Source organism: Oryctolagus cuniculus, chromosome 16 (assembly GCF_051225735.1).
Source record: "Oryctolagus cuniculus isolate XC-2025 breed Fujian yellow rabbit chromosome 16, ASM5122573v1, whole genome shotgun sequence".
Lineage (NCBI taxonomy): Eukaryota > Metazoa > Chordata > Mammalia > Lagomorpha > Leporidae > Oryctolagus > Oryctolagus cuniculus.
The window spans coordinates 36258264-36402442 of record NC_142882.1 but is presented as its reverse complement, the minus strand read 5'-3'; positions in this window follow the sequence as shown (position 1 = coordinate 36402442).

Here is a 144179-nt window from a genome sequence, read left to right as displayed (position 1 = left end):
AGTGCTTAAGACTACTCCCATGCTACAGAACTCCCGTAAAGTGTTTCCTACACTCAGGATGCAGAACTCCTGTAAACTGCCTCTCACTACTTCCAATGTACAGAAATCCTGTAAGCTGCTTCTCTTTTACTCAGACTATTGAAAACCCGCATAGTGCGTAAGACTACTCCCATGCTACAGAACTCCCGTAAAGTGTTTCCTACACTCAGGATGCAGAACTCCTGTAAACTGCCTCTCACTACTTCCAATGTACAGAAATCCTGTAAGCTGCTTCTCTTTTACTCAGACTACTGAAAACCCGCATAGTGCGTAAGACTACTCCCATGCTACAGAACTCCCTTAAACTGTCTGCTACACTCAGGATGCAGAACTCCTGTAAACTGCCTCTCACTACTTCCAATGTACAGAAATCCTGTAAGCTGCTTCTCTTTTACTCAGACTACTGAAAACCCGCATAGTGCGTAAGAGTGCTCCCATGCTACAGAACTCCCGTAAAGTGTTTCCTACACTCAGGATTCAGAACTCCTGTAAACTGCCTCTCACTACTTCCAATGTACAGAAATCCTGTAAGCTGCTTCTCTTTTATTCAGACTACTGAAAACCCGCATAGTGCGTAAGACTACTCCCATGCTACAGAACTCCCGTAAAGTGTTGCCTACACTCAGGATGCAGAACTCCTGTAAACTGCCTCTCACTACTTCCAATGTACAGAAATCCTGTAAGCTGCTTCTCTTTTACTCAGACTACTGAAAACCCGCATAGTGCGTAACTACTCCCAAGATACAGAACTCCGGTAAAGCATTTCCTGCACTCAGGATGCAGAACTCCTGTAAACTGCCTCTCACTACTTCCAATGTACAGAAATCCTGAAAGCTGCTTCTCTTTTACTCAGACTACTGAAAACCCGCATAGTGCTTAAGACTACTCCCATGCTACAGAACTCCCGTAAAGTGTTTCCTACACTCAGGGTGCAGAACTCCTGTAAAATGCCTCTCAGTACTTCCAATGTACAGAAATCCTGTAAGCTGCTTCTCTTTTACTCAGACTATTGAAAACCCGCATAGTGCGTAAGACTGCTCCCATGCTACAGAACTCCCTTAAACTGTCTGCTACACTCAGGATGCAGAACTCCTGTAAACTGCCTCTCACTATTTCCAATGTACAGAAATCCTGTAAGCTGCTTCTCTTTTACTCAGACTACTGAAAACCCGCATAGTGCGTAAGACTACTCCCATGCTACAGAACTCCGGTAAAGCATTTCCTGCACTCAGGATGCAGAACTCCTGTAAACTGCCTCTCACTACTTCCAATGTACAGAAATCCTGAAAGCTGCTTCTCTTTTATTCAGACTACTGAAAACCCGCATAGTGCGTAAGACTACTCCCATGCTACAGAATTCCCGTAAAGTGTTTCCTACACTCAGGATGCAGAACTCCTGTAAACTTCCTCTCAGTACTTCCAATATACAGAAATCCTGTAAGCTGCTTCTCTTTTACTCAGACTACTGAAAACCCGCATAGTTCGTAAGACTACTCCCATGCTACAGAACTCCCGTAAAGTGTTTCCTACACTCAGGATGCAGAACTCCTGTAAACTTCCTCTCACTACTTCCAATGTACAGAAATCCTGTAAGCTGCTTCTCTTTTACTCAGACTACTGAAAACCCGAATAGTGCGTAAGACTACTCCCATGCTACAGAACTCCCGTAAAGTGTTTCCTACACTCAGGATGCAGAACTCCTGTAAACTTCCTCTCACTACTTCCAATGTACAGAAATCCTGTAAGCTGCTTCTCTTTTACTCAGACTACTGAAAACCCGCATAGTGCATAAGACTACTCCCATGCTACAGAACTCCCGTAAAGTGTTTCCTACACTCAGGATGCAGAACTCCTTTACACTGCCTCTCACTACTTCCAATGTACAGAAATCCTGTAAGCTGCTTCTCTTTTACTCAGACTACTGAAAACCCGAATAGTGCGTAAGACTACTCCAATGCTACAGAACTCCCGTAAAGTGTTTCCTACACTCAGGATTCAGAACTCCTGTAAACTGCCTCTCACTACTTCCAATGTACAGAAATCCTGTAAGCTGCTTCTCTTTTATTCAGACTACTGAAAACCCGCATAGTGCGTAAGACTACTCCCATGCTACAGAACTCCCGTAAAGTGTTTCCTACACTCAGGATGCAGAACTCCTGTAAACTGCCTCTCACTACTTCCAATGTACAGAAATCCTGTAAGCTGCTTCTCTTTTACTCAGACTACTGAAAACCCGCTTAGTGCGTAAGACTACTCCCATGCTACAGAACTCCCGTAAAGTGTTTCCTACACTCAGGATGCAGAACTCCTGCAAACTGCCTCTCACTACTTCCAATGTACAGAAATCCTGTAAGCTGCTTCTCTTTTACTCAGACTACTGAAAACCCGCATAGTGCGTAACTACTCCCATGCTACAGAACTCAGATAAAGCATTTCCTGCACTCAGGATGCAGAACTCCTGTAAACTGCCTCTCACTACTTCCAATGTACAGAAATCCTGAAAGCTGCTTCTCTTTTACTCAGACTACTGAAAACCCGCATAGTGCTTAAGACTACTCCCATGCTACAGAACTCCCGTAAAGTGTTTCCTACACTCAGGGTGCAGAACTCCTGTAAAATGCCTCTCAGTACTTCCAATGTACAGAAATCCTGTAAGCTGCTTCTCTTTTACTCAGACTACTGAAAACCCGCATAGTGCGTAAGAGTGCTCCCATGCTACAGAACTCCCGTAAAGTGTTTCCTACACTCAGGATGCAGAACTCCTGTAAACTGCCTCTCGCTACTTCCAATGTACAGAAATCCTGTAAGCTGCTTCTCTTTTACTCAGACTACTGAAAACCCGCATAGTGCGTAAGACTACTCCCATGCTACAGAACTCCCGTAAAGTGTTTCCTACACTCAGGATGCAGAACTCCTGTAAACTGCCTCTCACTACTTCCAATGTACAGAAATCCTGTAAGCTGCTTCTCTTTTACTCAGACTACTGAAAACCCGAATAGTGCGTAAGACTACTCCCATGCTACAGAACTCCCGTAAAGTGTTTCCTACACTCAGGATGCAGAACTCCTGTAAACTTCCTCTCACTACTTCCAATGTACAGAAATCCTGTAAGCTGCTTCTCTTTTACTCAGACTACTGAAAACCCGCATAGTGCGTAAGAGTGCTCCCATGCTACAGAACTCCTGTAAAGTGTTTCCTACACTCAGGATGCAGAACTCCTGTAAACTGCCTCTCACTACTTCCAATGTACAGAAATCCTGTAAGCTGCTTCTCTTTTATTCAGACTACTGAAAACCCGCATATTGCGTAAGACTACTCCCATGCTACAGAACTCCCGTAAAGTGTTGCCTACACTCAGGATGCAGAACTCCTGTAAACTGCCTCTCACTACTTCCAATGTACAGAAATCCTGTAAGCTGCTTCTCTTTTACTCAGACTACTGAAAACCCGCATAGTGCGTAACTACTCCCATGCTACAGAACTCCGGTAAAGCATTTCCTGCACTCAGGATGCAGAACTCCTGTAAACTGCCTCTCACTACTTCCAATGTACAGAAATCCTGAAAGCTGCTTCTCTTTTACTCAGACTACTGAAAACCCGCATAGTGCTTAAGACTACTCCCATGCTACAGAACTCCCGTAAAGTGTTTCCTACACTCAGGATGCAGAACTCCTGTAAACTACCTCTCACTACTTCCAATGTACAGAAATCCTGTAAGCTGCTTCTCTTTTACTCAGACTATTGAAAACCCGCATAGTGCGTAAGACTGCTCCCATGCTACAGAACTCCCTTAAACTGTCTGCTACACTCAGGATGCAGAACTCCTGTAAACTGCCTCTCACTACTTCCAATGTACAGAAATCCTGTAAGCTGCTTCTCTTTTACTCAGACTACTGAAAACCCGCATAGTGCGTAAGACTACTCCCATGCTACAGAACTCCCGTAAAGTGTTTCCTACACTCAGGATGCAGAACTCCTGTAAACTGCCTCTCACTACTTCCAATGTACAGAAATCCTGTAAGCTGCTTCTCTTTTATTCAGACTACTGAAAACCCGAATAGTGCGTAAGACTACTCCCATGCTACAGAACTCCCGTAAAGTGTTTCCTACACTCAGGATGCAGAACTCCTGTAAACTTCCTCTCACTACTTCCAATGTACAGAAATCCTGTAAGCTGCTTCTCTTTTACTCAGACTACTGAAAACCCGAATAGTGCGTAAGACTACTCCCATGCTACAGAACTCCCGTAAAGTGTTTCCTACACTCAGGATGCAGAACTCCTGTAAACTTCCTCTCACTACTTCCAATGTACAGAAATCCTGTAAGCTGCTTCTCTTTTACTCAGACTACTGAAAACCCGCATAGTGTGTAAGAGTGCTCCCATGCTACAGAACTCCCGTAAAGTGTTTCCTACACTCAGGATGCAGAACTCCTGTAAACTGCCTCTCACTACTTCCAATGTACAGAAATCCTGAAAGCTGCTTCTCTTTTATTCAGACTACTGAAAACCCGCATAGTGCGTAAGACTACTCCCATGCTACAGAACTCCCGTAAAGTGTTGCCTACACTCAGGATGCAGAACTCCTGTAAACTGCCTCTCACTACTTCCAATGTACAGAAATCCTGTAAGCTGTTTCTCTTTTACTCAGACTACTGAAAACCCGAATAGTGCGTAAGACTACTCCCATGCTACAGAACTCCCGTAAAGTGTTTCCTGCACTCAGGATGCAGAACTCCTGTAAACTTCCTCTCACTACTTCCAATGTACAGAAATCCTGTAAGCTGCTTCTCTTTTACTCAGACTACTGAAAACCCGCATAGTGCGTAAGAGTGCTCCCATGCTACAGAACTCCCGTAAAGTGTTTCCTATACTCAGGATGCAGAACTCCTTTACACTGCCTCTCACTACTTCCAATGTACAGAAATCCTGTAAGCTGCTTCTCTTTTACTCAGACTACTGAAAACCCGCATAGTGCGTAAGACTACTCCCATGCTACAGAACTCCCGTAAAGTGTTTCCTACACTCAGGATGCAGAACTCCTGCAAACTGCCTCTCACTACTTCCAATGTACAGAAATCCTGTAAGCTGCTTCTCTTTTACTCAGACTACTGAAAACCCGCATAGTGCGTAACTACTCCCATGATACAGAACTCCGGTAAAGCATTTCCTGCACTCAGGATGCAGAACTCCTGTAAACTGCCTCTCACTACTTCCAATGTACAGAAATCCTGAAAGCTGCTTCTCTTTTACTCAGACTACTGAAAACCCGCATAGTGCTTAAGACTACTCCCATGCTACAGAACTCCCGTAAAGTGTTTCCTACACTCAGGGTGCAGAACTCCTGTAAAATGCCTCTCAGTACTTCCAATGTACAGAAATCCTGTAAGCTGTTTCTCTTTTGCTCAGACTATTGAAAACCCGCATAGTGCGTAAGACTGCTCCCATGCTACAGAACTCCCTTAAACTGTCTGCTACACTCAGGATGCAGAACTCCTGTAAACTGCCTCTCACTATTTCCAATGTACAGAAATCCTGTAAGCTGCTTCTCTTTTACTCAGACTACTGAAAACCCGCATAGTGCGTAAGACTACTCCCATGCTACAGAACTCCCGTAAAGTGTTTCCTACACTCAGGATGCAGAACTCCTTTACACTGCCTCTCACTACTTCCAATGTACAGAAATCCTGTAAGCTGCTTCTCTTTTATTCAGACTACTGAAAACCCGAATAGTGCGTAAGACTACTCCCATGCTACAGAACTCCCGTAAAGTGTTTCCTACACTCAGGATGCAGAACTCCTGTAAACTGCCTCTCACTACTTCCAATGTACAGAAATCCTGTAAGCTGCTTCTCTTTTACTCAGACTACTGAAAACCCGCATAGTGCTTAAGACTACTCCCATGCTACAGAACTCCCGTAAAGTGTTTAATACACTCAGGATGCAGAACTCCTGCAAACTGCCTCTCACTACTTCCAATGTACAGAAATCCTGTAAGCTGCTTCTCTTTTACTCAGACTACTGAAAACCCGCATAGTGCGTAACTACTCCCATGCTACAGAACTCAGATAAAGCATTTCCTGCACTCAGGATGCAGAACTCCTGTAAACTGCCTCTCACTACTTCCAATGTACAGAAATCCTGTAAGCTGCTTCTCTTTTACTCAGACTACTGAAAACCCGCATAGTGCTTAAGACTACTCCCATGCTACAGAACTCCCGTAAAGTGTTTCCTACACTCAGGGAGCAGAACTCCTGTAAAATGCCTCTCAGTACTTCCAATGTACAGAAATCCTGTAAGCTGTTTCTCTTTTACTCAGACTATTGAAAACCCGCATAGTGCGTAAGACTGCTCCCATGCTACAGAACTCCCTCAAACTGTCTGCTACACTCAGGATGCAGAACTCCTGTAAACTGCCTCTCGCTACTTCCAATGTACAGAAATCCTGTAAGCTGCTTCTCTTTTACTCAGACTACTGAAAACCCGCATAGTGCGTAAGACTACTCCCATGCTACAGAACTCCCGTAAAGTGTTTCCTACACTCAGGATGCAGAACTCCTTTACACTGCCTCTCACTACTTCCAATGTACAGAAATCCTGTAAGCTGCTTCTCTTTTACTCAGACTACTGAAAACCCGAATAGTGCGTAAGACTACTCCAATGCTACAGAACTCCCGTAAAGTGTTTCCTACACTCAGGATTCAGAACTCCTGTAAACTGCCTCTCACTACTTCCAATGTACAGAAATCCTGTAAGCTGCTTCTCTTTTATTCAGACTACTGAAAACCCGCATAGTGCGTAAGACTACTCCCATGCTACAGAACTCCCGTAAAGTGTTTCCTACACTCAGGATGCAGAACTCCTGTAAACTGCCTCTCACTACTTCCAATGTACAGAAATCCTGTAAGCTGCTTCTCTTTTACTCAGACTACTGAAAACCCGAATAGTGCGTAAGACTACTCCCATGCTACAGAACTCCCGTAAAGTGTTTCCTACACTCAGGATGCAGAACTCCTGTAAACTGCCTCTCACTACTTCCAATGTACAGAAATCCTGAAAGCTGCTTCTCTTTTATTCAGACTACTGAAAACCCGCATAGTGCGTAAGACTACTCCCATGCTACAGAACTCCCGTAAAGTGTTGCCTACACTCAGGATGCAGAACTCCTGTAAACTGCCTCTCACTACTTCCAATGTACAGAAATCCTGTAAGCTGTTTCTCTTTTACTCAGACTACTGAAAACCCGAATAGTGCGTAAGACTACTCCCATGCTACAGAACTCCCGTAAAGTGTTTCCTGCACTCAGGATGCAGAACTCCTGTAAACTTCCTCTCACTACTTCCAATGTACAGAAATCCTGTAAGCTGCTTCTCTTTTACTCAGACTACTGAAAACCCGCATAGTGCGTAAGAGTGCTCCCATGCTACAGAACTCCCGTAAAGTGTTTCCTATACTCAGGATGCAGAACTCCTTTACACTGCCTCTCACTACTTCCAATGTACAGAAATCCTGTAAGCTGCTTCTCTTTTACTCAGACTACTGAAAACCCGCATAGTGCGTAAGACTACTCCCATGCTACAGAACTCCCGTAAAGTGTTTCCTACACTCAGGATGCAGAACTCCTGCAAACTGCCTCTCACTACTTCCAATGTACAGAAATCCTGTAAGCTGCTTCTCTTTTACTCAGACTACTGAAAACCCGCATAGTGCGTAACTACTCCCATGATACAGAACTCCGGTAAAGCATTTCCTGCACTCAGGATGCAGAACTCCTGTAAACTGCCTCTCACTACTTCCAATGTACAGAAATCCTGAAAGCTGCTTCTCTTTTACTCAGACTACTGAAAACCCGCATAGTGCTTAAGACTACTCCCATGCTACAGAACTCCCGTAAAGTGTTTCCTACACTCAGGGTGCAGAACTCCTGTAAAATGCCTCTCAGTACTTCCAATGTACAGAAATCCTGTAAGCTGTTTCTCTTTTGCTCAGACTATTGAAAACCCGCATAGTGCGTAAGACTGCTCCCATGCTACAGAACTCCCTTAAACTGTCTGCTACACTCAGGATGCAGAACTCCTGTAAACTGCCTCTCACTATTTCCAATGTACAGAAATCCTGTAAGCTGCTTCTCTTTTACTCAGACTACTGAAAACCCGCATAGTGCGTAAGACTACTCCCATGCTACAGAACTCCCGTAAAGTGTTTCCTACACTCAGGATGCAGAACTCCTTTACACTGCCTCTCACTACTTCCAATGTACAGAAATCCTGTAAGCTGCTTCTCTTTTATTCAGACTACTGAAAACCCGAATAGTGCGTAAGACTACTCCCATGCTACAGAACTCCCGTAAAGTGTTTCCTACACTCAGGATGCAGAACTCCTGTAAACTGCCTCTCACTACTTCCAATGTACAGAAATCCTGTAAGCTGCTTCTCTTTTACTCAGACTACTGAAAACCCGCATAGTGCTTAAGACTACTCCCATGCTACAGAACTCCCGTAAAGTGTTTAATACACTCAGGATGCAGAACTCCTGCAAACTGCCTCTCACTACTTCCAATGTACAGAAATCCTGTAAGCTGCTTCTCTTTTACTCAGACTACTGAAAACCCGCATAGTGCGTAACTACTCCCATGCTACAGAACTCAGATAAAGCATTTCCTGCACTCAGGATGCAGAACTCCTGTAAACTGCCTCTCACTACTTCCAATGTACAGAAATCCTGTAAGCTGCTTCTCTTTTACTCAGACTACTGAAAACCCGCATAGTGCTTAAGACTACTCCCATGCTACAGAACTCCCGTAAAGTGTTTCCTACACTCAGGGAGCAGAACTCCTGTAAAATGCCTCTCAGTACTTCCAATGTACAGAAATCCTGTAAGCTGTTTCTCTTTTACTCAGACTATTGAAAACCCGCATAGTGCGTAAGACTGCTCCCATGCTACAGAACTCCCTCAAACTGTCTGCTACACTCAGGATGCAGAACTCCTGTAAACTGCCTCTCGCTACTTCCAATGTACAGAAATCCTGTAAGCTGCTTCTCTTTTACTCAGACTACTGAAAACCCGCATAGTGCGTAAGACTACTCCCATGCTACAGAACTCCCGTAAAGTGTTTCCTACACTCAGGATGCAGAACTCCTTTACACTGCCTCTCACTACTTCCAATGTACAGAAATCCTGTAAGCTGCTTCTCTTTTACTCAGACTACTGAAAACCCGAATAGTGCGTAAGACTACTCCAATGCTACAGAACTCCCGTAAAGTGTTTCCTACACTCAGGATTCAGAACTCCTGTAAACTGCCTCTCACTACTTCCAATGTACAGAAATCCTGTAAGCTGCTTCTCTTTTATTCAGACTACTGAAAACCCGCATAGTGCGTAAGACTACTCCCATGCTACAGAACTCCCGTAAAGTGTTTCCTACACTCAGGATGCAGAACTCCTGTAAACTGCCTCTCACTACTTCCAATGTACAGAAATCCTGTAAGCTGCTTCTCTTTTACTCAGACTACTGAAAACCCGAATAGTGCGTAAGACTACTCCCATGCTACAGAACTCCCGTAAAGTGTTTCCTACACTCAGGATGCAGAACTCCTGTAAACTGCCTCTCACTACTTCCAATGTACAGAAATCCTGAAAGCTGCTTCTCTTTTATTCAGACTACTGAAAACCCGCATAGTGCGTAAGACTACTCCCATGCTACAGAACTCCCGTAAAGTGTTGCCTACACTCAGGATGCAGAACTCCTGTAAACTGCCTCTCACTACTTCCAATGTACAGAAATCCTGTAAGCTGTTTCTCTTTTACTCAGACTACTGAAAACCCGAATAGTGCGTAAGACTACTCCCATGCTACAGAACTCCCGTAAAGTGTTTCCTGCACTCAGGATGCAGAACTCCTGTAAACTTCCTCTCACTACTTCCAATGTACAGAAATCCTGTAAGCTGCTTCTCTTTTACTCAGACTACTGAAAACCCGCATAGTGCGTAAGAGTGCTCCCATGCTACAGAACTCCCGTAAAGTGTTTCCTATACTCAGGATGCAGAACTCCTTTACACTGCCTCTCACTACTTCCAATGTACAGAAATCCTGTAAGCTGCTTCTCTTTTACTCAGACTACTGAAAACCCGCATAGTGCGTAAGACTACTCCCATGCTACAGAACTCCCGTAAAGTGTTTCCTACACTCAGGATGCAGAACTCCTGCAAACTGCCTCTCACTACTTCCAATGTACAGAAATCCTGTAAGCTGCTTCTCTTTTACTCAGACTACTGAAAACCCGCATAGTGCGTAACTACTCCCATGATACAGAACTCCGGTAAAGCATTTCCTGCACTCAGGATGCAGAACTCCTGTAAACTGCCTCTCACTACTTCCAATGTACAGAAATCCTGAAAGCTGCTTCTCTTTTACTCAGACTACTGAAAACCCGCATAGTGCTTAAGACTACTCCCATGCTACAGAACTCCCGTAAAGTGTTTCCTACACTCAGGGTGCAGAACTCCTGTAAAATGCCTCTCAGTACTTCCAATGTACAGAAATCCTGTAAGCTGTTTCTCTTTTGCTCAGACTATTGAAAACCCGCATAGTGCGTAAGACTGCTCCCATGCTACAGAACTCCCTTAAACTGTCTGCTACACTCAGGATGCAGAACTCCTGTAAACTGCCTCTCACTATTTCCAATGTACAGAAATCCTGTAAGCTGCTTCTCTTTTACTCAGACTACTGAAAACCCGCATAGTGCGTAAGACTACTCCCATGCTACAGAACTCCCGTAAAGTGTTTCCTACACTCAGGATGCAGAACTCCTTTACACTGCCTCTCACTACTTCCAATGTACAGAAATCCTGTAAGCTGCTTCTCTTTTATTCAGACTACTGAAAACCCGAATAGTGCGTAAGACTACTCCCATGCTACAGAACTCCCGTAAAGTGTTTCCTACACTCAGGATGCAGAACTCCTGTAAACTGCCTCTCACTACTTCCAATGTACAGAAATCCTGTAAGCTGCTTCTCTTTTACTCAGACTACTGAAAACCCGCATAGTGCTTAAGACTACTCCCATGCTACAGAACTCCCGTAAAGTGTTTAATACACTCAGGATGCAGAACTCCTGCAAACTGCCTCTCACTACTTCCAATGTACAGAAATCCTGTAAGCTGCTTCTCTTTTACTCAGACTACTGAAAACCCGCATAGTGCGTAACTACTCCCATGCTACAGAACTCAGATAAAGCATTTCCTGCACTCAGGATGCAGAACTCCTGTAAACTGCCTCTCACTACTTCCAATGTACAGAAATCCTGTAAGCTGCTTCTCTTTTACTCAGACTACTGAAAACCCGCATAGTGCTTAAGACTACTCCCATGCTACAGAACTCCCGTAAAGTGTTTCCTACACTCAGGGAGCAGAACTCCTGTAAAATGCCTCTCAGTACTTCCAATGTACAGAAATCCTGTAAGCTGTTTCTCTTTTACTCAGACTATTGAAAACCCGCATAGTGCGTAAGACTGCTCCCATGCTACAGAACTCCCTCAAACTGTCTGCTACACTCAGGATGCAGAACTCCTGTAAACTGCCTCTCGCTACTTCCAATGTACAGAAATCCTGTAAGCTGCTTCTCTTTTACTCAGACTACTGAAAACCCGCATAGTGCGTAAGACTACTCCCATGCTACAGAACTCCCGTAAAGTGTTTCCTACACTCAGGATGCAGAACTCCTTTACACTGCCTCTCACTACTTCCAATGTACAGAAATCCTGTAAGCTGCTTCTCTTTTACTCAGACTACTGAAAACCCGAATAGTGCGTAAGACTACTCCAATGCTACAGAACTCCCGTAAAGTGTTTCCTACACTCAGGATTCAGAACTCCTGTAAACTGCCTCTCACTACTTCCAATGTACAGAAATCCTGTAAGCTGCTTCTCTTTTATTCAGACTACTGAAAACCCGCATAGTGCGTAAGACTACTCCCATGCTACAGAACTCCCGTAAAGTGTTTCCTACACTCAGGATGCAGAACTCCTGTAAACTGCCTCTCACTACTTCCAATGTACAGAAATCCTGTAAGCTGCTTCTCTTTTACTCAGACTACTGAAAACCCGCTTAGTGCGTAAGACTACTCCCATGCTACAGAACTCCCGTAAAGTGTTTCCTACACTCAGGATGCAGAACTCCTGCAAACTGCCTCTCACTACTTCCAATGTACAGAAATCCTGTAAGCTGCTTCTCTTTTACTCAGACTACTGAAAACCCGCATAGTGCGTAACTACTCCCATGCTACAGAACTCAGATAAAGCATTTCCTGCACTCAGGATGCAGAACTCCTGTAAACTGCCTCTCACTACTTCCAATGTACAGAAATCCTGAAAGCTGCTTCTCTTTTACTCAGACTACTGAAAACCCGCATAGTGCTTAAGACTACTCCCATGCTACAGAACTCCCGTAAAGTGTTTCCTACACTCAGGGTGCAGAACTCCTGTAAAATGCCTCTCAGTACTTCCAATGTACAGAAATCCTGTAAGCTGTTTCTCTTTTACTCAGACTATTGAAAACCCGCATAGTGCGTAAGACTGCTCCCATGCTACAGAACTCCCTTAAACTGTCTGCTACACTCAGGATGCAGAACTCCTGTAAACTGCCTCTCGCTACTTCCAATGTACAGAAATCCTGTAAGCTGCTTCTCTTTTACTCAGACTACTGAAAACCCGCATAGTGCGTAAGACTACTCCCATGCTACAGAACTCCCGTAAAGTGTTTCCTACACTCAGGATGCAGAACTCCTGTAAACTGCCTCTCACTACTTCCAATGTACAGAAATCCTGTAAGCTGCTTCTCTTTTACTCAGACTACTGAAAACCCGAATAGTGCGTAAGACTACTCCCATGCTACAGAACTCCCGTAAAGTGTTTCCTACACTCAGGATGCAGAACTCCTGTAAACTTCCTCTCACTACTTCCAATGTACAGAAATCCTGTAAGCTGCTTCTCTTTTACTCAGACTACTGAAAACCCGCATAGTGCGTAAGAGTGCTCCCATGCTACAGAACTCCTGTAAAGTGTTTCCTACACTCAGGATGCAGAACTCCTGTAAACTGCCTCTCACTACTTCCAATGTACAGAAATCCTGTAAGCTGCTTCTCTTTTATTCAGACTACTGAAAACCCGCATATTGCGTAAGACTACTCCCATGCTACAGAACTCCCGTAAAGTGTTGCCTACACTCAGGATGCAGAACTCCTGTAAACTGCCTCTCACTACTTCCAATGTACAGAAATCCTGTAAGCTGCTTCTCTTTTACTCAGACTACTGAAAACCCGCATAGTGCGTAACTACTCCCATGCTACAGAACTCCGGTAAAGCATTTCCTGCACTCAGGATGCAGAACTCCTGTAAACTGCCTCTCACTACTTCCAATGTACAGAAATCCTGAAAGCTGCTTCTCTTTTACTCAGACTACTGAAAACCCGCATAGTGCTTAAGACTACTCCCATGCTACAGAACTCCCGTAAAGTGTTTCCTACACTCAGGATGCAGAACTCCTGTAAACTTCCTCTCACTACTTCCAATGTACAGAAATCCTGTAAGCTGCTTCTCTTTTACTCAGACTATTGAAAACCCGCATAGTGCGTAAGACTGCTCCCATGCTACAGAACTCCCTTAAACTGTCTGCTACACTCAGGATGCAGAACTCCTGTAAACTGCCTCTCACTACTTCCAATGTACAGAAATCCTGTAAGCTGCTTCTCTTTTACTCAGACTACTGAAAACCCGCATAGTGCGTAAGACTACTCCCATGCTACAGAACTCCCGTAAAGTGTTTCCTACACTCAGGATGCAGAACTCCTGTAAACTGCCTCTCACTACTTCCAATGTACAGAAATCCTGTAAGCTGCTTCTCTTTTATTCAGACTACTGAAAACCCGAATAGTGCGTAAGACTACTCCCATGCTACAGAACTCCCGTAAAGTGTTTCCTACACTCAGGATGCAGAACTCCTGTAAACTTCCTCTCACTACTTCCAATGTACAGAAATCCTGTAAGCTGCTTCTCTTTTACTCAGACTACTGAAAACCCGAATAGTGCGTAAGACTACTCCCATGCTACAGAACTCCCGTAAAGTGTTTCCTACACTCAGGATGCAGAACTCCTGTAAACTTCCTCTCACTACTTCCAATGTACAGAAATCCTGTAAGCTGCTTCTCTTTTACTCAGACTACTGAAAACCCGCATAGTGCGTAAGAGTGCTCCCATGCTACAGAACTCCTGTAAAGTGTTTCCTACACTCAGGATGCAGAACTCCTGTAAACTGCCTCTCACTACTTCCAATGTACAGAAATCCTGTAAGCTGCTTCTCTTTTATTCAGACTACTGAAAACCCGCATATTGCGTAAGACTACTCCCATGCTACAGAACTCCCGTAAAGTGTTGCCTACACTCAGGATGCAGAACTCCTGTAAACTGCCTCTCACTACTTCCAATGTACAGAAATCCTGTAAGCTGCTTCTCTTTTACTCAGACTACTGAAAACCCGCATAGTGCGTAACTACTCCCATGCTACAGAACTCCGGTAAAGCATTTCCTGCACTCAGGATGCAGAACTCCTGTAAACTGCCTCTCACTACTTCCAATGTACAGAAATCCTGAAAGCTGCTTCTCTTTTACTCAGACTACTGAAAACCCGCATAGTGCTTAAGACTACTCCCATGCTACAGAACTCCCGTAAAGTGTTTCCTACACTCAGGATGCAGAACTCCTGTAAACTTCCTCTCACTACTTCCAATGTACAGAAATCCTGTAAGCTGCTTCTCTTTTACTCAGACTATTGAAAACCCGCATAGTGCGTAAGACTGCTCCCATGCTACAGAACTCCCTTAAACTGTCTGCTACACTCAGGATGCAGAACTCCTGTAAACTGCCTCTCACTACTTCCAATGTACAGAAATCCTGTAAGCTGCTTCTCTTTTACTCAGACTACTGAAAACCCGCATAGTGCGTAAGACTACTCCCATGCTACAGAACTCCCGTAAAGTGTTTCCTACACTCAGGATGCAGAACTCCTGTAAACTGCCTCTCACTACTTCCAATGTACAGAAATCCTGTAAGCTGCTTCTCTTTTATTCAGACTACTGAAAACCCGAATAGTGCGTAAGACTACTCCCATGCTACAGAACTCCCGTAAAGTGTTTCCTACACTCAGGATGCAGAACTCCTGTAAACTTCCTCTCACTACTTCCAATGTACAGAAATCCTGTAAGCTGCTTCTCTTTTACTCAGACTACTGAAAACCCGAATAGTGCGTAAGACTACTCCCATGCTACAGAACTCCCGTAAAGTGTTTCCTACACTCAGGATGCAGAACTCCTGTAAACTTCCTCTCACTACTTCCAATGTACAGAAATCCTGTAAGCTGCTTCTCTTTTACTCAGACTACTGAAAACCCGCATAGTGTGTAAGAGTGCTCCCATGCTACAGAACTCCCGTAAAGTGTTTCCTACACTCAGGATGCAGAACTCCTGTAAACTGCCTCTCACTACTTCCAATGTACAGAAATCCTGAAAGCTGCTTCTCTTTTATTCAGACTACTGAAAACCCGCATAGTGCGTAAGACTACTCCCATGCTACAGAACTCCCGTAAAGTGTTGCCTACACTCAGGATGCAGAACTCCTGTAAACTGCCTCTCACTACTTCCAATGTACAGAAATCCTGTAAGCTGTTTCTCTTTTACTCAGACTACTGAAAACCCGAATAGTGCGTAAGACTACTCCCATGCTACAGAACTCCCGTAAAGTGTTTCCTGCACTCAGGATGCAGAACTCCTGTAAACTTCCTCTCACTACTTCCAATGTACAGAAATCCTGTAAGCTGCTTCTCTTTTACTCAGACTACTGAAAACCCGCATAGTGCGTAAGAGTGCTCCCATGCTACAGAACTCCCGTAAAGTGTTTCCTATACTCAGGATGCAGAACTCCTTTACACTGCCTCTCACTACTTCCAATGTACAGAAATCCTGTAAGCTGCTTCTCTTTTACTCAGACTACTGAAAACCCGCATAGTGCGTAAGACTACTCCCATGCTACAGAACTCCCGTAAAGTGTTTCCTACACTCAGGATGCAGAACTCCTGCAAACTGCCTCTCACTACTTCCAATGTACAGAAATCCTGTAAGCTGCTTCTCTTTTACTCAGACTACTGAAAACCCGCATAGTGCGTAACTACTCCCATGATACAGAACTCCGGTAAAGCATTTCCTGCACTCAGGATGCAGAACTCCTGTAAACTGCCTCTCACTACTTCCAATGTACAGAAATCCTGAAAGCTGCTTCTCTTTTACTCAGACTACTGAAAACCCGCATAGTGCTTAAGACTACTCCCATGCTACAGAACTCCCGTAAAGTGTTTCCTACACTCAGGGTGCAGAACTCCTGTAAAATGCCTCTCAGTACTTCCAATGTACAGAAATCCTGTAAGCTGTTTCTCTTTTGCTCAGACTATTGAAAACCCGCATAGTGCGTAAGACTGCTCCCATGCTACAGAACTCCCTTAAACTGTCTGCTACACTCAGGATGCAGAACTCCTGTAAACTGCCTCTCACTATTTCCAATGTACAGAAATCCTGTAAGCTGCTTCTCTTTTACTCAGACTACTGAAAACCCGCATAGTGCGTAAGACTACTCCCATGCTACAGAACTCCCGTAAAGTGTTTCCTACACTCAGGATGCAGAACTCCTTTACACTGCCTCTCACTACTTCCAATGTACAGAAATCCTGTAAGCTGCTTCTCTTTTATTCACACTACTGAAAACCCGAATAGTGCGTAAGACTACTCCCATGCTACAGAACTCCCGTAAAGTGTTTCCTACACTCAGGATGCAGAACTCCTGTAAACTGCCTCTCACTACTTCCAATGTACAGAAATCCTGTAAGCTGCTTCTCTTTTACTCAGACTACTGAAAACCCGCATAGTGCTTAAGACTACTCCCATGCTACAGAACTCCCGTAAAGTGTTTAATACACTCAGGATGCAGAACTCCTGCAAACTGCCTCTCACTACTTCCAATGTACAGAAATCCTGTAAGCTGCTTCTCTTTTACTCAGACTACTGAAAACCCGCATAGTGCGTAACTACTCCCATGCTACAGAACTCAGATAAAGCATTTCCTGCACTCAGGATGCAGAACTCCTGTAAACTGCCTCTCACTACTTCCAATGTACAGAAATCCTGTAAGCTGCTTCTCTTTTACTCAGACTACTGAAAACCCGCATAGTGCTTAAGACTACTCCCATGCTACAGAACTCCCGTAAAGTGTTTCCTACACTCAGGGAGCAGAACTCCTGTAAAATGCCTCTCAGTACTTCCAATGTACAGAAATCCTGTAAGCTGTTTCTCTTTTACTCAGACTATTGAAAACCCGCATAGTGCGTAAGACTGCTCCCATGCTACAGAACTCCCTCAAACTGTCTGCTACACTCAGGATGCAGAACTCCTGTAAACTGCCTCTCGCTACTTCCAATGTACAGAAATCCTGTAAGCTGCTTCTCTTTTACTCAGACTACTGAAAACCCGCATAGTGCGTAAGACTACTCCCATGCTACAGAACTCCCGTAAAGTGTTTCCTACACTCAGGATGCAGAACTCCTTTACACTGCCTCTCACTACTTCCAATGTACAGAAATCCTGTAAGCTGCTTCTCTTTTACTCAGACTACTGAAAACCCGAATAGTGCGTAAGACTACTCCAATGCTACAGAACTCCCGTAAAGTGTTTCCTACACTCAGGATTCAGAACTCCTGTAAACTGCCTCTCACTACTTCCAATGTACAGAAATCCTGTAAGCTGCTTCTCTTTTATTCAGACTACTGAAAACCCGCATAGTGCGTAAGACTACTCCCATGCTACAGAACTCCCGTAAAGTGTTTCCTACACTCAGGATGCAGAACTCCTGTAAACTGCCTCTCACTACTTCCAATGTACAGAAATCCTGTAAGCTGCTTCTCTTTTACTCAGACTACTGAAAACCCGCTTAGTGCGTAAGACTACTCCCATGCTACAGAACTCCCGTAAAGTGTTTCCTACACTCAGGATGCAGAACTCCTGCAAACTGCCTCTCACTACTTCCAATGTACAGAAATCCTGTAAGCTGCTTCTCTTTTACTCAGACTACTGAAAACCCGCATAGTGCGTAACTACTCCCATGCTACAGAACTCAGATAAAGCATTTCCTGCACTCAGGATGCAGAACTCCTGTAAACTGCCTCTCACTACTTCCAATGTACAGAAATCCTGAAAGCTGCTTCTCTTTTACTCAGACTACTGAAAACCCGCATAGTGCTTAAGACTACTCCCATGCTACAGAACTCCCGTAAAGTGTTTCCTACACTCAGGGTGCAGAACTCCTGTAAAATGCCTCTCAGTACTTCCAATGTACAGAAATCCTGTAAGCTGTTTCTCTTTTACTCAGACTATTGAAAACCCGCATAGTGCGTAAGACTGCTCCCATGCTACAGAACTCCCTTAAACTGTCTGCTACACTCAGGATGCAGAACTCCTGTAAACTGCCTCTCGCTACTTCCAATGTACAGAAATCCTGTAAGCTGCTTCTCTTTTACTCAGACTACTGAAAACCCGCATAGTGCGTAAGACTACTCCCATGCTACAGAACTCCCGTAAAGTGTTTCCTACACTCAGGATGCAGAACTCCTGTAAACTGCCTCTCACTACTTCCAATGTACAGAAATCCTGTAAGCTGCTTCTCTTTTACTCAGACTACTGAAAACCCGAATAGTGCGTAAGACTACTCCCATGCTACAGAACTCCCGTAAAGTGTTTCCTACACTCAGGATGCAGAACTCCTGTAAACTTCCTCTCACTACTTCCAATGTACAGAAATCCTGTAAGCTGCTTCTCTTTTACTCAGACTACTGAAAACCCGCATAGTGCGTAAGAGTGCTCCCATGCTACAGAACTCCTGTAAAGTGTTTCCTACACTCAGGATGCAGAACTCCTGTAAACTGCCTCTCACTACTTCCAATGTACAGAAATCCTGTAAGCTGCTTCTCTTTTATTCAGACTACTGAAAACCCGCATATTGCGTAAGACTACTCCCATGCTACAGAACTCCCGTAAAGTGTTGCCTACACTCAGGATGCAGAACTCCTGTAAACTGCCTCTCACTACTTCCAATGTACAGAAATCCTGTAAGCTGCTTCTCTTTTACTCAGACTACTGAAAACCCGCATAGTGCGTAACTACTCCCATGCTACAGAACTCCCGTAAAGCATTTCCTGCACTCAGGATGCAGAACTCCTGTAAACTGCCTCTCACTACTTCCAATGTACAGAAATCCTGAAAGCTGCTTCTCTTTTACTCAGACTACTGAAAACCCGCATAGTGCTTAAGACTACTCCCATGCTACAGAACTCCCGTAAAGTGTTTCCTACACTCAGGATGCAGAACTCCTGTAAACTACCTCTCACTACTTCCAATGTACAGAAATCCTGTAAGCTGCTTCTCTTTTACTCAGACTATTGAAAACCCGCATAGTGCGTAAGACTGCTCCCATGCTACAGAACTCCCTTAAACTGTCTGCTACACTCAGGATGCAGAACTCCTGTAAACTGCCTCTCACTACTTCCAATGTACAGAAATCCTGTAAGCTGCTTCTCTTTTACTCAGACTACTGAAAACCCGCATAGTGCGTAAGACTACTCCCATGCTACAGAACTCCCGTAAAGTGTTTCCTACACTCAGGATGCAGAACTCCTGTAAACTGCCTCTCACTACTTCCAATGTACAGAAATCCTGTAAGCTGCTTCTCTTTTATTCAGACTACTGAAAACCCGAATAGTGCGTAAGACTACTCCCATGCTACAGAACTCCCGTAAAGTGTTTCCTACACTCAGGATGCAGAACTCCTGTAAACTTCCTCTCACTACTTCCAATGTACAGAAATCCTGTAAGCTGCTTCTCTTTTACTCAGACTACTGAAAACCCGAATAGTGCGTAAGACTACTCCCATGCTACAGAACTCCCGTAAAGTGTTTCCTACACTCAGGATGCAGAACTCCTGTAAACTTCCTCTCACTACTTCCAATGTACAGAAATCCTGTAAGCTGCTTCTCTTTTACTCAGACTACTGAAAACCCGCATAGTGTGTAAGAGTGCTCCCATGCTACAGAACTCCCGTAAAGTGTTTCCTACACTCAGGATGCAGAACTCCTGTAAACTGCCTCTCACTACTTCCAATGTACAGAAATCCTGAAAGCTGCTTCTCTTTTATTCAGACTACTGAAAACCCGCATAGTGCGTAAGACTACTCCCATGCTACAGAACTCCCGTAAAGTGTTGCCTACACTCAGGATGCAGAACTCCTGTAAACTGCCTCTCACTACTTCCAATGTACAGAAATCCTGTAAGCTGTTTCTCTTTTACTCAGACTACTGAAAACCCGAATAGTGCGTAAGACTACTCCCATGCTACAGAACTCCCGTAAAGTGTTTCCTGCACTCAGGATGCAGAACTCCTGTAAACTTCCTCTCACTACTTCCAATGTACAGAAATCCTGTAAGCTGCTTCTCTTTTACTCAGACTACTGAAAACCCGCATAGTGCGTAAGAGTGCTCCCATGCTACAGAACTCCCGTAAAGTGTTTCCTATACTCAGGATGCAGAACTCCTTTACACTGCCTCTCACTACTTCCAATGTACAGAAATCCTGTAAGCTGCTTCTCTTTTACTCAGACTACTGAAAACCCGCATAGTGCGTAAGACTACTCCCATGCTACAGAACTCCCGTAAAGTGTTTCCTACACTCAGGATGCAGAACTCCTGCAAACTGCCTCTCACTACTTCCAATGTACAGAAATCCTGTAAGCTGCTTCTCTTTTACTCAGACTACTGAAAACCCGCATAGTGCGTAACTACTCCCATGATACAGAACTCCGGTAAAGCATTTCCTGCACTCAGGATGCAGAACTCCTGTAAACTGCCTCTCACTACTTCCAATGTACAGAAATCCTGAAAGCTGCTTCTCTTTTACTCAGACTACTGAAAACCCGCATAGTGCTTAAGACTACTCCCATGCTACAGAACTCCCGTAAAGTGTTTCCTACACTCAGGGTGCAGAACTCCTGTAAAATGCCTCTCAGTACTTCCAATGTACAGAAATCCTGTAAGCTGTTTCTCTTTTGCTCAGACTATTGAAAACCCGCATAGTGCGTAAGACTGCTCCCATGCTACAGAACTCCCTTAAACTGTCTGCTACACTCAGGATGCAGAACTCCTGTAAACTGCCTCTCACTATTTCCAATGTACAGAAATCCTGTAAGCTGCTTCTCTTTTACTCAGACTACTGAAAACCCGCATAGTGCGTAAGACTACTCCCATGCTACAGAACTCCCGTAAAGTGTTTCCTACACTCAGGATGCAGAACTCCTTTACACTGCCTCTCACTACTTCCAATGTACAGAAATCCTGTAAGCTGCTTCTCTTTTATTCAGACTACTGAAAACCCGAATAGTGCGTAAGACTACTCCCATGCTACAGAACTCCCGTAAAGTGTTTCCTACACTCAGGATGCAGAACTCCTGTAAACTGCCTCTCACTACTTCCAATGTACAGAAATCCTGTAAGCTGCTTCTCTTTTACTCAGACTACTGAAAACCCGCATAGTGCTTAAGACTACTCCCATGCTACAGAACTCCCGTAAAGTGTTTAATACACTCAGGATGCAGAACTCCTGCAAACTGCCTCTCACTACTTCCAATGTACAGAAATCCTGTAAGCTGCTTCTCTTTTACTCAGACTACTGAAAACCCGCATAGTGCGTAACTACTCCCATGCTACAGAACTCAGATAAAGCATTTCCTGCACTCAGGATGCAGAACTCCTGTAAACTGCCTCTCACTACTTCCAATGTACAGAAATCCTGTAAGCTGCTTCTCTTTTACTCAGACTACTGAAAACCCGCATAGTGCTTAAGACTACTCCCATGCTACAGAACTCCCGTAAAGTGTTTCCTACACTCAGGGAGCAGAACTCCTGTAAAATGCCTCTCAGTACTTCCAATGTACAGAAATCCTGTAAGCTGTTTCTCTTTTACTCAGACTATTGAAAACCCGCATAGTGCGTAAGACTGCTCCCATGCTACAGAACTCCCTCAAACTGTCTGCTACACTCAGGATGCAGAACTCCTGTAAACTGCCTCTCGCTACTTCCAATGTACAGAAATCCTGTAAGCTGCTTCTCTTTTACTCAGACTACTGAAAACCCGCATAGTGCGTAAGACTACTCCCATGCTACAGAACTCCCGTAAAGTGTTTCCTACACTCAGGATGCAGAACTCCTTTACACTGCCTCTCACTACTTCCAATGTACAGAAATCCTGTAAGCTGCTTCTCTTTTACTCAGACTACTGAAAACCCGAATAGTGCGTAAGACTACTCCAATGCTACAGAACTCCCGTAAAGTGTTTCCTACACTCAGGATTCAGAACTCCTGTAAACTGCCTCTCACTACTTCCAATGTACAGAAATCCTGTAAGCTGCTTCTCTTTTATTCAGACTACTGAAAACCCGCATAGTGCGTAAGACTACTCCCATGCTACAGAACTCCCGTAAAGTGTTTCCTACACTCAGGATGCAGAACTCCTGTAAACTGCCTCTCACTACTTCCAATGTACAGAAATCCTGTAAGCTGCTTCTCTTTTACTCAGACTACTGAAAACCCGCTTAGTGCGTAAGACTACTCCCATGCTACAGAACTCCCGTAAAGTGTTTCCTACACTCAGGATGCAGAACTCCTGCAAACTGCCTCTCACTACTTCCAATGTACAGAAATCCTGTAAGCTGCTTCTCTTTTACTCAGACTACTGAAAACCCGCATAGTGCGTAACTACTCCCATGCTACAGAACTCAGATAAAGCATTTCCTGCACTCAGGATGCAGAACTCCTGTAAACTGCCTCTCACTACTTCCAATGTACAGAAATCCTGAAAGCTGCTTCTCTTTTACTCAGACTACTGAAAACCCGCATAGTGCTTAAGACTACTCCCATGCTACAGAACTCCCGTAAAGTGTTTCCTACACTCAGGGTGCAGAACTCCTGTAAAATGCCTCTCAGTACTTCCAATGTACAGAAATCCTGTAAGCTGTTTCTCTTTTACTCAGACTATTGAAAACCCGCATAGTGCGTAAGACTGCTCCCATGCTACAGAACTCCCTTAAACTGTCTGCTACACTCAGGATGCAGAACTCCTGTAAACTGCCTCTCGCTACTTCCAATGTACAGAAATCCTGTAAGCTGCTTCTCTTTTACTCAGACTACTGAAAACCCGCATAGTGCGTAAGACTACTCCCATGCTACAGAACTCCCGTAAAGTGTTTCCTACACTCAGGATGCAGAACTCCTGTAAACTGCCTCTCACTACTTCCAATGTACAGAAATCCTGTAAGCTGCTTCTCTTTTACTCAGACTACTGAAAACCCGAATAGTGCGTAAGACTACTCCCATGCTACAGAACTCCCGTAAAGTGTTTCCTACACTCAGGATGCAGAACTCCTGTAAACTTCCTCTCACTACTTCCAATGTACAGAAATCCTGTAAGCTGCTTCTCTTTTACTCAGACTACTGAAAACCCGCATAGTGCGTAAGAGTGCTCCCATGCTACAGAACTCCTGTAAAGTGTTTCCTACACTCAGGATGCAGAACTCCTGTAAACTGCCTCTCACTACTTCCAATGTACAGAAATCCTGTAAGCTGCTTCTCTTTTATTCAGACTACTGAAAACCCGCATATTGCGTAAGACTACTCCCATGCTACAGAACTCCCGTAAAGTGTTGCCTACACTCAGGATGCAGAACTCCTGTAAACTGCCTCTCACTACTTCCAATGTACAGAAATCCTGTAAGCTGCTTCTCTTTTACTCAGACTACTGAAAACCCGCATAGTGCGTAACTACTCCCATGCTACAGAACTCCGGTAAAGCATTTCCTGCACTCAGGATGCAGAACTCCTGTAAACTGCCTCTCACTACTTCCAATGTACAGAAATCCTGAAAGCTGCTTCTCTTTTACTCAGACTACTGAAAACCCGCATAGTGCTTAAGACTACTCCCATGCTACAGAACTCCCGTAAAGTGTTTCCTACACTCAGGATGCAGAACTCCTGTAAACTTCCTCTCACTACTTCCAATGTACAGAAATCCTGTAAGCTGCTTCTCTTTTACTCAGACTATTGAAAACCCGCATAGTGCGTAAGACTGCTCCCATGCTACAGAACTCCCTTAAACTGTCTGCTACACTCAGGATGCAGAACTCCTGTAAACTGCCTCTCACTACTTCCAATGTACAGAAATCCTGTAAGCTGCTTCTCTTTTACTCAGACTACTGAAAACCCGCATAGTGCGTAAGACTACTCCCATGCTACAGAACTCCCGTAAAGTGTTTCCTACACTCAGGATGCAGAACTCCTGTAAACTGCCTCTCACTACTTCCAATGTACAGAAATCCTGTAAGCTGCTTCTCTTTTATTCAGACTACTGAAAACCCGAATAGTGCGTAAGACTACTCCCATGCTACAGAACTCCCGTAAAGTGTTTCCTACACTCAGGATGCAGAACTCCTGTAAACTTCCTCTCACTACTTCCAATGTACAGAAATCCTGTAAGCTGCTTCTCTTTTACTCAGACTACTGAAAACCCGAATAGTGCGTAAGACTACTCCCATGCTACAGAACTCCCGTAAAGTGTTTCCTACACTCAGGATGCAGAACTCCTGTAAACTTCCTCTCACTACTTCCAATGTACAGAAATCCTGTAAGCTGCTTCTCTTTTACTCAGACTACTGAAAACCCGCATAGTGTGTAAGAGTGCTCCCATGCTACAGAACTCCCGTAAAGTGTTTCCTACACTCAGGATGCAGAACTCCTGTAAACTGCCTCTCACTACTTCCAATGTACAGAAATCCTGAAAGCTGCTTCTCTTTTATTCAGACTACTGAAAACCCGCATAGTGCGTAAGACTACTCCCATGCTACAGAACTCCCGTAAAGTGTTGCCTACACTCAGGATGCAGAACTCCTGTAAACTGCCTCTCACTACTTCCAATGTACAGAAATCCTGTAAGCTGTTTCTCTTTTACTCAGACTACTGAAAACCCGAATAGTGCGTAAGACTACTCCCATGCTACAGAACTCCCGTAAAGTGTTTCCTGCACTCAGGATGCAGAACTCCTGTAAACTTCCTCTCACTACTTCCAATGTACAGAAATCCTGTAAGCTGCTTCTCTTTTACTCAGACTACTGAAAACCCGCATAGTGCGTAAGAGTGCTCCCATGCTACAGAACTCCCGTAAAGTGTTTCCTATACTCAGGATGCAGAACTCCTTTACACTGCCTCTCACTACTTCCAATGTACAGAAATCCTGTAAGCTGCTTCTCTTTTACTCAGACTACTGAAAACCCGCATAGTGCGTAAGACTACTCCCATGCTACAGAACTCCCGTAAAGTGTTTCCTACACTCAGGATGCAGAACTCCTGCAAACTGCCTCTCACTACTTCCAATGTACAGAAATCCTGTAAGCTGCTTCTCTTTTACTCAGACTACTGAAAACCCGCATAGTGCGTAACTACTCCCATGATACAGAACTCCGGTAAAGCATTTCCTGCACTCAGGATGCAGAACTCCTGTAAACTGCCTCTCACTACTTCCAATGTACAGAAATCCTGAAAGCTGCTTCTCTTTTACTCAGACTACTGAAAACCCGCATAGTGCTTAAGACTACTCCCATGCTACAGAACTCCCGTAAAGTGTTTCCTACACTCAGGGTGCAGAACTCCTGTAAAATGCCTCTCAGTACTTCCAATGTACAGAAATCCTGTAAGCTGTTTCTCTTTTGCTCAGACTATTGAAAACCCGCATAGTGCGTAAGACTGCTCCCATGCTACAGAACTCCCTTAAACTGTCTGCTACACTCAGGATGCAGAACTCCTGTAAACTGCCTCTCACTATTTCCAATGTACAGAAATCCTGTAAGCTGCTTCTCTTTTACTCAGACTACTGAAAACCCGCATAGTGCGTAAGACTACTCCCATGCTACAGAACTCCCGTAAAGTGTTTCCTACACTCAGGATGCAGAACTCCTTTACACTGCCTCTCACTACTTCCAATGTACAGAAATCCTGTAAGCTGCTTCTCTTTTATTCACACTACTGAAAACCCGAATAGTGCGTAAGACTACTCCCATGCTACAGAACTCCCGTAAAGTGTTTCCTACACTCAGGATGCAGAACTCCTGTAAACTGCCTCTCACTACTTCCAATGTACAGAAATCCTGTAAGCTGCTTCTCTTTTACTCAGACTACTGAAAACCCGCATAGTGCTTAAGACTACTCCCATGCTACAGAACTCCCGTAAAGTGTTTAATACACTCAGGATGCAGAACTCCTGCAAACTGCCTCTCACTACTTCCAATGTACAGAAATCCTGTAAGCTGCTTCTCTTTTACTCAGACTACTGAAAACCCGCATAGTGCGTAACTACTCCCATGCTACAGAACTCAGATAAAGCATTTCCTGCACTCAGGATGCAGAACTCCTGTAAACTGCCTCTCACTACTTCCAATGTACAGAAATCCTGTAAGCTGCTTCTCTTTTACTCAGACTACTGAAAACCCGCATAGTGCTTAAGACTACTCCCATGCTACAGAACTCCCGTAAAGTGTTTCCTACACTCAGGGAGCAGAACTCCTGTAAAATGCCTCTCAGTACTTCCAATGTACAGAAATCCTGTAAGCTGTTTCTCTTTTACTCAGACTATTGAAAACCCGCATAGTGCGTAAGACTGCTCCCATGCTACAGAACTCCCTCAAACTGTCTGCTACACTCAGGATGCAGAACTCCTGTAAACTGCCTCTCGCTACTTCCAATGTACAGAAATCCTGTAAGCTGCTTCTCTTTTACTCAGACTACTGAAAACCCGCATAGTGCGTAAGACTACTCCCATGCTACAGAACTCCCGTAAAGTGTTTCCTACACTCAGGATGCAGAACTCCTTTACACTGCCTCTCACTACTTCCAATGTACAGAAATCCTGTAAGCTGCTTCTCTTTTACTCAGACTACTGAAAACCCGAATAGTGCGTAAGACTACTCCAATGCTACAGAACTCCCGTAAAGTGTTTCCTACACTCAGGATTCAGAACTCCTGTAAACTGCCTCTCACTACTTCCAATGTACAGAAATCCTGTAAGCTGCTTCTCTTTTATTCAGACTACTGAAAACCCGCATAGTGCGTAAGACTACTCCCATGCTACAGAACTCCCGTAAAGTGTTTCCTACACTCAGGATGCAGAACTCCTGTAAACTGCCTCTCACTACTTCCAATGTACAGAAATCCTGTAAGCTGCTTCTCTTTTACTCAGACTACTGAAAACCCGCTTAGTGCGTAAGACTACTCCCATGCTACAGAACTCCCGTAAAGTGTTTCCTACACTCAGGATGCAGAACTCCTGCAAACTGCCTCTCACTACTTCCAATGTACAGAAATCCTGTAAGCTGCTTCTCTTTTACTCAGACTACTGAAAACCCGCATAGTGCGTAACTACTCCCATGCTACAGAACTCAGATAAAGCATTTCCTGCACTCAGGATGCAGAACTCCTGTAAACTGCCTCTCACTACTTCCAATGTACAGAAATCCTGAAAGCTGCTTCTCTTTTACTCAGACTACTGAAAACCCGCATAGTGCTTAAGACTACTCCCATGCTACAGAACTCCCGTAAAGTGTTTCCTACACTCAGGGTGCAGAACTCCTGTAAAATGCCTCTCAGTACTTCCAATGTACAGAAATCCTGTAAGCTGTTTCTCTTTTACTCAGACTATTGAAAACCCGCATAGTGCGTAAGACTGCTCCCATGCTACAGAACTCCCTTAAACTGTCTGCTACACTCAGGATGCAGAACTCCTGTAAACTGCCTCTCGCTACTTCCAATGTACAGAAATCCTGTAAGCTGCTTCTCTTTTACTCAGACTACTGAAAACCCGCATAGTGCGTAAGACTACTCCCATGCTACAGAACTCCCGTAAAGTGTTTCCTACACTCAGGATGCAGAACTCCTGTAAACTGCCTCTCACTACTTCCAATGTACAGAAATCCTGTAAGCTGCTTCTCTTTTACTCAGACTACTGAAAACCCGAATAGTGCGTAAGACTACTCCCATGCTACAGAACTCCCGTAAAGTGTTTCCTACACTCAGGATGCAGAACTCCTGTAAACTTCCTCTCACTACTTCCAATGTACAGAAATCCTGTAAGCTGCTTCTCTTTTACTCAGACTACTGAAAACCCGCATAGTGCGTAAGAGTGCTCCCATGCTACAGAACTCCTGTAAAGTGTTTCCTACACTCAGGATGCAGAACTCCTGTAAACTGCCTCTCACTACTTCCAATGTACAGAAATCCTGTAAGCTGCTTCTCTTTTATTCAGACTACTGAAAACCCGCATATTGCGTAAGACTACTCCCATGCTACAGAACTCCCGTAAAGTGTTGCCTACACTCAGGATGCAGAACTCCTGTAAACTGCCTCTCACTACTTCCAATGTACAGAAATCCTGTAAGCTGCTTCTCTTTTACTCAGACTACTGAAAACCCGCATAGTGCGTAACTACTCCCATGCTACAGAACTCCGGTAAAGCATTTCCTGCACTCAGGATGCAGAACTCCTGTAAACTGCCTCTCACTACTTCCAATGTACAGAAATCCTGAAAGCTGCTTCTCTTTTACTCAGACTACTGAAAACCCGCATAGTGCTTAAGACTACTCCCATGCTACAGAACTCCCGTAAAGTGTTTCCTACACTCAGGATGCAGAACTCCTGTAAACTTCCTCTCACTACTTCCAATGTACAGAAATCCTGTAAGCTGCTTCTCTTTTACTCAGACTATTGAAAACCCGCATAGTGCGTAAGACTGCTCCCATGCTACAGAACTCCCTTAAACTGTCTGCTACACTCAGGATGCAGAACTCCTGTAAACTGCCTCTCACTACTTCCAATGTACAGAAATCCTGTAAGCTGCTTCTCTTTTACTCAGACTACTGAAAACCCGCATAGTGCGTAAGACTACTCCCATGCTACAGAACTCCCGTAAAGTGTTTCCTACACTCAGGATGCAGAACTCCTGTAAACTGCCTCTCACTACTTCCAATGTACAGAAATCCTGTAAGCTGCTTCTCTTTTATTCAGACTACTGAAAACCCGAATAGTGCGTAAGACTACTCCCATGCTACAGAACTCCCGTAAAGTGTTTCCTACACTCAGGATGCAGAACTCCTGTAAACTTCCTCTCACTACTTCCAATGTACAGAAATCCTGTAAGCTGCTTCTCTTTTACTCAGACTACTGAAAACCCGAATAGTGCGTAAGACTACTCCCATGCTACAGAACTCCCGTAAAGTGTTTCCTACACTCAGGATGCAGAACTCCTGTAAACTTCCTCTCACTACTTCCAATGTACAGAAATCCTGTAAGCTGCTTCTCTTTTACTCAGACTACTGAAAACCCGCATAGTGCTTAAGACTACTCCCATGCTACAGAACTCCCGTAAAGTGTTTCCTACACTCAGGATGCAGAACTCCTGTAAACTGCCTCTCACTACTTCCAATGTACAGAAATCCTGAAAGCTGCTTCTCTTTTATTCAGACTACTGAAAACCCGCATAGTGCGTAAGACTACTCCCATGCTACAGAACTCCCGTAAAGTGTTGCCTACACTCAGGATGCAGAACTCCTGTAAACTGCCTCTCACTACTTCCAATGTACAGAAATCCTGTAAGCTGTTTCTCTTTTACTCAGACTACTGAAAACCCGAATAGTGCGTAAGACTACTCCCATGCTACAGAACTCCCGTAAAGTGTTTCCTGCACTCAGGATGCAGAACTCCTGTAAACTTCCTCTCACTACTTCCAATGTACAGAAATCCTGTAAGCTGCTTCTCTTTTACTCAGACTACTGAAAACCCGCATAGTGCGTAAGAGTGCTCCCATGCTACAGAACTCCCGTAAAGTGTTTCCTATACTCAGGATGCAGAACTCCTTTACACTGCCTCTCACTACTTCCAATGTACAGAAATCCTGTAAGCTGCTTCTCTTTTACTCAGACTACTGAAAACCCGCATAGTGCGTAAGACTACTCCCATGCTACAGAACTCCCGTAAAGTGTTTCCTACACTCAGGATGCAGAACTCCTGCAAACTGCCTCTCACTACTTCCAATGTACAGAAATCCTGTAAGCTGCTTCTCTTTTACTCAGACTACTGAAAACCCGCATAGTGCGTAACTACTCCCATGATACAGAACTCCGGTAAAGCATTTCCTGCACTCAGGATGCAGAACTCCTGTAAACTGCCTCTCACTACTTCCAATGTACAGAAATCCTGAAAGCTGCTTCTCTTTTACTCAGACTACTGAAAACCCGCATAGTGCTTAAGACTACTCCCATGCTACAGAACTCCCGTAAAGTGTTTCCTACACTCAGGGTGCAGAACTTCTGTAAAATGCCTCTCAGTACTTCCAATGTACAGAAATCCTGTAAGCTGTTTCTCTTTTGCTCAGACTATTGAAAACCCGCATAGTGCGTAAGACTGCTCCCATGCTACAGAACTCCCTTAAACTGTCTGCTACACTCAGGATGCAGAACTCCTGTAAACTGCCTCTCACTATTTCCAATGTACAGAAATCCTGTAAGCTGCTTCTCTTTTACTCAGACTACTGAAAACCCGCATAGTGCGTAAGACTACTCCCATGCTACAGAACTCCCGTAAAGTGTTTCCTACACTCAGGATGCAGAACTCCTTTACACTGCCTCTCACTACTTCCAATGTACAGAAATCCTGTAAGCTGCTTCTCTTTTATTCACACTACTGAAAACCCGAATAGTGCGTAAGACTACTCCCATGCTACAGAACTCCCGTAAAGTGTTTCCTACACTCAGGATGCAGAACTCCTGTAAACTGCCTCTCACTACTTCCAATGTACAGAAATCCTGTAAGCTGCTTCTCTTTTACTCAGACTACTGAAAACCCGCATAGTGCTTAAGACTACTCCCATGCTACAGAACTCCCGTAAAGTGTTTAATACACTCAGGATGCAGAACTCCTGCAAACTGCCTCTCACTACTTCCAATGTACAGAAATCCTGTAAGCTGCTTCTCTTTTACTCAGACTACTGAAAACCCGCATAGTGCGTAACTACTCCCATGCTACAGAACTCAGATAAAGCATTTCCTGCACTCAGGATGCAGAACTCCTGTAAACTGCCTCTCACTACTTCCAATGTACAGAAATCCTGTAAGCTGCTTCTCTTTTACTCAGACTACTGAAAACCCGCATAGTGCTTAAGACTACTCCCATGCTACAGAACTCCCGTAAAGTGTTTCCTACACTCAGGGAGCAGAACTCCTGTAAAATGCCTCTCAGTACTTCCAATGTACAGAAATCCTGTAAGCTGTTTCTCTTTTACTCAGACTATTGAAAACCCGCATAGTGCGTAAGACTGCTCCCATGCTACAGAACTCCCTTAAACTGTCTGCTACACTCAGGATGCAGAACTCCTGTAAACTGCCTCTCACTACTTCCAATGTACAGAAATCCTGTAAGCTGCTTCTCTTTTACTCAGACTACTGAAAACCCGAATAGTGCGTAAGACTACTCCCATGCTACAGAACTCCCGTAAAGTGTTTCCTACACTCAGGATGCAGAACTCCTGTAAACTTCCTCTCACTACTTCCAATGTACAGAAATCCTGTAAGCTGCTTCTCTTTTACTCAGACTACTGAAAACCCGCATAGTGCGTAAGAGTGCTCCCATGCTACAGAACTCCTGTAAAGTGTTTCCTACACTCAGGATGCAGAACTCCTGTAAACTGCCTCTCACTACTTCCAATGTACAGAAATCCTGTAAGCTGCTTCTCTTTTATTCAGACTACTGAAAACCCGCATATTGCGTAAGACTACTCCCATGCTACAGAACTCCCGTAAAGTGTTGCCTACACTCAGGATGCAGAACTCCTGTAAACTGCCTCTCACTACTTCCAATGTACAGAAATCCTGTAAGCTGCTTCTCTTTTACTCAGACTACTGAAAACCCGCATAGTGCGTAACTACTCCCATGCTACAGAACTGCGGTAAAGCATTTCCTGCACTCAGGATGCAGAACTCCTGTAAACTGCCTCTCACTACTTCCAATGTACAGAAATCCTGAAAGCTGCTTCTCTTTTACTCAGACTACTGAAAACCCGCATAGTGCTTAAGACTACTCCCATGCTACAGAACTCCCGTAAAGTGTTTCCTACACTCAGGATGCAGAACTCCTGTAAACTTCCTCTCACTACTTCCAATGTACAGAAATCCTGTAAGCTGCTTCTCTTTTACTCAGACTATTGAAAACCCGCATAGTGCGTAAGACTGCTCCCATGCTACAGAACTCCCTTAAACTGTCTGCTACACTCAGGATGCAGAACTCCTGTAAACTGCCTCTCACTACTTCCAATGTACAGAAATCCTGTAAGCTGCTTCTCTTTTACTCAGACTACTGAAAACCCGAATAGTGCGTAAGACTACTCCCATGCTACAGAACTCCCGTAAAGTGTTTCCTACACTCAGGATGCAGAACTCCTGTAAACTGCCTCTCACTACTTCCAATGTACAGAAATCCTGTAAGCTGCTTCTCTTTTATTCAGACTACTGAAAACCCGAATAGTGCGTAAGACTACTCCCATGCTACAGAACTCCCGTAAAGTGTTTCCTACACTCAGGATGCAGAACTCCTGTAAACTGCCTCTCACTACTTCCAATGTACAGAAATCCTGTAAGCTGCTTCTCTTTTACTCAGACTACTGAAAACCCGAATAGTGCGTAAGACTACTCCCATGCTACAGAACTCCCGTAAAGTGTTTCCTACACTCAGGATGCAGAACTCCTGTAAACTTCCTCTCACTACTTCCAATGTACAGAAATCCTGTAAGCTGCTTCTCTTTTACTCAGACTACTGAAAACCCGCATAGTGCGTAAAAGTGCTCCCATGCTACAGAACTCCCGTAAAGTGTTTCCTACACTCAGGATGCAGAACTCCTGTAAACTGCCTCTCACTACTTCCAATGTACAGAAATCCTGTAAGCTGCTTCTCTTTTATTCAGACTACTGAAAACCCGCATAGTGCGTAAGACTACTCCCATGCTACAGAACTCCCGTAAAGTGTTGCCTACACTCAGGATGCAGAACTCCTTTACACTGCCTCTCACTACTTCCAATGTACAGAAATCCTGTAAGCTGCTTCTCTTTTACTCAGACTACTGAAAACCCGCTTAGTGCGTAAGACTACTCCCATGCTACAGAACTCCCGTAAAGTGTTGCCTACACTCAGGATGCAGAACTCCTGTAAACTGCCTCTCACTACTTCCAATGTACAGAAATCCTGTAAGCTGCTACTCTTTTACTCAGACTACTGAAAACCCGAATAGTGCGTAAGACTACTCCCATGCTACAGAACTCCCGTAAAGTGTTGCCTACACTCAGGATGCAGAACTCCTGTAAACTTCCTCTCACTACTTCCAATGTACAGAAATCCTGTAAGCTGCTTCTCTTTTACTCAGACTACTGAAAACCCGCATAGTGCGTAAGAGTGCTCCCATGCTACAGAACTCCCGTAAAGTGTTTCCTATACTCAGGATGCAGAACTCCTTTACACTGCCTCTCACTACTTACAATGTACAGAAATCCTGTAAGCTGCTTCTCTTTTACTCAGACTGCTGAAAACCCGCATAGTGCGTAAGACTACTCCCATGCTACAGAACTCCCGTAAAGTGTTTCCTACACTCAGGATGCAGAACTCCTGCAAACTGCCTCTCACTACTTCCAATGTACAGAAATCCTGTAAGCTGCTTCTCTTTTACTCAGACTACTGAAAACCCGCATAGTGCGTAACTACTCCCATGATACAGAACTCCGGTAAAGCATTTCCTGCACTCAGGATGCAGAACTCCTGTAAACTGCCTCTCACTACTTCCAATGTACAGAAATCCTGAAAGCTGCTTCTCTTTTACTCAGACTACTGAAAACCCGCATAGTGCTTAAGACTACTCCCATGCTACAGAACTCCCGTAAAGTGTTTCCTACACTCAGGGTGCAGAACTCCTGTAAAATGCCTCTCAGTACTTCCAATGTACAGAAATCCTGTAAGCTGTTTCTCTTTTACTCAGACTATTGAAAACCCGCATAGTGCGTAAGACTGCTCCCATGCTACCGAACTCCCTTAAACTGTCTGCTACACTCAGGATGCAGAACTCCTGTAAACTGCCTCTCACTATTTCCAATGTACAGAAATCCTGTAAGCTGCTTCTCTTTTACTCAGACTACTGAAAACCTGCATAGTGCGTAAGACTACTCCCATGCTACAGAACTCCCGTAAAGTGTTTCCTACACTCAGGATGCAGAACTCCTTTACACTGCCTCTCACTACTTCCAATGTACAGAAATCCTGTAAGCTGCTTCTCTTTTATTCAGACTACTGAAAACCCGCATAGTGCGTAAGACTACTCCCATGCTACAGAACTCCCGTAAAGTGTTTCCTACACTCAGGATGCAGAACTCCTGCAAACTGCCTCTCACTACTTCCAATGTACAGAAATCCTGTAAGCTGCTTCTCTTTTACTCAGACTACTGAAAACCCGCATAGTGCGTAACTACTCCCATGATACAGAACTCCGGTAAAGCATTTCCTGCACTCAGGATGCAGAACTCCTGTAAACTGCCTCTCACTACTTCCAATGTACAGAAATCCTGAAAGCTGCTTCTCTTTTACTCAGACTACTGAAAACCCGCATAGTGCTTAAGACTACTCCCATGCTACAGAACTCCCGTAAAGTGTTTCCTACACTCAGGGTGCAGAACTCCTGTAAAATGCCTCTCAGTACTTCCAATGTACAGAAATCCTGTAAGCTGTTTCTCTTTTACTCAGACTATTGAAAACCCGCATAGTGCGTAAGACTGCTCCCATGCTACCGAACTCCCTTAAACTGTCTGCTACACTCAGGATGCAGAACTCCTGTAAACTGCCTCTCACTATTTCCAATGTACAGAAATCCTGTAAGCTGCTTCTCTTTTACTCAGACTACTGAAAACCTGCATAGTGCGTAAGACTACTCCCATGCTACAGAACTCCCGTAAAGTGTTTCCTACACTCAGGATGCAGAACTCCTTTACACTGCCTCTCACTACTTCCAATGTACAGAAATCCTGTAAGCTGCTTCTCTTTTATTCAGACTACTGAAAACCCGAATAGTGCGTAAGACTACTCCCATGCTACAGAACTCCCGTAAAGTGTTTCCTACACTCAGGATGCAGAACTCCTGTAAACTGCCTCTCACTACTTCCAATGTACAGAAATCCTGTAAGCTGCTTCTCTATTACTCAGACTACTGAAAACCCGCATAGTGCGTAAGACTACTCCCATGCTACAGAACTCCCGTAAAGTGTTTCCTACACTCAGGATGCAGAACTCCTGTAAACTTCCTCTCACTACTTCCAATGTACAGAAATCCTGTAAGCTGCTTCTCTTTTACTCAGACTACTGAAAACCCGCATAGTGCGTAAGAGTGCTCCCATGCTACAGAACTCCCGTAAAGTGTTTCCTACACTCAGGATGCAGAACTCCTGTAAACTGCCTCTCACTACTTCCAATGTACAGAAATCCTGTAAGCTGCTTCTCTTTTATTCAGACTACTGAAAACCCGCATAGTGCGTAAGACTACTCCCATGCTACACAACTCCCGTAAAGTTTTGCCTACACTCAGGATGCAGAACTCCTGTAAACTGCCTCTCACTACTTCCAATGTACAGAAATCCTGTAAGCTGCTTCTCTTTTACTCAGACTACTGAAAACCCGCATAGTGCGTAAGAGTGCTCCCATGCTACAGAACTCCCGTAAAGTGTTTCCTACACTCAGGATGCAGAACTCCAGTAAACTGCCTCTCACTACTTCCAATGTACAGAAATCCTGTAAGCTGCTTCTCTTTTATTCAGACTACTGAAAACCCGCATAGTGCGTAAGACTACTCCCATGCTACAGAACTCCCGTAAAGTGTTGCCTACACTCAGGATGCAGAACTCCTGTATACTGCCTCTCACTACTTCCAATGTACAGAAATCCTGTAAGCTGCTTCTCTTTTACTCAGACTACTGAAAACCCGCTTAGTGCGTAAGACTACTCCCATGCTACAGAACTCCCGTAAAGTGTTGCCTACACTCAGGATGCAGAACTCCTGTAAAATGCCTCTCACTACTTCCAATGTACAGAAATCCTGTAAGCTGCTTCTCTTTTACTCAGACTACTGAAAACCCGAATAGTGCGTAAGACTACTCCCATGCTACAGAACTCCCGTAAAGTGTTTCCTACACTCAGGATGCAGAACTCCTGTAAACTTCCTCTCACTACTTCCAATGTACAGAAATCCTGTAAGCTGCTTCTCTTTTACTCAGACTACTGAAAACCCGCATAGTGCGTAAGAGTGCTCCCATGCTACAGAACTCCCGTAAAGTGTTTCCTACACTCAGGATTCAGAACTCCTGTAAACTGCCTCTCACTACTTCCAATGTACAGAAATCCTGTAAGCTGCTTCTCTTTTATTCAGACTACTGAAAACCCGCATAGTGCGTAAGACTACTCCCATGCTACAGAACTCCCGTAAAGTGTTTCCTACACTCAGGATGCAGAACTCCTGTAAACTGCCTCTCACTACTTCCAATGTACAGAAATCCTGTAAGCTGCTTCTCTTTTATTCAGACTACTGAAAACCCGAATAGTGCGTAAGACTACTCCCATGCTACAGAACTCCCGTAAAGTGTTTCCTACACTCAGGATGCAGAACTCCTGTAAACTGCCTCTCACTACTTCCAATGTACAGAAATCCTGTAAGCTGCTTCTCTTTTACTCAGACTACTGAAAACCCGCATAGTGCGTAAGAGTGCTCCCATGCTACAGAACTCCCGTAAAGTGTTTCCTACACTCAGGATGCAGAACTCCTGTAAACTGCCTCTCACTACTTCCAATGTACAGAAATCCTGTAAGCTGCTTCTCTTTTATTCAGACTACTGAAAACCCGCATAGTGCGTAAGACTACTCCCATGCTAAAGAACTCCCGTAAAGTGTTGCCTACACTCAGGATGCAGAACTCCTTTACACTGCCTCTCACTACTTCCAATGTACAGAAATCCTGTAAGCTGCTTCTCTTTTACTCAGACTACTGAAAACCCGCTTAGTGCGTAAGACTACTCCCATGCTACAGAACTCCCGTAAAGTGTTGCCTACACTCAGGATGCAGAACTCCTGTAAACTGCCTCTCACTACTTCCAATGTACAGAAATCCTGTAAGCTGCTTCTCTTTTACTCAGACTACTGAAAACCCGAATAGTGCGTAAGACTACTCCCATGCTACAGAACTCCCGTAAAGTGTTTCCTACACTCAGGATGCAGAACTCCTGTAAACTGCCTCTCACTACTTCCAATGTACAGAAATCCTGTAAGCTGCTTCTCTTTTACTCAGACTACTGAAAACCCGCATAGTGCGTAAGAGTGCTCCCATGCTACAGAACTCCCGTAAAGTGTTTCCTACACTCAGGATTCAGAACTCCTGTAAACTGCCTCTCACTACTTCCAATGTACAGAAATCCTGTAAGCTGCTTCTCTTTTACTCAGACTAGTGAAAACCCGCTTAGTGCGTAAGACTACTCCCATGCTACAGAACTCCCGTAAAGTGTTTCCTACACTCAGGATGCAGAACTCCTGCAAACTGCCTCTCACTACTTCCAATGTACAGAAATCCTGTAAGCTGCTTCTCTTTTACTCAGACTACTGAAAACCCGCATAGTGCGTAACTACTCCCAAGATACAGAACTCCGGTAAAGCATTTCCTGCACTCAGGATGCAGAACTCCTGTAAACTGCCTCTCACTACTTCCAATGTACAGAAATCCTGAAAGCTGCTTCTCTTTTACTCAGACTACTGAAAACCCGCATAGTGCTTAAGACTACTCCCATGCTACAGAACTCCCGTAAAGTGTTTCCTACACTCAGGGTGCAGAACTCCTGTAAAATGCCTCTCAGTACTTCCAATGTACAGAAATCCTGTAAGCTGTTTCTCTTTTACTCAGACTATTGAAAACCCGCATAGTGCGTAAGACTGCTCCCATGCTACAGAACTCCCTTAAACTGTCTGCTACACTCAGGATGCAGAACTCCTGTAAACTGCCTCTCACTACTTCCAATGTACAGAAATCCTGTAAGCTGCTTCTCTTTTACTCAGACTACTGAAAACCCGAATAGTGCGTAAGACTACTCCCATGCTACAGAACTCCCGTAAAGTGTTTCCTACACTCAGGATGCAGAACTCCTGTAAACTTCCTCTCACTACTTCCAATGTACAGAAATCCTGTAAGCTGCTTCTCTTTTACTCAGACTACTGAAAACCCGCATAGTGCGTAAGACTGCTCCCATGCGACAGAACTCCCTTAAACTGTCTGCTACACTCAGGATGCAGAACTCCTGTAAACTGCCTCTCACTACTTCCAATGTACAGAAATCCTGAAAGCTGCTTCTCTTTTACTCAGACTACTGAAAACACACATAGTGCGTAAGACTACTCCCATGCTACAGAACTCCCGTAAAGTGTTTCCTACACTCAGGATGCAGAATTCCTGTAAACTGCCTCTCACTACTTCCAATGTACAGAAATCCTGTAAGCTGTTTCTCTTTTACTCAGACTACTGAAAACACACATAGTGCTTAAGACTACTCCCATGCTACAGAACTCCCGTAAAGTGTTTCCTACACTCAGGATGCAGAACTCCTGTAAACTGCCTCTCACTACTTCCAATGTACAGAAATCCTGTAAGCTGCTTCTCTTTTACTCAGACTATTGAAAACCCGCATAGTGCGTAAGACTACTCCCATGCTACAGAACTCCCTTAAACTGTCTGCTACACTCAGGATGCAGAACTCCTGTAAACTGCCTCTCACTACTTCCAATGTACAGAAATCCTGTAAGCTGCTTCTCTTTTACTCAGACTACTGAAAACCCGCATAGTGCGTAAGAGTGCTCCCATGCTACAGAACTCCCGTAAAGTGTTTCCTACACTCAGGATTCAGAACTCCTGTAAACTGCCTCTCACTACTTCCAATGTACAGAAATCCTGTAAGCTGCTTCTCTTTTATTCAGACTACTGAAAACCCGCATAGTGCGTAAGACTACTCCCATGCTACAGAACTCCCGTAAAGTGTTTCCTACACTCAGGATGCAGAACTCCTGTAAACTGCCTCTCACTACTTCCAATGTACAGAAATCCTGTAAGCTGCTTCTCTTTTATTCAGACTACTGAAAACCCGAATAGTGCGTAAGACTACTCCCATGCTACAGAACTCCCGTAAAGTGTTTCCTACACTCAGGATGCAGAACTCCTGTAAACTGCCTCTCACTACTTCCAATGTACAGAAATCCTGTAAGCTGCTTCTCTTTTACTCAGACTACTGAAAACCCGAATAGTGCGTAAGACTACTCCCATGCTACAGAACTCCCGTAAAGTGTTTCCTACACTCAGGATGCAGAACTCCTGTAAACGTCCTCTCACTACTTCCAATGTACAGAAATCCTGTAAGCTGCTTCTCTTTTACTCAGACTACTGAAAACCCGCATAGTGCGTAAGACTACTCCCATGCTACAGAACTCCCTTAAACTGTCTGCTACACTCAGGATGCAGAACTCCTGTAAACTGCCTCTCACTACTTCCAATGTACAGAAATCCTGTAAGCTGCTTCTCTTTTATTCAGACTACTGAAAACCCGCATAGTGCGTAAGACTACTCCCATGCTAAAGAACTCCCGTAAAGTGTTGCCTACACTCAGGATGCAGAACTCCTTTACACTGCCTCTCACTACTTCCAATGTACAGAAATCCTGTAAGCTGCTTCTCTTTTACTCAGACTACTGAAAACCCGCTTAGTGCGTAAGACTGCTCCCATGCTACAGAACTCCCTTAAACTGTCTGCTACACTCAGGATGCAGAACTCCTGTAAACTGCCTCTCACTACTTCCAATGTACAGAAATCCTGTAAGCTGCTTCTCTTTTACTCAGACTACTGAAAACCCGAATAGTGCGTAAGACTACTCCCATGCTACAGAACTCCCGTAAAGTGTTTCCTACACTCAGGATGCAGAACTCCTGTAAACTTCCTCTCACTACTTCCAATGTACAGAAATCCTGTAAGCTGCTTCTCTTTTACTCAGACTACTGAAAACCCGCATAGTGCGTAAGAGTGCTCCCATGCTACAGAACTCCCGTAAAGTGTTTCCTACACTCAGGATTCAGAACTCCTGTAAACTGCCTCTCACTACTTCCAATGTACAGAAATCCTGTAAGCTGCTTCTCTTTTACTCAGACTAGTGAAAACCCGCTTAGTGCGTAAGACTACTCCCATGCTACAGAACTCCCGTAAAGTGTTTCCTACACTCAGGATGCAGAACTCCTGCAAACTGCCTCTCACTACTTCCAATGTACAGAAATCCTGTAAGCTGCTTCTCTTTTACTCAGACTACTGAAAACCCACATAGTGCGTAACTACTCCCAAGATACAGAACTCCCATAAAGCATTTCCTGCACTCAGGATGCAGAACTCCTGTAAACTGCCTCTCATTACTTCCAATGTACAGAAATCCTGAAAGCTGCTTCTCTTTTACTCAGACTACTGAAAACCCGCATAGTGCTTAAGACTACTCCCATGCTACAGAACTCCCGTAAAGTGTTTCCTACACTCAGGGTGCAGAACTCCTGTAAAATGCCTCTCAGTACTTCCAATGTACAGAAATCCTGTAAGCTGTTTCTCTTTTACTCAGACTATTGAAAACCCGCATAGTGCGTAAGACTGCTCCCATGCTACAGAACTCCCTTAAACTGTCTGCTACACTCAGGATGCAGAACTCCTGTAAACTGCCTCTCACTACTTCCAATGTACAGAAATCCTGTAAGCTGCTTCTCTTTACTCAGACTACTGAAAACCCGCATAGTGCGTAAGACTACTCCCATGCTACAGAACTCCCGTAAAGTGTTTCCTACACTCAGGATGCAGAACTCCTGTAAACTGCCTCTCACTACTTCCAATGTACAGAAATCCTGTAAGCTGCTTCTCTTTTACTCAGACTACTGAAAACCCGCATAGTGCGTAAGAGTGCTCCCATGCTACAGAACTCCCGTAAAGTGTTTCCTACACTCAGGATTCAGAACTCCTGTAAACTGCCTCTCACTACTTCCAATGTACAGAAATCCTGTAAGCTGCTTCTCTTTTATTCAGACTACTGAAAACCCGCATAGTGCGTAAGACTACTCCCATGCTACAGAACTCCCGTAAAGTGTTGCCTGCACTCAGGATGCAGAACTCCTGTAAACTGCCTCTCACTACTTCCAATGTACAGAAATCCTGAAAGCTGCTTCTCTTTTACTCAGACTACTGAAAACCCGCATAGTGCTTAAGACTACTCCCATGCTACAGAACTCCCGTAAAGTGTTTCCTACACTCAGGGTGCAGAACTCCTGTAAAATGCCTCTCAGTACTTCCAATGTACAGAAATCCTGTAAGCTGTTTCTCTTTTACTCAGACTATTGAAAACCCGCATAGTGCGTAAGACTGCTCCCATGCTACAGAACTCCCTTAAACTGTCTGCTACACTCAGGATGCAGAACTCCTGTAAACTGCCTCTCACTACTTCCAATGTACAGAAATCCTGTAAGCTGCTTCTCTTTTACTCAGACTACTGAAAACCCGAATAGTGCGTAAGACTACTCCCATGCTACAGAACTCCCGTAAAGTGTTTCCTACACTCAGGATGCAGAACTCCTGTAAACTTCCTCTCACTACTTCCAATGTACAGAAATCCTGTAAGCTGCTTCTCTTTTACTCAGACTACTGAAAACCCGCATAGTGCGTAAGAGTGCTCCCATGCTACAGAACTCCCGTAAAGTGTTTCCTACACTCAGGATTCAGAACTCCTGTAAACTGCCTCTCACTACTTCCAATGTACAGAAATCCTGTAAGCTGCTTCTCTTTTATTCAGACTACTGAAAACCCGCATAGTGCGTAAGACTACTCCCATGCTACAGAACTCCCGTAAAGTGTTTCCTACACTCAGGATGCAGAACTCCTGTAAACTGCCTCTCACTACTTCCAATGTACAGAAATCCTGTAAGCTGCTTCTCTTTTATTCAGACTACTGAAAACCCGAATAGTGCGTAAGACTACTCCCATGCTACAGAACTCCCGTAAAGTGTTTCCTACACTCAGGATGCAGAACTCCTGTAAACTGCCTCTCACTACTTCCAATGTACAGAAATCCTGTAAGCTGCTTCTCTTTTACTCAGACTACTGAAAACCCGCATAGTGCGTAAGACTACTCCCATGCTACAGAACTCCCGTAAAGTGTTTCCTACACTCAGGATGCAGAACTCCTGTAAACTGCCTCTCACTACTTCCAATGTACAGAAATCCTGTAAGCTGCTTCTCTTTTATTCAGACTACTGAAAACCCGAATAGTGCGTAAGACTACTCCCATGCTACAGAACTCCCGTAAAGTGTTGCCTACACTCAGGATGCAGAACTCCTGTAAACTTCCTCTCACTACTTCCAATGTACAGAAATCCTGTAAGCTGCTTCTCTTTTACTCAGACTACTGAAAACCCGAATAGTGCGTAAGACTACTCCCATGCTACAGAACTCCCGTAAAGTGTTTCCTACACTCAGGATGCAGAACTCCTGTAAACTTCCTCTCACTACTTCCAATGTACAGAAATCCTGTAAGCTGCTTCTCTTTTACTCAGACTACTGAAAACCCGCATAGTGCGTAAAAGTGCTCCCATGCTACAGAACTCCCGTAAAGTGTTTCCTACACTCAGGATGCAGAACTCCTGTAAACTGCCTCTCACTACTTCCAATGTACAGAAATCCTGTAAGCTGCTTCTCTTTTATTCAGACTACTGAAAACCCGCATAGTGCGTAAGACTACTCCCATGCTACAGAACTCCCGTAAAGTGTTGCCTACACTCAGGATGCAGAACTCCTTTACACTGCCTCTCACTACTTCCAATGTACAGAAATCCTGTAAGCTGCTTCTCTTTTACTCAGACTACTGAAAACCCGCTTAGTGCGTAAGACTACTCCCATGCTACAGAACTCCCGTAAAGTGTTGACTACACTCAGGATGCAGAACTCCTGTAAACTGCCTCTCACTACTTCCAATGTACAGAAATCCTGTAAGCTGCTTCTCTTTTACTCAGACTACTGAAAACCCGAATAGTGCGTAAGACTACTCCCATGCTACAGAACTCCCGTAAAGTGTTTCCTACACTCAGGATGCAGAACTCCTGTAAACTTCCTCTCACTACTTCCAATGTACAGAAATCCTGTAAGCTGCTTCTCTTTTACTCAGACTACTGAAAACCCGCATAGTGCGTAAGAGTGCTCCCATGCTACAGAACTCCCGTAAAGTGTTTCCTATACTCAGGATGCAGAACTCCTTTACACTGCCTCTCACTACTTCCAATGTACAGAAATCCTGTAAGCTGCTTCTCTTTTACTCAGACTACTGAAAATCCGCATAGTGCGTAAGACTACTCCCATGCTACAGAACTCCCGTAAAGTGTTTCCTACACTCAGGATGCAGAACTCCTGCAAACTGCCTCTCACTACTTCCAATGTACAGAAATCCTGTAAGCTGCTTCTCTTTTACTCAGACTACTGAAAACCCGCATAGTGCGTAACTACTCCCATGATACAGAACTCCGGTAAAGCATTTCCTGCACTCAGGATGCAGAACTCCTGTAAACTGCCTCTCACTACTTCCAATGTACAGAAATCCTGAAAGCTGCTTCTCTTTTACTCAGACTACTGAAAACCCGCATAGTGCTTAAGACTACTCCCATGCTACAGAACTCCCGTAAAGTGTTTCCTACACTCAGGGTGCAGAACTCCTGTAAAATGCCTCTCAGTACTTCCAATGTACAGAAATCCTGTAAGCTGTTTCTCTTTTACTCAGACTATTGAAAACCCGCATAGTGCGTAAGACTGCTCCCATGCTACAGAACTCCCTTAAACTGTCTGCTACACTCAGGATGCAGAACTCCTGTAAACTGCCTCTCACTATTTCCAATGTACAGAAATCCTGTAAGCTGCTTCTCTTTTACTCAGACTACTGAAAACCCGCATAGTGCGTAAGACTACTCCCATGCTACAGAACTCCCGTAAAGTGTTTCCTACACTCAGGATGCAGAACTCCTTTACACTGCCTCTCACTACTTCCAATGTACAGAAATCCTGTAAGCTGCTTCTCTTTTACTCAGACTACTGAAAACCCGCATAGTGCGTAAGAGTGCTCCCATGCTACAGAACTCCCGTAAAGTGTTTCCTACACTCAGGATGCAGAACTCCTGTAAACTGCCTCTCACTACTTCCAATGTACAGAAATCCTGTAAGCTGCTTCTCTTTTATTCAGACTACTGAAAACCCGCATAGTGCGTAAGACTACTCCCATGCTACACAACTCCCGTAAAGTGTTGCCTACACTCAGGATGCAGAACTCCTGTAAACTGCCTCTCACTACTTCCAATGTACAGAAATCCTGTAAGCTGCTTCTCTTTTACTCAGACTACTGAAAACCCGCATAGTGCGTAAGAGTGCTCCCATGCTACAGAACTCCCGTAAAGTGTTTCCTACACTCAGGATGCAGAACTCCTGTAAACTGCCTCTCACTACTTCCAATGTACAGAAATCCTGTAAGCTGCTTCTCTTTTACTCAGACTACTGAAAACCCGCATAGTGCGTAAGACTACTCCCATGCTACAGAACTCCCGTAAAGTGTTGCCTACACTCAGGATGCAGAACTCCTTTACACTGCCTCTCACTACTTCCAATGTACAGAAATCCTGTAAGCTGCTTCTCTTTTACTCAGACTACTGAAAACCCGCATAGTGCGTAAAAGTGCTCCCATGCTACAGAACTCCCGTAAAGTGTTTCCTACACTCAGGATGCAGAACTCCTGTAAACTGCCTCTCACTACTTCCAATGTACAGAAATCCTGTAAGCTGCTTCTCTTTTATTCAGACTACTGAAAACCCGCATAGTGCGTAAGACTACTCCCATGCTACAGAACTCCCGTAAAGTGTTGCCTACACTCAGGATGCAGAACTCCTTTACACTGCCTCTCACTACTTCCAATGTACAGAAATCCTGTAAGCTGCTTCTCTTTTACTCAGACTACTGAAAACCCGCATAGTGCGTAAAAGTGCTCCCATGCTACAGAACTCCCGTAAAGTGTTTCCTACACTCAGGATGCAGAACTCCTGTAAACTGCCTCTCACTACTTCCAATGTACAGAAATCCTGTAAGCTGCTTCTCTTTTATTCAGACTACTGAAAACCCGCATAGTGCGTAAGACTACTCCCATGCTACAGAACTCCCGTAAAGTGTTGCCTACACTCAGGATGCAGAACTCCTTTACACTGCCTCTCACTACTTCCAATGTACAGAAATCCTGTAAGCTGCTTCTCTTTTACTCAGACTACTGAAAACCCGCTTAGTGCGTAAGACTACTCCCATGCTACAGAACTCCCGTAAAGTGTTGACTACACTCAGGATGCAGAACTCCTGTAAACTGCCTCTCACTACTTCCAATGTACAGAAATCCTGTAAGCTGCTTCTCTTTTACTCAGACTACTGAAAACCCGAATAGTGCGTAAGACTACTCCCATGCTACAGAACTCCCGTAAAGTGTTTCCTACACTCAGGATGCAGAACTCCTGTAAACTTCCTCTCACTACTTCCAATGTACAGAAATCCTGTAAGCTGCTTCTCTTTTACTCAGACTACTGAAAACCCGCATAGTGCGTAAGAGTGCTCCCATGCTACAGAACTCCCGTAAAGTGTTTCCTATACTCAGGATGCAGAACTCCTTTACACTGCCTCTCACTACTTCCAATGTACAGAAATCCTGTAAGCTGCTTCTCTTTTACTCAGACTACTGAAAATCCGCATAGTGCGTAAGACTACTCCCATGCTACAGAACTCCCGTAAAGTGTTTCCTACACTCAGGATGCAGAACTCCTGCAAACTGCCTCTCACTACTTCCAATGTACAGAAATCCTGTAAGCTGCTTCTCTTTTACTCAGACTACTGAAAACCCGCATAGTGCGTAACTACTCCCATGATACAGAACTCCGGTAAAGCATTTCCTGCACTCAGGATGCAGAACTCCTGTAAACTGCCTCTCACTACTTCCAATGTACAGAAATCCTGAAAGCTGCTTCTCTTTTACTCAGACTACTGAAAACCCGCATAGTGCTTAAGACTACTCCCATGCTACAGAACTCCCGTAAAGTGTTTCCTACACTCAGGGTGCAGAACTCCTGTAAAATGCCTCTCAGTACTTCCAATGTACAGAAATCCTGTAAGCTGTTTCTCTTTTACTCAGACTATTGAAAACCCGCATAGTGCGTAAGACTGCTCCCATGCTACAGAACTCCCTTAAACTGTCTGCTACACTCAGGATGCAGAACTCCTGTAAACTGCCTCTCACTATTTCCAATGTACAGAAATCCTGTAAGCTGCTTCTCTTTTACTCAGACTACTGAAAACCCGCATAGTGCGTAAGACTACTCCCATGCTACAGAACTCCCGTAAAGTGTTTCCTACACTCAGGATGCAGAACTCCTTTACACTGCCTCTCACTACTTCCAATGTACAGAAATCCTGTAAGCTGCTTCTCTTTTACTCAGACTACTGAAAACCCGCATAGTGCGTAAGAGTGCTCCCATGCTACAGAACTCCCGTAAAGTGTTTCCTACACTCAGGATGCAGAACTCCTGTAAACTGCCTCTCACTACTTCCAATGTACAGAAATCCTGTAAGCTGCTTCTCTTTTATTCAGACTACTGAAAACCCGCATAGTGCGTAAGACTACTCCCATGCTACACAACTCCCGTAAAGTGTTGCCTACACTCAGGATGCAGAACTCCTGTAAACTGCCTCTCACTACTTCCAATGTACAGAAATCCTGTAAGCTGCTTCTCTTTTACTCAGACTACTGAAAACCCGCATAGTGCGTAAGAGTGCTCCCATGCTACAGAACTCCCGTAAAGTGTTTCCTACACTCAGGATGCAGAACTCCTGTAAACTGCCTCTCACTACTTCCAATGTACAGAAATCCTGTAAGCTGCTTCTCTTTTACTCAGACTACTGAAAACCCGCATAGTGCGTAAGACTACTCCCATGCTACAGAACTCCCGTAAAGTGTTGCCTACACTCAGGATGCAGAACTCCTTTACACTGCCTCTCACTACTTCCAATGTACAGAAATCCTGTAAGCTGCTTCTCTTTTATTCAGACTACTGAAAACCCGCATAGTGCGTAAGACTACTCCCATGCTACAGAACTCCCGTAAAGTGTTTCCTACACTCAGGATGCAGAACTCCTGTAAACTGCCTCTCACTACTTCCAATGTACAGAAATCCTGTAAGCTGCTTCTCTTTTACTCAGACTACTGAAAACCCGCATAGTGCGTAAGACTACTCCCATGCTACAGAACTCCCGTAAAGTGTTTCCTACACTCAGGATGCAGAACTCCTGTAAACTTCCTCTCACTACTTCCAATGTACAGAAATCCTGTAAGCTGCTTCTCTTTTACTCAGACTACTGAAAACCCGAATAGTGCGTAAGACTACTCCCATGCTACAGAACTCCCGTAAAGTGTTTCCTACACTCAGGATGCAGAACTCCTGTAAACTTCCTCTCACTACTTCCAATGTACAGAAATCCTGTAAGCTGCTTCTCTTTTACTCAGACTACTGAAAACCCGCATAGTGCATAAGACTACTCCCATGCTACAGAACTCCCGTAAAGTGTTTCCTACACTCAGGATGCAGAACTCCTTTACACTGCCTCTCACTACTTCCAATGTACAGAAATCCTGTAAGCTGCTTCTCTTTTACTCAGACTACTGAAAACCCGAATAGTGCGTAAGACTACTCCAATGCTACAGAACTCCCGTAAAGTGTTTCCTACACTCAGGATTCAGAACTCCTGTAAACTGCCTCTCACTACTTCCAATGTACAGAAATCCTGTAAGCTGCTTCTCTTTTATTCAGACTACTGAAAACCCGCATAGTGCGTAAGACTACTCCCATGCTACAGAACTCCCGTAAAGTGTTTCCTACACTCAGGATGCAGAACTCCTGTAAACTGCCTCTCACTACTTCCAATGTACAGAAATCCTGTAAGCTGCTTCTCTTTTACTCAGACTACTGAAAACCCGCTTAGTGCGTAAGACTACTCCCATGCTACAGAACTCCCGTAAAGTGTTTCCTACACTCAGGATGCAGAACTCCTGCAAACTGCCTCTCACTACTTCCAATGTACAGAAATCCTGTAAGCTGCTTCTCTTTTACTCAGACTACTGAAAACCCGCATAGTGCGTAACTACTCCCATGCTACAGAACTCAGATAAAGCATTTCCTGCACTCAGGATGCAGAACTCCTGTAAACTGCCTCTCACTACTTCCAATGTACAGAAATCCTGAAAGCTGCTTCTCTTTTACTCAGACTACTGAAAACCCGCATAGTGCTTAAGACTACTCCCATGCTACAGAACTCCCGTAAAGTGTTTCCTACACTCAGGGTGCAGAACTCCTGTAAAATGCCTCTCAGTACTTCCAATGTACAGAAATCCTGTAAGCTGTTTCTCTTTTACTCAGACTATTGAAAACCCGCATAGTGCGTAAGACTGCTCCCATGCTACAGAACTCCCTTAAACTGTCTGCTACACTCAGGATGCAGAACTCCTGTAAACTGCCTCTCGCTACTTCCAATGTACAGAAATCCTGTAAGCTGCTTCTCTTTTACTCAGACTACTGAAAACCCGCATAGTGCGTAAGACTACTCCCATGCTACAGAACTCCCGTAAAGTGTTTCCTACACTCAGGATGCAGAACTCCTGTAAACTGCCTCTCACTACTTCCAATGTACAGAAATCCTGTAAGCTGCTTCTCTTTTACTCAGACTACTGAAAACCCGCATAGTGCGTAACTACTCCCATGCTACAGAACTCCGGTAAAGCATTTCCTGCACTCAGGATGCAGAACTCCTGTAAACTGCCTCTCACTACTTCCAATGTACAGAAATCCTGAAAGCTGCTTCTCTTTTACTCAGACTACTGAAAACCCGCATAGTGCTTAAGACTACTCCCATGCTACAGAACTCCCGTAAAGTGTTTCCTACACTCAGGATGCAGAACTCCTGTAAACTTCCTCTCACTACTTCCAATGTACAGAAATCCTGTAAGCTGCTTCTCTTTTACTCAGACTATTGAAAACCCGCATAGTGCGTAAGACTGCTCCCATGCTACAGAACTCCCTTAAACTGTCTGCTACACTCAGGATGCAGAACTCCTGTAAACTGCCTCTCACTACTTCCAATGTACAGAAATCCTGTAAGCTGCTTCTCTTTTACTCAGACTACTGAAAACCCGAATAGTGCGTAAGACTACTCCCATGCTACAGAACTCCCGTAAAGTGTTTCCTACACTCAGGATGCAGAACTCCTGTAAACTGCCTCTCACTACTTCCAATGTACAGAAATCCTGTAAGCTGCTTCTCTTTTATTCAGACTACTGAAAACCCGAATAGTGCGTAAGACTACTCCCATGCTACAGAACTCCCGTAAAGTGTTTCCTACACTCAGGATGCAGAACTCCTGTAAACTTCCTCTCACTACTTCCAATGTACAGAAATCCTGTAAGCTGCTTCTCTTTTACTCAGACTACTGAAAACCCGCATAGTGCGTAAGACTACTCCCATGCTACAGAACTCCCGTAAAGTGTTTCCTACACTCAGGATGCAGAACTCCTGTAAACTTCCTCTCACTACTTCCAATGTACAGAAATCCTGTAAGCTGCTTCTCTTTTACTCAGACTACTGAAAACCCGCATAGTGCGTAAGAGTGCTCCCATGCTACAGAACTCCCGTAAAGTGTTTCCTACACTCAGGATGCAGAACTCCTGTAAACTGCCTCTCACTACTTCCAATGTACAGAAATCCTGTAAGCTACTTCTCTTTTATTCAGACTACTGAAAACCCGCATAGTGCGTAAGACTACTCCCATGCTACAGAACTCCCGTAAAGTGTTGCCTACACTCAGGATGCAGAACTCCTTTACACTGCCTCTCACTACTTCCAATGTACAGAAATCCTGTAAGCTGCTTCTCTTTTACTCAGACTACTGAAAACCCGCTTAGTGCGTAAGACTACTCCCATGCTACAGAACTCCCGTAAAGTGTTGCCTACACTCAGGATGCAGAACTCCTGTAAACTTCCTCTCACTACTTCCAATGTACAGAAATCCTGTAAGCTGCTTCTCTTTTACTCAGACTACTGAAAACCCGCATAGTGCGTAAGAGTGCTCCCATGCTACAGAACTCCCGTAAAGTGTTTCCTACACTCAGGATGCAGAACTCCTGTAAACTGCCTCTCACTACTTCCAATGTACAGAAATCCTGTAAGCTGCTTCTCTTTTACTCAGACTACTGAAAACCCGCTTAGTGCGTAAGACTACTCCCATGCTACAGAACTCCCGTAAAGTGTTTCCTACACTCAGGATGCAGAACTCCTGCAAACTGCCTCTCACTACTTCCAATGTACAGAAATCCTGTAAGCTGCTTCTCTTTTACTCAGACTACTGAAAACCCGCATAGTGCGTAAGACTACTCCCATGCTACAGAACTCCCGTAAAGTGTTTCCTACCCTCAGGATGCAGAACTCCTGTAAACTTCCTCTCACTACTTCCAATGTACAGAAATCCTGTAAGCTGCTTCTCTTTTACTCAGACTACTGAAAACCCGAATAGTGCGTAAGACTACTCCCATGCTACAGAACTCCCGTAAAGTGTTTCCTACACTCAGGATGCAGAACTCCTGTAAACTTCCTCTCACTACTTCCAATGTACAGAAATCCTGTAAGCTGCTTCTCTTTTACTCAGACTACTGAAAACCCGCATAGTGCATAAGACTACTTCCATGCTACAGAACTCCTGTAAAGTGTTTCCTACACTCAGGATGCAGAACTCCTTTACACTGCCTCTCACTATTTCCAATGTACAGAAATCCTGTAAGCTGCTTCTCTTTTATTCAGACTACTGAAAACCCGCATAGTGCGTAAGACTACTCCCATGCTACACAACTCCCGTAAAGTGTTGCCTACACTCAGGATGCAGAACTCCTTTACACTGCCTCTCACTACTTCCAATGTACAGAAATCCTGTAAGCTGCTTCTCTTTTACTCAGACTACTGAAAACCCGCATAGTGCGTAAGACTGTTCCCATGCTACAGAACTCCCTTAAACTGTCTACTACACTCAGGATGCAGAACTCCTGTAAACTGCCTCTCACTACTTCCAATGTACAGAAATCCTGTAAGCTGCTTCTCTTTTACTCAGACTACTGAAAACCCGCATAGTGCGTAAGAGTGCTCCCATGCTACAGAACTCCCGTAAAGTGTTTCCTACACTCAGGATGCAGAACTCCTGTAAACTGCCTCTCACTACTTCCAATGTACAGAAATCCTGTAAGCTGCTTCTCTTTTACTCAGACTATTGAAAACCCGCATAGTGCGTAAGACTGCTCCCATGCTACAGAACTCCCTTAAATTGTCTGCTACACTCAGGATGCAGAACTCCTGTAAACTGCCTCTCACTACTTCCAATGTACAGAAATCCTGTAAGCTGCTTCTCTTTTACTCAGACTACTGAAAACCCGCATAGTGCGTAAGAGTGCTCCCATGCTACAGAACTCCCGTAAAGTGTTTCCTACACTCAGGATGCAGAACTCCTGCAAACTGCCTCTCACTACTTCCAATGTACAGAAATCCTGTAAGCTGCTTCTCTTTTACTCAGACTACTGAAAACCCGCATAGTGCGTAACTACTCCCATGCTACAGAACTCCGATAAAGCATTTCCTGAACTCAGGATGCAGAACTCCTGTAAACTGCCTCTCACTACTTCCAATGTACAGAAATCCTGAAAGCTGCTTCTCTTTTACTCAGACTACTGAAAACCCGCATAGTGCGTAAGACTACTCCCATGCTACAGAACTCCCGTAAAGTGTTTCCTACACTCAGGATGCAGAACTCCTGTAAACTGCCTCTCACTACTTCCAATGTACAGAAATCCTGTAAGCTGCTTCTCTTTTACTCAGACTACTGAAAACCCGCATAGTGCGTAAGACTACTCCCATGCTACAGAACTCCCGTAAAGTGTTTCCTACACTCAGGATGCAGAACTCCTGTAAACTTCCTCTCACTACTTCCAATGTACAGAAATCCTGTAAGCTGCTTCTCTTTTACTCAGACTACTGAAAACCCGCATAGTGCGTAAGAGTGCTCCCATGCTACAGAACTCCTGTAAAGTGTTTCCTACACTCAGGATGCAGAACTCCTGTAAACTGCCTCTCACTACTTCCAATGTACAGAAATCCTGTAAGCTGCTTCTCTTTTATTCAGACTACTGAAAACCCGCATATTGCGTAAGACTACTCCCATGCTACAGAACTCCCTTAAACTGTCTGCTACACTCAGGATGCAGAACTCCTGTAAACTGCCTCTCACTACTTCCAATGTACAGAAATCCTGTAAGCTGCTTCTCTTTTACTCAGACTACTGAAAACCCGAATAGTGCGTAAGACTACTCCCATGCTACAGAACTCCCGTAAAGTGTTTCCTACACTCAGGATGCAGAACTCCTGTAAACTTCCTCTCACTACTTCCAATGTACAGAAATCCTGTAAGCTGCTTCTCTTTTACTCAGACTACTGAAAACCCGCATAGTGCGTAAGACTGCTCCCATGCTACAGAACTCCCTTAAACTGTCTGCTACACTCAGGATGCAGAACTCCTGTAAACTTCCTCTCACTACTTCCAATGTACAGAAATCCTGTAAGCTGTTTCTCTTTTACTCAGACTACTGAAAACCCGCATAGTGCGTAAAAGTGCTCCCATGCTACAGAACTCCCGTAAAGTGTTTCCTACACTCAGGATGCAGAACTCCTGTAAACTGCCTCTCACTACTTCCAATGTACAGAAATCCTGTAAGCTGCTTCTCTTTTACTCAGACTACTGAAAACCCGCATAGTGCGTAAGACTACTCCCATGCTACAGAACTCCCGTAAAGTGTTGCCTACACTCAGGATGCAGAACTCCTTTACACTGCCTCTCACTACTTCCAATGTACAGAAATCCTGTAAGCTGCTTCTCTTTTACTCAGACTACTGAAAACCCGCTTAGTGCGTAAGACTACTCCCATGCTACAGAACTCCCGTAAAGTGTTTCCTACACTCAGGATGCAGAACTCCTGCAAACTGCCTCTCACTACTTCCAATGTACAGAAATCCTGTAAGCTGCTTCTCTTTTACTCAGACTACTGAAAACCCGCATAGTGCGTAACTACTCCCATGCTACAGAACTCCGATAAAGCATTTCCTGCACTCAGGATGCAGAACTCCTGTAAACTGCCTCTCACTACTTCCAATGTACAGAAATCCTGAAAGCTGCTTCTCTTTTACTCAGACTACTGAAAACCCGCATAGTGCTTAAGACTACTCCCATGCTACAGAACTCCCGTAAAGTGTTTCCTACACTCAGGATGCAGAACTCCTGTAAACTGCCTCTCAGTACTTCCAATGTACAGAAATCCTGTAAGCTGTTTCTCTTTTACTCAGACTATTGAAAACCCGCATAGTGCGTAAGACTGCTCCCATGCTACAGAACTCCCTTAAACTGTCTGCTACACTCAGGATGCAGAACTCCTGTAAACTGCCTCTCACTACTTCCAATGTACAGAAATCCTGTAAGCTGCTTCTCTTTTACTCAGACTACTGAAAACCCGCATAGTGCGTAAGACTACTCCCATGCTACAGAACTCCCGTAAAGTGTTGCCTACACTCAGGATGCAGAACTCCTGTAAACTGCCTCTCACTACTTCCAATGTACAGAAATCCTGTAAGCTGCTTCTCTTTTACTCAGACTACTGAAAACCCGCATAGTGCGTAACTACTCCCATGCTACAGAACTCCGGTAAAGCATTTCCTGCACTCAGGATGCAGAACTCCTGTAAACTGCCTCTCACTACTTCCAATGTACAGAAATCCTGAAAGCTGCTTCTCTTTTACTCAGACTACTGAAAACCCGCATAGTGCTTAAGACTACTCCCATGCTACAGAACTCCCGTAAAGTGTTTCCTACACTCAGGATGCAGAACTCCTGTAAACTGCCTCTCACTACTTCCAATGTACAGAAATCCTGTAAGCTGCTTCTCTTTTACTCAGACTATTGAAAACCCGCATAGTGCGTAAGACTGCTCCCATGCTACAGAACTCCCTTAAACTGTCTGCTACACTCAGGATGCAGAACTCCTGTAAACTGCCTCTCACTACTTCCAATGTACAGAAATCCTGTAAGCTGCTTCTCTTTTACTCAGACTACTGAAAACCCGCATAGTGCGTAAGACTACTCCCATGCTACAGAACTCCCGTAAAGTGTTTCCTACACTCAGGATGCAGAACTCCTGTAAACTGCCTCTCACTACTTCCAATGTACAGAAATCCTGTAAGCTGGTTCTCTTTTATTCAGACTACTGAAAACCCGAATAGTGCGTAAGACTACTCCCATGCTACAGAACTCCCGTAAAGTGTTTCCTACACTCAGGATGCAGAACTCCTGTAAACTGCCTCTCACTACTTCCAATGTACAGAAATCCTGTAAGCTGCTTCTCTTTTATTCAGACTACTGAAAACCCGAATAGTGCGTAAGACTACTCCCATGCTACAGAACTCCCGTAAAGTGTTTCCTACACTCAGGATGCAGAACTCCTGTAAACTGCCTCTCACTACTTCCAGTGTACAGAAATCCTGAAAGCTGCTTCTCTTTTACTCAGACTACTGAAAGCCCGCATAGTGCGTAAGACTACTCCCATGCTACAGAACTCCTGTAAAGTGTTTCCTACACTCAGGATGCAGAACTCCTGTAAACTGCCTCTCACTACTTCCAATGTACAGAAATCCTGTAAGCTGCTTCTCTTTTACTCAGACTACTGAAAACCCGCATAGTGCGTAAGAGTGCTCCCATGCTACAGAACTCCCGTAAAGTGTTTCCTACACTCAGGATTCAGAACTCCTGTAAACTGCCTCTCACTACTTCCAATGTACAGAAATCCTGTAAGCTGCTTCTCTTTTACTCAGACTACTGAAAACCCGCATAGTGCGTAAGACTACTCCCATGCTACAGAACTCCCGTAAAGTGTTGCCTACACTCAGGATGCAGAACTCCTTTACACTGCCTCTCACTACTTCCAATGTACAGAAATCCTGTAAGCTGCTTCTCTTTTACTCAGACTACTGAAAACCCGCATAGTGCGTAAGACTACTCCCATGCTACAGAACTCCCGTAAAGTGTTTCCTACACTCAGGATGCAGAACTCCTGCAAACTGCCTCTCACTACTTCCAATGTACAGAAATCCTGTAAGCTGCTTCTCTTTTACTCAGACTACTGAAAACCCGCATAGTGCGTAACTACTCCCATGCTACAGAACTCCGATAAAGCATTTCCTGCACTCAGGATGCAGAACTCCTGTAAACTGCCTCTCACTACTTCCAATGTACAGAAATCCTGAAAGCTGCTTCTCTTTTACTCAGACTACTGAAAACCCGCATAGTGCTTAAGACTACTCCCATGCTACAGAACTCCCGTAAAGTGTTTCCTACACTCAGGATGCAGAACTCCTGTAAACTGCCTCTCAGTACTTCCAATGTACAGAAATCCTGTAAGCTGTTTCTCTTTTACTCAGACTATTGAAAACCCGCATAGTGCGTAAGACTGCTCCCATGCTACAGAACTCCCTTAAACTGTCTGCTACACTCAGGATGCAGAACTCCTGTAAACTGCCTCTCACTACTTCCAATGTACAGAAATCCTGTAAGCTGCTTCTCTTTTACTCAGACTACTGAAAACCCGCATAGTGCGTAAGACTACTCCCATGCTACAGAACTCCCGTAAAGTGTTTCCTACACTCAGGATTCAGAACTCCTGTAAACTGCCTCTCACTACTTCCAATGTACAGAAATCCTGTAAGCTGCTTCTCTTTTATTCAGACTACTGAAAACCCGCATAGTGCGTAAGACTACTCCCATGCTACAGAACTCCCGTAAAGTGTTGCCTACACTCATTATGCAGAACTCCTTTACACTGCCTCTCACTACTTCCAATGTACAGAAATCCTGTAAGCTGCTTCTCTTTTACTCAGACTACTGAAAACCCGCTTAGTGCGTAAGACTACTCCCATGCTACAGAACTCCCGTAAAGTGTTTCCTACACTCAGGATGCAGAACTCCTGTAAACTGCCTCTCACTACTTCCAATGTACAGAAATCCTGTAAGCTGCTTCTCTTTTACTCAGACTACTGAAAACCCGAATAGTGCGTAAGACTACTCCCATGCTACAGAACTCCCGTAAAGTGTTTCCTACACTCAGGATGCAGAACTCCTGTAAACTTCCTCTCACTACTTCCAATGTACAGAAATCCTGTAAGCTGCTTCTCTTTTACTCAGACTACTGAAAACCCGCTTAGTGCGTAAGACTACTCCCATGCTACAGAACTCCCGTAAAGTGTTTCCTACACTCAGGATGCAGAACTCCTGTAAACTGCCTCTCACTACTTCCAATGTACAGAAATCCTGTAAGCTGCTTCTCTTTTACTCAGACTACTGAAAACCCGCATAGTGCGTAAGACTACTCCCATGCTACAGAACTCCTGTAAAGTGTTTCCTACACTCAGGATGCAGAACTCCTGTAAACTGCCTCTCACTACTTCCAATGTACAGAAATCCTGTAAGCTGCTTCTCTTTTACTCAGACTATTGAAAACCCGCATAGTGCGTAAGACTGCTCCCATGCTACAGAACTCCCTTAAACTGTCTGCTACACTCAGGATGCAGAACTTCTGTAAACTGCCTCTCACTACTTCCAATGTACAGAAATCCTGTAAGCTGCTTCTCTTTTACTCAGACTACTGAAAACCCGCTTAGTGCGTAAGACTACTCCCATGCTACAGAACTCCCGTAAAGTGTTGCCTACACTCAGGATGCAGAACTCCTGTAAACTTCCTCTCACTACTTCCAATGTACAGAAATCCTGTAAGCTGCTTCTCTTTTACTCAGACTACTGAAAACCCGCATAGTGCGTAAGAGTGCTCCCATGCTACAGAACTCCCGTAAAGTGTTTCCTACACTCAGGATGCAGAACTCCTGTAAACTGCCTCTCACTACTTCCAATGTACAGAAATCCTGTAAGCTGCTTCTCTTTTACTCAGACTACTGAAAACCCGCTTAGTGCGTAAGACTACTCCCATGCTACAGAACTCCCGTAAAGTGTTTCCTACACTCAGGATGCAGAACTCCTGCAAACTGCCTCTCACTACTTCCAATGTACAGAAATCCTGTAAGCTGCTTCTCTTTTACTCAGACTACTGAAAACCCGCATAGTGCGTAAGACTACTCCCATGCTACAGAACTCCCGTAAAGTGTTTCCTACCCTCAGGATGCAGAACTCCTGTAAACTTCCTCTCACTACTTCCAATGTACAGAAATCCTGTAAGCTGCTTCTCTTTTACTCAGACTACTGAAAACCCGAATAGTGCGTAAGACTACTCCCATGCTACAGAACTCCCGTAAAGTGTTTCCTACACTCAGGATGCAGAACTCCTGTAAACTTCCTCTCACTACTTCCAATGTACAGAAATCCTGTAAGCTGCTTCTCTTTTACTCAGACTACTGAAAACCCGCATAGTGCATAAGACTACTCCCATGCTACAGAACTCCTGTAAAGTGTTTCCTACACTCAGGATGCAGAACTCCTTTACACTGCCTCTCACTATTTCCAATGTACAGAAATCCTGTAAGCTGCTTCTCTTTTATTCAGACTACTGAAAACCCGCATAGTGCGTAAGACTACTCCCATGCTACACAACTCCCGTAAAGTGTTGCCTACACTCAGGATGCAGAACTCCTTTACACTGCCTCTCACTACTTCCAATGTACAGAAATCCTGTAAGCTGCTTCTCTTTTACTCAGACTACTGAAAACCCGCATAGTGCGTAAGACTGTTCCCATGCTACAGAACTCCCTTAAACTGTCTACTACACTCAGGATGCAGAACTCCTGTAAACTGCCTCTCACTACTTCCAATGTACAGAAATCCTGTAAGCTGCTTCTCTTTTACTCAGACTACTGAAAACCCGCATAGTGCGTAAGAGTGCTCCCATGCTACAGAACTCCCGTAAAGTGTTTCCTACACTCAGGATGCAGAACTCCTGTAAACTGCCTCTCACTACTTCCAATGTACAGAAATCCTGTAAGCTGCTTCTCTTTTACTCAGACTATTGAAAACCCGCATAGTGCGTAAGACTGCTCCCATGCTACAGAACTCCCTTAAATTGTCTGCTACACTCAGGATGCAGAACTCCTGTAAACTGCCTCTCACTACTTCCAATGTACAGAAATCCTGTAAGCTGCTTCTCTTTTACTCAGACTACTGAAAACCCGCATAGTGCGTAAGAGTGCTCCCATGCTACAGAACTCCCGTAAAGTGTTTCCTACACTCAGGATGCAGAACTCCTGCAAACTGCCTCTCACTACTTCCAATGTACAGAAATCCTGTAAGCTGCTTCTCTTTTACTCAGACTACTGAAAACCCGCATAGTGCGTAACTACTCCCATGCTACAGAACTCCGATAAAGCATTTCCTGCACTCAGGATGCAGAACTCCTGTAAACTGCCTCTCACTACTTCCAATGTACAGAAATCCTGAAAGCTGCTTCTCTTTTACTCAGACTACTGAAAACCCGCATAGTGCTTAAGACTACTCCCATGCTACAGAACTCCCGTAAAGTGTTTCCTACACTCAGGGTGCAGAACTCCTGTAAAATGCCTCTCAGTACTTCCAATGTACAGAAATCCTGTAAGCTGTTTCTCTTTTACTCAGACTATTGAAAACCCGCATAGTGCGTAAGAGTGCTCCCATGCTACAGAACTCCCTTAAACTGTCTGCTACACTCAGGATGCAGAACTCCTGTAAACTGCCTCTCGCTACTTCCAATGTACAGAAATCCTGTAAGCTGCTTCTCTTTTACTCAGACTACTGAAAACCCGCATAGTGCGTAAGACTACTCCCATGCTACAGAACTCCCGTAAAGTGTTTCCTACACTCAGGATGCAGAACTCCTGTAAACTGCCTCTCACTACTTCCAATGTACAGAAATCCTGTAAGCTGCTTCTCTTTTACTCAGACTACTGAAAACCCGCATAGTGCGTAAGACTACTCCCATGCTACAGAACTCCCGTAAAGTGTTTCCTACACTCAGGATGCAGAACTCCTGTAAACTTCCTCTCACTACTTCCAATGTACAGAAATCCTGTAAGCTGCTTCTCTTTTACTCAGACTACTGAAAACCCGCATAGTGCGTAAGAGTGCTCCCATGCTACAGAACTCCTGTAAAGTGTTTCCTACACTCAGGATGCAGAACTCCTGTAAACTGCCTCTCACTACTTCCAATGTACAGAAATCCTGTAAGCTGCTTCTCTTTTATTCAGACTACTGAAAACCCGCATATTGCGTAAGACTACTCCCATGCTACAGAACTCCCTTAAACTGTCTGCTACACTCAGGATGCAGAACTCCTGTAAACTGCCTCTCACTACTTCCAATGTACAGAAATCCTGTAAGCTGCTTCTCTTTTATTCAGACTACTGAAAACCCGCATAGTGCGTAAGACTACTCCCATGCTACAGAACTCCCGTAAAGTGTTGCCTACACTCAGGATGCAGAACTCCTGTAAACTTCCTCTCACTACTTCCAATGTACAGAAATCCTGTAAGCTGCTTCTCTTTTACTCAGACTACTGAAAACCCGAATAGTGCGTAAGACTACTCCCATGCTACAGAACTCCCGTAAAGTGTTTCCTACACTCAGGATGCAGAACTCCTGTAAACTTCCTCTCACTACTTCCAATGTACAGAAATCCTGTAAGCTGCTTCTCTTTTACTCAGACTACTGAAAACCCGCATAGTGCGTAAGACTACTCCCATGCTACAGAACTCCTGTAAAGTGTTTCCTACACTCAGGATGCAGAACTCCTGTAAACTGCCTCTCACTACTTCCAATGTACAGAAATCCTGTAAGCTGCTTCTCTTTTACTCAGACTATTGAAAACCCGCATAGTGCGTAAGACTGCTCCCATGCTACAGAACTCCCTTAAACTGTCTGCTACACTCAGGATGCAGAACTTCTGTAAACTGCCTCTCACTACTTCCAATGTACAGAAATCCTGTAAGCTGCTTCTCTTTTACTCAGACTACTGAAAACCCGCTTAGTGCGTAAGACTACTCCCATGCTACAGAACTCCCGTAAAGTGTTGCCTACACTCAGGATGCAGAACTCCTGTAAACTTCCTCTCACTACTTCCAATGTACAGAAATCCTGTAAGCTGCTTCTCTTTTACTCAGACTACTGAAAACCCGCATAGTGCGTAAGAGTGCTCCCATGCTACAGAACTCCCGTAAAGTGTTTCCTACACTCAGGATGCAGAACTCCTGTAAACTGCCTCTCACTACTTCCAATGTACAGAAATCCTGTAAGCTGCTTCTCTTTTACTCAGACTACTGAAAACCCGCTTAGTGCGTAAGACTACTCCCATGCTACAGAACTCCCGTAAAGTGTTTCCTACACTCAGGATGCAGAACTCCTGCAAACTGCCTCTCACTACTTCCAATGTACAGAAATCCTGTAAGCTGCTTCTCTTTTACTCAGACTACTGAAAACCCGCATAGTGCGTAAGACTACTCCCATGCTACAGAACTCCCGTAAAGTGTTTCCTACCCTCAGGATGCAGAACTCCTGTAAACTTCCTCTCACTACTTCCAATGTACAGAAATCCTGTAAGCTGCTTCTCTTTTACTCAGACTACTGAAAACCCGAATAGTGCGTAAGACTACTCCCATGCTACAGAACTCCCGTAAAGTGTTTCCTACACTCAGGATGCAGAACTCCTGTAAACTTCCTCTCACTACTTCCAATGTACAGAAATCCTGTAAGCTGCTTCTCTTTTACTCAGACTACTGAAAACCCGCATAGTGCATAAGACTACTCCCATGCTACAGAACTCCTGTAAAGTGTTTCCTACACTCAGGATGCAGAACTCCTTTACACTGCCTCTCACTATTTCCAATGTACAGAAATCCTGTAAGCTGCTTCTCTTTTATTCAGACTACTGAAAACCCGCATAGTGCGTAAGACTACTCCCATGCTACACAACTCCCGTAAAGTGTTGCCTACACTCAGGATGCAGAACTCCTTTACACTGCCTCTCACTACTTCCAATGTACAGAAATCCTGTAAGCTGCTTCTCTTTTACTCAGACTACTGAAAACCCGCATAGTGCGTAAGACTGTTCCCATGCTACAGAACTCCCTTAAACTGTCTACTACACTCAGGATGCAGAACTCCTGTAAACTGCCTCTCACTACTTCCAATGTACAGAAATCCTGTAAGCTGCTTCTCTTTTACTCAGACTACTGAAAACCCGCATAGTGCGTAAGAGTGCTCCCATGCTACAGAACTCCCGTAAAGTGTTTCCTACACTCAGGATGCAGAACTCCTGTAAACTGCCTCTCACTACTTCCAATGTACAGAAATCCTGTAAGCTGCTTCTCTTTTACTCAGACTATTGAAAACCCGCATAGTGCGTAAGACTGCTCCCATGCTACAGAACTCCCTTAAATTGTCTGCTACACTCAGGATGCAGAACTCCTGTAAACTGCCTCTCACTACTTCCAATGTACAGAAATCCTGTAAGCTGCTTCTCTTTTACTCAGACTACTGAAAACCCGCATAGTGCGTAAGAGTGCTCCCATGCTACAGAACTCCCGTAAAGTGTTTCCTACACTCAGGATGCAGAACTCCTGCAAACTGCCTCTCACTACTTCCAATGTACAGAAATCCTGTAAGCTGCTTCTCTTTTACTCAGACTACTGAAAACCCGCATAGTGCGTAACTACTCCCATGCTACAGAACTCCGATAAAGCATTTCCTGCACTCAGGATGCAGAACTCCTGTAAACTGCCTCTCACTACTTCCAATGTACAGAAATCCTGAAAGCTGCTTCTCTTTTACTCAGACTACTGAAAACCCGCATAGTGCTTAAGACTACTCCCATGCTACAGAACTCCCGTAAAGTGTTTCCTACACTCAGGGTGCAGAACTCCTGTAAAATGCCTCTCAGTACTTCCAATGTACAGAAATCCTGTAAGCTGTTTCTCTTTTACTCAGACTATTGAAAACCCGCATAGTGCGTAAGAGTGCTCCCATGCTACAGAACTCCCTTAAACTGTCTGCTACACTCAGGATGCAGAACTCCTGTAAACTGCCTCTCGCTACTTCCAATGTACAGAAATCCTGTAAGCTGCTTCTCTTTTACTCAGACTACTGAAAACCCGCATAGTGCGTAAGACTACTCCCATGCTACAGAACTCCCGTAAAGTGTTTCCTACACTCAGGATGCAGAACTCCTGTAAACTGCCTCTCACTACTTCCAATGTACAGAAATCCTGTAAGCTGCTTCTCTTTTACTCAGACTACTGAAAACCCGCATAGTGCGTAAGACTACTCCCATGCTACAGAACTCCCGTAAAGTGTTTCCTACACTCAGGATGCAGAACTCCTGTAAACTTCCTCTCACTACTTCCAATGTACAGAAATCCTGTAAGCTGCTTCTCTTTTACTCAGACTACTGAAAACCCGCATAGTGCGTAAGAGTGCTCCCATGCTACAGAACTCCTGTAAAGTGTTTCCTACACTCAGGATGCAGAACTCCTGTAAACTGCCTCTCACTACTTCCAATGTACAGAAATCCTGTAAGCTGCTTCTCTTTTATTCAGACTACTGAAAACCCGCATATTGCGTAAGACTACTCCCATGCTACAGAACTCCCTTAAACTGTCTGCTACACTCAGGATGCAGAACTCCTGTAAACTGCCTCTCACTACTTCCAATGTACAGAAATCCTGTAAGCTGCTTCTCTTTTATTCAGACTACTGAAAACCCGCATAGTGCGTAAGACTACTCCCATGCTACAGAACTCCCGTAAAGTGTTGCCTACACTCAGGATGCAGAACTCCTGTAAACTTCCTCTCACTACTTCCAATGTACAGAAATCCTGTAAGCTGCTTCTCTTTTACTCAGACTACTGAAAACCCGCATAGTGCGTAAGACTGCTCCCATGCTACAGAACTCCCTTAAACTGTCTGCTACACTCAGGATGCAGAACTCCTGTAAACTTCCTCTCACTACTTCCAATGTACAGAAATCCTGTAAGCTGTTTCTCTTTTACTCAGACTACTGAAAACCCGCATAGTGCGTAAAAGTGCTCCCATGCTACAGAACTCCCGTAAAGTGTTTCCTACACTCAGGATGCAGAACTCCTGTAAACTGCCTCTCACTACTTCCAATGTACAGAAATCCTGTAAGCTGCTTCTCTTTTACTCAGACTACTGAAAACCCGCATAGTGCGTAAGACTACTCCCATGCTACAGAACTCCCGTAAAGTGTTGCCTACACTCAGGATGCAGAACTCCTTTACACTGCCTCTCACTACTTCCAATGTACAGAAATCCTGTAAGCTGCTTCTCTTTTACTCAGACTACTGAAAACCCGCTTAGTGCGTAAGACTACTCCCATGCTACAGAACTCCCGTAAAGTGTTGCCTACACTCAGGATGCAGAACTCCTGTAAACTGCCTCTCACTACTTCCAATGTACAGAAATCCTGTAAGCTGCTTCTCTTTTACTCAGACTACTGAAAACCCGCATAGTGCGTAAGACTACTCCCATGCTACAGAACTCCCGTAAAGTGTTGCCTACACTCAGGATGCAGAACTCCTGCAAACTGCCTCTCACTACTTCCAATGTACAGAAATCCTGTAAGCTGCTTCTCTTTTACTCAGACTACTGAAAACCCGCATAGTATGTAACTACTCCCATGATACAGAACTCCGGTAAAGCATTTCCTGCACTCAGGATGCAGAACTCCTGTAAACTGCCTCTCACTACTTCCAATGTACAGAAATCCTGAAAGCTGCTTCTCTTTTACTCAGACTACTGAAAACCCGCATAGTGCTTAAGACTACTCCCATGCTACAGAACTCCCGTAAAGTGTTTCCTACACTCAGGGTGCAGAACTCCTGCAAAATGCCTCTCAGTACTTCCAATGTACAGAAATCCTGTAAGCTGTTTCTCTTTTACTCAGACTATTGAAAACCCGCATAGTGCGTAAGACTGCTCCCATGCTACAGAACTCCCTTAAACTGTCTGCTACACTCAGGATGCAGAACTCCTGTAAACTGCCTCTCACTATTTCCAATGTACAGAAATCCTGTAAGCTGCTTCTCTTTTACTCAGACTACTGAAAACCCGCATAGTGCTTAAGACTACTCCCATGCTACAGAACTCCCGTAAAGTGTTGCCTACACTCAGGATGCAAAACTCCTTTACACTGCCTCTCACTACTTCCAATGTACAGAAATCCTGTAAGCTGCTTCTCTTTTACTCAGACTACTGAAAACCCGCTTAGTGCGTAAGACTACTCCCATGCTACAGAACTCCCGTAAAGTGTTGCCTACACTCAGGATGCAGAACTCCTGTAAACTGCCTCTCACTACTTCCAATGTACAGAAATCCTGTAAGCTGCTTCTCTTTTATTCAGACTACTGAAAACCCGCTTAGTGCGTAAGACTACTCCCATGCTACAGAACTCCCATAAAGTGTTTCCTACACTCAGGATGCAGAACTCCTGCAAACTGCCTCTCACTACTTCCAATGTACAGAAATCCTGTAAGCTGCTTCTCTTTTACTCAGACTACTGAAAACCCGCATAGTGCGTAACTACTCCCATGATACAGAACTCCGGTAAAGCATTTCCTGCACTCAGGATGCAGAACTCCTGTAAACTGCCTCTCACTACTTCCAATGTACAGAAATCCTGTAAGCTGCTTCTCTTTTACTCAGACTACTGAAAACCCGCATAGTGCGTAAGAGTGCTCCCATGCTACAGAACTCCCGTAAAGTGTTTCCTACACTCAGGATTCAGAACTCCTGTAAACTGCCTCTCACTACTTCCAATGTACAGAAATCCTGTAAGCTGCTTCTCTTTTACTCAGACTACTGAAAACCCGCATAGTGCGTAAGACTACTCCCATGCTACAGAACTCCCGTAAAGTGTTGCCTACACTCAGGATGCAGAACTCCTTTACACTGCCTCTCACTACTTCCAATGTACAGAAATCCTGTAAGCTGCTTCTCTTTTACTCAGACTACTGAAAACCCGCTTAGTGCGTAAGACTACTCCCATGCTACAGAACTCCCGTAAAGTGTTTCCTACACTCAGGATGCAGAACTCCTGCAAACTGCCTCTCACTACTTCCAATGTACAGAAATCCTGTAAGCTGCTTCTCTTTTACTCAGACTACTGAAAACCCGCATAGTGCGTAACTACTCCCATGCTACAGAACTCCGATAAAGCATTTCCTGCACTCAGGATGCAGAACTCCTGTAAACTGCCTCTCACTACTTCCAATGTACAGAAATCCTGAAAGCTGCTTCTCTTTTACTCAGACTACTGAAAACCCGCATAGTGCTTAAGACTACTCCCATGCTACAGAACTCCCGTAAAGTGTTTCCTACACTCAGGATGCAGAACTCCTGTAAACTGCCTCTCAGTACTTCCAATGTACAGAAATCCTGTAAGCTGTTTCTCTTTTACTCAGACTATTGAAAACCCGCATAGTGCGTAAGACTGCTCCCATGCTACAGAACTCCCTTAAACTGTCTGCTACACTCAGGATGCAGAACTCCTGTAAACTGCCTCTCACTACTTCCAATGTACAGAAATCCTGTAAGCTGCTTCTCTTTTACTCAGACTACTGAAAACCCGCATAGTGCGTAAGACTACTCCCATGCTACAGAACTCCCGTAAAGTGTTGCCTACACTCAGGATGCAGAACTCCTGTAAACTGCCTCTCACTACTTCCAATGTACAGAAATCCTGTAAGCTGCTTCTCTTTTACTCAGACTACTGAAAACCCGCATAGTGCGTAACTACTCCCATGCTACAGAACTCCGGTAAAGCATTTCCTGCACTCAGGATGCAGAACTCCTGTAAACTGCCTCTCACTACTTCCAATGTACAGAAATCCTGAAAGCTGCTTCTCTTTTACTCAGACTACTGAAAACCCGCATAGTGCTTAAGACTACTCCCATGCTACAGAACTCCCGTAAAGTGTTTCCTACACTCAGGATGCAGAACTCCTGTAAACTGCCTCTCACTACTTCCAATGTACAGAAATCCTGTAAGCTGCTTCTCTTTTACTCAGACTATTGAAAACCCGCATAGTGCGTAAGACTGCTCCCATGCTACAGAACTCCCTTAAACTGTCTGCTACACTCAGGATGCAGAACTCCTGTAAACTGCCTCTCACTACTTCCAATGTACAGAAATCCTGTAAGCTGCTTCTCTTTTACTCAGACTACTGAAAACCCGCATAGTGCGTAAGACTACTCCCATGCTACAGAACTCCCGTAAAGTGTTTCCTACACTCAGGATGCAGAACTCCTGTAAACTGCCTCTCACTACTTCCAATGTACAGAAATCCTGTAAGCTGGTTCTCTTTTATTCAGACTACTGAAAACCCGAATAGTGCGTAAGACTACTCCCATGCTACAGAACTCCCGTAAAGTGTTTCCTACACTCAGGATGCAGAACTCCTGTAAACTGCCTCTCACTACTTCCAATGTACAGAAATCCTGTAAGCTGCTTCTCTTTTATTCAGACTACTGAAAACCCGAATAGTGCGTAAGACTACTCCCATGCTACAGAACTCCCGTAAAGTGTTTCCTACACTCAGGATGCAGAACTCCTGTAAACTGCCTCTCACTACTTCCAGTGTACAGAAATCCTGAAAGCTGCTTCTCTTTTACTCAGACTACTGAAAGCCCGCATAGTGCGTAAGACTACTCCCATGCTACAGAACTCCTGTAAAGTGTTTCCTACACTCAGGATGCAGAACTCCTGTAAACTGCCTCTCACTACTTCCAATGTACAGAAATCCTGTAAGCTGCTTCTCTTTTACTCAGACTACTGAAAACACGCATAGTGCGTAAGAGTGCTCCCATGCTACAGAACTCCCGTAAAGTGTTTCCTACACTCAGGATTCAGAACTCCTGTAAACTGCCTCTCACTACTTCCAATGTACAGAAATCCTGTAAGCTGCTTCTCTTTTACTCAGACTACTGAAAACCCGCATAGTGCGTAAGACTACTCCCATGCTACAGAACTCCCGTAAAGTGTTGCCTACACTCAGGATGCAGAACTCCTTTACACTGCCTCTCACTACTTCCAATGTACAGAAATCCTGTAAGCTGCTTCTCTTTTACTCAGACTACTGAAAACCCGCATAGTGCGTAAGACTACTCCCATGCTACAGAACTCCCGTAAAGTGTTTCCTACACTCAGGATGCAGAACTCCTGCAAACTGCCTCTCACTACTTCCAATGTACAGAAATCCTGTAAGCTGCTTCTCTTTTACTCAGACTACTGAAAACCCGCATAGTGCGTAACTACTCCCATGCTACAGAACTCCGATAAAGCATTTCCTGCACTCAGGATGCAGAACTCCTGTAAACTGCCTCTCACTACTTCCAATGTACAGAAATCCTGAAAGCTGCTTCTCTTTTACTCAGACTACTGAAAACCCGCATAGTGCTTAAGACTACTCCCATGCTACAGAACTCCCGTAAAGTGTTTCCTACACTCAGGATGCAGAACTCCTGTAAACTGCCTCTCAGTACTTCCAATGTACAGAAATCCTGTAAGCTGTTTCTCTTTTACTCAGACTATTGAAAACCCGCATAGTGCGTAAGACTGCTCCCATGCTACAGAACTCCCTTAAACTGTCTGCTACACTCAGGATGCAGAACTCCTGTAAACTGCCTCTCACTACTTCCAATGTACAGAAATCCTGTAAGCTGCTTCTCTTTTACTCAGACTACTGAAAACCCGCATAGTGCGTAAGACTACTCCCATGCTACAGAACTCCCGTAAAGTGTTTCCTACACTCAGGATTCAGAACTCCTGTAAACTGCCTCTCACTACTTCCAATGTACAGAAATCCTGTAAGCTGCTTCTCTTTTATTCAGACTACTGAAAACCCGCATAGTGCGTAAGACTACTCCCATGCTACAGAACTCCCGTAAAGTGTTGCCTACACTCATTATGCAGAACTCCTTTACACTGCCTCTCACTACTTCCAATGTACAGAAATCCTGTAAGCTGCTTCTCTTTTACTCAGACTACTGAAAACCCGCTTAGTGCGTAAGACTACTCCCATGCTACAGAACTCCCGTAAAGTGTTTCCTACACTCAGGATGCAGAACTCCTGTAAACTGCCTCTCACTACTTCCAATGTACAGAAATCCTGTAAGCTGCTTCTCTTTTACTCAGACTACTGAAAACCCGAATAGTGCGTAAGACTACTCCCATGCTACAGAACTCCCGTAAAGTGTTTCCTACACTCAGGATGCAGAACTCCTGTAAACTTCCTCTCACTACTTCCAATGTACAGAAATCCTGTAAGCTGCTTCTCTTTTACTCAGACTACTGAAAACCCGCTTAGTGCGTAAGACTACTCCCATGCTACAGAACTCCCGTAAAGTGTTTCCTACACTCAGGATGCAGAACTCCTGTAAACTGCCTCTCACTACTTCCAATGTACAGAAATCCTGTAAGCTGCTTCTCTTTTACTCAGACTACTGAAAACCCGCATAGTGCGTAAGACTACTCCCATGCTACAGAACTCCTGTAAAGTGTTTCCTACACTCAGGATGCAGAACTCCTGTAAACTGCCTCTCACTACTTCCAATGTACAGAAATCCTGTAAGCTGCTTCTCTTTTACTCAGACTATTGAAAACCCGCATAGTGCGTAAGACTGCTCCCATGCTACAGAACTCCCTTAAACTGTCTGCTACACTCAGGATGCAGAACTTCTGTAAACTGCCTCTCACTACTTCCAATGTACAGAAATCCTGTAAGCTGCTTCTCTTTTACTCAGACTACTGAAAACCCGCATAGTGCGTAAGACTACTCCCATGCTACAGAACTCCCGTAAAGTGTTTCCTACACTCAGGATGCAGAACTCCTGTAAACTGCCTCTCACTACTTCCAATGTACAGAAATCCTGTAAGCTGCTTCTCTTTTATTCAGACTACTGAAAACCCGAATAGTGCGTAAGACTACTCCCATGCTACAGAACTCCCGTAAAGTGTTTCCTACACTCAGGATGCAGAACTCCTGTAAACTGCCTCTCACTACTTCCAATGTACAGAAATCCTGTAAGCTGCTTCTCTTTTATTCAGACTACTGAAAACCCGAATAGTGCGTAAGACTACTCCCATGCTACAGAACTCCCGTAAAGTGTTTCCTACACTCAGGATGCAGAACTCCTGTAAACTGCCTCTCACTACTTCCAATGTACAGAAATCCTGTAAGCTGCTTCTCTTTTACTCAGACTACTGAAAGCCCGCATAGTGCGTAAGACTACTCCCATGCTACAGAACTCCTGTAAAGTGTTTCCTACACTCAGGATGCAGAACTCCTGTAAACTGCCTCTCACTACTTCCAATGTACAGAAATCCTGTAAGCTGCTTCTCTTTTACTCAGACTACTGAAAACCCGCATAGTGCGTAAGAGTGCTCCCATGCTACAGAACTCCCGTAAAGTGTTTCCTACACTCAGGATTCAGAACTCCTGTAAACTGCCTCTCACTACTTCCAATGTACAGAAATCCTGTAAGCTGCTTCTCTTTTACTCAGACTACTGAAAACCCGCATAGTGCGTAAGACTACTCCCATCCTACAGAACTCCCGTAAAGTGTTTCCTACACTCAGGATGCAGAACTCCTGTAAACTGCCTCTCACTACTTCCAATGTACAGAAATCCTGTAAGCTGCTTCTCTTTTACTCAGACTACTGAAAACCCGAATAGTGCGTAAGACTACTCCCATGCTACAGAACTCCCGTAAAGTGTTTCCTACACTCAGGATGCAGAACTCCTGTAAACTTCCTCTCACTACTTCCAATGTACAGAAATCCTGTAAGCTGCTTCTCTTTTACTCAGACTACTGAAAACCCGCATAGTGCGTAAGAGTGCTCCCATGCTACAGAACTCCCGTAAAGTGTTTCCTACACTCAGGATTCAGAACTCCTGTAAACTGCCTCTCACTACTTCCAATGTACAGAAATCCTGTAAGCTGCTTCTCTTTTATTCAGACTACTGAAAACCCGCATAGTGCGTAAGACTACTCCCATGTTACAGAACTCCCGTAAAGTGTTTCCTACACTCAGGATGCAGAACTCCTGCAAACTGCCTCTCACTACTTCCAATGTACAGAAATCCTGTAAGCTGCTTCTCTTTTACTCAGACTACTGAAAACCCGCATAGTGCGTAACTACTCCCATGATACAGAACTCCGGTAAAGCATTTCCTGCACTCAGGATGCAGAACTCCTGTAAACTGCCTCTCACTACTTCCAATGTACAGAAATCCTGTAAGCTGCTTCTCTTTTACTCAGACTACTGAAAACCCGCATAGTGCGTAAGACTACTCCCATGCTACAGAACTCCCGTAAAGTGTTGCCTACACTCAGGATGCAGAACTCCTGTAAACTGCCTCTCACTACTTCCAATGTACAGAAATCCTGTAAGCTGCTTCTCTTTTACTCAGACTACTGAAAACCCGCATAGTGCGTAAGACTACTCCCATGCTACAGAACTCCCGTAAAGTGTTTCCTACACTCAGGATGCAGAACTCCTGTAAACTTCCTCTCACTACTTCCAATGTACAGAAATCCTGTAAGCTGCTTCTCTTTTACTCAGACTACTGAAAACCCGCATAGTGCGTAAGAGTGCTATCATGCTACAGAACTCCCGTAAAGTGTTTCCTACACTCAGGATTCAGAACTCCTGTAAACTGCCTCTCACTACTTCCAATGTACAGAAATCCTGTAAGCTGCTTCTCTTTTATTCAGACTACTGAAAACCCGCATAGTGCGTAAGACTACTCCCATGCTACAGAACTCCCGTAAAGTGTTGCCTACACTCAGGATGCAGAACTCCTTTACACTGCCTCTCACTACTTCCAATGTACAGAAATCCTGTAAGCTGCTTCTCTTTTACTCAGACTACTGAAAACCCGCTTAGTGCGTAAGACTACTCCCATGCTACAGAACTCCTGTAAAGTGTTTCCTACACTCAGGATGCAGAACTCCTGTAAACTTCCTCTCACTACTTCCAATGTACAGAAATCCTGTAAGCTGCTTCTCTTTTACTCAGACTACTGAAAACCCGCATAGTGCGTAAGAGTGCTCCCATGCTACAGAACTCCCGTAAAGTGTTTCCTACACTCAGGATTCAGAACTCCTGTAAACTGCCTCTCACTACTTCCAATGTACAGAAATCCTGTAAGCTGCTTCTCTTTTACTCAGACTACTGAAAACCCGCTTAGTGCGTAAGACTACTCCCATGCTACAGAACTCCCGTAAAGTGTTTCCTACACTCAGGATGCAGAACTCCTGCAAACTGCCTCTCACTACTTCCAATGTACAGAAATCCTGTAAGCTGCTTCTCTTTTACTCAGACTACTGAAAACCCGCATAGTGCGTAACTACTCCCATGCTACAGAACTCCGATAAAGCATTTCCTGCACTCAGGATGCAGAACTCCTGTAAACTGCCTCTCACTACTTCCAATGTACAGAAATCCTGAAAGCTGCTTCTCTTTTACTCAGACTACTGAAAACCCGCATAGTGCTTAAGACTACTCCCATGCTACAGAACTCCCGTAAAGTGTTTCCTACACTCAGGGTGCAGAACTCCTGTAAAATGCCTCTCAGTACTTCCAATGTACAGAAATCCTGTAAGCTGTTTCTCTTTTACTCAGACTATTGAAAACCCGCATAGTGCGTAAGACTGCTCCCATGCTACAGAACTCCCTTAAACTGTCTGCTACACTCAGGATGCAGAACTCCTGTAAACTGCCTCTCACTACTTCCAATGTACAGAAATCCTGTAAGCTGCTTCTCTTTTACTCAGACTACTGAAAACCCGCATAGTGCGTAAGACTACTCCCATGCTACAGAACTCCTGTAAAGTGTTTCCTACACTCAGGATGCAGAACTCCTGTAAACTGCCTCTCACTACTTCCAATGTACAGAAATCCTGTAAGCTGCTTCTCTTTTACTCAGACTACTGAAAACCCGCATAGTGCGTAAGAGTGCTCCCATGCTACAGAACTCCCGTAAAGTGTTTCCTACACTCAGGATGCAGAACTCCTGTAAACTGCCTCTCACTACTTCCAATGTACAGAAATCCTGTAAGCTGCTTCTCTTTTATTCAGACTACTGAAAACCCGCATAGTGCGTAAGACTACTCCCATGCTACAGAACTCCCGTAAAGTGTTGCCTACACTCAGGATGCAGAACTCCTTTACACTGCCTCTCACTACTTCCAATGTACAGAAATCCTGTAAGCTGCTTCTCTTTTACTCAGACTACTGAAAACCCGAATAGTGCGTAAGGCTACTCCCATGCTACAGAACTCCCGTAAAGTGTTTCCTACACTCAGGATGCAGAACTCCTGTAAACTTCCTCTCACTACTTCCAATGTACAGAAATCCTGTAAGCTGCTTCTCTTTTACTCAGACTACTGAAAACCCGCTTAGTGCGTAAGACTACTCCCATGCTACAGAACTCCCGTAAAGTGTTTCCTACACTCAGGATGCAGAACTCCTGTAAACTGCCTCTCACTACTTCCAATGTACAGAAATCCTGTAAGCTGCTTCTCTTTTACTCAGACTACTGAAAACCCGCATAGTGCGTAACTACTCCCATGATACAGAACTCCGGTAAAGCATTTCCTGCACTCAGGATGCAGAACTCCTGTAAACTTCCTCTCACTACTTCCAATGTACAGAAATCCTGTAAGCTGCTTCTCTTTTACTCAGACTACTGAAAACCCGCATAGTGCTTAAGACTACTCCCATGCTACAGAACTCCCGTAAAGTGTTTCCTACACTCAGGGTGCAGAACACCTGTAAAATGCCTCTCAGTACTTCCAATGTACAGAAATCCTGTAAGCTGTTTCTCTTTTACTCAGACTATTGAAAACCCGCATAGTGCGTAAGACTGCTCCCATGCTACAGAACTCCCTTAAACTGTCTGCTACACTCAGGATGCAGAACTCCTGTAAACTGCCTCTCACTACTTCCAATGTACAGAAATCCTGTAAGCTGCTTCTCTTTTACTCAGACTACTGAAAACCCGCATAGTGCGTAAGACTACTCCCATGCTACAGAACTCCTGTAAAGTGTTTCCTACACTCAGGATGCAGAACTCCTGTAAACTGCCTCTCACTACTTCCAATGTACAGAAATCCTGTAAGCTGCTTCTCTTTTACTCAGACTACTGAAAACCCGCATAGTGCGTAAGAGTGCTCCCATGCTACAGAACTCCCGTAAAGTGTTTCCTACACTCAGGATTCAGAACTCCTGTAAACTGCCTCTCACTACTTCCAATGTACAGAAATCCTGTAAGCTGCTTCTCTTTTACTCAGACTACTGAAAACCCGCTTAGTGCGTAAGACTACTCCCATGCTACAGAACTCCCGTAAAGTGTTTCCTACACTCAGGATGCAGAACTCCTGCAAACTGCCTCTCACTACTTCCAATGTACAGAAATCCTGTAAGCTGCTTCTCTTTTACTCAGACTACTGAAAACCCGCATAGTGCGTAACTACTCCCATGCTACAGAACTCCGATAAAGCATTTCCTGCACTCAGGATGCAGAACTCCTGTAAACTGCCTCTCACTACTTCCAATGTACAGAAATCCTGAAAGCTGCTTCTCTTTTACTCAGACTACTGAAAACCCGCATAGTGCTTAAGACTACTCCCATGCTACAGAACTCCCGTAAAGTGTTTCCTACACTCAGGATGCAGAACTCCTGTAAACTGCCTCTCACTACTTCCAATGTACAGAAATCCTGTAAGCTGTTTCTCTTTTACTCAGACTATTGAAAACCCGCATAGTGCGTAAGACTGCTCCCATGCTACAGAACTCCCTTAAACTGTCTGCTACACTCAGGATGCAGAACTCCTGTAAACTGCCTCTCACTACTTCCAATGTACAGAAATCCTGTAAGCTGCTTCTCTTTTACTCAGACTACTGAAAACCCGCATAGTGCGTAAGACTACTCCCATGCTACAGAACTCCTGTAAAGTGTTTCCTACACTCAGGATGCAGAACTCCTGTAAACTGCCTCTCACTACTTCCAATGTACAGAAATCCTGTAAGCTGCTTCTCTTTTACTCAGACTACTGAAAACCCGCATAGTGCGTAAGACTACTCCCATGCTACAGAACTCCCTTAAACTGTCTGCTACACTCAGGATGCAGAACTCCTGTAAACTGCCTCTCACTACTTCCAATGTACAGAAATCCTGTAAGCTGCTTCTCTTTTACTCAGACTACTGAAAACCCGCATAGTGCGTAAGACTACTCCCATGCTACAGAACTCCTGTAAAGTGTTTCCTACACTCAGGATGCAGAACTCCTGTAAACTGCCTCTCACTACTTCCAATGTACAGAAATCCTGTAAGCTGCTTCTCTTTTACTCAGACTACTGAAAACCCGCATAGTGCGTAAGAGTGCTCCCATGCTACAGAACTCCCGTAAAGTGTTTCCTACACTCAGGATTCAGAACTCCTGTAAACTGCCTCTCACTACTTCCAATGTACAGAAATCCTGTAAGCTGCTTCTCTTTTATTCAGACTACTGAAAACCCGAATAGTGCGTAAGACTACTCCCATGCTACAGAACTCCCGTAAAGTGTTTCCTACACTCATGATGCAGAACTCCTGTAAACTGCCTCTCACTACTTCCAATGTACAGAAATCCTGTAAGCTGCTTCTCTTTTATTCAGACTACTGAAAACCCGAATAGTGCGTAAGACTACTCCCATGCTACAGAACTCCCGTAAAGTGTTTCCTACACTCAGGATGCAGAACTCCTGTAAACTGCCTCTCACTACTTCCAATGTACAGAAATCCTGTAAGCTGCTTCTCTTTTATTCAGACTACTGAAAACCCGAATAGTGCGTAAGACTACTCCCATGCTACAGAACTCCCGTAAAGTGTTTCCTACACTCAGGATGCAGAACTCCTGTAAACTGCCTCTCACTACTTCCAATGTACAGAAATCCTGAAAGCTGCTTCTCTTTTACTCAGACTACTGAAAGCCCGCATAGTGCGTAAGACTACTCCCATGCTACAGAACTCCTGTAAAGTGTTTCCTACACTCAGGATTCAGAACTCCTGTAAACTGCCTCTCACTACTTCCAATGTACAGAAATCCTGTAAGCTGCTTCTCTTTTACTCAGACTACTGAAAACCCGCATAGTGCGTAAGAGTGCTCCCATGCTACAGAACTCCCGTAAAGTGTTTCCTACACTCAGGATTCAGAACTCCTGTAAACTGCCTCTCACTACTTCCAATGTACAGAAATCCTGTAAGCTGCTTCTCTTTTACTCAGACTACTGAAAACCCGCATAGTGCGTAAGACTACTCCCATGCTACAGAACTCCCGTAAAGTGTTTCCTACACTCAGGATGCAGAACTCCTGTAAACTGCCTCTCACTACTTCCAATGTACAGAAATCCTGTAAGCTGCTTCTCTTTTACTCTGACTACTGAAAACCCGAATAGTGCGTAAGACTACTCCCATGGTACAGAACTCCCGTAAAGTGTTTCCTGCACTCAGGATGCAGAACTCCTGTAAACTTCCTCTCACTACTTCCAATGTACAGAAATCCTGTAAGCTGCTTCTCTTTTACTCAGACTACTGAAAACCCGCATAGTGCGTAAGAGTGCTCCCATGCTACAGAACTCCCGTAAAGTGTTTCCTACACTCAGGATGCAGAACTCCTGTAAACTGCCTCTCACTACTTCCAATGTACAGAAATCCTGTAACCTGCTTCTCTTTTATTCAGACTACTAAAAACCCGCATAGTGCGTAAGACTACTCCCATGCTACAGAACTCCCGTAAAGTGTTTCCTACACTCAGGATGCAGAACTCCTGCAAACTGCCTCTCACTACTTCCAATGTACAGAAATCCTTAAGCTGCTTCTCTTTTACTCAGACTACTGAAAACCCGCATAGTGCGTAACTACTCCCATGCTACAGAACTCCGGTAAAGCATTTCCTGCACTCAGGATGCAGAACTCCTGTAAACTTCCTCTCACTACTTCCAATGTACAGAAATCCTGTAAGCTGCTTCTCTTTTACTCAGACTACTGAAAACCCGCATAGTGCGTAACTACTCCCATGCTACAGAACTCCGATAAAGCATTTCCTGCACTCAGGATGCAGAACTCCTGTAAACTGCCTCTCACTACTTCCAATGTACAGAAATCCTGAAAGCTGCTTCTCTTTTACTCAGACTACTGAAAACCCGCATAGTGCTTAAGACTACTCCCATGCTACAGAACTCCCGTAAAGTGTTTCCTACACTCAGGATGCAGAACTCCTGTAAACTGCCTCTCACTACTTCCAATGTACAGAAATCCTGTAAGCTGTTTCTCTTTTACTCAGACTATTGAAAACCCGCATAGTGCGTAAGACTGCTCCCATGCTACAGAACTCCCTTAAACTGTCTGCTACACTCAGGATGCAGAACTCCTGTAAACTGCCTCTCACTACTTCCAATGTACAGAAATCCTGTAAGCTGCTTCTCTTTTACTCAGACTACTGAAAACCCGCATAGTGCGTAAGACTACTCCCATGCTACAGAACTCCTGTAAAGTGTTTCCTACACTCAGGATGCAGAACTCCTGTAAACTGCCTCTCACTACTTCCAATGTACAGAAATCCTGTAAGCTGCTTCTCTTTTACTCAGACTACTGAAAACCCGCATAGTGCGTAAGACTACTCCCATGCTACAGAACTCCCTTAAACTGTCTGCTACACTCAGGATGCAGAACTCCTGTAAACTGCCTCTCACTACTTCCAATGTACAGAAATCCTGTAAGCTGCTTCTCTTTTACTCAGACTACTGAAAACCCGCATAGTGCGTAAGACTACTCCCATGCTACAGAACTCCTGTAAAGTGTTTCCTACACTCAGGATGCAGAACTCCTGTAAACTGCCTCTCACTACTTCCAATGTACAGAAATCCTGTAAGCTGCTTCTCTTTTACTCAGACTACTGAAAACCCGCATAGTGCGTAAGAGTGCTCCCATGCTACAGAACTCCCGTAAAGTGTTTCCTACACTCAGGATTCAGAACTCCTGTAAACTGCCTCTCACTACTTCCAATGTACAGAAATCCTGTAAGCTGCTTCTCTTTTATTCAGACTACTGAAAACCCGAATAGTGCGTAAGACTACTCCCATGCTACAGAACTCCCGTAAAGTGTTTCCTACACTCATGATGCAGAACTCCTGTAAACTGCCTCTCACTACTTCCAATGTACAGAAATCCTGTAAGCTGCTTCTCTTTTATTCAGACTACTGAAAACCCGAATAGTGCGTAAGACTACTCCCATGCTACAGAACTCCCGTAAAGTGTTTCCTACACTCAGGATGCAGAACTCCTGTAAACTGCCTCTCACTACTTCCAATGTACAGAAATCCTGTAAGCTGCTTCTCTTTTATTCAGACTACTGAAAACCCGAATAGTGCGTAAGACTACTCCCATGCTACAGAACTCCCGTAAAGTGTTTCCTACACTCAGGATGCAGAACTCCTGTAAACTGCCTCTCACTACTTCCAATGTACAGAAATCCTGAAAGCTGCTTCTCTTTTACTCAGACTACTGAAAGCCCGCATAGTGCGTAAGACTACTCCCATGCTACAGAACTCCTGTAAAGTGTTTCCTACACTCAGGATTCAGAACTCCTGTAAACTGCCTCTCACTACTTCCAATGTACAGAAATCCTGTAAGCTGCTTCTCTTTTACTCAGACTACTGAAAACCCGCATAGTGCGTAAGAGTGCTCCCATGCTACAGAACTCCCGTAAAGTGTTTCCTACACTCAGGATTCAGAACTCCTGTAAACTGCCTCTCACTACTTCCAATGTACAGAAATCCTGTAAGCTGCTTCTCTTTTACTCTGACTACTGAAAACCCGAATAGTGCGTAAGACTACTCCCATGGTACAGAACTCCCGTAAAGTGTTTCCTGCACTCAGGATGCAGAACTCCTGTAAACTTCCTCTCACTACTTCCAATGTACAGAAATCCTGTAAGCTGCTTCTCTTTTACTCAGACTACTGAAAACCCGCATAGTGCGTAAGAGTGCTCCCATGCTACAGAACTCCCGTAAAGTGTTTCCTACACTCAGGATGCAGAACTCCTGTAAACTGCCTCTCACTACTTCCAATGTACAGAAATCCTGTAACCTGCTTCTCTTTTATTCAGACTACTAAAAACCCGCATAGTGCGTAAGACTACTCCCATGCTACAGAACTCCCGTAAAGTGTTTCCTACACTCAGGATGCAGAACTCCTGCAAACTGCCTCTCACTACTTCCAATGTACAGAAATCCTTAAGCTGCTTCTCTTTTACTCAGACTACTGAAAACCCGCATAGTGCGTAACTACTCCCATGCTACAGAACTCCGGTAAAGCATTTCCTGCACTCAGGATGCAGAACTCCTGTAAACTGCCTCTCACTACTTCCAATGTACAGAAATCCTGTAAGCTGCTTCTCTTTTACTCAGACTACTGAAAACCCGCATAGTGCGTAAGACTACTCCCATGCTACAGAACTCCCGTAAAGTGTTTCCTACACTCAGGATGCAGAACTCCTGTAAACTGCCTCTCACTACTTCCAATGTACAGAAATCCTGTAAGCTGCTTCTCTTTTACTCAGACTACTGAAAACCCGAATAGTGCGTAAGACTACTCCCATGCTACAGAACTCCCGTAAAGTGTTTCCTACACTCAGGATGCAGAACTCCTGTAAACTTCCTCTCACTACTTCCAATGTACAGAAATACTGTAAGCTGCTTCTCTTTTACTCAGACTACTGAAAACCCGCATAGTGCGTAAGAGTGCTATCATGCTACAGAACTCCCGTAAAGTGTTTCCTACACTCAGGATTCAGAACTCCTGTAAACTGCCTCTCACTACTTCCAATGTACAGAAATCCTGTAAGCTGCTTCTCTTTTATTCAGACTACTGAAAACCCGCATAGTGCGTAAGACTACTCCCATGCTACAGAACTCCCGTAAAGTGTTGCCTACACTCAGGATGCAGAACTCCTTTACACTGCCTCTCACTACTTCCAATGTACAGAAATCCTGTAAGCTGCTTCTCTTTTACTCAGACTACTGAAAACCCGCTTAGTGCGTAAGACTACTCCCATGCTACAGAACTCCCGTAAAGTGTTGCCTACACTCAGGATGCAGAACTCCTGTAAACTGCCTCTCACTACTTCCAATGTACAGAAATCCTGTAAGCTGCTTCTCTTTTACTCAGACTACTGAAAACCCGCATAGTGCTTAAGACTACTCCCATGCTACAGAACTCCCGTAAAGTGTTTCCTACACTCAGGGTGCAGAACACCTGTAAAATGCCTCTCAGTACTTCCAATGTACAGAAATCCTGTAAGCTGTTTCTCTTTTACTCAGACTATTGAAAACCCGCATAGTGCGTAAGACTGCTCCCATGCTACAGAACTCCCTTAAACTGTCTGCTACACTCAGGATGCAGAACTCCTGTAAACTGCCTCTCACTACTTCCAATGTACAGAAATCCTGTAAGCTGCTTCTCTTTTACTCAGACTACTGAAAACCCGCATAGTGCGTAAGACTACTCCCATGCTACAGAACTCCTGTAAAGTGTTTCCTACACTCAGGATGCAGAACTCCTGTAAACTGCCTCTCACTACTTCCAATGTACAGAAATCCTGTAAGCTGCTTCTCTTTTACTCAGACTACTGAAAACCCGCATAGTGCGTAACTACTCCCATGCTACAGAACTCCGATAAAGCATTTCCTGCACTCAGGATGCAGAACTCCTGTAAACTGCCTCTCACTACTTCCAATGTACAGAAATCCTGAAAGCTGCTTCTCTTTTACTCAGACTACTGAAAACCCGCATAGTGCTTAAGACTACTCCCATGCTACAGAACTCCCGTAAAGTGTTTCCTACACTCAGGATGCAGAACTCCTGTAAAATGCCTCTCAGTACTTCCAATGTACAGAAATCCTGTAAGCTGTTTCTCTTTTACTCAGACTATTGAAAACCCGCATAGTGCGTAAGACTGCTCCCATGCTACAGAACTCCCTTAAACTGTCTGCTACACTCAGGATGCAGAACTCCTGTAAACTGCCTCTCACTACTTCCAATGTACAGAAATCCTGTAAGCTGCTTCTCTTTTACTCAGACTACTGAAAACCCGCATAGTGCGTAAGACTACTCCCATGCTACAGAACTCCTGTAAAGTGTTTCCTACACTCAGGATGCAGAACTCCTGTAAACTGCCTCTCACTACTTCCAATGTACAGAAATCCTGTAAGCTGCTTCTCTTTTACTCAGACTACTGAAAACCCGCATAGTGCGTAAGACTACTCCCATGCTACAGAACTCCCTTAAACTGTCTGCTACACTCAGGATGCAGAACTCCTGTAAACTGCCTCTCACTACTTCCAATGTACAGAAATCCTGTAAGCTGCTTCTCTTTTACTCAGACTACTGAAAACCCGCATAGTGCGTAAGACTACTCCCATGCTACAGAACTCCTGTAAAGTGTTTCCTACACTCAGGATGCAGAACTCCTGTAAACTGCCTCTCACTACTTCCAATGTACAGAAATCCTGTAAGCTGCTTCTCTTTTACTCAGACTACTGAAAACCCGCATAGTGCGTAAGAGTGCTCCCATGCTACAGAACTCCCGTAAAGTGTTTCCTACACTCAGGATTCAGAACTCCTGTAAACTGCCTCTCACTACTTCCAATGTACAGAAATCCTGTAAGCTGCTTCTCTTTTATTCAGACTACTGAAAACCCGCATAGTGCGTAAGACTACTCCCATGCTACAGAACTCCCGTAAAGTGTTTCCTACACTCATGATGCAGAACTCCTGTAAACTGCCTCTCACTACTTCCAATGTACAGAAATCCTGTAAGCTGCTTCTCTTTTATTCAGACTACTGAAAACCCGAATAGTGCGTAAGACTACTCCCATGCTACAGAACTCCCGTAAAGTGTTTCCTACACTCAGGATGCAGAACTCCTGTAAACTGCCTCTCACTACTTCCAATGTACAGAAATCCTGTAAGCTGCTTCTCTTTTATTCAGACTACTGAAAACCCGAATAGTGCGTAAGACTACTCCCATGCTACAGAACTCCCGTAAAGTGTTTCCTACACTCAGGATGCAGAACTCCTGTAAACTGCCTCTCACTACTTCCAATGTACAGAAATCCTGAAAGCTGCTTCTCTTTTACTCAGACTACTGAAAGCCCGCATAGTGCGTAAGACTACTCCCATGCTACAGAACTCCTGTAAAGTGTTTCCTACACTCAGGATTCAGAACTCCTGTAAACTGCCTCTCACTACTTCCAATGTACAGAAATCCTGTAAGCTGCTTCTCTTTTATTCAGACTACTGAAAACCCGCATAGTGCGTAAGAGTGCTCCCATGCTACAGAACTCCCGTAAAGTGTTTCCTACACTCAGGATTCAGAACTCCTGTAAACTGCCTCTCACTACTTCCAATGTACAGAAATCCTGTAAGCTGCTTCTCTTTTACTCAGACTACTGAAAACCCGCATAGTGCGTAAGACTACTCCCATGCTACAGAACTCCCGTAAAGTGTTTCCTACACTCAGGATGCAGAACTCCTGTAAACTGCCTCTCACTACTTCCAATGTACAGAAATCCTGTAAGCTGCTTCTCTTTTACTCTGACTACTGAAAACCCGAATAGTTCGTAAGACTACTCCCATGGTACAGAACTCCCGTAAAGTGTTTCCTACACTCAGGATGCAGAACTCCTGTAAACTTCCTCTCACTACTTCCAATGTACAGAAATCCTGTAAGCTGCTTCTCTTTTACTCAGACTACTGAAAACCCGCATAGTGCGTAAGAGTGCTCCCATGCTACAGAACTCCCGTAAAGTGTTTCCTACACTCAGGATGCAGAACTCCTGTAAACTGCCTCTCACTACTTCCAATGTACAGAAATCCTGTAACCTGCTTCTCTTTTATTCAGACTACTAAAAACCCGCATAGTGCGTAAGACTACTCCCATGCTACAGAACTCCCGTAAAGTGTTTCCTACACTCAGGATGCAGAACTCCTGCAAACTGCCTCTCACTACTTCCAATGTACAGAAATCCTTAAGCTGCTTCTCTTTTACTCAGACTACTGAAAACCCGCATAGTGCGTAACTACTCCCATGCTACAGAACTCCGGTAAAGCATTTCCTGCACTCAGGATGCAGAACTCCTGTAAACTGCCTCTCACTACTTCCAATGTACAGAAATCCTGTAAGCTGCTTCTCTTTTACTCAGACTACTGAAAACCCGCATAGTGCGTAAGACTACTCCCATGCTACAGAACTCCCGTAAAGTGTTTCCTACACTCAGGATGCAGAACTCCTGTGAACTGCCTCTCACTACTTCCAATGTACAGAAATCCTGTAAGCTGCTTCTCTTTTACTCAGACTACTGAAAACCCGAATAGTGCGTAAGACTACTCCCATGCTACAGAACTCCCGTAAAGTGTTTCCTACACTCAGGATGCAGAACTCCTGTAAACTTCCTCTCACTACTTCCAATGTACAGAAATCCTGTAAGCTGCTTCTCTTTTACTCAGACTACTGAAAACCCGCATAGTGCGTAAGAGTGCTATCATGCTACAGAACTCCCGTAAAGTGTTTCCTACACTCAGGATTCAGAACTCCTGTAAACTGCCTCTCACTACTTCCAATGTACAGAAATCCTGTAAGCTGCTTCTCTTTTATTCAGACTACTGAAAACCCGCATAGTGCGTAAGACTACTCCCATGCTACAGAACTCCCGTAAAGTGTTGCCTACACTCAGGATGCAGAACTCCTTTACACTGCCTCTCACTACTTCCAATGTACAGAAATCCTGTAAGCTGCTTCTCTTTTACTCAGACTACTGAAAACCCGCTTAGTGCGTAAGACTACTCCCATGCTACAGAACTCCCGTAAAGTGTTTCCTACACTCAGGATGCAGAACTCCTGTAAACTGCCTCTCACTACTTCCAATGTACAGAAATCCTGTAAGCTGCTTCTCTTTTACTCAGACTACTGAAAACCCGAATAGTGCGTAAGACTACTCCCATGCTACAGAACTCCCGTAAAGTGTTTCCTACACTCAGGATGCAGAACTCCTGTAAACTTCCTCTCACTACTTCCAATGTACAGAAATCCTGTAAGCTGCTTCTCTTTTACTCAGACTACTGAAAACCCGCTTAGTGCGTAAGAGTGCTCCCATGCTACAGAACTCCCGTAAAGTGTTTCCTACACTCAGGATGCAGAACTCCTGTAAACTGCCTCTCACTACTTCCAATGTACAGAAATCCTGTAAGCTGCTTCTCTTTTACTCAGACTACTGAAAACCCGCATAGTGCGTAACTACTCCCATGATACAGAACACCGGTAAAGCATTTCCTGCACTCAGGATGCAGAACTCCTGTAAACTGCCTATCACTACTTCCAATGTACAGAAATCCTGAAAGCTGCTTCTCTTTTACTCAGACTACTGAAAACCCGCATAGTGCTTAAGACTACTCCCATGCTACAGAACTCCCGTAAAGTGTTTCCTACACTCAGTGTGCAGAACTCCTGTAAAATGCCTCTCAGTACTTCCAATGTACAGAAATCCTGTAAGCTGTTTCTCTTTTACCCAGACTATTGAAAACCCGCATAGTGCGTAAGACTGCTCCCATGCTACAGAACTCCCTTAAACTGTCTGCTACACTCAGGATGCAGAACTCCTGTAAACTGCCTCTCACTACTTCCAATGTACAGAAATCCTGTAAGCTGCTTCTCTTTTACTCAGACTACTGAAAACCCGCATAGTGCGTAAGACTACTCCCATGCTACAGAACTCCTGTAAAGTGTTTCCTACACTCAGGATGCAGAACTCCTGTAAACTGCCTCTCACTACTTCCAATGTACAGAAATCCTGTAAGCTGCTTCTCTTTTACTCAGACTACTGAAAACCCGCATAGTGCGTAAGAGTGCTCCCATGCTACAGAACTCCCGTAAAGTGTTTCCTACACTCAGGATGCAGAACTCCTGTAAACTGCCTCTCACTACTTCCAATGTACAGAAATCCTGTAAGCTGCTTCTCTTTTACTCAGACTACTGAAAACCCGCTTAGTGCGTAAGACTACTCCCATGCTACAGAACTCACGTAAAGTGTTTCCTACACTCAGGATGCAGAACTCCTGCAAACTGCCTCTCACTACTTCCAATGTACAGAAATCCTGTAAGCTGCTTCTCTTTTACTCAGACTACTGAAAACCCGCATAGTGCGTAACTACTCCCATGCTACAGAACTCCGATAAAGCATTTCCTGAACTCAGGATGCAGAACTCCTGTAAACTGCCTCTCACTACTTCCAATGTACAGAAATCCTGAAAGCTGCTTCTCTTTTACTCAGACTACTGAAAACCCGCATAGTGCTTAAGACTACTCCCATGCTACAGAACTCCCGTAAAGTGTTTCCTACACTCAGGGTGCAGAACTCCTGTAAAATGCCTCTCAGTACTTCCAATGTACAGAAATCCTGTAAGCTGTTTCTCTTTTACTCAGACTATTGAAAACCCGCATAGTGCGTAAGACTGCTCCCATGCTACAGAACTCCCTTAAACTGTCTGCTACACTCAGGATGCAGAACTCCTGTAAACTGCCTCTCACTACTTCCAATGTACAGAAATCCTGTAAGCTGCTTCTCTTTTACTCAGACTACTGAAAACCCGCATAGTGCGTAAGACTACTCCCATGCTACAGAACTCCCGTAAAGTGTTTCCTACACTCAGGATGCAGAACTCCTGTAAACTGCCTCTCACTACTTCCAATGTACAGAAATCCTGTAAGCTGCTTCTCTTTTATTCAGACTACTGAAAACCCGCATAGTGCGTAAGAGTGCTCCCATGCTACAGAACTCCCGTAAAGTGTTTCCTACACTCAGGATTCAGAACTCCTGTAAACTGCCTCTCACTACTTCCAATGTACAGAAATCCTGTAAGCTGCTTCTCTTTTATTCAGACTACTGAAAACCCGCATAGTGCTTAAGATTACTCCCATGCTACAGAACTCCCGTAAAGTGTTGCCTACACTCAGGATGCAGAACTCCTTTACACTGCCTCTCACTACTTCCAATGTACAGAAATCCTGTAAGCTGCTTCTCTTTTACTCAGACTACTGAAAACCCGCTTAGTGCGTAAGACTACTCCCATGCTACAGAACTCCCGTAAAGTGTTTCCTACACTCAGGATGCAGAACTCCTGCAAACTGCCTCTCACTACTTCCAATGTACAGAAATCCTGTAAGCTGCTTCTCTTTTACTCAGACTACTGAAAACCCGCATAGTGCGTAACTACTCCCATGCTACAGAACTCCGATAAAGCATTTCCTGCACTCAGGATGCAGAACTCCTGTAAACTGCCTCTCACTACTTCCAATGTACAGAAATCCTGAAAGCTGCTTCTCTTTTACTCAGACTACTGAAAACCCGCATAGTGCGTAAGACTACTCCCATGCTACAGAACTCCCGTAAAGTGTTTCCTACACTCAGGATGCAGAACTCCTGTGAACTGCCTCTCACTACTTCCAATGTACAGAAATCCTGTAAGCTGCTTCTCTTTTACTCAGACTACTGAAAACCCGCATAGTGCGTAAGACTACTCCCATGCTACAGAACTCCCGTAAAGTGTTTCCTACACTCAGGATGCAGAACTCCTGTAAACTTCCTCTCACTACTTCCAATGTACAGAAATCCTGTAAGCTGCTTCTCTTTTACTCAGACTACTGAAAACCCGCATAGTGCGTAAGAGTGCTATCATGCTACAGAACTCCCGTAAAGTGTTTCCTACACTCAGGATTCAGAACTCCTGTAAACTGCCTCTCACTACTTCCAATGTACAGAAATCCTGTAAGCTGCTTCTCTTTTATTCAGACTACTGAAAACCCGCATAGTGCGTAAGACTACTCCCATGCTACAGAACTCCCGTAAAGTGTTGCCTACACTCAGGATGCAGAACTCCTTTACACTGCCTCTCACTACTTCCAATGTACAGAAATCCTGTAAGCTGCTTCTCTTTTACTCAGACTACTGAAAACCCGCTTAGTGCGTAAGACTACTCCCATGCTACAGAACTCCCGTAAAGTGTTGCCTACACTCAGGATGCAGAACTCCTGTAAACTGCCTCTCACTACTTCCAATGTACAGAAATCCTGTAAGCTGCTTCTCTTTTACTCAGACTACTGAAAACCCGAATAGTGCGTAAGACTACTCCCATGCTACAGAACTCCCGTAAAGTGTTTCCTACACTCAGGATGCAGAACTCCTGTAAACTTCCTCTCACTACTTCCAATGTACAGAAATCCTGTAAGCTGCTTCTCTTTTACTCAGACTACTGAAAACCCGCTTAGTGCGTAAGAGTGCTCCCATGCTACAGAACTCCCGTAAAGTGTTTCCTACACTCAGGATGCAGAACTCCTGTAAACTGCCTCTCACTACTTCCAATGTACAGAAATCCTGTAAGCTGCTTCTCTTTTACTCAGACTACTGAAAACCCGCATAGTGCGTAACTACTCCCATGATACAGAACACCGGTAAAGCATTTCCTGCACTCAGGATGCAGAACTCCTGTAAACTGCCTATCACTACTTCCAATGTACAGAAATCCTGAAAGCTGCTTCTCTTTTACTCAGACTACTGAAAACCCGCATAGTGCTTAAGACTACTCCCATGCTACAGAACTCCCGTAAAGTGTTTCCTACACTCAGTGTGCAGAACTCCTGTAAAATGCCTCTCAGTACTTCCAATGTACAGAAATCCTGTAAGCTGTTTCTCTTTTACCCAGACTATTGAAAACCCGCATAGTGCGTAAGACTGCTCCCATGCTACAGAACTCCCTTAAACTGTCTGCTACACTCAGGATGCAGAACTCCTGTAAACTGCCTCTCACTACTTCCAATGTACAGAAATCCTGTAAGCTGCTTCTCTTTTACTCAGACTACTGAAAACCCGCATAGTGCGTAAGACTACTCCCATGCTACAGAACTCCTGTAAAGTGTTTCCTACACTCAGGATGCAGAACTCCTGTAAACTGCCTCTCACTACTTCCAATGTACAGAAATCCTGTAAGCTGCTTCTCTTTTACTCAGACTACTGAAAACCCGCATAGTGCGTAAGAGTGCTCCCATGCTACAGAACTCCCGTAAAGTGTTTCCTACACTCAGGATGCAGAACTCCTGTAAACTGCCTCTCACTACTTCCAATGTACAGAAATCCTGTAAGCTGCTTCTCTTTTACTCAGACTACTGAAAACCCGCTTAGTGCGTAAGACTACTCCCATGCTACAGAACTCCCGTAAAGTGTTTCCTACACTCAGGATGCAGAACTCCTGTAAACTGCCTCTCACTACTTCCAATGTACAGAAATCCTGTAAGCTGCTTCTCTTTTATTCAGACTACTGAAAACCCGCATAGTGCGTAAGAGTGCTCCCATGCTACAGAACTCCCGTAAAGTGTTTCCTACACTCAGGATTCAGAACTCCTGTAAACTGCCTCTCACTACTTCCAATGTACAGAAATCCTGTAAGCTGCTTCTCTTTTATTCAGACTACTGAAAACCCGCATAGTGCTTAAGATTACTCCCATGCTACAGAACTCCCGTAAAGTGTTGCCTACACTCAGGATGCAGAACTCCTTTACACTGCCTCTCACTACTTCCAATGTACAGAAATCCTGTAAGCTGCTTCTCTTTTACTCAGACTACTGAAAACCCGCTTAGTGCGTAAGACTACTCCCATGCTACAGAACTCCCGTAAAGTGTTTCCTACACTCAGGATGCAGAACTCCTGCAAACTGCCTCTCACTACTTCCAATGTACAGAAATCCTGTAAGCTGCTTCTCTTTTACTCAGACTACTGAAAACCCGCATAGTGCGTAACTACTCCCATGCTACAGAACTCCGATAAAGCATTTCCTGCACTCAGGATGCAGAACTCCTGTAAACTGCCTCTCACTACTTCCAATGTACAGAAATCCTGAAAGCTGCTTCTCTTTTACTCAGACTACTGAAAACCCGCATAGTGCGTAAGACTACTCCCATGCTACAGAACTCCCGTAAAGTGTTTCCTACACTCAGGATGCAGAACTCCTGTGAACTGCCTCTCACTACTTCCAATGTACAGAAATCCTGTAAGCTGCTTCTCTTTTACTCAGACTACTGAAAACCCGCATAGTGCGTAAGACTACTCCCATGCTACAGAACTCCCGTAAAGTGTTTCCTACACTCAGGATGCAGAACTCCTGTAAACTTCCTCTCACTACTTCCAATGTACAGAAATCCTGTAAGCTGCTTCTCTTTTACTCAGACTACTGAAAACCCGCATAGTGCGTAAGAGTGCTATCATGCTACAGAACTCCCGTAAAGTGTTTCCTACACTCAGGATTCAGAACTCCTGTAAACTGCCTCTCACTACTTCCAATGTACAGAAATCCTGTAAGCTGCTTCTCTTTTATTCAGACTACTGAAAACCCGCATAGTGCGTAAGACTACTCCCATGCTACAGAACTCCCGTAAAGTGTTGCCTACACTCAGGATGCAGAACTCCTTTACACTGCCTCTCACTACTTCCAATGTACAGAAATCCTGTAAGCTGCTTCTCTTTTACTCAGACTACTGAAAACCCGCTTAGTGCGTAAGACTACTCCCATGCTACAGAACTCCCGTAAAGTGTTGCCTACACTCAGGATGCAGAACTCCTGTAAACTGCCTCTCACTACTTCCAATGTACAGAAATCCTGTAAGCTGCTTCTCTTTTACTCAGACTACTGAAAACCCGAATAGTGCGTAAGACTACTCCCATGCTACAGAACTCCCGTAAAGTGTTTCCTACACTCAGGATGCAGAACTCCTGTAAACTTCCTCTCACTACTTCCAATGTACAGAAATCCTGTAAGCTGCTTCTCTTTTACTCAGACTACTGAAAACCCGCTTAGTGCGTAAGAGTGCTCCCATGCTACAGAACTCCCGTAAAGTGTTTCCTACACTCAGGATGCAGAACTCCTGTAAACTGCCTCTCACTACTTCCAATGTACAGAAATCCTGTAAGCTGCTTCTCTTTTACTCAGACTACTGAAAACCCGCATAGTGCGTAACTACTCCCATGATACAGAACACCGGTAAAGCATTTCCTGCACTCAGGATGCAGAACTCCTGTAAACTGCCTATCACTACTTCCAATGTACAGAAATCCTGAAAGCTGCTTCTCTTTTACTCAGACTACTGAAAACCCGCATAGTGCTTAAGACTACTCCCATGCTACAGAACTCCCGTAAAGTGTTTCCTACACTCAGTGTGCAGAACTCCTGTAAAATGCCTCTCAGTACTTCCAATGTACAGAAATCCTGTAAGCTGTTTCTCTTTTACCCAGACTATTGAAAACCCGCATAGTGCGTAAGACTGCTCCCATGCTACAGAACTCCCTTAAACTGTCTGCTACACTCAGGATGCAGAACTCCTGTAAACTGCCTCTCACTACTTCCAATGTACAGAAATCCTGTAAGCTGCTTCTCTTTTACTCAGACTACTGAAAACCCGCATAGTGCGTAAGACTACTCCCATGCTACAGAACTCCTGTAAAGTGTTTCCTACACTCAGGATGCAGAACTCCTGTAAACTGCCTCTCACTACTTCCAATGTACAGAAATCCTGTAAGCTGCTTCTCTTTTACTCAGACTACTGAAAACCCGCATAGTGCGTAAGAGTGCTCCCATGCTACAGAACTCCCGTAAAGTGTTTCCTACACTCAGGATGCAGAACTCCTGTAAACTGCCTCTCACTACTTCCAATGTACAGAAATCCTGTAAGCTGCTTCTCTTTTACTCAGACTACTGAAAACCCGCTTAGTGCGTAAGACTACTCCCATGCTACAGAACTCCCGTAAAGTGTTTCCTACACTCAGGATGCAGAACTCCTGCAAACTGCCTCTCACTACTTCCAATGTACAGAAATCCTGTAAGCTGCTTCTCTTTTACTCAGACTACTGAAAACCCGCATAGTGCGTAACTACTCCCATGCTACAGAACTCCGATAAAGCATTTCCTGAACTCAGGATGCAGAACTCCTGTAAACTGCCTCTCACTACTTCCAATGTACAGAAATCCTGAAAGCTGCTTCTCTTTTACTCAGACTACTGAAAACCCGCATAGTGCTTAAGACTACTCCCATGCTACAGAACTCCCGTAAAGTGTTTCCTACACTCAGGGTGCAGAACTCCTGTAAAATGCCTCTCAGTACTTCCAATGTACAGAAATCCTGTAAGCTGTTTCTCTTTTACTCAGACTATTGAAAACCCGCATAGTGCGTAAGACTGCTCCCATGCTACAGAACTCCCTTAAACTGTCTGCTACACTCAGGATGCAGAACTCCTGTAAACTGCCTCTCACTACTTCCAATGTACAGAAATCCTGTAAGCTGCTTCTCTTTTACTCAGACTACTGAAAACCCGCATAGTGCGTAAGACTACTCCCATGCTACAGAACTCCCGTAAAGTGTTTCCTACACTCAGGATGCAGAACTCCTGTAAACTGCCTCTCACTACTTCCAATGTACAGAAATCCTGTAAGCTGCTTCTCTTTTATTCAGACTACTGAAAACCCGCATAGTGCGTAAGAGTGCTCCCATGCTACAGAACTCCCGTAAAGTGTTTCCTACACTCAGGATTCAGAACTCCTGTAAACTGCCTCTCACTACTTCCAATGTACAGAAATCCTGTAAGCTGCTTCTCTTTTATTCAGACTACTGAAAACCCGCATAGTGCTTAAGATTACTCCCATGCTACAGAACTCCCGTAAAGTGTTGCCTACACTCAGGATGCAGAACTCCTTTACACTGCCTCTCACTACTTCCAATGTACAGAAATCCTGTAAGCTGCTTCTCTTTTACTCAGACTACTGAAAACCCGCTTAGTGCGTAAGACTACTCCCATGCTACAGAACTCCCGTAAAGTGTTTCCTACACTCAGGATGCAGAACTCCTGCAAACTGCCTCTCACTACTTCCAATGTACAGAAATCCTGTAAGCTGCTTCTCTTTTACTCAGACTACTGAAAACCCGCATAGTGCGTAACTACTCCCATGCTACAGAACTCCGATAAAGCATTTCCTGCACTCAGGATGCAGAACTCCTGTAAACTGCCTCTCACTACTTCCAATGTACAGAAATCCTGAAAGCTGCTTCTCTTTTACTCAGACTACTGAAAACCCGCATAGTGCTTAAGACTACTCCCATGCTACAGAACTCCCGTAAAGTGTTTCCTACACTCAGGGTGCAGAACTCCTGTAAAATGCCTCTCACTACTTCCAATGTACAGAAATCCTGTAAGCTGTTTCTCTTTTACTCAGACTATTGAAAACCCGCATAGTGCGTAAGAGTGCTCCCATGCTACAGAACTCCCGTAAAGTGTTTCCTACACTCAGGATTCAGAACTCCTGTAAACTGCCTCTCACTACTTCCAATGTACAGAAATCCTGTAAGCTGCTTCTCTTTTATTCAGACTACTGAAAACCCGCATAGTGCGTAAGACTACTCCCATGCTACAGAACTCCCGTAAAGTGTTTCCTACACTCATGATGCAGAACTCCTGTAAACTGCCTCTCACTACTTCCAATGTACAGAAATCCTGTAAGCTGCTTCTCTTTTATTCAGACTACTGAAAACCCGAATAGTGCGTAAGACTACTCCCATGCTACAGAACTCCCGTAAAGTGTTTCCTACACTCAGGATGCAGAACTCCTGTAAACTGCCTCTCACTACTTCCAATGTACAGAAATCCTGTAAGCTGCTTCTCTTTTATTCAGACTACTGAAAACCCGAATAGTGCGTAAGACTACTCCCATGCTACAGAACTCCCGTAAAGTGTTTCCTACACTCAGGATGCAGAACTCCTGTAAACTGCCTCTCACTACTTCCAATGTACAGAAATCCTGAAAGCTGCTTCTCTTTTACTCAGACTACTGAAAGCCCGCATAGTGCGTAAGACTACTCCCATGCTACAGAACTCCTGTAAAGTGTTTCCTACACTCAGGATTCAGAACTCCTGTAAACTGCCTCTCACTACTTCCAATGTACAGAAATCCTGTAAGCTGCTTCTCTTTTATTCAGACTACTGAAAACCCGCATAGTGCGTAAGAGTGCTCCCATGCTACAGAACTCCCGTAAAGTGTTTCCTACACTCAGGATTCAGAACTCCTGTAAACTGCCTCTCACTACTTCCAATGTACAGAAATCCTGTAAGCTGCTTCTCTTTTACTCAGACTACTGAAAACCCGCATAGTGCGTAAGACTACTCCCATGCTACAGAACTCCCGTAAAGTGTTTCCTACACTCAGGATGCAGAACTCCTGTAAACTGCCTCTCACTACTTCCAATGTACAGAAATCCTGTAAGCTGCTTCTCTTTTACTCTGACTACTGAAAACCCGAATAGTTCGTAAGACTACTCCCATGGTACAGAACTCCCGTAAAGTGTTTCCTACACTCAGGATGCAGAACTCCTGTAAACTTCCTCTCACTACTTCCAATGTACAGAAATCCTGTAAGCTGCTTCTCTTTTACTCAGACTACTGAAAACCCGCATAGTGCGTAAGAGTGCTCCCATGCTACAGAACTCCCGTAAAGTGTTTCCTACACTCAGGATGCAGAACTCCTGTAAACTGCCTCTCACTACTTCCAATGTACAGAAATCCTGTAACCTGCTTCTCTTTTATTCAGACTACTAAAAACCCGCATAGTGCGTAAGACTACTCCCATGCTACAGAACTCCCGTAAAGTGTTTCCTACACTCAGGATGCAGAACTCCTGCAAACTGCCTCTCACTACTTCCAATGTACAGAAATCCTTAAGCTGCTTCTCTTTTACTCAGACTACTGAAAACCCGCATAGTGCGTAACTACTCCCATGCTACAGAACTCCGGTAAAGCATTTCCTGCACTCAGGATGCAGAACTCCTGTAAACTGCCTCTCACTACTTCCAATGTACAGAAATCCTGTAAGCTGCTTCTCTTTTACTCAGACTACTGAAAACCCGCATAGTGCGTAAGACTACTCCCATGCTACAGAACTCCCGTAAAGTGTTTCCTACACTCAGGATGCAGAACTCCTGTAAACTGCCTCTCACTACTTCCAATGTACAGAAATCCTGTAAGCTGCTTCTCTTTTACTCAGACTACTGAAAACCCGAATAGTGCGTAAGACTACTCCCATGCTACAGAACTCCCGTAAAGTGTTTCCTACACTCAGGATGCAGAACTCCTGTAAACTTCCTCTCACTACTTCCAATGTACAGAAATCCTGTAAGCTGCTTCTCTTTTACTCAGACTACTGAAAACCCGCATAGTGCGTAAGAGTGCTATCATGCTACAGAACTCCCGTAAAGTGTTTCCTACACTCAGGATTCAGAACTCCTGTAAACTGCCTCTCACTACTTCCAATGTACAGAAATCCTGTAAGCTGCTTCTCTTTTATTCAGACTACTGAAAACCCGCATAGTGCGTAAGACTACTCCCATGCTACAGAACTCCCGTAAAGTGTTGCCTACACTCAGGATGCAGAACTCCTTTACACTGCCTCTCACTACTTCCAATGTACAGAAATCCTGTAAGCTGCTTCTCTTTTACTCAGACTACTGAAAACCCGCTTAGTGCGTAAGACTACTCCCATGCTACAGAACTCCCGTAAAGTGTTGCCTACACTCAGGATGCAGAACTCCTGTAAACTGCCTCTCACTACTTCCAATGTACAGAAATCCTGTAAGCTGCTTCTCTTTTACTCAGACTACTGAAAACCCGCATAGTGCGTAAGAGTGCTCCCATGCTACAGAACTCCCGTAAAGTGTTTCCTACACTCAGGATTCAGAACTCCTGTAAACTCCCTCTCACTACTTCCAATGTACAGAAATCCTGTAAGCTGCTTCTCTTTTATTCAGACTACTGAAAACCCGCATAGTGCGTAAGACTACTCCCATGCTACAGAACTCCCGTAAAGTGTTGCCTACACTCAGGATGCAGAACTCCTTTACACTGCCTCTCACTACTTCCAATGTACAGAAATCCTGTAAGCTGCTTCTCTTTTACTCAGACTACTGAAAACCCGCATAGTGCGTAACTACTCCCATGCTACAGAACTCCGGTAAAGCATTTCCTGCACTCAGGATGCAGAACTCCTGTAAACTGCCTCTCACTACTTCCAATGTACAGAAATCCTGAAAGCTTCTTCTCTTTTACTCAGACTACTGAAAACCCGCATAGTGCTTAAGACTACTCCCATGCTACAGAACTCCCGTAAAGTGTTTCCTACACTCAGGATGCAGAACTCCTGTAAAATGCCTCTCAGTACTTCCAATGTACAGAAATCCTGTAAGCTGTTTCTCTTTTACCCAGACTATTGAAAACCCGCATAGTGCATATGACTGCTCCCATGCTACAGAACTCCCTTAAACTGTCTGCTACACTCAGGATGCAGAACTCCTGTAAACTGCCTCTCACTACTTCCAATGTACAGAAATCCTGTAAGCTGCTTCTCTTTTACTCAGACTACTGAAAACCCGCATAGTGCGTAAGACTACTCCCATGCTACAGAACTCCCGTAAAGTGTTTCCTACACTCAGGATGCAGAACTCCTGTAAACTGCCTCTCACTACTTCCAATGTACAGAAATCCTGTAAGCTGCTTCTCTTTTACTCAGACTACTGAAAACCCGCATAGTGCGTAAGACTACTCCCATGCTGCAGAACTTCCGTAAAGTGTTTCCTACACTCAGGATGCAGAACTCCTGTAAACTGCCTCTCACTACTTCCAATGTACAGAAATCCTGTAAGCTGCTTCTCTTTTACTCAGACTACTGAAAACCCGAATAGTGCGTAAGACTACTCCCATGCTACAGAACTCCCGTAAAGTGTTGCCTACACTCAGGATGCAGAACTCCTGTAAACTGCCTCTCACTACTTCCAATGTACAGAAATCCTGTAAGCTGCTTCTCTTTTATTCAGACTACTGAAAACCCGCATAGTGCGTAAGACTACTCCCATGCTACAGTACTCCCGGAAAGTGTTGCCTACACTCAGGATGCAGAACTCCTGTAAACTGCCTCTCACTACTTCCAATGTACAGAAATCCTGTAAGCTGCTTCTCTTTTACTCAGACTACTGAAAACCCGCATAGTGCGTAAGACTGCTCCCATGCTACAGAACTCCCGTAAACTGTTTCCTACACTCAGGATGCAGAACTCCTGCAAACTGCCTCTCACTACTTCCAATGTACAGAAATCCTGTAAGCTGCTTCTCTTTTACTCAGACTACTGAAAACCCGCATAGTGCGTAACTACTCCCATGCTACAGAACTCCGATAAAGCATTTCCTGCACTCAGGATGCAGAACTCCTGTAAACTGCCTCTCACTACTTCCAATGTACAGAAACCCTGAAAGCTGCTTCTCTTTTACTCAGACTACTGAAAACCCGCATAGTGCTTAAGACTACTCCCATGCTACAGAACTCCCGTAAAGTGTTTCCTACACTCAGGGTGCAGAACTCCTGTAAAATGCCTCTCAGTACTTCCAATGTACAGAAATCCTGTAAGCTGTTTCTCTTTTACTCAGACTACTGAAAACCCGCATAGTGCGTAAGACTGCTCCCATGCTACAGAACTCCCTTAAACTCTCTGCTACACTCAGGATGCAGAACTCCTGTAAACTGCCTCTCACTACTTCCAATGTACAGAAATCCTGTAAGCTGCTTCTCTTTTACTCAGACTACTGAAAACCCGCATAGTGCGTAAGAGTGCTCCCATGCTACAGAACTCCCGTAAAGTGTTTCCTACACTCAGGATGCAGAACTCCTGTAAACTGCCTCTCACTACTTCCAATGTACAGAAATCCTGTAAGCTGCTTCTCTTTTATTCAGACTACTGAAAACCCGCATAGTGCGTAAGACTACTCCCATGCTACAGAACTCCCGTAAAGTGTTTCCTACACTCAGGATGCAGAACTCCTGCAAACTGCCTCTCACTACTTCCAATGTACAGAAATCCTGTAAGCTGCTTCTCTTTTACTCAGACTACTGAAAACCCGCATAGTGCGTAACTACTCCCATGTTACAGAACTCCGGTAAAGCATTTCCTGCACTCAGGATGCAGAACTCCTGTAAACTGCCTCTCACTACTTCCAATGTACAGAAATCCTGAAAGCTGCTTCTCTTTTACTCAGACTACTGAAAACCCTCATAGTGCTTAAGACTACTCCCATGCTACAGAACTCCCGTAAAGTGTTTCCTACACTCAGGGTGCAGAACTCCTGTAAAATGCCTCTCAGTACTTCCAATGTACAGAAATCCTGTAAGCTGTTTCTCTTTTACTCAGACTATTGAAAACCCGCATAGTGCGTAAGACTGCTCCCATGCTACAGAACTCCCTTAAACTGTCTGCTACACTCAGGATGCAGAACTCCTGTAAACTGCCTCTCACTACTTCCAATGTACAGAAATCCTGTAAGCTGCTTCTCTTTTACTCAGACTACTGAAAACCCGTATAGTGCGTAAGACTACTCCCATGCTACAGAACTCCCGTAAAGTGTTTCCTACACTCAGGATGCAGAACTCCTGTAAACTGCCTCTCACTACTTCCAATGTACAGAAATCCTGTAAGCTGCTTCTCTTTTACTCAGACTACTGAAAACCCGCTTAGTGCGTAAGACTACTCCCATGCTACAGAACTCCCGTAAAGTGTTTCCTACACTCAGGATGCAGAACTCCTGCAAACTGCCTCTCACTACTTCCAATGTACAGAAATCCTGTAAGCTGCTTCTCTTTTACTCAGACTACTGAAAACCCGCATAGTGCGTAACTACTCCCATGCTACAGAACTCCGATAAAGCATTTCCTGAACTCAGGATGCAGAACTCCTGTAAACTGCCTCTCACTACTTCCAATGTACAGAAATCCTGAAAGCTGCTTCTCTTTTACTCAGACTACTGAAAACCCGCATAGTGCTTAAGACTACTCCCATGCTACAGAACTCCCGTAAAGTGTTTCCTACACTCAGGGTGCAGAACTCCTGTAAAATGCCTCTCAGTACTTCCAATGTACAGAAATCCTGTAAGCTGTTTCTCTTTTACTCAGACTATTGAAAACCCGCATAGTGCGTAAGACTGCTCCCATGCTACAGAACTCCCTTAAACTGTCTGCTACACTCAGGATGCAGAACTCCTGTAAACTGCCTCTCACTACTTCCAATGTACAGAAATCCTGTAAGCTGCTTCTCTTTTACTCAGACTACTGAAAACCCGCATAGTGCGTAAGACTACTCCCATGCTACAGAACTCCCGTAAAGTGTTTCCTACACTCAGGATGCAGAACTCCTGTAAACTGCCTCTCACTACTTCCAATGTACAGAAATCCTGTAAGCTGCTTCTCTTTTATTCAGACTACTGAAAACCCGCATAGTGCGTAAGAGTGCTCCCATGCTACAGAACTCCCGTAAAGTGTTTCCTACACTCAGGATTCAGAACTCCTGTAAACTGCCTCTCACTACTTCCAATGTACAGAAATCCTGTAAGCTGCTTCTCTTTTATTCAGACTACTGAAAACCCGCATAGTGCTTAAGATTACTCCCATGCTACAGAACTCCCGTAAAGTGTTGCCTACACTCAGGATGCAGAACTCCTTTACACTGCCTCTCACTACTTCCAATGTACAGAAATCCTGTAAGCTGCTTCTCTTTTACTCAGACTACTGAAAACCCGCTTAGTGCGTAAGACTACTCCCATGCTACAGAACTCCCGTAAAGTGTTTCCTACACTCAGGATGCAGAACTCCTGCAAACTGCCTCTCACTACTTCCAATGTACAGAAATCCTGTAAGCTGCTTCTCTTTTACTCAGACTACTGAAAACCCGCATAGTGCGTAACTACTCCCATGCTACAGAACTCCGATAAAGCATTTCCTGCACTCAGGATGCAGAACTCCTGTAAACTGCCTCTCACTACTTCCAATGTACAGAAATCCTGAAAGCTGCTTCTCTTTTACTCAGACTACTGAAAACCCGCATAGTGCTTAAGACTACTCCCATGCTACAGAACTCCCGTAAAGTGTTTCCTACACTCAGGGTGCAGAACTCCTGTAAAATGCCTCTCACTACTTCCAATGTACAGAAATCCTGTAAGCTGTTTCTCTTTTACTCAGACTATTGAAAACCCGCATAGTGCGTAAGAGTGCTCCCATGCTACAGAACTCCCGTAAAGTGTTTCCTACACTCAGGATTCAGAACTCCTGTAAACTGCCTCTCACTACTTCCAATGTACAGAAATCCTGTAAGCTGCTTCTCTTTTATTCAGACTACTGAAAACCCGCATAGTGCGTAAGACTACTCCCATGCTACAGAACTCCCGTAAAGTGTTTCCTACACTCATGATGCAGAACTCCTGTAAACTGCCTCTCACTACTTCCAATGTACAGAAATCCTGTAAGCTGCTTCTCTTTTATTCAGACTACTGAAAACCCGAATAGTGCGTAAGACTACTCCCATGCTACAGAACTCCCGTAAAGTGTTTCCTACACTCAGGATGCAGAACTCCTGTAAACTGCCTCTCACTACTTCCAATGTACAGAAATCCTGTAAGCTGCTTCTCTTTTATTCAGACTACTGAAAACCCGAATAGTGCGTAAGACTACTCCCATGCTACAGAACTCCCGTAAAGTGTTTCCTACACTCAGGATGCAGAACTCCTGTAAACTGCCTCTCACTACTTCCAATGTACAGAAATCCTGAAAGCTGCTTCTCTTTTACTCAGACTACTGAAAGCCCGCATAGTGCGTAAGACTACTCCCATGCTACAGAACTCCTGTAAAGTGTTTCCTACACTCAGGATTCAGAACTCCTGTAAACTGCCTCTCACTACTTCCAATGTACAGAAATCCTGTAAGCTGCTTCTCTTTTATTCAGACTACTGAAAACCCGCATAGTGCGTAAGAGTGCTCCCATGCTACAGAACTCCCGTAAAGTGTTTCCTACACTCAGGATTCAGAACTCCTGTAAACTGCCTCTCACTACTTCCAATGTACAGAAATCCTGTAAGCTGCTTCTCTTTTACTCAGACTACTGAAAACCCGCATAGTGCGTAAGACTACTCCCATGCTACAGAACTCCCGTAAAGTGTTTCCTACACTCAGGATGCAGAACTCCTGTAAACTGCCTCTCACTACTTCCAATGTACAGAAATCCTGTAAGCTGCTTCTCTTTTACTCTGACTACTGAAAACCCGAATAGTTCGTAAGACTACTCCCATGGTACAGAACTCCCGTAAAGTGTTTCCTACACTCAGGATGCAGAACTCCTGTAAACTTCCTCTCACTACTTCCAATGTACAGAAATCCTGTAAGCTGCTTCTCTTTTACTCAGACTACTGAAAACCCGCATAGTGCGTAAGAGTGCTCCCATGCTACAGAACTCCCGTAAAGTGTTTCCTACACTCAGGATGCAGAACTCCTGTAAACTGCCTCTCACTACTTCCAATGTACAGAAATCCTGTAACCTGCTTCTCTTTTATTCAGACTACTAAAAACCCGCATAGTGCGTAAGACTACTCCCATGCTACAGAACTCCCGTAAAGTGTTTCCTACACTCAGGATGCAGAACTCCTGCAAACTGCCTCTCACTACTTCCAATGTACAGAAATCCTTAAGCTGCTTCTCTTTTACTCAGACTACTGAAAACCCGCATAGTGCGTAACTACTCCCATGCTACAGAACTCCGGTAAAGCATTTCCTGCACTCAGGATGCAGAACTCCTGTAAACTGCCTCTCACTACTTCCAATGTACAGAAATCCTGTAAGCTGCTTCTCTTTTACTCAGACTACTGAAAACCCGCATAGTGCGTAAGACTACTCCCATGCTACAGAACTCCCGTAAAGTGTTTCCTACACTCAGGATGCAGAACTCCTGTGAACTGCCTCTCACTACTTCCAATGTACAGAAATCCTGTAAGCTGCTTCTCTTTTACTCAGACTACTGAAAACCCGAATAGTGCGTAAGACTACTCCCATGCTACAGAACTCCCGTAAAGTGTTTCCTACACTCAGGATGCAGAACTCCTGTAAACTTCCTCTCACTACTTCCAATGTACAGAAATCCTGTAAGCTGCTTCTCTTTTACTCAGACTACTGAAAACCCGCATAGTGCGTAAGAGTGCTATCATGCTACAGAACTCCCGTAAAGTGTTTCCTACACTCAGGATTCAGAACTCCTGTAAACTGCCTCTCACTACTTCCAATGTACAGAAATCCTGTAAGCTGCTTCTCTTTTATTCAGACTACTGAAAACCCGCATAGTGCGTAAGACTACTCCCATGCTACAGAACTCCCGTAAAGTGTTGCCTACACTCAGGATGCAGAACTCCTTTACACTGCCTCTCACTACTTCCAATGTACAGAAATCCTGTAAGCTGCTTCTCTTTTACTCAGACTACTGAAAACCCGCTTAGTGCGTAAGACTACTCCCATGCTACAGAACTCCCGTAAAGTGTTGCCTACACTCAGGATGCAGAACTCCTGTAAACTGCCTCTCACTACTTCCAATGTACAGAAATCCTGTAAGCTGCTTCTCTTTTACTCAGACTACTGAAAACCCGCATAGTGCGTAAGAGTGCTCCCATGCTACAGAACTCCCGTAAAGTGTTTCCTACACTCAGGATTCAGAACTCCTGTAAACTCCCTCTCACTACTTCCAATGTACAGAAATCCTGTAAGCTGCTTCTCTTTTATTCAGACTACTGAAAACCCGCATAGTGCGTAAGACTACTCCCATGCTACAGAACTCCCGTAAAGTGTTGCCTACACTCAGGATGCAGAACTCCTTTACACTGCCTCTCACTACTTCCAATGTACAGAAATCCTGTAAGCTGCTTCTCTTTTACTCAGACTACTGAAAACCCGCATAGTGCGTAACTACTCCCATGCTACAGAACTCCGGTAAAGCATTTCCTGCACTCAGGATGCAGAACTCCTGTAAACTGCCTCTCACTACTTCCAATGTACAGAAATCCTGAAAGCTTCTTCTCTTTTACTCAGACTACTGAAAACCCGCATAGTGCTTAAGACTACTCCCATGCTACAGAACTCCCGTAAAGTGTTTCCTACACTCAGGATGCAGAACTCCTGTAAAATGCCTCTCAGTACTTCCAATGTACAGAAATCCTGTAAGCTGTTTCTCTTTTACCCAGACTATTGAAAACCCGCATAGTGCATATGACTGCTCCCATGCTACAGAACTCCCTTAAACTGTCTGCTACACTCAGGATGCAGAACTCCTGCAAACTGCCTCTCACTACTTCCAATGTACAGAAATCCTGTAAGCTGCTTCTCTTTTACTCAGACTACTGAAAACCCGCATAGTGCGTAACTACTCCCATGCTACAGAACTCCGATAAAGCATTTCCTGCACTCAGGATGCAGAACTCCTGTAAACTGCCTCTCACTACTTCCAATGTACAGAAACCCTGAAAGCTGCTTCTCTTTTACTCAGACTACTGAAAACCCGCATAGTGCTTAAGACTACTCCCATGCTACAGAACTCCCGTAAAGTGTTTCCTACACTCAGGGTGCAGAACTCCTGTAAAATGCCTCTCAGTACTTCCAATGTACAGAAATCCTGTAAGCTGTTTCTCTTTTACTCAGACTACTGAAAACCCGCATAGTGCGTAAGACTGCTCCCATGCTACAGAACTCCCTTAAACTCTCTGCTACACTCAGGATGCAGAACTCCTGTAAACTGCCTCTCACTACTTCCAATGTACAGAAATCCTGTAAGCTGCTTCTCTTTTACTCAGACTACTGAAAACCCGCATAGTGCGTAAGAGTGCTCCCATGCTACAGAACTCCCGTAAAGTGTTTCCTACACTCAGGATGCAGAACTCCTGTAAACTGCCTCTCACTACTTCCAATGTACAGAAATCCTGTAAGCTGCTTCTCTTTTATTCAGACTACTGAAAACCCGCATAGTGCGTAAGACTACTCCCATGCTACAGAACTCCCGTAAAGTGTTTCCTACACTCAGGATGCAGAACTCCTGCAAACTGCCTCTCACTACTTCCAATGTACAGAAATCCTGTAAGCTGCTTCTCTTTTACTCAGACTACTGAAAACCCGCATAGTGCGTAACTACTCCCATGTTACAGAACTCCGGTAAAGCATTTCCTGCACTCAGGATGCAGAACTCCTGTAAACTGCCTCTCACTACTTCCAATGTACAGAAATCCTGAAAGCTGCTTCTCTTTTACTCAGACTACTGAAAACCCTCATAGTGCTTAAGACTACTCCCATGCTACAGAACTCCCGTAAAGTGTTTCCTACACTCAGGGTGCAGAACTCCTGTAAAATGCCTCTCAGTACTTCCAATGTACAGAAATCCTGTAAGCTGTTTCTCTTTTACTCAGACTATTGAAAACCCGCATAGTGCGTAAGACTGCTCCCATGCTACAGAACTCCCTTAAACTGTCTGCTACACTCAGGATGCAGAACTCCTGTAAACTGCCTCTCACTACTTCCAATGTACAGAAATCCTGTAAGCTGCTTCTCTTTTACTCAGACTACTGAAAACCCGTATAGTGCGTAAGACTACTCCCATGCTACAGAACTCCCGTAAAGTGTTTCCTACACTCAGGATGCAGAACTCCTGTAAACTGCCTCTCACTACTTCCAATGTACAGAAATCCTGTAAGCTGCTTCTCTTTTACTCAGACTACTGAAAACCCGAATAGTGCGTAAGACTACTCCCATGCTACAGAACTCCCGTAAAGTGTTTCCTACACTCAGGATGCAGAACTCCTGTAAACTTCCTCTCACTACTTCCAATGTACAGAAATCCTGTAAGCTGCTTCTCTTTTACTCAGACTACTGAAAACCCGCATAGTGCGTAAGAGTGCTCCCATGCTACAGAACTCCCGTAAAGTGTTTCCTACACTCAGGATTCAGAACTCCTGTAAACTGCCTCTCACTACTTCCAATGTACAGAAATCCTGTAAGCTGCTTCTCTTTTACTCAGACTATTGAAAACCCGCATAGTGCGTAAGACTGCTCCCATGCTACAGAACTCCCTTAAACTGTCTGCTACACTCAGGATGCAGAACTCCTGTAAACTGCCTCTCACTACTTCCAATGTACAGAAATCCTGAAAGCTGCTTCTCTTTTACTCAGACTACTGAAAACCCGCATAGTGCGTAAGACTACTCCCATGCTACAGAACTCCCGTAAAGTGTTTCCTACACTCAGGATGCAGAACTCCTGTAAACTGCCTCTCACTACTTCCAATGTACAGAAATCCTGTAAGCTGCTTCTCTTTTATTCAGACTACTGAAAACCCGAATAGTGCGTAAGACTACTCCCATGCTACAGAACTCCCGTAAAGTGTTTCCTACACTCAGGATGCAGAACTCCTGTAAACTGCCTCTCACTACTTCCAATGTACAGAAATCCTGTAAGCTGCTTCTCTTTTATTCAGACTACTGAAAACCCGAATAGTGCGTAAGACTACTCCCATGCTACAGAACTCCCGTAAAGTGTTTCCTACACTCAGGATGCAGAACTCCTGTAAACTGCCTCTCACTACTTCCAATGTACAGAAATCCTGAAAGCTGCTTCTCTTTTACTCAGACTACTGAAAACCCGCATAGTGCGTAAGACTACTCCCATGCTACAGAACTCCTGTAAAGTGTTTCCTACACTCAGGATGCAGAACTCCTGTAAACTGCCTCTCACTACTTCCAATGTACAGAAATCCTGTAAGCTGCTTCTCTTTTACTCAGACTACTGAAATCCCGCATAGTGCGTAAGAGTGCTCCCATGCTACAGAACTCCCGTAAAGTGTTTCCTACACTCAGGATGCAGAACTCCTGCAAACTGCCTCTCACTACTTCCAATGTACAGAAATCCTGTAAGCTGCTTCTCTTTTATTCAGACTACTGAAAACCCGCATAGTGCGTAACTACTCCCATGCTACAGAACTCCGATAAAGCATTTCCTGCACTCAGGATGCAGAACTCCTGTAAACTGCCTCTCACTACTTCCAATGTACAGAAATCCTGAAAGCTGCTTCTCTTTTACTCAGACTACTGAAAACCCGCATAGTGCGTAAGACTGCTCCCATGCTACAGAACTCCCTTAAACTGTCTGCTACACTCAGGATGCAGAACTCCTGTAAACTGCCTCTCACTACTTCCAATGTACAGAAATCCTGTAAGCTGCTTCTCTTTTACTCAGACTACTGAAAACCCGCATAGTGCATAAGACTACTCCCATGCTACAGAACTCCCGTAAAGTGTTTCCTACACTCAGGATGCAGAACTCCTGTAAACTGCCTCTCACTACTTCCAATGTACAGAAATCCTGTAAGCTGCTTCTCTTTTACTCAGACTACTGAAAACCCGCATAGTGCGTAAGACTACTCCCATGCTGCAGAACTTCCGTAAAGTGTTTCCTACACTCAGGATGCAGAACTCCTGTAAACTGCCTCTCACTACTTCCAATGTACAGAAATCCTGTAAGCTGCTTCTCTTTTACTCAGACTACTGAAAACCCGAATAGTGCGTAAGACTACTCCCATGCTACAGAACTCCCGTAAAGTGTTTCCTACACTCAGGATGCAGAACTCCTGTAAACTGCCTCTCACTACTTCCAATGTACAGAAATCCTGTAAGCTGCTTCTCTTTTATTCAGACTACTGAAAACCCGAATAGTGCGTAAGACTACTCCCATGCTACAGAACTCCCGTAAAGTGTTGCCTACACTCAGGATGCAGAACTCCTTTACACTGCCTCTCACTACTTCCAATGTACAGAAATCCTGTAAGCTGCTTCTCTTTTACTCAGACTACTGAAAACCCGCATAGTGCGTAAGACTGCTCCCATGCTACAGAACTCCCTTAAACTGTCTGCTACACTCAGGATGCAGAACTCCTTTACACTGCCTCTCACTACTTCCAATGTACAGAAATCCTGTAAGCTGCTTCTCTTTTACTCAGACTACTGAAAACCCGCATAGTGCGTAACTACTCCCATGCTACAGAACTCCGATAAAGCATTTCCTGCACTCAGGATGCAGAACTCCTGTAAACTGCCTCTCACTACTTCCAATGTACAGAAACCCTGAAAGCTGCTTCTCTTTTACTCAGACTACTGAAAACCCGCATAGTGCTTAAGACTACTCCCATGCTACAGAACTCCCGTAAAGTGTTTCCTACACTCAGGGTGCAGAACTCCTGTAAAATGCCTCTCACTACTTCCAATGTACAGAAATCCTGTAAGCTGTTTCTCTTTTACTCAGACTATTGAAAACCCGCATAGTGCGTAAGACTGCTCCCATGCTACAGAACTCCCTTAAACTGTCTGCTACACTCAGGATGCAGAACTCCTGTAAACTGCCTCTCACTACTTCCAATGTACAGAAATCCTGTAAGCTGATTCTCTTTTACTCAGACTACTGAAAACCCGAATAGTGCGTAAGACTACTCCCATGCTACAGAACTCCCGTAAAGTGTTTCCTACACTCAGGATGCAGAACTCCTGTAAACTTCCTCTCACTACTTCCAATGTACAGAAATCCTGTAAGCTGCTTCTCTTTTACTCAGACTACTGAAAACCCGCATAGTGCGTAAGAGTGCTCCCATGCTACAGAACTCCCGTAAAGTGTTTCCTACACTCAGGATTCAGAACTCCTGTAAACTGCCTCTCACTACTTCCAATGTACAGAAATCCTGTAAGCTGCTTCTCTTTTATTCAGACTACAGAAAACCCGCATAGTGCGTAAGACTACTCCCATGCTACAGAACTCCCGTAAAGTGTTGCCTACACTCAGGATGCAGAACTCCTTTACACTGCCTCTCACTACTTCCAATGTACAGAAATCCTGTAAGCTGCTTCTCTTTTACTCAGACTACTGAAAACCCGCATAGTGCGTAACTACTCCCATGCTACAGAACTCCGGTAAAGCATTTCCTGCACTCAGGATGCAGAACTCCTGTAAACTGCCTCTCACTACTTCCAATGTACAGAAATCCTGAAAGCTTCTTCTCTTTTACTCAGACTACTGAAAACCCGCATAGTGCTTAAGACTACTCCCATGCTACAGAACTCCCGTAAAGTGTTTCCTACACTCAGGATGCAGAACTCCTGTAAAATGCCTCTCAGTACTTCCAATGTACAGAAATCCTGTAAGCTGTTTCTCTTTTACCCAGACTATTGAAAACCCGCATAGTGCGTATGACTGCTCCCATGCTACAGAACTCCCTTAAACTGTCTGCTACACTCAGGATGCAGAACTCCTGTAAACTGCCTCTCACTACTTCCAATGTACAGAAATCCTGTAAGCTGCTTCTCTTTTACTCAGACTACTGAAAACCCGCATAGTGCGTAAGACTACTCCCATGCTACAGAACTCCCGTAAAGTGTTTCCTACACTCAGGATGCAGAACTCCTGTAAACTGCCTCTCACTACTTCCAATGTACAGAAATCCTGTAAGCTGCTTCTCTTTTACTCAGACTACTAAATACCCGCATAGTGCGTAAGACTACTCCCATGCTGCAGAACTTCCGTAAAGTGTTTCCTACACTCAGGATGCAGAACTCCTGTAAACTGCCTCTCACTACTTCCAATGTACAGAAATCCTGTAAGCTGCTTCTCTTTTACTCAGACTACTGAAAACCCGAATAGTGCGTAAGACTACTCCCATGCTACAGAACTCCCGTAAAGTGTTGCCTACACTCAGGATGCAGAACTCCTGTAAACTGCCTCTCACTACTTCCAATGTACAGAAATCCTGTAAGCTGCTTCTCTTTTATTCAGACTACTGAAAACCCGCATAGTGCGTAAGACTACTCCCATGCTACAGAACTCCCGTAAAGTGTTGCCTACACTCAGGATGCAGAACTACTTTACACTGCCTCTCACTAATTCCAATGTACAGAAATCCTGTAAGCTGCTTCTCTTTTACTCAGACTACTGAAAACCCGCTTAGTGCGTAAGACTACTCCCATGCTACAGAACTCCCGTAAAGTGTTTCCTACACTCAGGATGCAGAACTCCTGCAAACTGCCTCTCACTACTTCCAATGTACAGAAATCCTGTAAGCTGCTTCTCTTTTACTCAGACTACTGAAAACCCGCATAGTGCGTAACTACTCCCATGCTACAGAACTCCGATAAAGCATTCCCTGCACTCAGGATGCAGAACTCCTGTAAACTGCTTCTCACTACTTCCAATGTACAGAAACCCTGAAAGCTGCTTCTCTTTTACTCAGACTACTGAAAACCCGCATAGTGCTTAAGACTACTCCCATGCTACAGAACTCCCGTAAAGTGTTTCCTACACTCAGGGTGCAGAACTCCTGTAAAATGCCTCTCAGTACTTCCAATGTACAGAAATCCTGTAAGCTGTTTCTCTTTTACTCAGACTACTGAAAACCCGCATAGTGCGTAAGACTGCTCCCATGCTACAGAACTCCCTTAAACTCTCTGCTACACTCAGGATGCAGAACTCCTGTAAACTGCCTCTCACTACTTCCAATGTACAGAAATCCTGTAAGCTGCTTCTCTTTTACTCAGACTACTGAAAACCCGCATAGTGCGTAAGAGTGCTCCCATGCTACAGAACTCCCGTAAAGTGTTTCCTACACTCAGGATGCAGAACTCCTGTAAACTGCCTCTCACTACTTCCAATGTACAGAAATCCTGTAAGCTGCTTCTCTTTTATTCAGACTACTGAAAACCCGCATAGTGCGTAAGACTACTCCCATGCTACAGAACTCCCGTAAAGTGTTTCCTACACTCAGGATGCAGAACTCCTGCAAACTGCCTCTCACTACTTCCAATGTACAGAAATCCTGTAAGCTGCTTCTCTTTTACTCAGACTACTGAAAACCCGCATAGTGCGTAACTACTCCCATGTTACAGAACTCCGGCAAAGCATTTCCTGCACTCAGGATGCAGAACTCCTGTAAACTGCCTCTCACTACTTCCAATGTACAGAAATCCTGAAAGCTGCTTCTCTTTTACTCAGACTACTGAAAACCCTCATAGTGCTTAAGACTACTCCCATGCTACAGAACTCCCGTAAAGTGTTTCCTACACTCAGGGTGCAGAACTCCTGTAAAATGCCTCTCACTACTTCCAATGTACAGAAATCCTGTAAGCTGCTTCTCTTTTACTCAGACTACTGAAAGCCCGCATAGTGCGTAAGACTACTCCCATGCTACAGAACTCCTGTAAAGTGTTTCCTACACTCAGGATGCAGAACTCCTGTAAACTGCCTCTCACTACTTCCAATGTACAGAAATCCTGTAAGCTGCTTCTCTTTTACTCAGACTACTGAAAACCCGCATAGTGCGTAAGAGTGCTCCCATGCTACAGAACTCCCGTAAAGTGTTTCCTACACTCAGGATTCAGAACTCCTGTAAACTGCCTCTCACTACTTCCAATGTACAGAAATCCTGTAAGCTGCTTCTCTTTTACTCAGACTACTGAAAACCCGCATAGTGCGTAAGACTACTCCCATCCTACAGAACTCCCGTAAAGTGTTTCCTACACTCAGGATGCAGAACTCCTGTAAACTGCCTCTCACTACTTCCAATGTACAGAAATCCTGTAAGCTGCTTCTCTTTTACTCAGACTACTGAAAACCCGAATAGTGCGTAAGACTACTCCCATGCTACAGAACTCCCGTAAAGTGTTTCCTACACTCAGGATGCAGAACTCCTGTAAACTTCCTCTCACTACTTCCAATGTACAGAAATCCTGTAAGCTGCTTCTCTTTTACTCAGACTACTGAAAACCCGCATAGTGCGTAAGAGTGCTCCCATGCTACAGAACTCCCGTAAAGTGTTTCCTACACTCAGGATTCAGAACTCCTGTAAACTGCCTCTCACTACTTCCAATGTACAGAAATCCTGTAAGCTGCTTCTCTTTTATTCAGACTACTGAAAACCCGCATAGTGCGTAAGACTACTCCCATGTTACAGAACTCCCGTAAAGTGTTTCCTACACTCAGGATGCAGAACTCCTGCAAACTGCCTCTCACTACTTCCAATGTACAGAAATCCTGTAAGCTGCTTCTCTTTTACTCAGACTACTGAAAACCCGCATAGTGCGTAACTACTCCCATGATACAGAACTCCGGTAAAGCATTTCCTGCACTCAGGATGCAGAACTCCTGTAAACTGCCTCTCACTACTTCCAATGTACAGAAATCCTGTAAGCTGCTTCTCTTTTACTCAGACTACTGAAAACCCGCATAGTGCGTAAGACTACTCCCATGCTACAGAACTCCCGTAAAGTGTTGCCTACACTCAGGATGCAGAACTCCTGTAAACTGCCTCTCACTACTTCCAATGTACAGAAATCCTGTAAGCTGCTTCTCTTTTACTCAGACTACTGAAAACCCGCATAGTGCGTAAGACTACTCCCATGCTACAGAACTCCCGTAAAGTGTTTCCTACACTCAGGATGCAGAACTCCTGTAAACTTCCTCTCACTACTTCCAATGTACAGAAATCCTGTAAGCTGCTTCTCTTTTACTCAGACTACTGAAAACCCGCATAGTGCGTAAGAGTGCTATCATGCTACAGAACTCCCGTAAAGTGTTTCCTACACTCAGGATTCAGAACTCCTGTAAACTGCCTCTCACTACTTCCAATGTACAGAAATCCTGTAAGCTGCTTCTCTTTTATTCAGACTACTGAAAACCCGCATAGTGCGTAAGACTACTCCCATGCTACAGAACTCCCGTAAAGTGTTGCCTACACTCAGGATGCAGAACTCCTTTACACTGCCTCTCACTACTTCCAATGTACAGAAATCCTGTAAGCTGCTTCTCTTTTACTCAGACTACTGAAAACCCGCTTAGTGCGTAAGACTACTCCCATGCTACAGAACTCCTGTAAAGTGTTTCCTACACTCAGGATGCAGAACTCCTGTAAACTGCCTCTCACTACTTCCAATGTACAGAAATCCTGTAAGCTGCTTCTCTTTTACTCAGACTACTGAAAACCCGCATAGTGCGTAAGAGTGCTCCCATGCTACAGAACTCCCGTAAAGTGTTTCCTACACTCAGGATTCAGAACTCCTGTAAACTGCCTCTCACTACTTCCAATGTACAGAAATCCTGTAAGCTGCTTCTCTTTTACTCAGACTACTGAAAACCCGCTTAGTGCGTAAGACTACTCCCATGCTACAGAACTCCCGTAAAGTGTTTCCTACACTCAGGATGCAGAACTCCTGCAAACTGCCTCTCACTACTTCCAATGTACAGAAATCCTGTAAGCTGCTTCTCTTTTACTCAGACTACTGAAAACCCGCATAGTGCGTAACTACTCCCATGCTACAGAACTCCGATAAAGCATTTCCTGCACTCAGGATGCAGAACTCCTGTAAACTGCCTCTCACTACTTCCAATGTACAGAAATCCTGAAAGCTGCTTCTCTTTTACTCAGACTACTGAAAACCCGCATAGTGCTTAAGACTACTCCCATGCTACAGAACTCCCGTAAAGTGTTTCCTACACTCAGGGTGCAGAACTCCTGTAAAATGCCTCTCAGTACTTCCAATGTACAGAAATCCTGTAAGCTGTTTCTCTTTTACTCAGACTATTGAAAACCCGCATAGTGCGTAAGACTGCTCCCATGCTACAGAACTCCCTTAAACTGTCTGCTACACTCAGGATGCAGAACTCCTGTAAACTGCCTCTCACTACTTCCAATGTACAGAAATCCTGTAAGCTGCTTCTCTTTTACTCAGACTACTGAAAACCCGCATAGTGCGTAAGACTACTCCCATGCTACAGAACTCCTGTAAAGTGTTTCCTACACTCAGGATGCAGAACTCCTGTAAACTGCCTCTCACTACTTCCAATGTACAGAAATCCTGTAAGCTGCTTCTCTTTTACTCAGACTACTGAAAACCCGCATAGTGCGTAAGAGTGCTCCCATGCTACAGAACTCCCGTAAAGTGTTTCCTACACTCAGGATGCAGAACTCCTGTAAACTGCCTCTCACTACTTCCAATGTACAGAAATCCTGTAAGCTGCTTCTCTTTTATTCAGACTACTGAAAACCCGCATAGTGCGTAAGACTACTCCCATGCTACAGAACTCCCGTAAAGTGTTGCCTACACTCAGGATGCAGAACTCCTTTACACTGCCTCTCACTACTTCCAATGTACAGAAATCCTGTAAGCTGCTTCTCTTTTACTCAGACTACTGAAAACCCGAATAGTGCGTAAGGCTACTCCCATGCTACAGAACTCCCGTAAAGTGTTTCCTACACTCAGGATGCAGAACTCCTGTAAACTTCCTCTCACTACTTCCAATGTACAGAAATCCTGTAAGCTGCTTCTCTTTTACTCAGACTACTGAAAACCCGCTTAGTGCGTAAGACTACTCCCATGCTACAGAACTCCCGTAAAGTGTTTCCTACACTCAGGATGCAGAACTCCTGTAAACTGCCTCTCACTACTTCCAATGTACAGAAATCCTGTAAGCTGCTTCTCTTTTACTCAGACTACTGAAAACCCGCATAGTGCGTAACTACTCCCATGATACAGAACTCCGGTAAAGCATTTCCTGCACTCAGGATGCAGAACTCCTGTAAACTTCCTCTCACTACTTCCAATGTACAGAAATCCTGTAAGCTGCTTCTCTTTTACTCAGACTACTGAAAACCCGCATAGTGCTTAAGACTACTCCCATGCTACAGAACTCCCGTAAAGTGTTTCCTACACTCAGGGTGCAGAACACCTGTAAAATGCCTCTCAGTACTTCCAATGTACAGAAATCCTGTAAGCTGTTTCTCTTTTACTCAGACTATTGAAAACCCGCATAGTGCGTAAGACTGCTCCCATGCTACAGAACTCCCTTAAACTGTCTGCTACACTCAGGATGCAGAACTCCTGTAAACTGCCTCTCACTACTTCCAATGTACAGAAATCCTGTAAGCTGCTTCTCTTTTACTCAGACTACTGAAAACCCGCATAGTGCGTAAGACTACTCCCATGCTACAGAACTCCTGTAAAGTGTTTCCTACACTCAGGATGCAGAACTCCTGTAAACTGCCTCTCACTACTTCCAATGTACAGAAATCCTGTAAGCTGCTTCTCTTTTACTCAGACTACTGAAAACCCGCATAGTGCGTAAGAGTGCTCCCATGCTACAGAACTCCCGTAAAGTGTTTCCTACACTCAGGATTCAGAACTCCTGTAAACTGCCTCTCACTACTTCCAATGTACAGAAATCCTGTAAGCTGCTTCTCTTTTACTCAGACTACTGAAAACCCGCTTAGTGCGTAAGACTACTCCCATGCTACAGAACTCCCGTAAAGTGTTTCCTACACTCAGGATGCAGAACTCCTGCAAACTGCCTCTCACTACTTCCAATGTACAGAAATCCTGTAAGCTGCTTCTCTTTTACTCAGACTACTGAAAACCCGCATAGTGCGTAACTACTCCCATGCTACAGAACTCCGATAAAGCATTTCCTGCACTCAGGATGCAGAACTCCTGTAAACTGCCTCTCACTACTTCCAATGTACAGAAATCCTGAAAGCTGCTTCTCTTTTACTCAGACTACTGAAAACCCGCATAGTGCTTAAGACTACTCCCATGCTACAGAACTCCCGTAAAGTGTTTCCTACACTCAGGATGCAGAACTCCTGTAAACTGCCTCTCACTACTTCCAATGTACAGAAATCCTGTAAGCTGTTTCTCTTTTACTCAGACTATTGAAAACCCGCATAGTGCGTAAGACTGCTCCCATGCTACAGAACTCCCTTAAACTGTCTGCTACACTCAGGATGCAGAACTCCTGTAAACTGCCTCTCACTACTTCCAATGTACAGAAATCCTGTAAGCTGCTTCTCTTTTACTCAGACTACTGAAAACCCGCATAGTGCGTAAGACTACTCCCATGCTACAGAACTCCTGTAAAGTGTTTCCTACACTCAGGATGCAGAACTCCTGTAAACTGCCTCTCACTACTTCCAATGTACAGAAATCCTGTAAGCTGCTTCTCTTTTACTCAGACTACTGAAAACCCGCATAGTGCGTAAGACTACTCCCATGCTACAGAACTCCCTTAAACTGTCTGCTACACTCAGGATGCAGAACTCCTGTAAACTGCCTCTCACTACTTCCAATGTACAGAAATCCTGTAAGCTGCTTCTCTTTTACTCAGACTACTGAAAACCCGCATAGTGCGTAAGACTACTCCCATGCTACAGAACTCCTGTAAAGTGTTTCCTACACTCAGGATGCAGAACTCCTGTAAACTGCCTCTCACTACTTCCAATGTACAGAAATCCTGTAAGCTGCTTCTCTTTTACTCAGACTACTGAAAACCCGCATAGTGCGTAAGAGTGCTCCCATGCTACAGAACTCCCGTAAAGTGTTTCCTACACTCAGGATTCAGAACTCCTGTAAACTGCCTCTCACTACTTCCAATGTACAGAAATCCTGTAAGCTGCTTCTCTTTTATTCAGACTACTGAAAACCCGAATAGTGCGTAAGACTACTCCCATGCTACAGAACTCCCGTAAAGTGTTTCCTACACTCATGATGCAGAACTCCTGTAAACTGCCTCTCACTACTTCCAATGTACAGAAATCCTGTAAGCTGCTTCTCTTTTATTCAGACTACTGAAAACCCGAATAGTGCGTAAGACTACTCCCATGCTACAGAACTCCCGTAAAGTGTTTCCTACACTCAGGATGCAGAACTCCTGTAAACTGCCTCTCACTACTTCCAATGTACAGAAATCCTGTAAGCTGCTTCTCTTTTATTCAGACTACTGAAAACCCGAATAGTGCGTAAGACTACTCCCATGCTACAGAACTCCCGTAAAGTGTTTCCTACACTCAGGATGCAGAACTCCTGTAAACTGCCTCTCACTACTTCCAATGTACAGAAATCCTGAAAGCTGCTTCTCTTTTACTCAGACTACTGAAAGCCCGCATAGTGCGTAAGACTACTCCCATGCTACAGAACTCCTGTAAAGTGTTTCCTACACTCAGGATTCAGAACTCCTGTAAACTGCCTCTCACTACTTCCAATGTACAGAAATCCTGTAAGCTGCTTCTCTTTTACTCAGACTACTGAAAACCCGCATAGTGCGTAAGAGTGCTCCCATGCTACAGAACTCCCGTAAAGTGTTTCCTACACTCAGGATGCAGAACTCCTGTAAACTTCCTCTCACTACTTCCAATGTACAGAAATCCTGTAAGCTGCTTCTCTTTTACTCAGACTACTGAAAACCCGCTTAGTGCGTAAGACTACTCCCATGCTACAGAACTCCCGTAAAGTGTTTCCTACACTCAGGATGCAGAACTCCTGTAAACTGCCTCTCACTACTTCCAATGTACAGAAATCCTGTAAGCTGCTTCTCTTTTACTCAGACTACTGAAAACCCGCATAGTGCGTAACTACTCCCATGATACAGAACTCCGGTAAAGCATTTCCTGCACTCAGGATGCAGAACTCCTGTAAACTTCCTCTCACTACTTCCAATGTACAGAAATCCTGTAAGCTGCTTCTCTTTTACTCAGACTACTGAAAACCCGCATAGTGCTTAAGACTACTCCCATGCTACAGAACTCCCGTAAAGTGTTTCCTACACTCAGGGTGCAGAACACCTGTAAAATGCCTCTCAGTACTTCCAATGTACAGAAATCCTGTAAGCTGTTTCTCTTTTACTCAGACTATTGAAAACCCGCATAGTGCGTAAGACTGCTCCCATGCTACAGAACTCCCTTAAACTGTCTGCTACACTCAGGATGCAGAACTCCTGTAAACTGCCTCTCACTACTTCCAATGTACAGAAATCCTGTAAGCTGCTTCTCTTTTACTCAGACTACTGAAAACCCGCATAGTGCGTAAGACTACTCCCATGCTACAGAACTCCTGTAAAGTGTTTCCTACACTCAGGATGCAGAACTCCTGTAAACTGCCTCTCACTACTTCCAATGTACAGAAATCCTGTAAGCTGCTTCTCTTTTACTCAGACTACTGAAAACCCGCATAGTGCGTAAGAGTGCTCCCATGCTACAGAACTCCCGTAAAGTGTTTCCTACACTCAGGATTCAGAACTCCTGTAAACTGCCTCTCACTACTTCCAATGTACAGAAATCCTGTAAGCTGCTTCTCTTTTACTCAGACTACTGAAAACCCGCTTAGTGCGTAAGACTACTCCCATGCTACAGAACTCCCGTAAAGTGTTTCCTACACTCAGGATGCAGAACTCCTGCAAACTGCCTCTCACTACTTCCAATGTACAGAAATCCTGTAAGCTGCTTCTCTTTTACTCAGACTACTGAAAACCCGCATAGTGCGTAACTACTCCCATGCTACAGAACTCCGATAAAGCATTTCCTGCACTCAGGATGCAGAACTCCTGTAAACTGCCTCTCACTACTTCCAATGTACAGAAATCCTGAAAGCTGCTTCTCTTTTACTCAGACTACTGAAAACCCGCATAGTGCTTAAGACTACTCCCATGCTACAGAACTCCCGTAAAGTGTTTCCTACACTCAGGATGCAGAACTCCTGTAAACTGCCTCTCACTACTTCCAATGTACAGAAATCCTGTAAGCTGTTTCTCTTTTACTCAGACTATTGAAAACCCGCATAGTGCGTAAGACTGCTCCCATGCTACAGAACTCCCTTAAACTGTCTGCTACACTCAGGATGCAGAACTCCTGTAAACTGCCTCTCACTACTTCCAATGTACAGAAATCCTGTAAGCTGCTTCTCTTTTACTCAGACTACTGAAAACCCGCATAGTGCGTAAGACTACTCCCATGCTACAGAACTCCTGTAAAGTGTTTCCTACACTCAGGATGCAGAACTCCTGTAAACTGCCTCTCACTACTTCCAATGTACAGAAATCCTGTAAGCTGCTTCTCTTTTACTCAGACTACTGAAAACCCGCATAGTGCGTAAGACTACTCCCATGCTACAGAACTCCCTTAAACTGTCTGCTACACTCAGGATGCAGAACTCCTGTAAACTGCCTCTCACTACTTCCAATGTACAGAAATCCTGTAAGCTGCTTCTCTTTTACTCAGACTACTGAAAACCCGCATAGTGCGTAAGACTACTCCCATGCTACAGAACTCCTGTAAAGTGTTTCCTACACTCAGGATGCAGAACTCCTGTAAACTGCCTCTCACTACTTCCAATGTACAGAAATCCTGTAAGCTGCTTCTCTTTTACTCAGACTACTGAAAACCCGCATAGTGCGTAAGAGTGCTCCCATGCTACAGAACTCCCGTAAAGTGTTTCCTACACTCAGGATTCAGAACTCCTGTAAACTGCCTCTCACTACTTCCAATGTACAGAAATCCTGTAAGCTGCTTCTCTTTTATTCAGACTACTGAAAACCCGAATAGTGCGTAAGACTACTCCCATGCTACAGAACTCCCGTAAAGTGTTTCCTACACTCATGATGCAGAACTCCTGTAAACTGCCTCTCACTACTTCCAATGTACAGAAATCCTGTAAGCTGCTTCTCTTTTATTCAGACTACTGAAAACCCGAATAGTGCGTAAGACTACTCCCATGCTACAGAACTCCCGTAAAGTGTTTCCTACACTCAGGATGCAGAACTCCTGTAAACTGCCTCTCACTACTTCCAATGTACAGAAATCCTGTAAGCTGCTTCTCTTTTATTCAGACTACTGAAAACCCGAATAGTGCGTAAGACTACTCCCATGCTACAGAACTCCCGTAAAGTGTTTCCTACACTCAGGATGCAGAACTCCTGTAAACTGCCTCTCACTACTTCCAATGTACAGAAATCCTGAAAGCTGCTTCTCTTTTACTCAGACTACTGAAAGCCCGCATAGTGCGTAAGACTACTCCCATGCTACAGAACTCCCGTAAAGTGTTTCCTACACTCAGGATTCAGAACTCCTGTAAACTGCCTCTCACTACTTCCAATGTACAGAAATCCTGTAAGCTGCTTCTCTTTTACTCAGACTACTGAAAACCCGCATAGTGCGTAAGAGTGCTCCCATGCTACAGAACTCCCGTAAAGTGTTTCCTACACTCAGGATTCAGAACTCCTGTAAACTGCCTCTCACTACTTCCAATGTACAGAAATCCTGTAAGCTGCTTCTCTTTTACTCAGACTACTGAAAACCCGCATAGTGCGTAAGACTACTCCCATGCTACAGAACTCCCGTAAAGTGTTTCCTACACTCAGGATGCAGAACTCCTGTAAACTGCCTCTCACTACTTCCAATGTACAGAAATCCTGTAAGCTGCTTCTCTTTTATTCAGACTACTGAAAACCCGAATAGTGCGTAAGACTACTCCCATGCTACAGAACTCCCGTAAAGTGTTTCCTACACTCAGGATGCAGAACTCCTGTAAACTGCCTCTCACTACTTCCAATGTACAGAAATCCTGAAAGCTGCTTCTCTTTTACTCAGACTACTGAAAGCCCGCATAGTGCGTAAGACTACTCCCATGCTACAGAACTCCTGTAAAGTGTTTCCTACACTCAGGATTCAGAACTCCTGTAAACTGCCTCTCACTACTTCCAATGTACAGAAATCCTGTAAGCTGCTTCTCTTTTACTCAGACTACTGAAAACCCGCATAGTGCGTAAGAGTGCTCCCATGCTACAGAACTCCCGTAAAGTGTTTCCTACACTCAGGATGCAGAACTCCTGTAAACTTCCTCTCACTACTTCCAATGTACAGAAATCCTGTAAGCTGCTTCTCTTTTACTCAGACTACTGAAAACCCGCTTAGTGCGTAAGACTACTCCCATGCTACAGAACTCCCGTAAAGTGTTTCCTACACTCAGGATGCAGAACTCCTGTAAACTGCCTCTCACTACTTCCAATGTACAGAAATCCTGTAAGCTGCTTCTCTTTTACTCAGACTACTGAAAACCCGCATAGTGCGTAACTACTCCCATGATACAGAACTCCGGTAAAGCATTTCCTGCACTCAGGATGCAGAACTCCTGTAAACTTCCTCTCACTACTTCCAATGTACAGAAATCCTGTAAGCTGCTTCTCTTTTACTCAGACTACTGAAAACCCGCATAGTGCTTAAGACTACTCCCATGCTACAGAACTCCCGTAAAGTGTTTCCTACACTCAGGGTGCAGAACACCTGTAAAATGCCTCTCAGTACTTCCAATGTACAGAAATCCTGTAAGCTGTTTCTCTTTTACTCAGACTATTGAAAACCCGCATAGTGCGTAAGACTGCTCCCATGCTACAGAACTCCCTTAAACTGTCTGCTACACTCAGGATGCAGAACTCCTGTAAACTGCCTCTCACTACTTCCAATGTACAGAAATCCTGTAAGCTGCTTCTCTTTTACTCAGACTACTGAAAACCCGCATAGTGCGTAAGACTACTCCCATGCTACAGAACTCCTGTAAAGTGTTTCCTACACTCAGGATGCAGAACTCCTGTAAACTGCCTCTCACTACTTCCAATGTACAGAAATCCTGTAAGCTGCTTCTCTTTTACTCAGACTACTGAAAACCCGCATAGTGCGTAAGAGTGCTCCCATGCTACAGAACTCCCGTAAAGTGTTTCCTACACTCAGGATTCAGAACTCCTGTAAACTGCCTCTCACTACTTCCAATGTACAGAAATCCTGTAAGCTGCTTCTCTTTTACTCAGACTACTGAAAACCCGCTTAGTGCGTAAGACTACTCCCATGCTACAGAACTCCCGTAAAGTGTTTCCTACACTCAGGATGCAGAACTCCTGCAAACTGCCTCTCACTACTTCCAATGTACAGAAATCCTGTAAGCTGCTTCTCTTTTACTCAGACTACTGAAAACCCGCATAGTGCGTAACTACTCCCATGCTACAGAACTCCGATAAAGCATTTCCTGCACTCAGGATGCAGAACTCCTGTAAACTGCCTCTCACTACTTCCAATGTACAGAAATCCTGAAAGCTGCTTCTCTTTTACTCAGACTACTGAAAACCCGCATAGTGCTTAAGACTACTCCCATGCTACAGAACTCCCGTAAAGTGTTTCCTACACTCAGGATGCAGAACTCCTGTAAACTGCCTCTCACTACTTCCAATGTACAGAAATCCTGTAAGCTGTTTCTCTTTTACTCAGACTATTGAAAACCCGCATAGTGCGTAAGACTGCTCCCATGCTACAGAACTCCCTTAAACTGTCTGCTACACTCAGGATGCAGAACTCCTGTAAACTGCCTCTCACTACTTCCAATGTACAGAAATCCTGTAAGCTGCTTCTCTTTTACTCAGACTACTGAAAACCCGCATAGTGCGTAAGACTACTCCCATGCTACAGAACTCCTGTAAAGTGTTTCCTACACTCAGGATGCAGAACTCCTGTAAACTGCCTCTCACTACTTCCAATGTACAGAAATCCTGTAAGCTGCTTCTCTTTTACTCAGACTACTGAAAACCCGCATAGTGCGTAAGACTACTCCCATGCTACAGAACTCCCTTAAACTGTCTGCTACACTCAGGATGCAGAACTCCTGTAAACTGCCTCTCACTACTTCCAATGTACAGAAATCCTGTAAGCTGCTTCTCTTTTACTCAGACTACTGAAAACCCGCATAGTGCGTAAGACTACTCCCATGCTACAGAACTCCTGTAAAGTGTTTCCTACACTCAGGATGCAGAACTCCTGTAAACTGCCTCTCACTACTTCCAATGTACAGAAATCCTGTAAGCTGCTTCTCTTTTACTCAGACTACTGAAAACCCGCATAGTGCGTAAGAGTGCTCCCATGCTACAGAACTCCCGTAAAGTGTTTCCTACACTCAGGATTCAGAACTCCTGTAAACTGCCTCTCACTACTTCCAATGTACAGAAATCCTGTAAGCTGCTTCTCTTTTATTCAGACTACTGAAAACCCGAATAGTGCGTAAGACTACTCCCATGCTACAGAACTCCCGTAAAGTGTTTCCTACACTCATGATGCAGAACTCCTGTAAACTGCCTCTCACTACTTCCAATGTACAGAAATCCTGTAAGCTGCTTCTCTTTTATTCAGACTACTGAAAACCCGAATAGTGCGTAAGACTACTCCCATGCTACAGAACTCCCGTAAAGTGTTTCCTACACTCAGGATGCAGAACTCCTGTAAACTGCCTCTCACTACTTCCAATGTACAGAAATCCTGTAAGCTGCTTCTCTTTTATTCAGACTACTGAAAACCCGAATAGTGCGTAAGACTACTCCCATGCTACAGAACTCCCGTAAAGTGTTTCCTACACTCAGGATGCAGAACTCCTGTAAACTGCCTCTCACTACTTCCAATGTACAGAAATCCTGAAAGCTGCTTCTCTTTTACTCAGACTACTGAAAGCCCGCATAGTGCGTAAGACTACTCCCATGCTACAGAACTCCCGTAAAGTGTTTCCTACACTCAGGATTCAGAACTCCTGTAAACTGCCTCTCACTACTTCCAATGTACAGAAATCCTGTAAGCTGCTTCTCTTTTACTCAGACTACTGAAAACCCGCATAGTGCGTAAGAGTGCTCCCATGCTACAGAACTCCCGTAAAGTGTTTCCTACACTCAGGATTCAGAACTCCTGTAAACTGCCTCTCACTACTTCCAATGTACAGAAATCCTGTAAGCTGCTTCTCTTTTACTCAGACTACTGAAAACCCGCATAGTGCGTAAGACTACTCCCATGCTACAGAACTCCCGTAAAGTGTTTCCTACACTCAGGATGCAGAACTCCTGTAAACTGCCTCTCACTACTTCCAATGTACAGAAATCCTGTAAGCTGCTTCTCTTTTACTCTGACTACTGAAAACCCGAATAGTGCGTAAGACTACTCCCATGGTACAGAACTCCCGTAAAGTGTTTCCTGCACTCAGGATGCAGAACTCCTGTAAACTTCCTCTCACTACTTCCAATGTACAGAAATCCTGTAAGCTGCTTCTCTTTTACTCAGACTACTGAAAACCCGCATAGTGCGTAAGAGTGCTCCCATGCTACAGAACTCCCGTAAAGTGTTTCCTACACTCAGGATGCAGAACTCCTGTAAACTGCCTCTCACTACTTCCAATGTACAGAAATCCTGTAACCTGCTTCTCTTTTATTCAGACTACTAAAAACCCGCATAGTGCGTAAGACTACTCCCATGCTACAGAACTCCCGTAAAGTGTTTCCTACACTCAGGATGCAGAACTCCTGCAAACTGCCTCTCACTACTTCCAATGTACAGAAATCCTTAAGCTGCTTCTCTTTTACTCAGACTACTGAAAACCCGCATAGTGCGTAACTACTCCCATGCTACAGAACTCCGGTAAAGCATTTCCTGCACTCAGGATGCAGAACTCCTGTAAACTTCCTCTCACTACTTCCAATGTACAGAAATCCTGTAAGCTGCTTCTCTTTTACTCAGACTACTGAAAACCCGCATAGTGCGTAACTACTCCCATGCTACAGAACTCCGATAAAGCATTTCCTGCACTCAGGATGCAGAACTCCTGTAAACTGCCTCTCACTACTTCCAATGTACAGAAATCCTGAAAGCTGCTTCTCTTTTACTCAGACTACTGAAAACCCGCATAGTGCTTAAGACTACTCCCATGCTACAGAACTCCCGTAAAGTGTTTCCTACACTCAGGATGCAGAACTCCTGTAAACTGCCTCTCACTACTTCCAATGTACAGAAATCCTGTAAGCTGTTTCTCTTTTACTCAGACTATTGAAAACCCGCATAGTGCGTAAGACTGCTCCCATGCTACAGAACTCCCTTAAACTGTCTGCTACACTCAGGATGCAGAACTCCTGTAAACTGCCTCTCACTACTTCCAATGTACAGAAATCCTGTAAGCTGCTTCTCTTTTACTCAGACTACTGAAAACCCGCATAGTGCGTAAGACTACTCCCATGCTACAGAACTCCTGTAAAGTGTTTCCTACACTCAGGATGCAGAACTCCTGTAAACTGCCTCTCACTACTTCCAATGTACAGAAATCCTGTAAGCTGCTTCTCTTTTACTCAGACTACTGAAAACCCGCATAGTGCGTAAGACTACTCCCATGCTACAGAACTCCCTTAAACTGTCTGCTACACTCAGGATGCAGAACTCCTGTAAACTGCCTCTCACTACTTCCAATGTACAGAAATCCTGTAAGCTGCTTCTCTTTTACTCAGACTACTGAAAACCCGCATAGTGCGTAAGACTACTCCCATGCTACAGAACTCCTGTAAAGTGTTTCCTACACTCAGGATGCAGAACTCCTGTAAACTGCCTCTCACTACTTCCAATGTACAGAAATCCTGTAAGCTGCTTCTCTTTTACTCAGACTACTGAAAACCCGCATAGTGCGTAAGAGTGCTCCCATGCTACAGAACTCCCGTAAAGTGTTTCCTACACTCAGGATTCAGAACTCCTGTAAACTGCCTCTCACTACTTCCAATGTACAGAAATCCTGTAAGCTGCTTCTCTTTTATTCAGACTACTGAAAACCCGAATAGTGCGTAAGACTACTCCCATGCTACAGAACTCCCGTAAAGTGTTTCCTACACTCATGATGCAGAACTCCTGTAAACTGCCTCTCACTACTTCCAATGTACAGAAATCCTGTAAGCTGCTTCTCTTTTATTCAGACTACTGAAAACCCGAATAGTGCGTAAGACTACTCCCATGCTACAGAACTCCCGTAAAGTGTTTCCTACACTCAGGATGCAGAACTCCTGTAAACTGCCTCTCACTACTTCCAATGTACAGAAATCCTGTAAGCTGCTTCTCTTTTATTCAGACTACTGAAAACCCGAATAGTGCGTAAGACTACTCCCATGCTACAGAACTCCCGTAAAGTGTTTCCTACACTCAGGATGCAGAACTCCTGTAAACTGCCTCTCACTACTTCCAATGTACAGAAATCCTGAAAGCTGCTTCTCTTTTACTCAGACTACTGAAAGCCCGCATAGTGCGTAAGACTACTCCCATGCTACAGAACTCCTGTAAAGTGTTTCCTACACTCAGGATTCAGAACTCCTGTAAACTGCCTCTCACTACTTCCAATGTACAGAAATCCTGTAAGCTGCTTCTCTTTTACTCAGACTACTGAAAACCCGCATAGTGCGTAAGAGTGCTCCCATGCTACAGAACTCCCGTAAAGTGTTTCCTACACTCAGGATTCAGAACTCCTGTAAACTGCCTCTCACTACTTCCAATGTACAGAAATCCTGTAAGCTGCTTCTCTTTTACTCAGACTACTGAAAACCCGCATAGTGCGTAAGACTACTCCCATGCTACAGAACTCCCGTAAAGTGTTTCCTACACTCAGGATGCAGAACTCCTGTAAACTGCCTCTCACTACTTCCAATGTACAGAAATCCTGTAAGCTGCTTCTCTTTTACTCTGACTACTGAAAACCCGAATAGTGCGTAAGACTACTCCCATGGTACAGAACTCCCGTAAAGTGTTTCCTGCACTCAGGATGCAGAACTCCTGTAAACTTCCTCTCACTACTTCCAATGTACAGAAATCCTGTAAGCTGCTTCTCTTTTACTCAGACTACTGAAAACCCGCATAGTGCGTAAGAGTGCTCCCATGCTACAGAACTCCCGTAAAGTGTTTCCTACACTCAGGATGCAGAACTCCTGTAAACTGCCTCTCACTACTTCCAATGTACAGAAATCCTGTAACCTGCTTCTCTTTTATTCAGACTACTAAAAACCCGCATAGTGCGTAAGACTACTCCCATGCTACAGAACTCCCGTAAAGTGTTTCCTACACTCAGGATGCAGAACTCCTGCAAACTGCCTCTCACTACTTCCAATGTACAGAAATCCTTAAGCTGCTTCTCTTTTACTCAGACTACTGAAAACCCGCATAGTGCGTAACTACTCCCATGCTACAGAACTCCGGTAAAGCATTTCCTGCACTCAGGATGCAGAACTCCTGTAAACTGCCTCTCACTACTTCCAATGTACAGAAATCCTGTAAGCTGCTTCTCTTTTACTCAGACTACTGAAAACCCGCATAGTGCGTAAGACTACTCCCATGCTACAGAACTCCCGTAAAGTGTTTCCTACACTCAGGATGCAGAACTCCTGTAAACTGCCTCTCACTACTTCCAATGTACAGAAATCCTGTAAGCTGCTTCTCTTTTACTCAGACTACTGAAAACCCGAATAGTGCGTAAGACTACTCCCATGCTACAGAACTCCCGTAAAGTGTTTCCTACACTCAGGATGCAGAACTCCTGTAAACTTCCTCTCACTACTTCCAATGTACAGAAATCCTGTAAGCTGCTTCTCTTTTACTCAGACTACTGAAAACCCGCATAGTGCGTAAGAGTGCTATCATGCTACAGAACTCCCGTAAAGTGTTTCCTACACTCAGGATTCAGAACTCCTGTAAACTGCCTCTCACTACTTCCAATGTACAGAAATCCTGTAAGCTGCTTCTCTTTTATTCAGACTACTGAAAACCCGCATAGTGCGTAAGACTACTCCCATGCTACAGAACTCCCGTAAAGTGTTGCCTACACTCAGGATGCAGAACTCCTTTACACTGCCTCTCACTACTTCCAATGTACAGAAATCCTGTAAGCTGCTTCTCTTTTACTCAGACTACTGAAAACCCGCTTAGTGCGTAAGACTACTCCCATGCTACAGAACTCCCGTAAAGTGTTGCCTACACTCAGGATGCAGAACTCCTGTAAACTGCCTCTCACTACTTCCAATGTACAGAAATCCTGTAAGCTGCTTCTCTTTTACTCAGACTACTGAAAACCCGCATAGTGCTTAAGACTACTCCCATGCTACAGAACTCCCGTAAAGTGTTTCCTACACTCAGGGTGCAGAACACCTGTAAAATGCCTCTCAGTACTTCCAATGTACAGAAATCCTGTAAGCTGTTTCTCTTTTACTCAGACTATTGAAAACCCGCATAGTGCGTAAGACTGCTCCCATGCTACAGAACTCCCTTAAACTGTCTGCTACACTCAGGATGCAGAACTCCTGTAAACTGCCTCTCACTACTTCCAATGTACAGAAATCCTGTAAGCTGCTTCTCTTTTACTCAGACTACTGAAAACCCGCATAGTGCGTAAGACTACTCCCATGCTACAGAACTCCTGTAAAGTGTTTCCTACACTCAGGATGCAGAACTCCTGTAAACTGCCTCTCACTACTTCCAATGTACAGAAATCCTGTAAGCTGCTTCTCTTTTACTCAGACTATTGAAAACCCGCATAGTGCGTAACTACTCCCATGCTACAGAACTCCGATAAAGCATTTCCTGCACTCAGGATGCAGAACTCCTGTAAACTGCCTCTCACTACTTCCAATGTACAGAAATCCTGAAAGCTGCTTCTCTTTTACTCAGACTACTGAAAACCCGCATAGTGCTTAAGACTACTCCCATGCTACAGAACTCCCGTAAAGTGTTTCCTACACTCAGGATGCAGAACTCCTGTAAAATGCCTCTCAGTACTTCCAATGTACAGAAATCCTGTAAGCTGTTTCTCTTTTACTCAGACTATTGAAAACCCGCATAGTGCGTAAGACTGCTCCCATGCTACAGAACTCCCTTAAACTGTCTGCTACACTCAGGATGCAGAACTCCTGTAAACTGCCTCTCACTACTTCCAATGTACAGAAATCCTGTAAGCTGCTTCTCTTTTACTCAGACTACTGAAAACCCGCATAGTGCGTAAGACTACTCCCATGCTACAGAACTCCTGTAAAGTGTTTCCTACACTCAGGATGCAGAACTCCTGTAAACTGCCTCTCACTACTTCCAATGTACAGAAATCCTGTAAGCTGCTTCTCTTTTACTCAGACTACTGAAAACCCGCATAGTGCGTAAGACTACTCCCATGCTACAGAACTCCCTTAAACTGTCTGCTACACTCAGGATGCAGAACTCCTGTAAACTGCCTCTCACTACTTCCAATGTACAGAAATCCTGTAAGCTGCTTCTCTTTTACTCAGACTACTGAAAACCCGCATAGTGCGTAAGACTACTCCCATGCTACAGAACTCCTGTAAAGTGTTTCCTACACTCAGGATGCAGAACTCCTGTAAACTGCCTCTCACTACTTCCAATGTACAGAAATCCTGTAAGCTGCTTCTCTTTTACTCAGACTACTGAAAACCCGCATAGTGCGTAAGAGTGCTCCCATGCTACAGAACTCCCGTAAAGTGTTTCCTACACTCAGGATTCAGAACTCCTGTAAACTGCCTCTCACTACTTCCAATGTACAGAAATCCTGTAAGCTGCTTCTCTTTTATTCAGACTACTGAAAACCCGCATAGTGCGTAAGACTACTCCCATGCTACAGAACTCCCGTAAAGTGTTTCCTACACTCATGATGCAGAACTCCTGTAAACTGCCTCTCACTACTTCCAATGTACAGAAATCCTGTAAGCTGCTTCTCTTTTATTCAGACTACTGAAAACCCGAATAGTGCGTAAGACTACTCCCATGCTACAGAACTCCCGTAAAGTGTTTCCTACACTCAGGATGCAGAACTCCTGTAAACTGCCTCTCACTACTTCCAATGTACAGAAATCCTGTAAGCTGCTTCTCTTTTATTCAGACTACTGAAAACCCGAATAGTGCGTAAGACTACTCCCATGCTACAGAACTCCCGTAAAGTGTTTCCTACACTCAGGATGCAGAACTCCTGTAAACTGCCTCTCACTACTTCCAATGTACAGAAATCCTGAAAGCTGCTTCTCTTTTACTCAGACTACTGAAAGCCCGCATAGTGCGTAAGACTACTCCCATGCTACAGAACTCCTGTAAAGTGTTTCCTACACTCAGGATTCAGAACTCCTGTAAACTGCCTCTCACTACTTCCAATGTACAGAAATCCTGTAAGCTGCTTCTCTTTTATTCAGACTACTGAAAACCCGCATAGTGCGTAAGAGTGCTCCCATGCTACAGAACTCCCGTAAAGTGTTTCCTACACTCAGGATTCAGAACTCCTGTAAACTGCCTCTCACTACTTCCAATGTACAGAAATCCTGTAAGCTGCTTCTCTTTTACTCAGACTACTGAAAACCCGCATAGTGCGTAAGACTACTCCCATGCTACAGAACTCCCGTAAAGTGTTTCCTACACTCAGGATGCAGAACTCCTGTAAACTGCCTCTCACTACTTCCAATGTACAGAAATCCTGTAAGCTGCTTCTCTTTTACTCTGACTACTGAAAACCCGAATAGTTCGTAAGACTACTCCCATGGTACAGAACTCCCGTAAAGTGTTTCCTACACTCAGGATGCAGAACTCCTGTAAACTTCCTCTCACTACTTCCAATGTACAGAAATCCTGTAAGCTGCTTCTCTTTTACTCAGACTACTGAAAACCCGCATAGTGCGTAAGAGTGCTCCCATGCTACAGAACTCCCGTAAAGTGTTTCCTACACTCAGGATGCAGAACTCCTGTAAACTGCCTCTCACTACTTCCAATGTACAGAAATCCTGTAACCTGCTTCTCTTTTATTCAGACTACTAAAAACCCGCATAGTGCGTAAGACTACTCCCATGCTACAGAACTCCCGTAAAGTGTTTCCTACACTCAGGATGCAGAACTCCTGCAAACTGCCTCTCACTACTTCCAATGTACAGAAATCCTTAAGCTGCTTCTCTTTTACTCAGACTACTGAAAACCCGCATAGTGCGTAACTACTCCCATGCTACAGAACTCCGGTAAAGCATTTCCTGCACTCAGGATGCAGAACTCCTGTAAACTGCCTCTCACTACTTCCAATGTACAGAAATCCTGTAAGCTGCTTCTCTTTTACTCAGACTACTGAAAACCCGCATAGTGCGTAAGACTACTCCCATGCTACAGAACTCCCGTAAAGTGTTTCCTACACTCAGGATGCAGAACTCCTGTGAACTGCCTCTCACTACTTCCAATGTACAGAAATCCTGTAAGCTGCTTCTCTTTTACTCAGACTACTGAAAACCCGAATAGTGCGTAAGACTACTCCCATGCTACAGAACTCCCGTAAAGTGTTTCCTACACTCAGGATGCAGAACTCCTGTAAACTTCCTCTCACTACTTCCAATGTACAGAAATCCTGTAAGCTGCTTCTCTTTTACTCAGACTACTGAAAACCCGCATAGTGCGTAAGACTGCTATCATGCTACAGAACTCCCGTAAAGTGTTTCCTACACTCAGGATTCAGAACTCCTGTAAACTGCCTCTCACTACTTCCAATGTACAGAAATCCTGTAAGCTGCTTCTCTTTTATTCAGACTACTGAAAACCCGCATAGTGCGTAAGACTACTCCCATGCTACAGAACTCCCGTAAAGTGTTGCCTACACTCAGGATGCAGAACTCCTTTACACTGCCTCTCACTACTTCCAATGTACAGAAATCCTGTAAGCTGCTTCTCTTTTACTCAGACTACTGAAAACCCGCTTAGTGCGTAAGACTACTCCCATGCTACAGAACTCCCGTAAAGTGTTGCCTACACTCAGGATGCAGAACTCCTGTAAACTGCCTCTCACTACTTCCAATGTACAGAAATCCTGTAAGCTGCTTCTCTTTTACTCAGACTACTGAAAACCCGAATAGTGCGTAAGACTACTCCCATGCTACAGAACTCCCGTAAAGTGTTTCCTACACTCAGGATGCAGAACTCCTGTAAACTTCCTCTCACTACTTCCAATGTACAGAAATCCTGTAAGCTGCTTCTCTTTTACTCAGACTACTGAAAACCCGCTTAGTGCGTAAGAGTGCTCCCATGCTACAGAACTCCCGTAAAGTGTTTCCTACACTCAGGATGCAGAACTCCTGTAAACTGCCTCTCACTACTTCCAATGTACAGAAATCCTGTAAGCTGCTTCTCTTTTACTCAGACTACTGAAAACCCGCATAGTGCGTAACTACTCCCATGATACAGAACACCGGTAAAGCATTTCCTGCACTCAGGATGCAGAACTCCTGTAAACTGCCTATCACTACTTCCAATGTACAGAAATCCTGAAAGCTGCTTCTCTTTTACTCAGACTACTGAAAACCCGCATAGTGCTTAAGACTACTCCCATGCTACAGAACTCCCGTAAAGTGTTTCCTACACTCAGTGTGCAGAACTCCTGTAAAATGCCTCTCAGTACTTCCAATGTACAGAAATCCTGTAAGCTGTTTCTCTTTTACCCAGACTATTGAAAACCCGCATAGTGCGTAAGACTGCTCCCATGCTACAGAACTCCCTTAAACTGTCTGCTACACTCAGGATGCAGAACTCCTGTAAACTGCCTCTCACTACTTCCAATGTACAGAAATCCTGTAAGCTGCTTCTCTTTTACTCAGACTACTGAAAACCCGCATAGTGCGTAAGACTACTCCCATGCTACAGAACTCCTGTAAAGTGTTTCCTACACTCAGGATGCAGAACTCCTGTAAACTGCCTCTCACTACTTCCAATGTACAGAAATCCTGTAAGCTGCTTCTCTTTTACTCAGACTACTGAAAACCCGCATAGTGCGTAAGAGTGCTCCCATGCTACAGAACTCCCGTAAAGTGTTTCCTACACTCAGGATGCAGAACTCCTGTAAACTGCCTCTCACTACTTCCAATGTACAGAAATCCTGTAAGCTGCTTCTCTTTTACTCAGACTACTGAAAACCCGCTTAGTGCGTAAGACTACTCCCATGCTACAGAACTCCCGTAAAGTGTTTCCTACACTCAGGATGCAGAACTCCTGCAAACTGCCTCTCACTACTTCCAATGTACAGAAATCCTGTAAGCTGCTTCTCTTTTACTCAGACTACTGAAAACCCGCATAGTGCGTAACTACTCCCATGCTACAGAACTCCGATAAAGCATTTCCTGAACTCAGGATGCAGAACTCCTGTAAACTGCCTCTCACTACTTCCAATGTACAGAAATCCTGAAAGCTGCTTCTCTTTTACTCAGACTACTGAAAACCCGCATAGTGCTTAAGACTACTCCCATGCTACAGAACTCCCGTAAAGTGTTTCCTACACTCAGGGTGCAGAACTCCTGTAAAATGCCTCTCAGTACTTCCAATGTACAGAAATCCTGTAAGCTGTTTCTCTTTTACTCAGACTATTGAAAACCCGCATAGTGCGTAAGACTGCTCCCATGCTACAGAACTCCCTTAAACTGTCTGCTACACTCAGGATGCAGAACTCCTGTAAACTGCCTCTCACTACTTCCAATGTACAGAAATCCTGTAAGCTGCTTCTCTTTTACTCAGACTACTGAAAACCCGCATAGTGCGTAAGACTACTCCCATGCTACAGAACTCCCGTAAAGTGTTTCCTACACTCAGGATGCAGAACTCCTGTAAACTGCCTCTCACTACTTCCAATGTACAGAAATCCTGTAAGCTGCTTCTCTTTTATTCAGACTACTGAAAACCCGCATAGTGCGTAAGAGTGCTCCCATGCTACAGAACTCCCGTAAAGTGTTTCCTACACTCAGGATTCAGAACTCCTGTAAACTGCCTCTCACTACTTCCAATGTACAGAAATCCTGTAAGCTGCTTCTCTTTTATTCAGACTACTGAAAACCCGCATAGTGCTTAAGATTACTCCCATGCTACAGAACTCCCGTAAAGTGTTGCCTACACTCAGGATGCAGAACTCCTTTACACTGCCTCTCACTACTTCCAATGTACAGAAATCCTGTAAGCTGCTTCTCTTTTACTCAGACTACTGAAAACCCGCTTAGTGCGTAAGACTACTCCCATGCTACAGAACTCCCGTAAAGTGTTTCCTACACTCAGGATGCAGAACTCCTGCAAACTGCCTCTCACTACTTCCAATGTACAGAAATCCTGTAAGCTGCTTCTCTTTTACTCAGACTACTGAAAACCCGCATAGTGCGTAACTACTCCCATGCTACAGAACTCCGATAAAGCATTTCCTGCACTCAGGATGCAGAACTCCTGTAAACTGCCTCTCACTACTTCCAATGTACAGAAATCCTGAAAGCTGCTTCTCTTTTACTCAGACTACTGAAAACCCGCATAGTGCGTAAGACTACTCCCATGCTACAGAACTCCCGTAAAGTGTTTCCTACACTCAGGATGCAGAACTCCTGTGAACTGCCTCTCACTACTTCCAATGTACAGAAATCCTGTAAGCTGCTTCTCTTTTACTCAGACTACTGAAAACCCGAATAGTGCGTAAGACTACTCCCATGCTACAGAACTCCCGTAAAGTGTTTCCTACACTCAGGATGCAGAACTCCTGTAAACTTCCTCTCACTACTTCCAATGTACAGAAATCCTGTAAGCTGCTTCTCTTTTACTCAGACTACTGAAAACCCGCATAGTGCGTAAGAGTGCTATCATGCTACAGAACTCCCGTAAAGTGTTTCCTACACTCAGGATTCAGAACTCCTGTAAACTGCCTCTCACTACTTCCAATGTACAGAAATCCTGTAAGCTGCTTCTCTTTTATTCAGACTACTGAAAACCCGCATAGTGCGTAAGACTACTCCCATGCTACAGAACTCCCGTAAAGTGTTGCCTACACTCAGGATGCAGAACTCCTTTACACTGCCTCTCACTACTTCCAATGTACAGAAATCCTGTAAGCTGCTTCTCTTTTACTCAGACTACTGAAAACCCGCTTAGTGCGTAAGACTACTCCCATGCTACAGAACTCCCGTAAAGTGTTGCCTACACTCAGGATGCAGAACTCCTGTAAACTGCCTCTCACTACTTCCAATGTACAGAAATCCTGTAAGCTGCTTCTCTTTTACTCAGACTACTGAAAACCCGAATAGTGCGTAAGACTACTCCCATGCTACAGAACTCCCGTAAAGTGTTTCCTACACTCAGGATGCAGAACTCCTGTAAACTTCCTCTCACTACTTCCAATGTACAGAAATCCTGTAAGCTGCTTCTCTTTTACTCAGACTACTGAAAACCCGCTTAGTGCGTAAGAGTGCTCCCATGCTACAGAACTCCCGTAAAGTGTTTCCTACACTCAGGATGCAGAACTCCTGTAAACTGCCTCTCACTACTTCCAATGTACAGAAATCCTGTAAGCTGCTTCTCTTTTACTCAGACTACTGAAAACCCGCATAGTGCGTAACTACTCCCATGATACAGAACACCGGTAAAGCATTTCCTGCACTCAGGATGCAGAACTCCTGTAAACTGCCTATCACTACTTCCAATGTACAGAAATCCTGAAAGCTGCTTCTCTTTTACTCAGACTACTGAAAACCCGCATAGTGCTTAAGACTACTCCCATGCTACAGAACTCCCGTAAAGTGTTTCCTACACTCAGTGTGCAGAACTCCTGTAAAATGCCTCTCAGTACTTCCAATGTACAGAAATCCTGTAAGCTGTTTCTCTTTTACCCAGACTATTGAAAACCCGCATAGTGCGTAAGACTGCTCCCATGCTACAGAACTCCCTTAAACTGTCTGCTACACTCAGGATGCAGAACTCCTGTAAACTGCCTCTCACTACTTCCAATGTACAGAAATCCTGTAAGCTGTTTCTCTTTTACTCAGACTATTGAAAACCCGCATAGTGCGTAAGACTGCTCCCATGCTACAGAACTCCCTTAAACTGTCTGCTACACTCAGGATGCAGAACTCCTGTAAACTGCCTCTCACTACTTCCAATGTACAGAAATCCTGTAAGCTGCTTCTCTTTTACTCAGACTACTGAAAACCCGCATAGTGCGTAAGACTACTCCCATGCTACAGAACTCCCGTAAAGTGTTTCCTACACTCAGGATGCAGAACTCCTGTAAACTGCCTCTCACTACTTCCAATGTACAGAAATCCTGTAAGCTGCTTCTCTTTTATTCAGACTACTGAAAACCCGCATAGTGCGTAAGAGTGCTCCCATGCTACAGAACTCCCGTAAAGTGTTTCCTACACTCAGGATTCAGAACTCCTGTAAACTGCCTCTCACTACTTCCAATGTACAGAAATCCTGTAAGCTGCTTCTCTTTTATTCAGACTACTGAAAACCCGCATAGTGCTTAAGATTACTCCCATGCTACAGAACTCCCGTAAAGTGTTGCCTACACTCAGGATGCAGAACTCCTTTACACTGCCTCTCACTACTTCCAATGTACAGAAATCCTGTAAGCTGCTTCTCTTTTACTCAGACTACTGAAAACCCGCTTAGTGCGTAAGACTACTCCCATGCTACAGAACTCCCGTAAAGTGTTTCCTACACTCAGGATGCAGAACTCCTGCAAACTGCCTCTCACTACTTCCAATGTACAGAAATCCTGTAAGCTGCTTCTCTTTTACTCAGACTACTGAAAACCCGCATAGTGCGTAACTACTCCCATGCTACAGAACTCCGATAAAGCATTTCCTGCACTCAGGATGCAGAACTCCTGTAAACTGCCTCTCACTACTTCCAATGTACAGAAATCCTGAAAGCTGCTTCTCTTTTACTCAGACTACTGAAAACCCGCATAGTGCTTAAGACTACTCCCATGCTACAGAACTCCCGTAAAGTGTTTCCTACACTCAGGGTGCAGAACTCCTGTAAAATGCCTCTCACTACTTCCAATGTACAGAAATCCTGTAAGCTGTTTCTCTTTTACTCAGACTATTGAAAACCCGCATAGTGCGTAAGAGTGCTCCCATGCTACAGAACTCCCGTAAAGTGTTTCCTACACTCAGGATTCAGAACTCCTGTAAACTGCCTCTCACTACTTCCAATGTACAGAAATCCTGTAAGCTGCTTCTCTTTTATTCAGACTACTGAAAACCCGCATAGTGCGTAAGACTACTCCCATGCTACAGAACTCCCGTAAAGTGTTTCCTACACTCATGATGCAGAACTCCTGTAAACTGCCTCTCACTACTTCCAATGTACAGAAATCCTGTAAGCTGCTTCTCTTTTATTCAGACTACTGAAAACCCGAATAGTGCGTAAGACTACTCCCATGCTACAGAACTCCCGTAAAGTGTTTCCTACACTCAGGATGCAGAACTCCTGTAAACTGCCTCTCACTACTTCCAATGTACAGAAATCCTGTAAGCTGCTTCTCTTTTATTCAGACTACTGAAAACCCGAATAGTGCGTAAGACTACTCCCATGCTACAGAACTCCCGTAAAGTGTTTCCTACACTCAGGATGCAGAACTCCTGTAAACTGCCTCTCACTACTTCCAATGTACAGAAATCCTGAAAGCTGCTTCTCTTTTACTCAGACTACTGAAAGCCCGCATAGTGCGTAAGACTACTCCCATGCTACAGAACTCCTGTAAAGTGTTTCCTACACTCAGGATTCAGAACTCCTGTAAACTGCCTCTCACTACTTCCAATGTACAGAAATCCTGTAAGCTGCTTCTCTTTTATTCAGACTACTGAAAACCCGCATAGTGCGTAAGAGTGCTCCCATGCTACAGAACTCCCGTAAAGTGTTTCCTACACTCAGGATTCAGAACTCCTGTAAACTGCCTCTCACTACTTCCAATGTACAGAAATCCTGTAAGCTGCTTCTCTTTTACTCAGACTACTGAAAACCCGCATAGTGCGTAAGACTACTCCCATGCTACAGAACTCCCGTAAAGTGTTTCCTACACTCAGGATGCAGAACTCCTGTAAACTGCCTCTCACTACTTCCAATGTACAGAAATCCTGTAAGCTGCTTCTCTTTTACTCTGACTACTGAAAACCCGAATAGTTCGTAAGACTACTCCCATGGTACAGAACTCCCGTAAAGTGTTTCCTACACTCAGGATGCAGAACTCCTGTAAACTTCCTCTCACTACTTCCAATGTACAGAAATCCTGTAAGCTGCTTCTCTTTTACTCAGACTACTGAAAACCCGCATAGTGCGTAAGAGTGCTCCCATGCTACAGAACTCCCGTAAAGTGTTTCCTACACTCAGGATGCAGAACTCCTGTAAACTGCCTCTCACTACTTCCAATGTACAGAAATCCTGTAACCTGCTTCTCTTTTATTCAGACTACTAAAAACCCGCATAGTGCGTAAGACTACTCCCATGCTACAGAACTCCCGTAAAGTGTTTCCTACACTCAGGATGCAGAACTCCTGCAAACTGCCTCTCACTACTTCCAATGTACAGAAATCCTTAAGCTGCTTCTCTTTTACTCAGACTACTGAAAACCCGCATAGTGCGTAACTACTCCCATGCTACAGAACTCCGGTAAAGCATTTCCTGCACTCAGGATGCAGAACTCCTGTAAACTGCCTCTCACTACTTCCAATGTACAGAAATCCTGTAAGCTGCTTCTCTTTTACTCAGACTACTGAAAACCCGCATAGTGCGTAAGACTACTCCCATGCTACAGAACTCCCGTAAAGTGTTTCCTACACTCAGGATGCAGAACTCCTGTGAACTGCCTCTCACTACTTCCAATGTACAGAAATCCTGTAAGCTGCTTCTCTTTTACTCAGACTACTGAAAACCCGAATAGTGCGTAAGACTACTCCCATGCTACAGAACTCCCGTAAAGTGTTTCCTACACTCAGGATGCAGAACTCCTGTAAACTTCCTCTCACTACTTCCAATGTACAGAAATCCTGTAAGCTGCTTCTCTTTTACTCAGACTACTGAAAACCCGCATAGTGCGTAAGAGTGCTATCATGCTACAGAACTCCCGTAAAGTGTTTCCTACACTCAGGATTCAGAACTCCTGTAAACTGCCTCTCACTACTTCCAATGTACAGAAATCCTGTAAGCTGCTTCTCTTTTATTCAGACTACTGAAAACCCGCATAGTGCGTAAGACTACTCCCATGCTACAGAACTCCCGTAAAGTGTTGCCTACACTCAGGATGCAGAACTCCTTTACACTGCCTCTCACTACTTCCAATGTACAGAAATCCTGTAAGCTGCTTCTCTTTTACTCAGACAACTGAAAACCCGCTTAGTGCGTAAGACTACTCCCATGCTACAGAACTCCCGTAAAGTGTTGCCTACACTCAGGATGCAGAACTCCTGTAAACTGCCTCTCACTACTTCCAATGTACAGAAATCCTGTAAGCTGCTTCTCTTTTACTCAGACTACTGAAAACCCGCATAGTGCGTAAGAGTGCTCCCATGCTACAGAACTCCCGTAAAGTGTTTCCTACACTCAGGATTCAGAACTCCTGTAAACTCCCTCTCACTACTTCCAATGTACAGAAATCCTGTAAGCTGCTTCTCTTTTATTCAGACTACTGAAAACCCGCATAGTGCGTAAGACTACTCCCATGCTACAGAACTCCCGTAAAGTGTTGCCTACACTCAGGATGCAGAACTCCTTTACACTGCCTCTCACTACTTCCAATGTACAGAAATCCTGTAAGCTGCTTCTCTTTTACTCAGACTACTGAAAACCCGCATAGTGCGTAACTACTCCCATGCTACAGAACTCCGGTAAAGCATTTCCTGCACTCAGGATGCAGAACTCCTGTAAACTGCCTCTCACTACTTCCAATGTACAGAAATCCTGAAAGCTTCTTCTCTTTTACTCAGACTACTGAAAACCCGCATAGTGCTTAAGACTACTCCCATGCTACAGAACTCCCGTAAAGTGTTTCCTACACTCAGGATGCAGAACTCCTGTAAAATGCCTCTCAGTACTTCCAATGTACAGAAATCCTGTAAGCTGTTTCTCTTTTACCCAGACTATTGAAAACCCGCATAGTGCATATGACTGCTCCCATGCTACAGAACTCCCTTAAACTGTCTGCTACACTCAGGATGCAGAACTCCTGTAAACTGCCTCTCACTACTTCCAATGTACAGAAATCCTGTAAGCTGCTTCTCTTTTACTCAGACTACTGAAAACCCGCATAGTGCGTAAGACTACTCCCATGCTACAGAACTCCCGTAAAGTGTTTCCTACACTCAGGATGCAGAACTCCTGTAAACTGCCTCTCACTACTTCCAATGTACAGAAATCCTGTAAGCTGCTTCTCTTTTACTCAGACTACTGAAAACCCGCATAGTGCGTAAGACTACTCCCATGCTGCAGAACTTCCGTAAAGTGTTTCCTACACTCAGGATGCAGAACTCCTGTAAACTGCCTCTCACTACTTCCAATGTACAGAAATCCTGTAAGCTGCTTCTCTTTTACTCAGACTACTGAAAACCCGAATAGTGCGTAAGACTACTCCCATGCTACAGAACTCCCGTAAAGTGTTGCCTACACTCAGGATGCAGAACTCCTGTAAACTGCCTCTCACTACTTCCAATGTACAGAAATCCTGTAAGCTGCTTCTCTTTTATTCAGACTACTGAAAACCCGCATAGTGCGTAAGACTACTCCCATGCTACAGTACTCCCGTAAAGTGTTGCCTACACTCAGGATGCAGAACTCCTGTAAACTGCCTCTCACTACTTCCAATGTACAGAAATCCTGTAAGCTGCTTCTCTTTTACTCAGACTACTGAAAACCCGCATAGTGCGTAAGACTGCTCCCATGCTACAGAACTCCCGTAAACTGTTTCCTACACTCAGGATGCAGAACTCCTGCAAACTGCCTCTCACTACTTCCAATGTACAGAAATCCTGTAAGCTGCTTCTCTTTTACTCAGACTACTGAAAACCCGCATAGTGCGTAACTACTCCCATGCTACAGAACTCCGATAAAGCATTTCCTGCACTCAGGATGCAGAACTCCTGTAAACTGCCTCTCACTACTTCCAATGTACAGAAACCCTGAAAGCTGCTTCTCTTTTACTCAGACTACTGAAAACCCGCATAGTGCTTAAGACTACTCCCATGCTACAGAACTCCCGTAAAGTGTTTCCTACACTCAGGGTGCAGAACTCCTGTAAAATGCCTCTCAGTACTTCCAATGTACAGAAATCCTGTAAGCTGTTTCTCTTTTACTCAGACTACTGAAAACCCGCATAGTGCGTAAGACTGCTCCCATGCTACAGAACTCCCTTAAACTCTCTGCTACACTCAGGATGCAGAACTCCTGTAAACTGCCTCTCACTACTTCCAATGTACAGAAATCCTGTAAGCTGCTTCTCTTTTACTCAGACTACTGAAAACCCGCATAGTGCGTAAGAGTGCTCCCATGCTACAGAACTCCCGTAAAGTGTTTCCTACACTCAGGATGCAGAACTCCTGTAAACTGCCTCTCACTACTTCCAATGTACAGAAATCCTGTAAGCTGCTTCTCTTTTATTCAGACTACTGAAAACCCGCTTAGTGCGTAAGACTACTCCCATGCTACAGAACTCCCGTAAAGTGTTTCCTACACTCAGGATGCAGAACTCCTGCAAACTGCCTCTCACTACTTCCAATGTACAGAAATCCTGTAAGCTGCTTCTCTTTTACTCAGACTACTGAAAACCCGCATAGTGCGTAACTACTCCCATGTTACAGAACTCCGGTAAAGCATTTCCTGCACTCAGGATGCAGAACTCCTGTAAACTGCCTCTCACTACTTCCAATGTACAGAAATCCTGAAAGCTGCTTCTCTTTTACTCAGACTACTGAAAACCCTCATAGTGCTTAAGACTACTCCCATGCTACAGAACTCCCGTAAAGTGTTTCCTACACTCAGGGTGCAGAACTCCTGTAAAATGCCTCTCAGTACTTCCAATGTACAGAAATCCTGTAAGCTGTTTCTCTTTTACTCAGACTATTGAAAACCCGCATAGTGCGTAAGACTGCTCCCATGCTACAGAACTCCCTTAAACTGTCTGCTACACTCAGGATGCAGAACTCCTGTAAACTGCCTCTCACTACTTCCAATGTACAGAAATCCTGTAAGCTGCTTCTCTTTTACTCAGACTACTGAAAACCCGTATAGTGCGTAAGACTACTCCCATGCTACAGAACTCCCGTAAAGTGTTTCCTACACTCAGGATGCAGAACTCCTGTAAACTGCCTCTCACTACTTCCAATGTACAGAAATCCTGTAAGCTGCTTCTCTTTTACTCAGACTACTGAAAACCCGAATAGTGCGTAAGACTACTCCCATGCTACAGAACTCCCGTAAAGTGTTTCCTACACTCAGGATGCAGAACTCCTGTAAACTTCCTCTCACTACTTCCAATGTACAGAAATCCTGTAAGCTGCTTCTCTTTTACTCAGACTACTGAAAACCCGCATAGTGCGTAAGAGTGCTCCCATGCTACAGAACTCCCGTAAAGTGTTTCCTACACTCAGGATTCAGAACTCCTGTAAACTGCCTCTCACTACTTCCAATGTACAGAAATCCTGTAAGCTGCTTCTCTTTTACTCAGACTATTGAAAACCCGCATAGTGCGTAAGACTGCTCCCATGCTACAGAACTCCCTTAAACTGTCTGCTACACTCAGGATGCAGAACTCCTGTAAACTGCCTCTCACTACTTCCAATGTACAGAAATCCTGAAAGCTGCTTCTCTTTTACTCAGACTACTGAAAACCCGCATAGTGCGTAAGACTACTCCCATGCTACAGAACTCCCGTAAAGTGTTTCCTACACTCAGGATGCAGAACTCCTGTAAACTGCCTCTCACTACTTCCAATGTACAGAAATCCTGTAAGCTGCTTCTCTTTTATTCAGACTACTGAAAACCCGAATAGTGCGTAAGACTACTCCCATGCTACAGAACTCCCGTAAAGTGTTTCCTACACTCAGGATGCAGAACTCCTGTAAACTGCCTCTCACTACTTCCAATGTACAGAAATCCTGAAAGCTGCTTCTCTTTTACTCAGACTACTGAAAACCCGCATAGTGCGTAAGACTACTCCCATGCTACAGAACTCCTGTAAAGTGTTTCCTACACTCAGGATGCAGAACTCCTGTAAACTGCCTCTCACTACTTCCAATGTACAGAAATCCTGTAAGCTGCTTCTCTTTTACTCAGACTACTGAAATCCCGCATAGTGCGTAAGAGTGCTCCCATGCTACAGAACTCCCGTAAAGTGTTTCCTACACTCAGGATGCAGAACTCCTGCAAACTGCCTCTCACTACTTCCAATGTACAGAAATCCTGTAAGCTGCTTCTCTTTTATTCAGACTACTGAAAACCCGCATAGTGCGTAACTACTCCCATGCTACAGAACTCCGATAAAGCATTTCCTGCACTCAGGATGCAGAACTCCTGTAAACTGCCTCTCACTACTTCCAATGTACAGAAATCCTGAAAGCTGCTTCTCTTTTACTCAGACTACTGAAAACCCGCATAGTGCGTAAGACTGCTCCCATGCTACAGAACTCCCTTAAACTGTCTGCTACACTCAGGATGCAGAACTCCTGTAAACTGCCTCTCACTACTTCCAATGTACAGAAATCCTGTAAGCTGCTTCTCTTTTACTCAGACTACTGAAAACCCGCATAGTGCATAAGACTACTCCCATGCTACAGAACTCCCGTAAAGTGTTTCCTACACTCAGGATGCAGAACTCCTGTAAACTGCCTCTCACTACTTCCAATGTACAGAAATCCTGTAAGCTGCTTCTCTTTTACTCAGACTACTGAAAACCCGCATAGTGCGTAAGACTACTCCCATGCTGCAGAACTTCCGTAAAGTGTTTCCTACACTCAGGATGCAGAACTCCTGTAAACTGCCTCTCACTACTTCCAATGTACAGAAATCCTGTAAGCTGCTTCTCTTTTACTCAGACTACTGAAAACCCGAATAGTGCGTAAGACTACTCCCATGCTACAGAACTCCCGTAAAGTGTTTCCTACACTCAGGATGCAGAACTCCTGTAAACTGCCTCTCACTACTTCCAATGTACAGAAATCCTGTAAGCTGCTTCTCTTTTATTCAGACTACTGAAAACCCGAATAGTGCGTAAGACTACTCCCATGCTACAGAACTCCCGTAAAGTGTTGCCTACACTCAGGATGCAGAACTCCTTTACACTGCCTCTCACTACTTCCAATGTACAGAAATCCTGTAAGCTGCTTCTCTTTTACTCAGACTACTGAAAACCCGCATAGTGCGTAAGACTGCTCCCATGCTACAGAACTCCCTTAAACTGTCTGCTACACTCAGGATGCAGAACTCCTTTACACTGCCTCTCACTACTTCCAATGTACAGAAATCCTGTAAGCTGCTTCTCTTTTACTCAGACTACTGAAAACCCGCATAGTGCGTAACTACTCCCATGCTACAGAACTCCGATAAAGCATTTCCTGCACTCAGGATGCAGAACTCCTGTAAACTGCCTCTCACTACTTCCAATGTACAGAAACCCTGAAAGCTGCTTCTCTTTTACTCAGACTACTGAAAACCCGCATAGTGCTTAAGACTACTCCCATGCTACAGAACTCCCGTAAAGTGTTTCCTACACTCAGGGTGCAGAACTCCTGTAAAATGCCTCTCACTACTTCCAATGTACAGAAATCCTGTAAGCTGTTTCTCTTTTACTCAGACTATTGAAAACCCGCATAGTGCGTAAGACTGCTCCCATGCTACAGAACTCCCTTAAACTGTCTGCTACACTCAGGATGCAGAACTCCTGTAAACTGCCTCTCACTACTTCCAATGTACAGAAATCCTGTAAGCTGATTCTCTTTTACTCAGACTACTGAAAACCCGAATAGTGCGTAAGACTACTCCCATGCTACAGAACTCCCGTAAAGTGTTTCCTACACTCAGGATGCAGAACTCCTGTAAACTTCCTCTCACTACTTCCAATGTACAGAAATCCTGTAAGCTGCTTCTCTTTTACTCAGACTACTGAAAACCCGCATAGTGCGTAAGAGTGCTCCCATGCTACAGAACTCCCGTAAAGTGTTTCCTACACTCAGGATTCAGAACTCCTGTAAACTGCCTCTCACTACTTCCAATGTACAGAAATCCTGTAAGCTGCTTCTCTTTTATTCAGACTACAGAAAACCCGCATAGTGCGTAAGACTACTCCCATGCTACAGAACTCCCGTAAAGTGTTGCCTACACTCAGGATGCAGAACTCCTTTACACTGCCTCTCACTACTTCCAATGTACAGAAATCCTGTAAGCTGCTTCTCTTTTACTCAGACTACTGAAAACCCGCATAGTGCGTAACTACTCCCATGCTACAGAACTCCGGTAAAGCATTTCCTGCACTCAGGATGCAGAACTCCTGTAAACTGCCTCTCACTACTTCCAATGTACAGAAATCCTGTAAGCTGCTTCTCTTTTACTCAGACTACTGAAAACCCGCATAGTGCTTAAGACTACTCCCATGCTACAGAACTCCCGTAAAGTGTTTCCTACACTCAGGATGCAGAACTCCTGTAAAATGCCTCTCAGTACTTCCAATGTACAGAAATCCTGTAAGCTGTTTCTCTTTTACCCAGACTATTGAAAACCCGCATAGTGCGTATGACTGCTCCCATGCTACAGAACTCCCTTAAACTGTCTGCTACACTCAGGATGCAGAACTCCTGTAAACTGCCTCTCACTACTTCCAATGTACAGAAATCCTGTAAGCTGCTTCTCTTTTACTCAGACTACTGAAAACCCGCATAGTGCGTAAGACTACTCCCATGCTACAGAACTCCCGTAAAGTGTTTCCTACACTCAGGATGCAGAACTCCTGTAAACTGCCTCTCACTACTTCCAATGTACAGAAATCCTGTAAGCTGCTTCTCTTTTACTCAGACTACTGAATACCCGCATAGTGCGTAAGACTACTCCCATGCTGCAGAACTTCCGTAAAGTGTTTCCTACACTCAGGATGCAGAACTCCTGTAAACTGCCTCTCACTACTTCCAATGTACAGAAATCCTGTAAGCTGCTTCTCTTTTACTCAGACTACTGAAAACCCGAATAGTGCGTAAGACTACTCCCATGCTACAGAACTCCCGTAAAGTGTTGCCTACACTCAGGATGCAGAACTCCTGTAAACTGCCTCTCACTACTTCCAATGTACAGAAATCCTGTAAGCTGCTTCTCTTTTATTCAGACTACTGAAAACCCGCATAGTGCGTAAGACTACTCCCATGCTACAGAACTCCCGTAAAGTGTTGCCTACACTCAGGATGCAGAACTACTTTACACTGCCTCTCACTAATTCCAATGTACAGAAATCCTGTAAGCTGCTTCTCTTTTACTCAGACTACTGAAAACCCGCTTAGTGCGTAAGACTACTCCCATGCTACAGAACTCCCGTAAAGTGTTTCCTACACTCAGGATGCAGAACTCCTGCAAACTGCCTCTCACTACTTCCAATGTACAGAAATCCTGTAAGCTGCTTCTCTTTTACTCAGACTACTGAAAACCCGCATAGTGCGTAACTACTCCCATGCTACAGAACTCCGATAAAGCATTCCCTGCACTCAGGATGCAGAACTCCTGTAAACTGCTTCTCACTACTTCCAATGTACAGAAACCCTGAAAGCTGCTTCTCTTTTACTCAGACTACTGAAAACCCGCATAGTGCTTAAGACTACTCCCATGCTACAGAACTCCCGTAAAGTGTTTCCTACACTCAGGGTGCAGAACTCCTGTAAAATGCCTCTCAGTACTTCCAATGTACAGAAATCCTGTAAGCTGTTTCTCTTTTACTCAGACTACTGAAAACCCGCATAGTGCGTAAGACTGCTCCCATGCTACAGAACTCCCTTAAACTCTCTGCTACACTCAGGATGCAGAACTCCTGTAAACTGCCTCTCACTACTTCCAATGTACAGAAATCCTGTAAGCTGCTTCTCTTTTACTCAGACTACTGAAAACCCG